General features: G+C 36.8%; 2 protein-coding genes across 4 annotated transcripts in view; both read left to right on the forward strand.

Moving 5' to 3' along the window:
• The first annotated feature begins 12,992 nt into the window (after positions 1 to 12,992).
• Positions 12,993 to 84,524, forward strand: LOC131434553 (uncharacterized). Of its 2 annotated transcripts, none has more exons than XM_058601372.1 (12): positions 12,993 to 13,277; positions 45,732 to 46,028; positions 46,097 to 46,235; positions 46,292 to 46,436; positions 46,537 to 46,864; positions 46,940 to 47,123; positions 55,018 to 55,134; positions 55,202 to 55,302; positions 55,450 to 55,541; positions 72,166 to 72,358; positions 72,537 to 72,637; positions 72,745 to 84,524. In XM_058601372.1, exons 2-12 carry the CDS (start codon positions 45,809 to 45,811, stop codon positions 72,901 to 72,903), a joined length of 1,779 nt encoding a protein of 592 aa, XP_058457355.1. In that variant the 5' UTR covers positions 12,993 to 13,277; positions 45,732 to 45,808; the 3' UTR covers positions 72,904 to 84,524. The 2 variants fall into 2 exon arrangements, with proteins under 2 accessions (XP_058457355.1, XP_058457356.1); XM_058601373.1 differs by lacking the exon at positions 12,993 to 13,277 and adding an exon at positions 13,327 to 14,123.
• Positions 84,525 to 104,854: 20,330 nt separating this feature from the next.
• LOC131436427 (uncharacterized) overlaps positions 104,855 to 144,179 on the forward strand; it is a 57,026-nt gene continuing 17,701 nt past the window's right edge. For both annotated transcript variants that reach the window (XM_058605145.1, XM_058605146.1), the window contains exon 1: positions 104,855 to 105,838. The gene's annotated coding sequence lies outside the window, so the exon portion shown is untranslated. The remainder of the gene's footprint in view (positions 105,839 to 144,179) is intronic.

Raw genomic sequence — 144,179 nt, forward strand, 5'->3', positions numbered from 1 at the left:
AAGTTTGCGCGACGTAACAGCACGAACTTGTAAGCTACACGCAGAGAAAAAAAAAATGAAAAAACAACTAAATTTAGGTTTCATGCATCGATTTTTATTTTATTGAAATAGTGACAAAATAAAATCTGATTTGACATTGCAAATATTACTGCTTGAAACTACAAAACATGATAATTATTTTTTCTCAGTGAATTACTTTGTTTTAATCAATATTTTGATAAAAATAACAAATATTTTACTTGTGCGTTTCTGTCAATTGCTAGACAAACAATTTCACAGTAAATTAAATTCGAAAATTTGTTTTTAAATGAACAAACTATAGATCAAGTTAATAAAAGCTTTAAACTTACAAACATTTTAGTGGTAATAAATGAACTTGAATTTAGTTATATCAACTAACGGTTTTTTTGTTATAACTCAAATTAATTTTTATTTGCTATAATTCAAACTTATTTACATGGTAATTTTTTATAAAACTAGTATTTCAACTTCAATCAAAGCATGGTATTTAAACTAGAATCCAATGATTTGGTGCTTCATCAATCCTACCAAGATCCCTGCATCAAATATCATTTGGTAAAGAAAGTGTATTATTTAATATTATGCCATTTCAAAAATATGTTTAATTTTCAATACATACGCTTGCATTGTTGAAACTCCCTTAGGAAATAGAAAAACTTATACCTATACACGCACAAACTTTATGCTCTAATTTATTCGCCCGGGAAAAAATTGCTCTAAAATATAAAATAAAACTAATACGGTTCATTTAAACAGTAATCTTAGTTGTATCCACCCCGGTGGTGCGATTGTCATCTGCATACAATTGGCTTGAAGCCGAAATTTTTGGTTCTTTTGGTTCTAGTTCGCTGTCAAATGCTGTGTTTAAGCAGTGTTCACATCTTTCTCAAATTACTTGTTTTGCAGAGAATACTAGACAAGAGTTATATTTATATTGGGTTTGAAGAAATTATTTTTGACACCAGTGTGGTTTGATTGTATGGTATGAACGTAGCTTAAAATATTGTTGACAACAACGCCACCAAAACAAAATGCGTCGGTTTCAGGAACCAGCTTCCATAGCAGAGGGGTGGTTGTATCAAAACACAAATGAGACCATAGATGAATTGAACCAATTTTTTTCTCGATATAAGACTATAGTAGGATTGAATCAACATAGACATTGCCGATAACATCAACTCAACTTTGGTTGACATTTAATAAATAGTTAGTTTATGTCAACAATAACATCAACTTGAACAAATATTTATTTCATTCCATTAGACAAAAATTTTTATTCAAATTAAACATTGTTTATTTTGAAAAGAAAAATAAGTTCAAAACAATCATATTCTAGTTAGAAATCATCAAAAATCAAATATAAAAATCTATTTACAGTTTTGTTATTTTAAACATGCTCTATTTCTCTGCGTGTTCTTCTAGAATACATTGATCAGCATCGAGAAAATTCACGTACAACTTGTGCTGTACTTTTTTTTTTTTTTTTTTTTTTGCTTTCGGTGTTTTTGGCATAAGGCCGTGTAGGCCCATCTCGCCGTTTGGTCGTATATGTTTGGTTGTTGTTTTTTTATGCTTGGTGGTCTTAAACAGATAGTTTTATATCTTTTAGGAATTTTGTAATTTCTTTTAGTTCGTGTTCCTTGTTGTCCTTCAATATAGTTGTAAGAGATTTTTGTTCGTACAAAGTACGGTATTTTATCCTTATGTTATTCCATTTTGTACATTTGTAGAGCAAGTGTTCTAGGTTTTCTTCTTGCTGGCATGTATCGCAGTTTGCGTTTGCCTCCCATCCCCATTTGTGCTTTCTGTCCTTGGTCATACAATGGTTCGATCTTATTCGGTTGAGTGAAATAATTTGGTCTGTTGAAAGGCTAAGAGTGTTATGCCAGATCTTCTTGCCAGGTGTATTCATAAACTCAAAGTGTTTGATTCCTGTGGTTTTTGACATTTCTTGATATTTACGGTTCCAGCTTTCCCAGTTTTCCTTTTTTGCTAAGGCTAAAGTGTCGTTTAATGCTAGTGATTCGTATGTTGTTTGTTGTCCCTCCGCGGCGCTTTTAGCGAGCTGGTCCGCTGTCTCATTGCCCAGAATACCGACATGGCTTGGCAGCCATTGTATTTTAACGGATTGTTTTTTTTCTGCCAATTGTTGTAACGTTCTGTAGATCTCTAGTACGATGTAGTTCTTGTTTGATTTTAGGCCGTTCTTTATGATTTCGCATCCGCTTTTTGAATCTGTCAGTATTACGCAGCTCTCGTGTTTTGCCTGAAGACATAATTTTAGAGCTTCTCTGATCGCCATCAATTCTGCGTTTGTGATACTGACGTTAGTATTGGTTTTGTGTGTAATTACTTCCTTCGTGTTTACGTCAATCGCTGCTAAAGCTGTACCGTAGTTGCTTTTTGAGGCATCGGTGTAAATTTTCATGTGATTGCTGTATTTATGTGCCAACATCTCTACAACTGCGCTCTTATATACCCCGGCGTTTGTGTTAGCTTTAGTGTTACGTAGTCCGGGGATGCCTGTTTCGACGCTAACGTTAATCTTCCGTAGGGTACTTAGTTCTATTGTGCTTGACTTTGCAGTGTTTAGTTGGTGCATGATGTCTTGGTTCGCGACGGCCAGTTCGGTCATAAACGTGCCGTTTGCTGCCTCTTTGTCTATCGCATCAAAAATGAATTTTTTGACTGGATTATCACTTGCTTTGGTTTTAATTATTTCCTTTAACCCCAGCCATCTTGCTCTGTATTCCATTGGCATTTGGCCACTGTCTGCCAACATAATGTTTATGGGAGTACTTCTTAGGTATCTCATGCAGATTCTTATGCAGGCATTGTACGTTGTTTCTAGTTTCTTTAGATTTGCCTTAGCTGCTGTGCTGTATATAATTGATCCATATTCTAGTTTTGACCTTATGATGGCGTTTCCAATTTTTAATAGCGTGCTAGGATTTGCTGGACTGTTTCTTCCCGCCATCATTTTGAGTAAGTTTAGGTTGCTTGCTGCTTTAGTCGAAATGTCCTCCAGGTGCTTTCTGTGCGTTAGAGCTCTATCCAGTGTGTATCCTAGGGATTTGTGAGTGTTTTGAAGCTTGATTGTATTGCCCTGGAGTCGTATGATTATTTTATCGTCTGGTATTCGGCTAAAGTTGATTGCTACACATTTCTCCGGGTTTATTGACAATCCTAGATCCTGAAAACCTTTGGACAGTTTGTTTAGATACCTATTTGCTTTCCCGATTATGTCGTATCCTTCTCCGGTTACTAGTATGGAAAAGTCGTCCGCGAATTGTGTTAGAATTATTCCGTCGTCTATAATTTCGTGTAAGCACGCTGTGTATAAGTTGAATAGAAGCGGCGACAGTGGACATCCTTGTGGTAGTCCGGTGTTGGTCTTGATGGATACATCCGCTTCTGGTGTAAAAATTTTTATGCAGCGTTCCTTGAGGTATTCGTATATCCAATTTATAACGCTTGTCGGTATTTTTATGTTTTTCAGGATCTCTAGCAGTTTTTGGCAGTCTACTGCGTCAAATGCCTTGCTGATGTCCAAAAATATGGCCAGGCATTTCTTGTTGTTTCGTTTGGCGTCTTTGATAGAGTTCACCATATAATTTACGCAACTGATCGCCGAATGTTCTTTGCGAAATCCGAATGACAATTTCGGTAGAAGTCTTTGTTCCTCTGCGTACTGATACAGCCTGTTTTTCATCATCGAGTTTATTAGCTTTACAAACACGTTCATAAGAACTATTCCTCTTTTCGAGTCCGCATTATTTTGGTTTTTGTTTGGTTTTTGAATAAGTACAAGTTTGCACTCTCTCCATTTGTATGGGATCCGTTTCGAACTCCAGACTGTGTTGAGCTGTTTGCAGATCTCGAATTGTATATCTATTCTCAGGTTTTTTAGTATATGGTACGAAATGTTGTCGATTCCTGGTGCCGAGCATGCTTTTTTGGTCGATAGCACCTTTGTGAACTCCTCGAAGCTGAATAGTTTTTCCATTTCCACATTTTCCATTGGCTGGTCTGTACCGTTTCGCCAATTGAGGTCTTTTATGTAATTTGTGTAATTGCTTTCCACGAACTTTTCTGCCAATTTTTTGGAGGGTGCGTGTTCTGCTCCTTTTTTCGTTCCGGTCAGTGACGCGTTCAGACCTTTTGCTATATTCCACAATTGTTGGACCGGTGTCGTCTCATCAATGAGTTTTTTGATTTCTGTGTTGTGTTTCCTTTTGCTTCTTCTCACAAGTCTCTTGAATATTGCTCGCGCTTTCTGAAGGTCTATTTGCGTTGTTGTCGAACGGTGTTTGTTGTACTCTTTTAGTTTTTTCCTTTTTTCGTTGTAGGCTTCTTGAATCTCGTCGTTCCACCATCGTTTGAGATAGTTCGCTTTTTTGTTGTTTATAAAATACGCGGCTTCTTCAATTTTTTCCTCAAATATTGCTTGCATCTCTTCTGGGTTATATATATATATTGTGGTTGGATTGAGTTTAGCCCGTTAATTGCTTTCTGACTGTTGATTTTCTTTATTTTTCCTGGTACTACAGGTGTTTGGGTACGTATTTCTGTGACTATCGCTAAGTGACTGCTCCCGAATTCTTGCTCTTGCACTTCCCATTTCGCTTTTGCGGCTATTCCCTTTGTAGCTAGGGTGAGGTCTATTGCTGTAGGCACGCTGTTGATTCGAGGTATTGTTGTCGCGCTTTGGTCGTTGAGTAGCACTAGTTTGGATTTCTCTAACTCTGCCGCTACCGTCTTTCCTTTGTCACAGTGTGGCGCTCCTGGTTCCCATAGTGGGTGTCTAGCGTTGAAGTCGCCTGTTAGTATTAATTCACCCGTGCAGTTCTCGATGAACTGGAACATCTCTTGGATTTTTTCAATTTCTCTACCGCAGAGGTTTCTGTTTGGTGGTATATATATTGAAATGATTTTAACGTTGACGGACAAGTTTTTGGTTTCTATTGCCATTGCTTCGATGGGGTGCCAGTTTGGCAGTTGTATTTCTGTGTATTCAATGTTCTCTCTAATGAGGAATCCTACACCTCCGAAACCTTCTTCTCTGCACAGTTTTATGAGTTTGTAACCTTTTATCTTCACCTCTTCTTTGGGTTTTAACCATATTTCCTGCATACTTGCGATATCGATATCTTCTTTATTTAAATATACGTAAAGCTCTTCCCTTTTTTCTGATGGTCTTAGTGATTGTATATTGTTCTGTAATAATTTTAGGTTTTTATTCATCGTTTGTATTTGAGTGCTCTTCTGGGGAACTGTTTTGTTGTTTCTCTATTAGGTCACCGAGCTCTGAGGTGAATTCCTCTATGATGTCGTTTAGTGTGCTGCTGATTCGCAGAAGTAGTTCTTCGTAAGCGATTTCCTGATTTTCCGTTATCATCTGTGCATTGATCGCCGTTTGTAGCTTTATTATTTGTCGTACCACCCTTGTGTTTCTCCAGAACTGCCCTAAGATGTGAATGGTTCTTTCTAATTCACTTGTTTTATGTGTGTTTTCAGCTATTTGGCGTTGCTCTTTGTCTTTGGTGCTTTTGTTTCTGTTTGCTTCTGGTGGTGGCAATTGTGTTTGTTTGTTGGATTGCGTGTGCCTCATTTTTCTGCATTTACATCCATGGAAATTTGTGTTTATACTATTTTGTTCCAACTCCGGAAATTCTTCTTCGTAGTTTGAAAGAATTTCAAAGATATTGTTGTTCTTTAAGTTTTTTTCCGCCTCCTGGAAGGTTATTTTGTCCCGTTGCATGATTTTTGATAGGGCCTCTTGCCTGCGCCTTTCTGGGCAAGCCCGGTCGTCTGCGTTGTGCTCTCCGTTACAATTGATGCATCTGTTTACATTGCACATTTCTTCATCATGTGTGTCACCGCATCGTCTGCATTTTTGACCTCTTTTGCAGTCGCTTGACTTGTGTCCGTATCCCCAGCACGATTTACATTGCTTTACTGGGAACAAGTAAAGTTCTGTCTTGAAGTAGCATCCGTAAAGTGATATCTTGTCTGGTAGCTCTTTACCTTTGAACGATATTTTCACGTTGTTCGTGTTATATAGTTTTTTGTTTTTATCCAGTTTCTTCAACCGCTCAACTTGGATTATTTCTTTGTTCGACCGAAGGTTTTCTATCAATTCTTTTTCTGTGTACTCTGTTGGTATGTTTTTAATGATTCCCATCGTTTTTTTGAGTATGTTGGGTAAGAAAGTTTTCAGATTGCTCGCTTCTAAATTTGTTTCTGTCATTTTTATCGCATCCTTAGCTGCAAGAAATGTTATTTTAAATCTGAATTTACCTATTGCGCAGATGTCCGAGAAGTTTTTTATTTGGTTTTCATTTAATAGTTTGCCGACGCCCACCGGATGTTTTCTTGTGTTCTCATCGTAACTTTTTGGTTCCAGGTAAACGATAAATTGCTCCTTTCCATCCGCTCCTTTAGACTTTAGCACAAAATCGCTCCAAGCGTCTTGTGCGATTTTTTCCGTTTGACTTTTCCCAGTTTTGGTTGCATCCTCCGTGGCTTTTTTATATTGCTTTCTCGTTTGGATTTGTGATTTTTTCATATTGGCGCGTAACTTCTGTTGATGATTTTAGGTTAGGTTTTACTCGTTCAAATCACGCACCCTGACGCCGTCGCCATTTTTATATGGTTTTGCGTGTTTGTGCCTATTTGGTTGAGTTTGTAATTGATTTGCTTTGCTCTGGTGTTGTGATTACTGCTCTATCAGTCACTCGCAACTCGGTTTAATTTAAATTTTTCTCTTTCTGTATGCTCTTTTTGTATGATAAACGATCGATAACTTTTACGCTCGCTGTACGTCTATTCAGCTTGCCAACCCGGCTTGGATTTTTGTGTGCTGTACTTTCAACTTCTTAAAAGTTCTGCATGTGCTTTTAAGCAGCAAGAAAGTGGATGTTTGAAACTAAGACAAGACCTGACAACTGGCTTCTTATTCTTCCTTCCGAATCATTCTTCTCGTCATGTTCGCCCTGTGGAATAAATACCAACGTATCGGCTACAGTGTAGCCATATTTACAGATTTTTTATTAACTATGATAGAAAAAAAAATATTACATTTAAATTTTTAGACTTTATGTTTTTGATTTGAAATGAACATGAAAAATGTTTTGGTGAATGCATTTCTTTATTATATATTAATGCTTAAAAACAATTAATTTAGTTTTGATGACAAAACACGAAATATCTCATGTTGAACGCAGAATCGAATCCATTGTTGACGTATTACCGGATCTTTTGGAAATCGGAAACAGTCAAGTTTGGATAGAAATGCTTAGTGCGACCACAGTGTGCAACACAACAGTTCATTCTTCTCGTACAACTAAACACACTTTCGAGTTTACACTAATTTAACAAATCTTTTTTGGTTACACTTTAATTCACTAAGGCTGTGAACCATTTCACGGTTAATTTTAACTTTTGGTTAAAATCTGACACTTGAGTGGTTATTTGGTGTCGAGTAGTTAAATTTGACTAAAACTGTGGCCCATTTCAAAATTTGACGGACGGAAAGTTATTTGGGTTTATTTTCCACTGGAAATAATTTCAACTAAAGAATTAGTATTAGAATTTTCATTGCGAGATTTTTTTCAGTGTTGGAAAATAACTATCGATCTGTCAAAAATAACCATGCTCTCGAGCAGGGTTATTTTTGACAACATCAAATTCACCACTCGAGTGTCAGATTTTAACCAAATGTTAAAATTAACCGCGAAATGGTTCACAGCCTAAAAAGAAAAACGACTTGATGTCTATTTTAATTACACAGTGCTGCCACTATAAACATTTATTACCAATGAGATTGAAAAAAAGTGAAACATTCTCCGAAAATTTTCATTTTCATTGTACATTTTAATAAACTTGTTTTTTTTTTGATTTTCTTTATACTTGGCATTATTGCTCGCGTACCCTGCAAAAGTTTTTTCTTTTCACAATGTGCATTTAGCAACATCAAAATCAGCCAATCAGAAACTGGTCCATTTTGGAGCAAAAGCAGCCCCCCAGATGTCAGGTCTTGTCTAAGGTTTGAAGTAACGCTTGAGTTTCTGGTTGCTTGTGAAATGGCAAATAAATCGTCCACCGAAGGCCGATTCGGAACTTCCGTTTGCCGATGATGATACAGACCATTGAACCACGCACCATTTTTCTAGCTCAACAAACCCGGCAGACAGAGGTTCATTGTTGAGCCATTTCCAATGTGAGGATGCACGATGCAAAAAATTATCATTTTTGCGATTTTTTCCAGAATTATCGTTCAACAAAATAAATTCAAATGTTTTTCATGATAAAAAGCATCATTCAAACAACATTTTGTAATTTTTTCGTGAAAAAATATTGAGAAATAAGTCGGTATTTTTGAGAACGCTTCTTAAAAATCATGATTTGAGGTGTCCACTGTATCTCAGCGCAGACTAATCAGAAATGAACAAATGAACGCAGCATAGTTAGAAAAGAAGATTTTCTAAACCCCAACGTTTCTGTTTGATTTTTTTAAATTTTTTTAAATTTTTGATGCCTGTTCAATGTGAAAACTACGATTTGAAAAAAATGGTGCAGTAGTTTTTGAATGACGATGGACACGGACTTTCAAAACCTGCTTTCGAGGAAAACGCGTTTAAAGGTTTTTGTCTATAAAATCAATGGAAACAATTAATTACTCCAGGGAGCCCGTAGGGTCTAACATTTTCAAAAAATCATATGTTTTCTTTCATAATTTATTATAACGAAACATTTTAAGAACGTTTTGTCAAGTTTTGAAGTCAATCGAAGTAGAAATCTTGGGCCTGTGCGCCGAGCTCTTGCTTCGTAGAATGAGATTGCCATAGATAAAGGTCCATAACTTCCAGAGTTTCGTTCCAATATGCTTGAAAATTTCACAGAATATTCTTTAAATGTTTTACTATAAGAATATATAAAGAAAATAATAAATGATTTTTCAAAACTGTTAGACCCTACCCGCCCCTTAATCGATTGTCACACGTTTAGATTGAAATTAACTCATACAAATTCTATCTTCGATTCGTGTTGCAGTTCCAAAATTTTAATTACAATTCATTTAAAACGACAGCCATAAAAATAATTTTAGTAAAACTAAACACAAGATTATTCACGCGAAAACCACACGCTGATTATTAAAAAAAAGATATCATTTCACTGCTCACTGGATTAAGAGGCGGGTAGGGTCTAACACTTTTGAAAAATCATTTATTATTTTCTTTGTATTTTCTCATAGTAAAAAACATTTCAAGAATATTCTGTGAAATTTTCAAGGCTATCGGAACAAAACTCAACAAGTTATAGACCTTTCTCTTTGTTTATCTCATACTGCGAAGAAGTAAGAGCTCGGCGCTCAGACCCAAGATTTATGCTTCGATTGACTTAAAAACTTGACAAAACATTCTTGAAATATTTCATTATAACAAATTATAAAAGAAAAAATATGAATTGTTTCCAGTGATTTTATAGACAAAAAAACTTTAAACGCGTTTTTCTCAAAAGCAGCTTTTGAAAGTCCGTGTCCATCGTCATTCAAAAACTACTGTATCAATTTTTTTCAAACTTTGCAAACACTTTCTACATGTAAAATACCAGACCCCAACGTTTTCCTTTTCGTTGTTTGCTACTTTGGGAAGGTTTTACTGCTACAAAATGGAGGATTTTTTTTCATGAAAAATCATAGCTTTGACTTTAAACAACCGGCCGAAAATTATAAAAAAATTTTAAAAAAATCAAACAGAAACGTTGGGGTCTAGAAAAACATCTACTCTATCTATGTTGGTATAATTTGTTGATTTCTAATTAGTCTGTACTGAGATACAGTGTACATCGCAAATCGTGATTTTTAAGAAGCGTTCTCAAATATACAGTCTGTTACATAAGAGCGTGCTCACGATTACTTGCGATCGGTAAATTGGAATGGTGTGATATTTTTTTTAACACAGAAGGCAGTAGTGTTCTCGATGCTATGCGAGAATAAATCAGCTGACTATTATTTACAATTCGATTTCAGCATTTTTCCAAAATGAGTACCGCGTATGCTATGCGCTTCGAAGTAGTTTTTTTGTGCTCGCACCCAAAAGGTCCCAAAATAACCCAAGCTTCCGCGGCGAAATACATGCTAAAGTCGAAACAGTTTGTGAGTAAGTGGATGAATCGTTTTAAAGAGGTGAAAAATGTCGGCGACTTTCCAAATCACGGCTCCGTCGGTGTATTGTCGGAAAAAGATGAAAAAGTGATTTGAGATCTGTTTTTGAAGAATCCGACATTAACTTTACGCGAAGGTGCTTCAAAATTGACCAAAAAAGGTTCAACTATATCGTACGAAACAGACATTTTTTTTTTATTTAAAAGATATTTTATTCAGGCCTATTTGCGTACAAGCTTTACGTGGCCGATTTAGCTGACTTTTTAAATAAAAGATTTTTTTTTGTATTGGATCTCGTTGTCACCCTTTTTCTAGGGGGAGAGGAGCTTCCATTTTCCTCCTGCGAGGATAGAGGGGCACTTCATTCGTGGTTCGTCTCGTCATCCATTGCCGCATCGGTGGTATTGTTGTTGATTTCGTTGCTGGTTGCTGTAGATGCGCTTTGTTGTACATTGTTTGCAGTTGCTGGTTGGTTGGATGGTAAGCTGTTAACTGCAGCTGGTGTACTTTGTTCTATAGGGGATACGTTGGATGGTTTCGTTGAAGGGGATACTTCCCTGTTTTTGGTGGCTGTCACATGTGTACTGGGGTTGCTTGGGGTTGATGTGAAGGAAGCACCGTTGTCCTTTGGTATAGTTGTCTCCTTGTCCGGTTTATCACATGGCTTACCGTAGTGAACAGCTTTTTGGCAATATTGACATGTGGCCATCTGATTGTCATAGGTAACAAGTGATTTGCACGGTATTCTTGTATCCTGACCGAATGTCACATAAGAAGGTATAGGCCTCCTCAAGCGCATGCGTAACAAACGTACGCCATTTAGAATACTGGGGAAAAAATTCTTCCACTTTTTTTTTTCGATAGAGAGAATCTCTCCATAGTTTTGCGAATATAAGGATCGATGACGCTTGAGGGAAGATCATGCACACGCACTTCTACAGCACTATCTTCCATATATACTGGAATGTTGTACTTGATATTTTCATGCTCCACATAGTGCACATTATTATTGTCTTTAGCGAATTGAATTGCATCCAACTCTTTATAGAACTGGATATAAACAACATTATTGGTCTTATTGCATTGGAGTAAATGCACACGTTTAATGTCAAGATTCATTTGCTCCTTAAGCAAACCTTCAAGTTCTCGTATCGAAGGTCGAATTTTGCACTGTCTGAAGTCAACAATAATTGTATTCTTTCGTACCGACGGTAGCTTCTGTTCGTTTGGTTCACTCATTTTCGAGGTCTATTGTTCACTACACAATACTGTACTTGGTTTCTTCTGTCCCCAACGTAAGCGCAGAGATGCCAGGTCTGCAGATTTGTCTGTACATAAATCTGCAGATTTGGGGTATAGTGCTGCAGACATTTTTTGTTGTGCAGACTTTTACAGACTTTTGAAGTTCTCGCAGACTTTCGTCTGTATTCACAGACTTTTGAAATTTCCGCGGACCCTTTTTTTTTTTTTTTGCTCGCCAAGTCAGTTTTGCGGGTCATACTTTATAGAGAAATTGCTGCCAGCAAGACATACTTGCTGACTGCAGATTTTGTTTAGCTTTACAGACCCTGTCTGCAGACATTTGAAATTTTTACCTGGCATCTCTGCGTAAGCGGTTTTGTTTGTCGACTGACTTGGATGAGATGTAAACCCGAACTGATCGCAGACATTTTATCGCAAATAATTTGAAATTTCGAAGTACTTTGCAAAAAACCAACGTAGAGTGAAAAACATGTGCAAAACCGTCTTGAATGGGCCATGGTGCCAATTGAAACGTTTGGGCACAAATAAAGATAAAGCTTGGGAAGAACCACACAATTTAAAGCAGCTTGTTCGTCGAATGAACAAAATTTGGAGGTCGGTTTTAAAAAAATACGCGCAAAATTTCGCTCAAAGTATACCTGGAAGATGTCAATCCATTATAAACGCTGAAGGGGATTGGACTTGCTAATAATGTTTTCGCATGTAAGTTTTTGATCTAATAAAACACTATTCAAAAGCATTTTCATTTTCTCACAACAGTGACCACGCTCTATAATGCTTTGTATTATGCGAAACGTTTGAGTTTATTTGGTTGAACGATAGTTCTGAAAAAAAATCGCAAAAATGAGTTGTTTCTTTTTCATCAGGAGCTTGGAAAATCATTATTTCGACAGGAAATGACGACATATACGGCATGGTTCGAAGAAAAGCGAGTACACATTTAAAAAAAAAACAATATTTGCGTAAAGATCTAAAGAGCCGCATGTGTTTGCCGACCCCTGATCGAGCCAAATCTAATCGCCTAATAGTAGACTTCCCAAACGTGCCATGCACGAGCGATAAGCGCACAGCCCATTCAACACGGAACTGCCTGCAACAGCCTGTTAGATTCAAATCAGCTGGAGCGGTGAAACTTTTTGCAATTGCGCACATTTTCTGAGCATAACAGTTCCGAAATGAATGTCCTCTCTCTGTCTCTCGCTCTTTCTTTTTCTCTTACTTCCTACCAGCCCCTCATCCGTGCACAATCCAATGATTGTGATTTCCAAGCAAATCCTCTTATCACGGAAAACGGAGCAACATCGCACGGTGGCTCAGTTATCCTTCGTTTCGCGTTTTGTTCGTTCCGTCAGGATACCCGAACGGGGGACTATCGGATGCTGTTGAATCTCTCGCAGTTCGTCCCGAAATCCGCTGTGGGGTCACCCTTCGGCGGTGCGGTGGCAGTTATCCCGGAGCATATAAAACGGGCTAAAGAACCGAAGGCGATGTCGTACCGTGCCCGATGATGACAGATCCCTATCCGAACAGTTCGGGGGCGACTATCGAAGCCCGTTGAGCTGACTTCATCCATCATTCGATTGCGAGACTTACAGACATTCTAAATCAAATTCTTCCAGCAGCTTTTGCGTCGGTCGTGTGCTAAGTCATCTAACCATACTTTTTGCATTTTGGTGTGTTGCAAGTGAACAATGAGGTGTTTCCAGCAGATGGTCTGGTTCGGTTTCATCTTGAATGGTAACCCGTAAAAAAAATAATAAAATGTGCAAGTGAAAAAAGTTTGGCTGAACTCCCCGGATTTAACCGTCAGTAATTTGAAGCCTGAGTAAGTGCACCTTACTGATGGAACCTTGAAAATTGTTTAAGGATGCAGTATTAAATAAAACTCTCCTATTTTGCTCTCGGTCTGTTTGCCTGCACCCTGCTTCCACGGTGTACGGTTTCCAGCCTCTCAGCCGAAGGGTGATGAAAAACTGCTGATTGGTGCAAACAAATTTCCGCAGAAACCGTCAATAAAGTCAAGCCACGTTGATGAGATGTTGGTCGGTCAAGCCGTTACGTGTTTTGTGTATAAGAAGAAGCTACTTCCCTCCCTCCCCACATCATCTCCTGTCAGCAGCCGAAACCGATGGTTCCGCAATTCTATGCAACGGTTGAGTGTATGTATGTGTGCCCCTGGTCGGTTTTTTGGTGGGCGGAAGTAGGGTGGTAGTGCAAGTGTTATCCGCAGAGTTGAGCATGCATGTAAAAATAACTAGACTCTCGATGCCATTTTTTGGGGGCCAGAATTATTCGGTTTTGGGCAATCAAATTTCCTGTGTGACAAGCTCTCGGTATACTCTGTAACCCCGAACCTCGGTTTCAAAGGCACAGTGTACAATCTTTATAAATAGTTCAGCGGTTGTCGCCTCACAGGACAGAGGATTGAACGGATCACCCAGGCAAAAAAAAAGGGATGCTCTTTGTCGAATCACGACGCTCTTGTTGTCGGACTGTTAGCAGATGCGAATTTTATTTCGGTTATGAAAGCGAAATCCTTGTCAGGCGAAGATTGGATAAGATTCGAAAAAGGAGATTACCCACTTTGCGCACGATACCACCGTCAGCCGTGGGTCGCACTGTTGTTGGTGGTTTGCCTATAGCTTCTTCACGAACTCTGAATAGCGAACAGGTGAGTGTGACATACGCACTTCAGAGGTAAGGTGATATCCCCGTTCGTGTTATAATGGTTGAATGAGAGCTTGACGATATGTATCTGCTACGTGATTCGAGTGAATAAAAGTGTCGATTCGAAGGGTGAACGTAGACCAATTCAGAAGCCACGCATAACCGAAATGGGTTGATATCTTGATCAATGGCTGGTACTTTTGATATACGTCCCAAGCAATTTATTTTATATCCCATCGCAAACTGTCCCGACGGAAGTAGTTTTGCTAAATAAACCACTGGAATTAGTTCATAAAAAGTTGTATGAGTTTTGTTTTGTTTTGTTAGGACGTTTGGGAGCACAGCTTTGACTTTGTCTGTCCACAATAGTTGATGGATCTGGTAACTTTTAATTTAATTCAATTCATCACTGTTGTGGTGGCACCCGACGGAGGCTGCCACACGTGCCCTTGTTGACCTTGAACTTTATTCATCTATCTAGCAAGGTTGGTGGTTCCTAAACTATTTTGAGGTTGTTGTGCACAGTGTTGGGAAAATCATGATCAGAAAAAGTTCATTTCAGTATCACTTGTGAAGAAAATCACTTCCGAGATTCTCATTTATGAAACGAGCATCCACAAAACTCAGAACGTTGAAGTTAACAAGTGATTTTTTGTGTCAGTGAAACTTGATGACGAATTTTCACTCACAGAAATATCGCGAAGAGATGAACGAAAGGGAGAAGATTTTTCGATGATATTTCGATGCAGAATTTTCACAACGCTTCAGTTCGATATCGAAGTGATTCGTGCAAGATTTAATTATAATATTTTCACCAATAATAAAATCTCTGCTGAATAAATTCGAAACTGAGAAATAATCTGTCCAATTCAGTATTTCGCCCGAATCGGATTTTTTCGATAGAAAACGAAATTTTGCATACTGTAACACATGGATCAAGTCCCGAGACTAACAATGGAAACAACATTTTTTTTTCATCAACATAATCACCTTTAGGGTGATACAATGGTTCCAAGGTTTTTTTTTTTTCGATTAACTACTTTCTGAATCATCGACTCGTTGCTGTTTTTGTTCCATCGAAAGCAATCGCGGCACCCACTTGGAAAAAACCTTTTTCATGCTCAATTTTTCATGAAGGATAGTAAATACACTTCCATATGATATCTATATCATCTCAGCAATCTCACGGAGCTTCACTTTACGATCTTTTATTATAATTTTTGTCACTTCACTCACATTTTCCGGTGTAACGGCTTCCACAGGTCTACCCGAGCATTCCGCGTCATTTGTGTCGGTACGACCACGTTTAAACTCGGCGAACCACCGACAAATCGTTGCTTTTGATGGACAAGAGTCCGGATGACATTTTTCAATCCATTGTTTCGCTTGCACGGTGTTTTTACCCATTAAAAAACAATGTTTTATCAAAACACGAAACTCGGTTTTTTACATTTTTTAAACAAACTACAAAACGACTTTACTCCAACCTCGATAACTCAGCTGTTTCTGGTCGGATCGACTTAAAACCGACCCGTTTCAAGCAAAGGTTAGTACTCTAGAAAGACGTGGTTACTGGTTTACTACGAGCGCCATCTCTGCTTTAGTCTCGGGACTTATTGATCCATGTGTTAGATGCAGACCTTATAGGCCATGGCAATTCAAGGCACTGTTCAGTCCCATAGATAATTATTTATTTATTTTTTTCTATTTTCATATCAGAAGCATCGGATTCTTTAAAATAGAAGTTTGAAAAAAGTTTGAAAGAAGTTTGAAAAAAGTTAACACATTCAATTACGACGAGCAACGCCCACACTCAATGCGAAAATGAAAGTATTGATGTGGAATACATCTTTAAACTAGTATGGGTGTCGTTTCGAATCAACGATAAAATCTTTGATCCTGTCTTAACACACTCAAAAAAATAATCACATCATAGTTACGTGAAAAGTTATGTGGACATTTTACACCCTACATTTCACGTAGGTTTTAAAGGACTGGCATTTAGAAGCGGTTCAATGCATAATTCAGTAAGAGCTACGTATTTCATAGATAAAATGTAGGGTACTGTTCATATTACATCCACTTATCAGTTCATATCACATCGAACGTGAATTCGATTCGATTTGAATGTATGGAATCGGGACAGTGATGCCAAGTATTAAAAATGACACAATATTTTCAATAACGTTCTAGCGATCCACCAAGCGATCATTTTAATCAAATTAGACTATTCAAATTATTACAAGGTTGTGTACAAAAAACGACCGATTTCGATGACAATAAAGATGCAGTAATTGAAACATTAACGAAATTATATTAATGGTAGAGATCTCGATTCTAGGTTCTAGATACAAGGAATACCAGAATATTTCCACTGCTTTGTAAAACAGGTTTAGTTTAAATGTTTATTATATTGGATAGCGCAGGCGTTATTGTAAGGAACTTTTTCTAATATTTCCTATACTTTCGTTATGTGCCATCCTATTTTATATTGAACCTAACATATATATGTTTATGTTTTTTTTCACTTTTGACCTGTTGATATCGTGCTTTATAAGAGCTCCGGCTATGTCTATGACATTTCCCACGCGCCTTTTTAATTTAATATTAGTATTTGAATAAAAAATATACACAATGAAAGGGGGGTCGATTGTTGGATATTATCCATTTTATAATTGGCTTCACGTGAAAGCGCATTTACAAAGCCAATCCATGGATCGAAATAATAGCAGGCAATGTTGGTGATTGCCGATACTTTGACAGAGAGCAGCTCGATATTTCTCTACATTGTTTGCAACATCGTCAAACTGGTAAAGCACGATATTTCTTCGCTCCGCCTTATACTCTGAGTATTTCACGGCCCTTACCGAATAGATACAGTATTGCAATGATCAGCGCTGTGTGGAATTTTCCAAGAGAGAATCTCCAGTTAACAGTCGCAGAAGATCGAATCGATGATTCGACTTGATGATTCTCATACTAGATTTCAATACTTCAAAACCCGTGTGCGGAAAATTTACAGACACAGACAAGACTTATAAAAAAGTTATATGCACATAGTTCGAATAAGCGGCAAACTATAATATTTTTAAGAGAATCAAAACAACACTAGATGTTAGATGATTTTGTATAACAAAAGCATTTTATGTTCAAATATCTTGAATTTGACTATGTTCCGGAGAAAGATCAAATTGTTTTCTTTTTAACTATTGAATCATATTCTACTGTTAAATGATTATTTTTCATAGTGTAATGTCTAAACTGACGTCTCGAACGAAATTTTGTTAGGTTTTTAAGATTAGCACTAGGAAAAACATTCATCTTTTACTTCCAGTGTGCATTTTTAGAGTGTTTGAATGATTTCCTACATGCAGGAAAAGTTACTGTCAAAATAAATTACAATAACTAATTTCGACTAAACCTAACGAATCATTTTGTTGATATAGTGATCATAACAATTCTGGTTTGATTCAACCAATATTTTTCTTTTACATTTGTTTAGGACAGCCATATTCTAGTTTAAAACAAGCATATTTTGTATATTTTTTTTATTTGTCAATTTTATAATGTATCTTTTTTAAAGTTAAAGCATAGAACCAAATTACAAACACATGAACAAAATATTTCAATATCGACTTGTAAGTTAGAAAATTTTACATTACCTACCCCCTTCTCATAGGCCCCCAGAATTACCTCCCCCAAGATTACTCTTATGATCTTCCCTGAGTTGCGCAAGAAGTATCTTTACTCGTCAATAGTACCGATTTTTGCCAAATTTGCTTGGTTATATCTTCTACCTTCGTGCTAGGGACAATCCCTTACATCAAAAAAATACTCTTATGACAACCTTTGTAGAGCATGAAGTACCTGTGCCAAGTTTGGTAAGAGCACGTTAAATTATACTATGGAGTTATAATGCAACATACATAGGCATGCGCCAATATTGTTCATGTAGCGATTGTGATGCCATTGTGATAGAATTATTTATCGCAATTATCCACTTCCCGTCCGATATAATCGAATCGTAAAACGAGAATGAGCGACCGTTTGTTGCTTCAGAGCGAATCCCCATAGCAGTGTTCTAACCCGTGATGCTCAGACGGGTCATCGAGAGAAATTCGCTCTAGCACTGGTGTCCATTCTATGTTCAATGAACCATGCCGGTTTTTTTGTTGCTGAGGTGATATACGTCTCTCTTTGATGGCACTGATTGAATCGTGTGAAGAGTTGCTAGTGAGCGTTCTTTGATATGATAAAAGCCATCCTTGCTCCTGAGTTTCGTAGAGGTGGAGGTTTTGAACTAGGAGAACTAGTTTTTTTAACCGTTCGCGAACGGAATGCCCATCTTTAATATAAATATAGCTAGATCAGATATAATTATGGAAGCATACTGGTATGCATTATTTTGGGTGTTGCGTCTTCATTCAGGCCAGGATTTTATGAATAAATGGAGTGAAATGGAACGATGAACCTATTTTTTATACACGATTCCTTTTTGTTGGATTTTTTGCCTTCAACTATTTTAAAAACTTTGGTATAGCAAAAGGCAAATTTCTCCTAGAATTCAGTTTGAATTAAAATAATCGAAATCTTTTCTGTTTCGAATTGTAATACTGCGCTGTTGACGCACAAAATAACGTGTTTCTACACAATTTTTTGTTCATTGCACCGGGTATGATTTTGTATTTGTGAATTCACGCGAACCAATATCAGCATGCTAAATTCAAGGCAAACCTCTTTGTTTGATCTCATTATTTAAACAGCAAAATCCTATCATTAATTTATACAAAAATCGTTCTATAATGTGATTTGTTCAACTCACGCCTACGATGGCCAACATTAATCATCTAACTGATTACATTGCACACAATTCATCTTCTGGTAAACAATATCAGAAATTTTTGGTCCTGTTTACGGTATAGCTAGAACACTCATTTGCTTTCCATCATTAAATCATTTGGCAAGCAATAATGTTGATATCCAATTAAGCACGTGGCTCAGAATGACAAATCACATGAATCAAGTATGCATGTGAAAATTTCACACAAAACAACTCGTTGCGCGCCAAAAGATTCTTTCAACGATCTAGTAGGGTAAGGGCTCCCTATTTCATCTCATTTGTAAGAACGTTACATTAAAAACCTGATTTAGCCACTAAAATCACTATGATTTTTTCATATTGCTGCTTAATTCGTCTTGCTACACATGGAGAATTGATTCACGTTCCTTGGAAATTAAAATAATGTTCAAAAAATCAGCTAAAAGCACTTCTGATATGTTCACTACTCTGCTCCTAATTCCATCTCAAAGGATTTTTATTCATCCTATCGGATTTTTATTCATCCTATTAACACAATCAAAACAAAACTATGCACTATTACACTCTCAGGTTCAAAATGTCCGATTTTTTCTTAAAAATGGCCTGATGCCAACTATAAGATAATACGCGATATTTTTAGAACCAGTTTTGAATCATTTCAACGTTAAAAGATTTTTGGGTCGTTTTCGTTACCTTTCGTTTTAACTTTAAAATTTTACTGTTGAGTTAATTTGGTAAACTTAACAACAAAACAAAAAAGGAATTGTTTTTATTCAGGCATTAGCCCTTCTAAAAACAAAATGCAGGCCAGAGATGTCATTTATACAGATTTATCTGTATTGTATAGGTTTTTGCGTTGATTTAAATCAGAGCACAGATTTTATACAGATTTCCTAAATGTAATACAGATTTGTACAGGTTCATTAAAAGTGAGAAGTAAAAAATTAGACTTTTCTCTGTGAGTATCTATTACTATTTGATTGCAGTAATTCTTTGAAAGTTCAGTAATTAACGGACAAATCGCATGTTAAAATGGAAATCTTCGCAGATATGAAGAATTATCTTTTAACATCATTTTATTAGTGAAAACAGATAGAGCAGATACATTTTTTCTATGGAAATATCTGGCATCTCTGTGCACAACCGATGAAACACACACACATTTAACTGCGTTATGTTGACATACAGCGGAAAGTAACCAGTGCTGCTGGATTTGCCACAATGGTTATTTCATTAGTATTTAACACGCTCTTTCTGGTAATATTCGAAGCCGAAATAGTTTTTTGGAAATATAAATATCAGTAATATAATTAAACTAATATCGCGGATAACAAAAAAAACTTTTTGTTGATGATAATTTGAAGAAGAAAAATGTAACTAAGACTGTTACTTGGTTAAAATGAAGCATGAGACTTACCTCGAACTTATTCTCAGGGGCACCTATCTGCTTCTGTTCCTAAACGTTGGCCGCCGTTTCACGCCGGCCCGAGTGTACTCTGCATCGACCGGAGGCTGGGCACTCACTCTCGTCCTTTATCGGTTTTGGGGTGTTGGGCCAGGACGGACAAGTGGCCTGAGACGATGTACCCGAGAGTTGCGTATCACCAATGAGATACAATTTTCACCCGGTTCACGAGCGATCAAGCACTACGCGGAGTGAGGGGGAAGAGGGGCGATATAGTAAATTGGGTAGCACACACACCGGGTTTATTCGATATCACACGGCCAAACTCGCGACACCACTCGATTCCCGTCGAATGATCAACACTGTTTCACTAGACCGTTCTCCCTTTTCTTAACTTAGGTCTTCACTTTAGCCCAAGGGACCTTTACGGTAATCGATTCTTCTCGGTGGTTTTGTCGTGAATACGACTTACTTTACTATGGGGTGCCTTTTCAAAATTTACCCTCTGAGAGAGTGATAAGTTTTTGATCGTGAATATCTCTTGTTGTATCTAACGAATCAACATAATTTTTGCTACATGCCATCGGAAATATGATCACAATTTTATGATAAAATTTTCAGTTGTGTGACATAATCTCAAATAGTTCAAAATTAAACTTTTCTGAAATGTTTGGTATAAACGAGTATCAAAGAGGATAATTCATATGGCGCGTTTGCCTTTCTCGTATTTTGAAAGCTCATAGCTCAGTGATCTGTGGAAGGATTTATATAATCTAACTACCAATAGAATCGAAATTTTTCAACTTAAACGTGTATAGCAAAAGCATTGAAGTATTTCAATAGTACACTATTGAAAAACCTATCACATTTGACCCATGTCAGCACCAGCCAATCAGAACGCGTTCTGAGGAAGAGAAGAAAATAGCTGCTGCTGTACAACAAATCGTTAAAGAAAAATGTTCCGAAAAGTGATGAATATCGTAGTGAGTTCCTCAATTTGGTCCTTCTGAATGCTAGAAACGAATCCCTACAGCATATTGATAGTTTCTTTCAATAAATTATGCAAATCCGAAATGAAATAATCGACATTAAAGTTCTATATGCGGCTATTTTTATAGCCGTTAGGACCGCCCATTAGTGAAAAAGCTCATAAAAGGAAATCTCTTAACAAAAATTGAATCAGTTTGGATTCTATCGCCACTGCGAGCAGATGTGTTTTGTGTCTTCTGCACAGCTAGAATTACGCAATTTGACCCTTCTGAATGCTGGAAATGAATCCCTACAGCATATTGATAGTTTTTTTCAATAAATTATGCAAATCCGAAATGAAATAATCGACATAAAAATTTTGTATGCGGCTATTTTTATAGCCGTTAGGACCGCCCATTAGTGAAAAAGCTACAAACGAAATCACATAAAAGGAAATCTCTTAACAAAAATTGAATCAGTTTGGATTCTATCGCCAATGCGAGCAGATGTATTTTGTGCCGTTTGCAAAGCTAGTTTCGCTTCCGACAAGAGCGATTACGTCACAGCTGCCAGTCATTTCGATGGATGAAAAAGCATCGTTGGAAAGCATTATAAAAAATCAGCCGTTCTAATGGCTCTAAAAGTTTTCTGAAGAACTATTAGGATGTGTTGTTCGCAAATCGAAAGAAAATATCCTCAGTTTAGTGCAAATGTAGAACAGTTTGGTTAGATTTTTGCACTTTTCGCTGTGTGAAATTCACAGTAATCGAGATCAAGTGAAGCCTTCTTTGTTTTTGTGAAAAATGTGGAAAAGGGGAATGCTTGCATAATTCATACAATTGATCAACTAATTGATATTCGGAAGTGTTAAGGAACATGTCATTTGTTTTCGTATTCACGACATCCAGTTATGTCTCTGACATTACCCACCCGCCTTTTTTCGTTTTCGCGCACGTAATTTCTTCGACCGATAGCGCAAAAACAATATCGTTTTGTAACATTATGAGAAAACCTGACAACTTTGCGAAACCAAATGAGATGAAAACAAAGCGCAATCAAGTGAACTAAGTGAAAAACTTTCATCTCATATTTTTGAAGACTTTTATTGCTTGTTGGGCAGTTTTTGAAGTTAATTAAACAAGTGGCAAGTGAACATTACTAATTATGAAGTCATCCAGCGATCAATAGTAGTGTAATTGTGCGAAACAATGATCATGTTTTGAGACGAATTGTTTAGTAGATATTCAGAAACATGACGAACTGTAAATCTTGAGACGAAAATGTGTCCTGAATCGAAAAGTGAGTTTATTTTAAATGAAAAAAACGATCACCGCAGAATTTACAACCATTTCTGCCAATGAAAAAGTTTGACAATAGCTTAAATATTCATTTTTAAACATTTCACAGTTTGGTTCAGGTACGTTGTAAGATATTATTCATAATCAAAAAAATGAGGTGAAGGGATGAGATGGAAATAGGAGCTCAGATGAAATAGGGAGCCCTTACCCTATTCTATTTCTCAGCGGCGAAATACTGAGCATCTCGTTGCGCGCCAAACATCAATCGTAGATCTAGTAAGCATAGGCGACTTTTCCAACGGAAAATTCCATTGTCCATACAAAACAACTTTATGAATTTTTCCCACTTTTCCGGTAAGTTTTCCTATTTTTTTATGTATGAACCCGGTGGGGGTAAAAACGGATCAAACAAAAAAATGATCATGTGAATCCGTCTATCCGTTCTTACGTGATGCGATTACAAAGAAGGATCTCTGCATTTTATATATATAGAAAATAATGTTGTTTTACCCACCGGCTGATAGAGAATTAAACATAACATAAAAATAAAGATATTGAACCAAAAATTGACATCATAACATTGAGACTAAGCACGGCTAGGTTTTTCATTTGACAAACATCAATGTAACATTTTTTTGAATGTATTCTTACATATTTGATGTGACCGTAGAGCTAGCGTAAACCAAAAAATAAACCATCTAACGAAAATCAGAAAAAATATTTTGTTCAACCAAGTTGATTAATTTGGTAATTAATTCACCCAAATATTATAAACATGACTATTTTGCAAACGATGTTTTAAAAACATAAAAGGAAAAATCGATCCGCGGTATTTGCAATAATTCGACATAGAGTTTCTTTTTAAGAGGATTGATTCACACGTGTTTTTTCATGCAGTTTGTTTAGGTGTTTAAATTCATAAACACAAAATTAAAACTGAAGCAATAAACGCAAGTAAACACGTTATTTTAGGCGTCGTCGTTTTTTAAAAACGCAATATTTTAACTGTTAATGATTCTGATTGAAAGAAGTTCGTCGTGTTTTTCACTGAATTTATGTTGCAAAAATTACCATCGTAGCAAAAACACGCCTGAAGTTATACCCAACAACGTCAAGTGCGTTACGTTTAAATTTCAGCGAAATCAGTCCAAATGGATCATGATCCGAGAAGTTTTAATCAACTAATATTTTATTATTATTGAGGGATTTAGAATTAAGCAATCTAATTTAGCAAAAGTAAGATGTTTTTTTTCAGTTGTCTCAAAAAACAACTAACTAAAATCAGAAAATCAACTAATTTTTTCGCCAAAATGCTGATTTCGGTCTTTCAGTGTACAGATGCACCTTCGAGAAAGTTCAATAGCAGTAAGTTTTTAAGCGTTAAGCGTTTTTAATAACATTGACATGAACTGTCCGAAAATACATTACTGGTAGGTTTAATTAAAACATTTATGCTGTAGGAATATCTATTCAGAACATGGACAACTTGGTTTACAATTAACTTTTATATTCTTCTGCATACTTTCACTGACATAAAACGGCCACTACATAACTAACATAAATGACGTTCATTTGTCATTGAAATGAATAGGATTTTTGAGCTGCGTTTTGCCGTCTTCGTTCTCCGCCACGTGACAGCATTTTAAAACAGTAATTTCGTTTACCTGAATGGTTATAACAAAATCACCTGATATGTTAGTTAAATCAATAACATTTTAGTGAAAACAACCAGGACGTGAAACAACAATTGCAATATTGTAATTTTGTGCTCTGCGGGTTCTCCGTGTGAAAGCAAGGGGTTTCATATTCACAACTTGCAAATATTTGTGCAACATTTTTCGTTCGTACATTTTTTTTAAGAAACCGTTTGGAAACTTTAAATAAAATTTCCTGTTTTCAAACCATACTCGGTTCGTGTACTTCAAATCATAATCCGGTTATTTTTCAAGCCAAGCGGTGGAATGTTCTTCCGGCGAAAGGTTCGCAAGTTGGTATTCAACTTAGCGCAAATAAAATGACAAAACCTGAACGATAAATTATTCACTTTTCAATTACTGTATCTTACAATAGTACGAGTTTACAGGTGCTCTTGGTGCTTCTTCGTAATATTTGTCTTTACGTCATATTGGAAAATGATTATTTCTTACCGCACGTGAAGTTGGGACTGCGGTGCGGTGCTTTTATTCTGCACTGCTCTACTCTTGTTTCCTGCAACAAAAGGGATTCGTTCGGTCTCGGACTGTACAATCGAGTAAAAAAGAACGTGAATGTTTTAAATATAAATTTGATATGAATAATTCGAAAAGATTAAATAAAATAGAAAACAAACGGACCGATCACATTTCCGTCGGAAAAGTTCCTCGTAGTTAAACAGTTTTTTTTTTGGTTTTCTGATTTATCACTCGACACTCGGCAGATTTATGCAAAATAGGCCCGTGGGACCGGACCCAAAAAGGTTAACGGTTGACGACGACGACGAATGTCAGAAAGATCACATTGGCGGCTTTTGGCTTCAGAGAAATCGTTCCGCAATCCATCGTTTAGAGACAAAGTTTCCCGTTACAATGAAATGGCCTCGGAAAATGATGATATCCTTCAGAAAGTTACACCCGACGTTCGAATGGGCTGAACGAGAGACAATAAATATAACCCAATGGCAATTTTGATAATCCCCGTAATACCCGTCATCACGATAAACGTCAAATCCACGTGTCTGATTTCTTCGTTTTTACTTCCGCTGGGTAATCACCTCCTCGCTCCCAGCTACTACTAGGGGCTATTACTTCTACTACTACTAGTGGGAGGGAAAACGATGGAGATTAGATGCGAGGAAATTTAATGGTTTTTCGGCTACATAACAAAACAATCCCCAGTCTGCTGCGGGCTGGCATGGAAGAGCAAAAGTGTGAGTAAATGCGAGAAAATCATCCCGTTTTCCGCTCATTCCACAGGGATGCTGTCGTTCTGTGTAGAAACTGAAGGAAGCATTTATCTCGCGTTTATTCTCTTATTTCTACCTCCGCAGATCCCGAGTGGGGGGGGGGGGGGGTGTTGTTTGGCCAAACTGGTAGTTGGCTGGTTTTTGTCTTCGTCGGCATCCTCATGACGATACAGCCCGAACAGTGATATGATTAATGGCGCTATCTTTGTTGTCCGTTGTTTGTCGAGCGGTTTGCTGTTGTTGTTGGTGTTGTGTTTTGGTTAGCACCTGTTTGATGTCATCCGTTCTTCCAGCTGCTCTGTGCAGCGCCAGGAAAGTCACGCTACACCGAATGCCATGCTTATTTAGGTAAATGAACTGTCTTTGTTGATTTTGCGTGTCCTCGCAGGAGAATTTATGGTTGAGTAGGATCGTTCTATTCGAGTGGAATGATTTCTTCTCGTTCGTCAGGTTGGATGTACTGCATGTGAGCACCGGAGGTTTTATTTATTTATTTATTTATTTATTTACTAATATACATAATCAACAGACAAAATATGGTCCTAATGATTATTTCTAAGTATATTTAAAAAACTAGTTTTAATTCGACTGCGCGGGACATGGAAATCGAAACCCGTCGAAACAGCATTGAAAGAACGTTGCAATCCAATGATGGCGCCATTGATTCCATAATTAGTGCGGCGTAAAGGCATTCTGAGGAGGTTGTTGTTGCGAAGAGCTCGTGCGCGAACATTTATGTTTATTTGACAAAGAAGTGCTGAACAATCGACATTGTTCAACAAAACATCGGCGATTAGCAATGCACGGGACAGATCACGTCGCACCTTCAGTGTATCGAGTCCGATAAGCAGTCCGCGGCTGACAAAATGAACGGTCCTGTTGAAGTGGTTGGAAGTTCTTCTGGATGAGCTGTACGGCGTCTGAGAGCTTGAATTGACTTTGCATGTTTTTGAGTGGAACCGGAAAGTTGATGAGTTCTTGTAAATTGAACTTTGCTCTGTCAGTACGGGAATTTTTCAATTATATCACTCTACGGGAAGTCGACGAAGTCCTCTGGGCAGGTATAAGTTTTGTAGAAGCGGAAACTTTCAATCGTTCCTTTTGTGACAATTCTGAACCTACGTTCTTTCTTCCTTTTGAACTTGTTGGAAACTTGTTTGTCTTTCTCATATAATACGTGGATCAAAAAGTTCCGGGACTGAAACATAGATGACGTTACCAACAATTTCAAAAGATACCTGCCGAAACATCAAGACACTCCGATGTTTCGTTCACGAGTTACGGTCATTCAATAGACGTTTGTCTTGATATTGATGAAACAATTTCTTGTTATGATTTATCTTTACTTTTTGATGAAAAATCACAGTGCGAACCAAATATACTATATCTCGATTAATTTTTCAAAAGGGTGTATAAGCAAGTGACAGTTTCTCTTTGTTTACTTTCTCTTGTATTAATTACCAAGCGGTTTCCACGTTTATCACTCAACTCAAAACTTTCGACTTTCAAACAGAATAGTGATATCAAAGAAAATCTTTTTAATCACATCACAATAATCGAAAGAGAGAAAACTGTCACTTGCTTATGCGCCCTAATGAAAAATCAACCGAGATATATCAATATGGATCACTCTTGCGATTCACGAGGGACATCACAATAAAGTATACTACAAATTCTTAATCTTTATTTGAAGTGTACGTTAAATCTAAATAGACGTTACCATGATGAAGGTTATAAGAATATCCCATATAATTTATATTGAAATACGATGAAACCTCACTCTTTACATAATTTATATCATTGGATGTGTCATATGAATCGTACGCAGATGATATTTCATAGACGGCATATGATAAATTATGACATTTAATGGAACTCTACATAAAATCTAAATGATGTTCAATAAATTTTATATTTTCATAATCTTTATGATATTGGTAAGAATACCATATACAAGTTATGCGAAAAGTCGCTAAAACTTAAGCCAATATAATGTTAATATTCATTATATTTTTCTATAGATCGCATGCTCATTATATTTAATAAAAGTTATGTGAAAACCTATAACCTTTATTGAAAGCGTACATAAAATCTGCAACAAGGAAAAAAAGAGGCACTGTTTTCTTAAGCTTAGACATATAAAGGAGTTTGTTTTTACGAAAGAATAATCGTGAATCATGCGGCTTGAAACTGAAAAACGTGCTTAATCCACCTATCAGTGAGATGATACCTTTTTTTTATCAATCCGCATGTGTTTTTTTCATGAATATTCTTCGGTTTTCATGACATTATTTTAATGACCGTCGTTTTAAGCTGCAATTTGACATTTTAATCTCTCATTACTCTATCTGAAAAGGTTACAATCGATTAAACTTTTCATAATATGTCGAAGTGAGTTCCACTTTAGAATTTACGGTAATTTAAGGTACTTCCAGAGCCGGTATTCAGGAACCAGCATAAACCAAACCGATTCGTATGGCCATATGACGAATAAATTGCAATAGTTTTGAGTCCAACTTTTCGGGATTATCATCTTCTATATCGGTTTGAATTTTAAAAATTCATCCTCCTGTAATTCCAGAATCGGAAGTCAGCATTGAATAAAATTAATTAATTTTGTGTGGGACTATAAGTTTATTTTAATTTGAATTTTTTTCTGAAATTCGATTTGGCTTTATTTGAGAAAACGATTGAGCTTTGAGAAACGATTTGATACTGGAGCCGGAATTCGAAAATCGGTGTAGCCGAAGTCAGACAAATTCACCTGATTAGTTTACATTTGTTTCAATATGTTTAAAAATCAGTATAGACATCTTTGAGAAATCGTAGTACGAGTTAAATTGTTGGGTGCCTTCCGAATCGAAAACTGAATACCACTAAAACTGAAATAAGTTTATTTGGTTGTCGACTATTCAAATCAGCAAATCTTAGATGATTCTTAGATATCATTTGAATCTTAGATCGGTTCAGCCATCTACGAGGAAAATAAGTTACACAATTTAAATTTCGTTTCACATATCATCCTGTAGTTCCGGAACCAGAAGTCGGATCCAAACATAATTCAGGAACCTTGTTTAGGAGCATACGAATTTTCATATGAATCTGAGTTTGTAGAAAACATCTTCGAAAATAAGGTAAAAAATTGAGTGAAATTATTTGTCACATACGCATTTGCTGATCTCGACGAACTGATTCATATGGTATATGGGTGTTTTGTTCTTCCAGCATTTATTGCTGTAAGCAGTTTAAATCAATATAATTATGAAATTGTTCAGAATTCGGAAGTACTGCCATCTTTCCAATATGTCATATTCGAACGATTATGTTGCCAAAAACGAACCGTGCTAAAATTGGTCCGAGGCAAAATGTCATGAAAAATAATGCTGTTCACAGTCTTTTTGGTACTTAGAAACTATTGTATGTAACAGTATAAAAAATCGTGTTTTACGTTGCTCCCAAGCCTTTCTTTGCCATACAGCGCTCAGAACTTCTACTGCTGGAATATGGGGGAAAAGTCGCTTACACAAAAAATCCGATATCTCCGTTAAAAATGGACGGATTTTAACAATCTATGGCTTGTTGGATAGCGTGCGGAATCTAAGTCTGGAAACATATTCTGTTTTCAAGGTCAATTGTGACAGATACTGTAAAAAAACTGAAAATTTTGACATAAAACTTCGTATAACTCAAAAAGTAAACATCCGATCTCAAAACCATTCAATAGCGTTCTGGGTGACGGGGAGACCTTTCATTTGCGACTAGTTTGATCCAGCAATCTCTGAGATCTCGACCTCTTAGTTGACAACAGAGATGGCATTTCACCAGAGAGATACACGCTAGAGTCAGATTTTCGCCACACCGAGGATGCAAAAACGAAGCGCCGCACAGAGAGGAAAGCGCATTTCTTCTCAGTGTCGAATAGACAGCATTTGAGTGTGTGCTTGTGGTTAAAGCAGCTGGCGCGAGTGAAACACATTCTCTTCGCATGAATCGCTCACACGCGCTCTCGTCTAAATATACCCAAGTGACCACTGGCGCGTGATGGTGGACGAACACTTCTGTGAACTTCAATTAATAGAGAGTAGATCTGGCCTTGCTATGAAAAATTTGTAAGGAAAACCGAAAATTTTACGATAAATTGTTTTATTTTGCTGATTTTGCGTGTCCACGCTTCATCTACGAAAACCATACAGCAGAGTGCTCACCGGCGTGTACACCTCTGTGAAAGTATCTGCATCCACCTCCGAGAATTTATTAGCTAATGCTCTAGCACTTTGGTGCGATTCAGTGGAAGAGGTAAAAGGAAATAAACAAACGCACTCATGATGCGTGCACACTTTACACAACAGTGGTGTATAAATGTGAAAGAGAAGAGCTCTCGTTGAAGTTGTCAGTGCGAGGGGAGAAATTTTGCTTGCTCTTCGTCACACAGAGGAGATAGACATCTCTGGTTGACAACACACATACAGACACACACACAGACATTTGCTCAGTTCGTCGAGCTGAATCGATTGGTATATGACATTCGGCCCTCCGGGCCTCGGAAAATTTTTCGAAAGTTTGAGCGAATTTATTATATATATAAAAAAAAGGTAAAAAGAGTTGTGTCCTCGATATTCATCGAATGCTCCACACAGTTTTTTTTTTGGGAAGTTCTCAATGTTATTTTAAATCACTGACAAGACAGCTCATTCAACTTCGTTCAAGGATACGACCCAACGGACCATGAAATAAATATCCAGTACGTTTCATAACTCTGTCTAGTAAGAGGATTGAGCCTATCAATATAAACTCGGAAGTGAATATAAAATGCGCTTCATAAATTGTTCCAATGTGTGTTGTGTGGATATCTAGTAATGGTTATAAGCGCTCCTATAAATTTGACTCAGACTAGAAATTTCATTCGTTAAACGAAAATCTTGTAGAAATAACATTAGGAAGAGTTTCATGTTTCATAAGATTATCTTATATATTTGTCATGATGTTGAATACACCAAGTAGCTATCATTGGAAATGCTAATAGTGCAAAATCATTAGAATATCATATAATATGAAAAAGGAAATTTAGCTCAGTGTATGACAGTTTTCCAAATCAGTACAATGAACCAAACAACTCTAAATATATGGAATATTTCACGATATACACTGCACGAAAAAATAAGCTGTAAATACGGTTTAGAATCGCAATCTGATACTAACTCGGATGAGAACATTTTGTTTTTATAAAAATCCCTATTTATGTAAATATCTGTGAAATGTGCACGCAGAACTAAACAAATTGATCTTAATGTTAGTTCCAGAATTTTACCAACATTTCCGAATTAAGTAAGGAGTGTATCGAAAAGTAGTTAGCAACATTGATTATTGAATAAAAAAGCGAAAAAAATAATTTGACATCAGTTTCCGATATATTGTAGAAAAATTACATTTTTATGCATTTCACGGATTATATTAAAAGAAAACCTTGTTTCTGTGAAACGCTCGCACTTTGGTCTTGAAATTCTTCATTAAATTCTGCACAGTTACTTTTGTGACTTTTCTGGTGGCAGCTGTCTAGTATTTTTTGAACTCCTGCATGTTTTGGGACACTGTACCTTCCTTCCGAAAGTGTCGCTTGACGATTGCCCAATACCTTTCAATTGGCCGAAGATCCGGGCAGTTCGGTGGGTTGATGTCCTTTTCCACGAATTGTGCATTATTTTTTGACAACCACTGTAGAACGGAGTTGGCGTAGTGGGCTGAAACCGAAGCCGGCCGGAAGAGAGGAGGAGCCTTATGCTTTTTGGCAGTGACAGAAGGTGCCGAAAAAGTCCCTTACTACAATTTCTTGATTTGAAAATTTACGGTTACGGCGACAGAAATATACAATATCAGGTTGTTTTGTAAATAAATAAATGCTTCAACACAAAACAATTTAGTATATGAATAAACCGTAATTCGCCTCAACGAGAGCTATCAATTAAAGTAAAAGTAATAAGTAGAACTTTTCTTATGCTTACGAATTTTGGAATGATTCGCCTGTTGAATGAAATTCAATTACTTTTTAGAAAATAAGTTTGACTATATTCGCAACACAGTTCACAGCAAGGGGCAGATCGCTTAGTATATGCACTTTTAATTCATAGACAATTTATAAAAATGATAATTTTCTTTTACACTTTTTGCCTTCACAGCCTATTGGCAATCTAACGCAAAACTAATTTTACCTGCCGCGCCATCTAAGTTTCATTACTGGAACCTTTCTTAGGATGACGATTGAATTTTACACGGGCTCATTGAATTTCAATTATTTTGTAGAATTTTAAGATCTGTTAATTTGGAAATGTAACAAAATTAATTTTCTTCTATTTCGTGTAATCATTTTTGATTTTTTAAGTTGATATGTAGACAAATATCGAGATCCAAAAATTGTTTCGGTTTGGTGAGGTTATTTTGAACACTACACTGAGCTAAATTTTCATTTTCACATTATATGATATTCTAATGATATTTCACTAATAGCATTTCCAATGATAGCTACAAAGTGTATTCAACATCATATCAAATATATAAGGTAATCTTATGAAACATAAAACTCTTCGTAACGTTATTTTTACAAGATTTTTATATAACGAATGAAATTTCCAGTCTTAGTCAAATTTATTGGAACACCCTATAACCATTACTAGATATCCACACAACATACATTGAAACAATTTATGAAGCGCATATTATATTCACTTCGAATTAATATAGATAGGTTTATCTAAACCATATGACTAGTTTCATAAAATTTATATATAACTTTTGATGGAGGTCATCCCAGTTCTTCATAGCAGTTATAAATAGATCAAGCGATTGCTATTTGATTGAATAAGTGATACATATACGTTTCAAATTAAAAAAATACGGGGATAATGGTGATTAAGGGAATCAAAAACAACAATAAAAATAATTGTCTCGTTAAAAACATATTGTTATATTTTTCGTATGTAAAGAGTTTCATGATAAAAATTTATTTTAATAATTCAACTATACTTACTTCTTTGGAACTGGCTGATTTCATCGGATATTTACTGTTACCAGACGAATCAGATGCACTACGAATAGCTGATAATCGGAAACTACCTTTTAACGAGGATTTGAGCTATAATAGTCGTCAGTTTTGTATGGGACCACTTCCAGATATTTGCAGAGGAGAAGGGGGATCCCGAAACTATAAAAAAATTTAAATCCTCTTACTAGACAAACAGAATAATGAGACGTACCGGATAACCTGAGGTCTGGGAACAGACAATAGTCCGAGGAAGCCAAACCAGGCGTAAAAGATGGATGGGCAAGTAATTGAAACACTAAATTGTTGATTTTAACCATGATAGCGATACTCATGCGTTTCATTTAAGACCATACTTACACTGTAGGATAGGAGAGCGTCCTCTTAATTCTATGTGGCCGACAGAACGACAGTTTTTGACTAGGATGTTGCAAATCCATTTCACCTGAACGATGAACGGATCCTCTTAATTCTATGTGGCCTATGTATCGTCTCAGTTTCAGTTTTTGTTCCGCCGACTAGTTATTTCTTTTCACTTTTCAAAAGTACTTGAGGCAGTTCATCCACTCTCTTCAGTAGGAGTAATTTCAAGTTGCACGCTGTCGTGATGGCATTAATTTTGTTCCATTTTCTATGACATTAGTATTTTTTTTTATTACCTGAATGGCAGAGTTGTGAATGGCAAATGAAGAATCGATAGGAGCAACTTTTCTCTTGTCGGAACAGATTTTTTTTAATTATGCTTTAGATTGCGCATCTGGTCTCGTTTCGGTGCTACGGGAGCTAGCTATCTGGAAACTGTCGAGGACTCCTCCCGACTGCGTGAAGAATGGCAGAACTGAACTGTTGCGTTGACCGATGATGACGACGACGACGGCGGCGGCGGCGGCACCATCGTCCTGTCACGAAATGGCAACCGCTGTGAATTCAATCTCGCGCGGGAAATATGGAAAAGGCTAGAAATTGGCATTAATTAGAATTTAATTACTGTGATTGTATTAGTATGAAAATAACACACAACTCCTCCGGCACAGGTACACGGGTTTCCGTGACTGCCGTGACTTGCAGAAGCGTTGGCGAACATTTTGCCTTTTGAGCTGAGGGATTGGAAATTATGGTTTCATCAAATCTGTGCTTCAGTTGACTGACAGATAGGCACTTGGAGGGTTACCACCAATCCCCGCGTTAGAATGAGTGATAAAAAGTGGGGAATTTGATTCTGTTGGTGAAAAGACACCGCTGAATGATGACTTATTAAAACTGGTTTTTACTAGAAAATTTTCAACTGTTTTTGTTGATTATCTCAATTTATATAAACCCGAATAAAGGTAGCATCCATGAATTGAACGTGAAGTTTTCTCGAACAAAGATGAAACTACCGTATTTATGTGCGATGCTGATGTACGCAATTCGTAAGTCAAAATCAGCACAAAAAAAATGTTATTGTGAAAATCCACTTTTACAATTTTAATTTGCATAATTCTCTAGCCTGGTCTCATCCTAAATTTAATTTGATTATTCGTGGTCGACGGACGCCAGATGACGCCATTTGAATTTTAAGCACGGATCGAACGAAACAGTTATTCGATTTCGATTGAATCTCTAATCAAAGCGGAACGGAAGATCAATTGAGGAAGTCGCCAATACCGGTCGATTAAGGCTTCGAAGCGTGAGGATAGTTGCTTTTTTCTTCAGTCGCAAACTATGTGTAAATAATCCTAGCAAATAATATGAATTCAGAAACATAATTGAATAGGCCCTATTTCATCTCATTTGTAAGGACGTTACCTTAAAAACCAGATGTAGCACTAAATTCATCATATTTTTTTGATTCGCCTGGCTTCACATTTCTCCCGGGTTGGCGGTTCAATGCATAGGACGCTGGTCTTACAAGCCAGTTGTCGTATATTCGAGCCCCGAGCTGGAAGGATTCTTAGTGTCAGTAGGATCCATAGTACTAGCCATGCAATGATTCTGTACACTTAAGAATCGGCTGCGAAGTCTGTTGAAACAGAAAGGCAAAATTCCACAAAAGGAGTGTAATGCCAAGACTTTGCTTCACATTTCTTGGACATAAAACTAATATTCAAAAAACCGCAAAAAAAAACTCTTCTGATATGTCACCACTCTGTTCTTAATTTCATCTCAATCGATTTTTTTTCATCCTATCGTTGATCCTTTATTCATCCCATAAATTAGCAATGGCGACAGCAATCAAAACCAAAATATTGCACTATTACACTCTCAGGTTCAAAATGTAAGAATTTTCCTTAAAAAGGGCCTAATGACAACTATGAGATAACACACGATATTTTTAGAAACAGTTTGGAATCATTTCGACGTTTAAAATTTTTGGGACCGTTTTCGTTAACTTTCGTTTTAAATTTGAAATTTTACTTCGCAGTTAATTTGGAGAACTTAAAAAAAACAAAAAAAGAATTGTCACTATTTAGGCATTAGCCCTTCTAAAAACAAAATGTAGATGCCATTCATACAGATTTATCTGTGTTGAATAGATTTTTGTGTTCGCATTCGTTAAATCAGATTACAGATTTTCTAAATTTAATACAGATTTGTAAAGCTTCATAAAAAGTGAGGAGTAAAACGTTAGACTTTTCTCTCTGAGTATCTATTAGTATTTGATTACAGTACTTCTTTAAAAGTTTATTAATCAACGGACAAATCACATGTTAAAATGGAAATCTTTTGTGCAAATGTTTGATGATGAACACGGATAAACATTTATATTACAATTCAAAACCAATTTGATTTTGATTTGAATTTGAATTTGATTCATTTTATTCGTGAAAACAGATAGAGCAGATACATATTTTCTATGAAAATATCTGGCATCTCTGCGCACAGCCGATGAAACACACACATTTAACAGTATTATGGTGACGTATGGCGGAAAGAAACCAGTGTTACTAGATTTGCCACAATGGTTATTTGATTGGTATTTAACACGCTCTATTTGGTAATATTAGATTCCGAAACAGTTTTATTTATATATAAATATCAATGATATAATTAAACTAATGTGACGGATACCAATAAATACTTGTTGATGATAATTTAAAGAAGAAAAAATAATTTTTTTTATTTAACATTATGAGAAAACTTGGCAACCTTGCGATACGAAATGAGATGAAAACAAAGCGCAATCAAGTATTAAGTGCAAATTTTCATCTCATATTTTTCATTGCTTTTATTGCTTATCAGGTAATATCAGAAATCTTTAATCGTTGAATAAACAAGTGGAAAGTGGTCATTACTAACTGTAAAGTCATCCAACATTGAATAGTGGTGTAATCATGTGAAATAGTGATCATGTTTTAAGACGAATCGATTAGTAAATATTCAGAAACATGATGAGTTGTAAAACTTCAGACGAAAGTGGTTCCTAAATCAAAAAGTGAGTTTATTTTAAATGAAAACCCTGTTTTAATCCACCTAGGGGTGTAATGATGCCTTTCTCATATCAATCATACTATCATATAAAAAAAAATACTGTGGTATTCTTCAAAATAATTTTCTTCGATTCTTAAAAGAATAACCGAAATCGAAATTTTTTTAAGGTTTTTCCCCATTTTCAATGATAGTATACAATTTTTAACCCACTTCACCCTATATTTCCGGATCCAGAAGTCGGATCCGCATGAAAATCAGGAATTACGTATGGGACTACAGAACCTTTCATTTGAATCTAAGTTTGTGAAATTCGGTTCAGCCATCTCTGAGAAAAGTTAGTGCACTTATTTTCACAATTTTTTGCACATTTTACCCCATAATTCCGGAACCGGAAGTCGGATCCAAATAATATTCAGGAATTTTTTATGGGACCACAAGACCTTTCATTTGAATCTAAGTTTGTAAAATCGGTTCAGCCATCTCCGAGAAAAGTTAGTGCAAAAAACGTTACATACACACATACGCACACACATACACACACAGACATTTTGCGTACTCGACGAACTGAGTCGAATTGTATATGACACTCGGCCCTCCGGGCCTCGGTTCAAAAGTCGGTTTTCACAGTGATTGCATAACCTTCCTATATGAGAAAGACAAAAGCGATCGTTGAAGGTTTTTTAACTATTTTTTTTTCAATTAGAAAGTGTGGCAAAACCTAGAATAAATGTTTTAAAACGTTCCACAGTTTTGTTCAGGTACGTTTAAAGATATGATTAATGTTCAAAGTTATGAGGTGAAGGAATGAGAAAGAAAATTGGAGCTGAGATGAAATAGGGAGCCCTTACCCTACTACTTTTATCATAAATTGCTGCGCATATTTTCGATGCTATGGAGAAAAATGGTGTTGCTGCATTAAATACAACAAGAAAACTAAGTCATGCTTTTCTCTCCACTTGATTCAATTTCTTTACAAAGTTATTAGCAGCCATAAGCTTACGAATCTGCGGTCCAACGAAAACGCCTGTAATTCATAATAAACAGAATATTAAACTACATTGTGATAAATTGTCCTTTCAAATAATTTGTATAAGTACCTTTTTTCCCATACAAATGATCAATAAAGTTAATGTTTGACATGAACCGGAGCTTTGTTTACATTTACAATAACACGTATTCGAATAAGAATGAACATGTTAACAAACTATCCGTAACTGTCAAATGTTGTTCCTTTCATTCTCAATTTCGTGAGGTTATGTCATCTTCGTGAAAAACTTAACCTAACAAGTAATCTCTGACAGTTCAGTAGGACAGTAGAGAACTGATTCTGTACTTCCCAGCTGTGAAAAAAATCTCTTGTTGTCTTAAGCAGACAAAAAGTTCACGAGGAACTTGTTCTGTAGTAAAAAGTTTCGCGTGTACAAGTTGGCAGCAAAAAGGTAGATTTCTTCAGTAATTGTGGAACTTTTGGCTGCTTGGGTTTGCATAGCAACTGTACTGTCTGCTTTGAAAATGGAGTTTTCTTTTAAAACATGAACAATTATGGAATTGAAAGGAAATTGCTTGCAGCAAACATGAAATATCCGACGGTATAGTATAAGTAAGTATAGAATTGTTCCCCACTCGTGTTCACGTAACACATTATGTTTCAAGCCTTTTATTATTCGCCTTCGCGGTAGCGTGAAATGTTGCAATAATGTCCATCTCAATTAGTCTCTGCTGTTATTCCAAGTGACCATTTAGTATATTTCCTGTAATCGAAGTGGCAACCAGGGTGGCCAGGGATGTAAATCTGTATTGAAAATTTGTTTATGGAAATGATAAAAAATCGAAGCGCAACGAAATTCAGGAAGCCATTTGAACCCGTTATTTAAAGTGATCATTATTGTAGATAATACGTTATAATTATTTGAAAACCTACACGCGATTTTCGTAACGTAAATACTCATTTGTAACGGATCTTAAAATGAATAAATAATATAAATTAATTATCAAATTACCGATTCACAACGACGCGTAATTCCGCAATATTTTATTAATGCAATATTTTCATTTAGATGAATGATGTACAGTTTAAATTCTTTGGACGGTTGTCAATCAATTTGAGACCAATCGAATTTTCAATCTTACCTTAAAACATCATTGTTTTATAAGAATAAATTACAAAAATGAAAATGACAAATTATTCACAATAGCCTTAGTTTGATTTATAATAGCCGACATGCGTTGTAAAATTTGTAACAAAATGTAAGTTTTAAAACCTATAGTAATAGATGAAAAATTCTATCGCAGTGATAGTGTTCTGATTACTGAAAGCATGAAACTCCTGCAATTCGGAGAAAGATAATTGGTATCAATCAATCACTGCGGATTCCGGAGATTTTGGTCGGCTATAAATGTCCATTTGATACTCAACACAAAAAGGAAAGTCGATTGCTTCCATTTGTAGGTCTTGACAATAGATGAAGCTCCGTTGACTCCATTGTTTTCCAATTACCTGTTTCAGAAGTTCCGGAAGAAGCAACCCAAAAAGTTAAAAGTGAAACCGATCGATTTCTCAAAAATATATCATGAACTGAAAATCTGTACTGTTCTCATTTCGTTGAAGTGCATTTGGTCGCCTTGATTTTTGATACCCAAAATTGAGGTTAATTTTCATTCACTTTCTCTGTGACTTAATATACAAAATTTCGATTCAAGAATCAAATACATATTCTACTATGAATCCCATAGTAATATAAATATTTTTGTTAAACATAGAGCTGTCCTGTAAACACTTTTGTGCAGATCGACTTCAGTCGCAAATCGTTTGTTTCAAGCTATTACAATTGGGCATTCAATGCCGTAATTTTCAAACCTATATTTTTCTACGGATTCCCTGTGCTAGAACCAGTTATGGATATAACGAGCCCATTGCTAGCATGTGCCGCATATTCAACTACTATTTCAATAGATTCTATTTTTCTTTATCCCGTAATGTCATCAAGAAATCTTTTCTCGGGTTACAGCTTAATTGGTTTTATTTTGGATTTGATGCAAAAGATGAAGAGGTTTTATACCCATATTTTGACATAAACTAACTCAGGTGGGCTTTTCCCTACTCCAAATAAATAAATAAACTGAAAGGCATTGTATCAATACAATTAAAAAAGGCGGGTGGGTAATGTAAGAGACATAACTGGATGTCGTGAATACGAAAACAACTGATATGTTCCTTAACACTTCCGAATATCAATTAGTTGATCAATTGTATGAATTATGCAAGCATTCCCCTTTTCCACATTTTTTCGCATAAACAAAGAAGGCTCAGAACGCGTTCTGATTGGCTGGTGTTGACATGGGCCAAATGAGACAGCTTTTTCAATAGTGTACTATTGAAATACTTCAATGCTGTTGCTATACGCGTTTAAGTTGAAAAATTTCGAATCAATGGTAGTTAGATTATATAAATCCTTCCACAGATCACTGAGCTATGAGCTTTCAAAATACGAGAAAGGCAAACGAGGCTTATGAATTATCCCCTTTGATACTCGTTTATACCAAACATTTCAGAAAAGTTTAATTTTGAAATATTCGAGATTATGTCACACAACTGATAATTTTATCATAAATAAAAAATAAATTTTGAAAAGGCACCCCATAGTAAAGTAAGTCGTATTCACGACAAAAAACTTTGGTTATGAACATTTTGATTGCATCCGGTATTAAATCACGAAATAGATCGATTTCACCTCATAAATATTCAATCCACTCACCTTTTCGATGGATGCTTTTCAATTTATGATAGTATAAAAAGTCATAAAAAACTTTTGTGTCGATTTTCACGCAATTAAAATTTGTTTTGAGCTCAGCAAAAAGTACAAGCGTCTGTTTGCTTTGGCATTCGGCACAAAAAGAACGTGCTGCTATTACGCACACATTTGTCGAAATAACGCTATCTGCTTTCTTTTAAAAGCTACGGTGGGGTGCCGGCAACCGAACATCTTCCCCTATAACTGCCTGTCTTTATTCCAACATACAGAATTAAGCTCTGATAATTACAGAGTAAGTAGAAACCCGTCATTGGTAAATGGGACCAGTTGTAGTGTTTACTTTCTTTGAAATAAAGTGGAAACATTTGTTTCTGAACAAAATACATGAAAAAAATTACATGACTCATCCGGGGAACAATGGTCGCAACAAAGATTCTAGATCTGGGTTGTAGAACTGATAATTGAACCTGTGCTCTGGAACTGAGTTCGAGACCAAATCTCTGGTTTGGCAATGAATTCTAAACCTGAATCCTAGCACAGCTTGGGATTTGGAAACTGATCTTCAGTTGAATTTTAGTTACATAATTCCGATTCCGAATTCAATTTGCAAATTCGGATCCAAAACTCAGCTCCGAAATAGAGTTCTAGTATTCAGATCCAGAGTGTAGTTAAAAAATCTTCAGAACCTAGTTCCTGAATTCGGTTTCACTTGTGGAATGAATTTTAGAACCTAATTTTAGATCAGCATTCTAGCATTAAATTCTGATCTTGGATTCTGAAATGCATTTTAGAACTGAGTTCTGGAGATAAGACTGAACTTTGGATCTGAATTCCGGTCCTGGACTTTGGTCTGAAGTTCCAGAAAAACCCAGCTAAAGTATTCTGAAACGGAATTCTAAATCTGAATTCCGGACAGTCTGAACATCAATTTCTAGAACCAGATTCAAGTCCTTCAGAGTTCATTTCCGAAATGTACTTCCAGAATCCAGATCTAAAATCAAGACTCTGATCTTAGTTCCAAATTTCGTCCAAAATTCAGTCTTAGAATCAGGTCCTGAAATGCGATTTCAGTTCCAGAACGCTTGAACCAGATTCTGCTTTTGGATTCTAGACAAGGAACTGAATTTTAAGGAAAATCTGATTTAAAATTCTGAAAGTGAATTTCAGAACTGAACTCTAGAATTGGGTTCAGAATCTGAATTTGCCCTGACCTGAACGAGTCAACAGTACATGCTTCCTTTTAAACTTTTTTACATACAAAATATTTCAAAAAACTTTAATTTCGAGCTATTTGTGGTTATGTCACACTACTGGAAATTCTATCACAAATTGGTGATCATATCTCCAATTACGTGAAGAAAAAGTTTTGTTGATACCATATATATTATATATCAATATGGATCACTTTAACGAATCCAATACAAATCGATAAAGACGTCACAGTAACACCATCTCGTGACGGAAAAGGCCTTTAGTTCAGTCATGTTTAACAGTTTGCGTTTAGCGTGCACCTAGAAGTGAAATGTCAAAAATAATTGAGCATGATGCCCACATAAAGGTGTGAACTGTTTTATATTGAAGTGTGTTATTTTTCTGACGAAAGTAAATATCGTCTATAAATAATGTAGAATTACGCTCTTTTAAACCTACCGTCTCCACTTTCAAGAGTTATAAAGCAGTATTAAACTTTACTCGTGAATGATATGAATAGTGATGAAAAGACGAAACCTATAGCCTATGAGGGCGATCCTTGGTAGATCACTTCTGATATACAGAACAAAATTAAAATGAAATGAACGGTGTATTATGACATTGAATTTAAATTATCTGCACATTATCTTTTTTCTCAGGGAAAGTTAGAATGTAAAAGAAAATTGTCATTTTTATAAATTGTCTACGAATTAAAAGTGCATATACTAAGCGATTTGGCCCTGGCTGTGAACTGTTTTGCGAATAGTTGAAACTTTAAGTCAAAATTTGAATTTTGATATTTATTTTCTAAAAAGTAGTTGAATTTCACTCAACAGACGAGCCATTAAAAAAATCGACAAATAGAAATTTTGTTTAGCACTGAAAAGATGTTATTAAATAGTATGATAAGTGCAATACAGAAAGCATATGAAAAAGTTATACTTATTACTTTTACGACAATTGATAGCTCACGTTGAGGCGAATTACAAGTTTTTATACTAAATTATCTTGTTTTGAAGCATTTATTTATTTATTTATTGTTTATTGGTTATCGTCTCCGATTAAAAAAAATATCGCACAGACTAAATCCAATTCTAAATTAACTCTACTCCTATTCGTCTTTTGAAAGTGTCCCGGGGTTCGATTCCCAACCCCGCACATAACGTCAGAAAGTTTTTCTGGCCCGAAGAGGCGAATGACACTAATGTTAAAGCCTCTACATTCGAAACAATAAAAAAGGTGGTTGTAAACGCTATTGAAATGTCGACAGCAAACATCTATTGAATTGTTTTGTCCATACCGCGTTCGATGAGCCACAGGTCGGAAAAATTCAGTTCTCTTCAGTGATCTACCAGGAACGTTGATATCTAATTCGGCCAACAGCACAGGGCAGTCCATGTTGTGCGATATCAAATCGAATATAAACAGTCGCTGCAAGTATATTCGCCTATTTCGTAGAGTGGGAAGATTGATGAGAGCGCAGCGATGATCTTCGGGAGGAAGTTGTAAACGATTTTGCCGAAGAAGTTGCCGAAGGGCAAATCTGATGAAGCTCTTCTGTACTCGTTCGATACGAACTATGTGGATAGAGTGATACGGCGACCACACAGTAATTCCATATTCGAGAATGCTACGAACCAGAGAGATTTACAGTGACTTCAGACAATAGATATCCGTAAAGTCGCGAGTATTGCGTTTGATGAGCCCTAAAACTGCATATGCCTTTGCTGTCATGGTTGAGTAGTGTTCTGCGAATCGAAGTTTACTGTCGAGAATAATACCAAGATCCTTGACCGATGTTACTCTTTTTATAGAGACAGCGTTCATAGTATAGTCGAAAACAATTGGAGATCGTACTCGTGCAAAAGTAATGATGCTAGATTTTTTAATGTTCACTCCCATACCGTTTTGATGGCACCATGTTAGAGTTCTCTCAACATCCATCTGCAGAGCACAACAGTCCACCAGAGTTGTTATGATGCGATAAACCTTTAAATCATCCGCATATACGATAAGTCTGTCACAGAGGTCGTTGATGAAAAGTACAAACAGTAGAGGACCGAGATGACTTCCTTGAGGAACTCCAGATGCAGTATATGTAGACTTTCCAGGAAGCCTTTGACATATACTGGCAGCGATCTGCTGACGTTTTCCAAGTTTGCTAATAAGCGAAGACACATAGCTCATCAGGTTTGTTGTAGTAGAGCGATTCCTGACGAAACCGTGTTGATCCAATGATACTATGTGTTTTACTGCAGGGTAGAGAATGTTCAACAGCGGACGAAACCTACGACTGATTCGGGGAACGTGCCGTTGAAAAATTGAGTCCAATTCATCATAGAATCTCTTCACAGCGTCATCTAAAGAGCCCAAAGTTAATATCTCCAACCAGTTGATATAAGAAATTTCTGCATTCAGAGAATCAAAATTGCAATGTTTGAAATCCTAAATTTCTTCCACGTTATCATTCATGGATAAGTTAACCAAAACGTCAATAGTCAAAACAAACGGTTGATGATGACGATCTAGTTTCATCAAGCTCTGGGGGGGTTCTAATAATTCGATATCATCAGCATTGCTTACAAAAGTCAGGTCTAGCAGTTTACCGTTTTCATTCGTTAAATAGTTCATTTGCTGCAAACCAGATTCAATCATTGATTCAGTTAACAGAGTTTCTTGTTCGGAATAAAGCTACAAATTTCATCATCGAAGTTCCATTGTAGGAAGGGTAGATTGTAATCGCCCAGGATAATAACTCTCTTGCGTTCTCTAATCTGATTACAAAGATTGTTTATAGAAGAAGAATGCTGTTCATACAAAGCGAGATTGGAGTTTGGGGGTAAGTAAATAGCACACAGAAAAAAAAACACCTGATAGTGTGTATTTCTATCACTGGAACCGTAATCATTATCACAGCAAACATGAATACAAATGATATTATTTTTCAAATCAAGAAATTGTAATACTTAATTTGGAAATGTTGGTAAAAGTCTGGAACTAGCATTAGGATTTTTTTTGTTTAGTTCTGTGTGCACATTTCACACACATTTTTATAAATAGGAATTCTCATAAAACAATGTGTTCTCTTCCGAGTTAGTATCAGACTGCAATTCAAAACCGTATTTACCGCTTATTCCACCCTGTATTATCACAAAATCAGAACAACGGTTTGAATTCGTGAAAACCAGTTCCATTTATTATTTTTTAACTCGATAATTATTAAATTTTCAATTCATGTTATCTGCAAAATCTGTATTTCTGACCAAAAATCTGTAATCTGTATACACAGAATCTTGGTCCTAAATTTATCTGAAAAATCTGTAAAATACAGATTAATCTGCATAAGTGGCAACCCTGGTAGAAACGTGAGGAAAGCGAACTTGAAAAACTCAACAACCTGAAATTCCATCATCAGAAACTCACATGCCATGGCATGGGTTTAAAATCCACTCACGGTTGCATAATGAAATTGGGAAAAAATAAAAATTAAGTAGTCCTACTAATTAAGAATGTTCATTTAATGGAATTACTTGGTAGTTTGTCACACAAGAAAAGGGCCAAGCGTTTTCATGAAAACAAAAGAAATCGGCAGCCCGCAACAGACTGGCAAAAGCCTACTATGTTCTCTATCCGACGACATGTGTCACGAGTTGTTATTTATCGATTCTGTTTCACGTTTCACGGATCTATCGAAATCATTACAGTGGCAGCCATTGTCGACAATCAATGTAATCAGCACTAGATAATTCCATATCGAAAAACAGACAGTCGTCCGATATCAGTATTAATCTACGGATTGGACAGATTTACGATATCCATTTCCCGCCCTTCCGGCTGCTGCCATCGGCAGTGAATCGTTTTCTGGTTCGTGTGAGTGGGAAGGAAATCAATTACCATCGTGTAATATGAGAGCTACCGGTTGCAGCAGAAAAGGGGCTACCATAATAAAAGTTTTCGTGGTTGAGCTGAACCAGGACCAGGAGAGACTGAGAAGACACGACGGCTGGCTGGTATATAATTAATAATGGATAACAAGGTTGAACGAAAATCATCATCTGCTGAATCGTTTTTTTTTGCGTGGGCGCCAAAACCATTGCGGTGAAAAACGCCCCCCCCCCCCCCCTCCTCTTCACCAAGGGGTGATGGTTGTTTATCATTGTTTCGCCTTTTGCTAGGTGTTTAGCTGTAAAATGAACCCGAATGAGAATTTTCCGGGTGAATTATTTGATACTCGCGGTTTGACTTCTCGCCCACTTCCTGGAGGTTTTCTAATTGCTTTTTGGGTTAAAAGTTAGCAGAAGTCATGTCCGGTTTTCGCTCGGAATGATTATTCAGTTTGAAGGAACGGCGGTAAACATGGCTCAATCACAGAGAACAGACATCCAACTAGAGATTTTACAGTTGTTTGACAAAATGATCACTAAGTGGATGTCTGTTCTCAGTGGCTTAATTGACTGAGGTTCATGTTTCATGGTATTCTTATGGCGTTTTCGTTTTTAATTTGCACTACACCGGTGCAGTGCTACACTGAGGCATGAATAAACGAACAAAAATTACGAAAACATAAACAGTAACCATTGACTACAATAAACGATTCCATTGCACAGAGCTACACCGAACTTTTGATGAGTGCTACACCAGTGGTATCGGTGCAGAAAATGTGTAGCACTGGTGTAGTGCAATTGGTAAAAACGAACGGTTTAGGTGCAGCTTTCGCTACACCGGTGTAGTGCAATTTAATAACGAAAACGACATTAGATAATTAATATGCTAAAATGATTGTTCTTTGACAGGTCAGCAATCAGACCGGCAGCCGTCATTATCAGCTGCTCACTAGGAAATGTAGAGAGTAAACAATATCCTATCAATTATGGAAGATACACGACGTGCCCGGAAGGACTTCAAGCAGCGGCACGCTGACTCATGGCCAAGTCGAACCTCACTGCCGGCCAGTCCGAAAATTATCAAAACAACCGACGACGATACCGAGACCAACAGTACTGCCCCGGTGTTCGAGTATTGTGAGCTGTCAACGCAAGCATCATCCAGTTCACGTTACGAATATGATGCCATCAGCCCTCGGTTTGAGCGTATGTTTGATGATAGCATTTGCTAGGTCAATTAGTTCGCTAATCAGCTTTTTTTTTTGTTCCCCAAGGTAAGCGCTTCGAATACTGCTATCCCACAGCGTCCAAAGAAGACTGCACCGCCAACAGCATATCAAAGGATAATCATGACCTAGATCGTAAGAAAAATCGAATTTATTCCAACAAAACGCCGGATAATTCCTCCGAGAAGTAAGTTGGTGGCAAAGTAGAGCAGAAGCTTGGTAGTTTAACTTTTTAAATTTCAGTGAACCAATCCTGGTCGAATCGAACGCTAGTTCCAGCTCACCGGCCCCCAGTAGCTCAAGGGCAAAGTCGCCCAACCATTCACCTCGTTCCACACGTCGCCAGCTCAACAGCGAGATTAACATCACGTCCAATCCTGGCTACCAGGTGAGTAAAGAAACACCGTACCACCTCTCTCTAGCAGCAGCAGCAGTCACGAGCCATTAATACCGGTGGATTAAATATTTGTCCTGTCACGTTCCAAAAGGTACTACGGAACTCCCACTCAACACTGGATCGCACATGTTCGGACAGCGTGGTGTCGCTCAATTATCACAAATCGACCAGTGACCTAACGCAGACAACGGATGGTAACGCGGCCGGACTGGGTGCAGTCGGACGGAAGGGTCGCCGTCGAAGCAGTCACAAGGGGGGTGGCCTTGCCTATCTGGCCAGCAGGAGAAGCTCACGGGAGTCGATAAAAAGTGCCGCTTCGAACACGTCCGTGTTCTCCAACGAGGATATCGGTCCGTTGGCCTTCCAGGCATCCGCCCGCGGCCGCCAGAGACGGACGTCCAACTTTCTGGAGCTGCCGAGTAAGTTACGCTCGGTTACACATATCGGTGTTAATTGAGATAATTGTTTCTCTGTCCGTCTCTCCGGTTCCTCAGTTCCTGACCATGCGAGGCCTCGAGTGTGTTCCTTGCCCGAACGTCCGTACAATCCCAGACAGAGTGACGATCTGTACCGGCTGAGACACTTTTCCATCAGCAAAGGAACGGTCGTCAACTGCGGGGACTCGATTATATCGCGACGCTCCAAGAGTAACACTAGCGTGAATTCCACGGCAAGTCGGTGAGTACGGCATGTTAAATTTATGGACATTTTTTTCTGATTGAATATGCTTATTGATGCCATTATAATTGGAAAACGGTAAAATCACTCAGATTATCCTACGAGTTCCGCAAAGCGTGAAAATAAATAATCCATCAATCAGGTTATGCATTTAATCAACTATATTATATATCACTATGGATCACTCTTGCGATTCACGAGGGACATCACATTAACATACACAATTCGAAAAAATCTTGTGATTTTACATCTTATAAAATGCACATAAATGGAGCGTCGTATTTCATACAAATTTATATTCAAGAATATGTAAAATTGTGTGATTTGAAAATTACATGTCTTGAATTTGAATGAAATAAAAAACAAAAGATCGATAGCAGCAGCACGACTTGAACCGAGAAACATTAGATCACAAGCACATCGATTACTCAACTAAACCGCCGAGCTCATTATTGTTAATATCTGAATAATTGATAAATATAAATCCATACAGCAGCACTTGGTAGCCGAGTGCAAATTACGCTTGAAGCATGTAAAATTCTGTGCGAGTAGAAGTCACCTGTAAAATTCATTTTTTTTTCTGTGTAGCGGTGGCAAAAAAAGGTTACTTATTCACTACAAATTTTTTTTATTCACATACTAGCTGACCCGTCGAACTTCGTCTAGACAAAAATTATTTTTTTGAATTTATGTTCTCTAACGGCAGAATTATAAAACGACGTCAACGCTTCTCTCCAGTATTTTGTAGACTACTTGGCCTACAATGAACGGATTGCAACGTATTCAGAGTTAACGTTTTCCTTTCGACTTGACAAGAAATATCATCAGAATTTATGTGTGAACATGTTCAACTTCTATTACGCCAAAACTAAGCAAATAAACCCATTGTCATCTCATCTTTTAAGCGAATGCATTGAATATTGTAGATAGCAGATCTCTCTCTAGCTAATTTTATTAAATATAGTGTCCATTAACTTGTACATAAACACTAAATTCATTAAATAACCGTATCAATAGTCATCTAAACCCTTTTTGGATCCACATTTGAAAATTCACTGAACGCATTTGAACGAACTACAGCTTTCAAGCAGAATCTCGCTCTGAGCTTGTTTTGTATCTTCAAGGTGTCAAAAATTCTTCGTTTGCTTTAAAGCAGTAAGAAAGAGAGTATCGTTCAGATTCTGTGGATCCTCCATTCCTACCAATTTGAAAATTCTTCACAAAAATATCAATTCATTATTGTAACCATAATCTAATCGTTTGAATGGCCCTCAGGATTGAAGCTAGATAAACAAATATTAGTATTCGTTCAATCATTGACATTTCATAATAGCTGTAAATCCGGCATAAAATACCATCTTTTGATAATTCGACAGAAAATGCATTGTTAAATTAAAAACCCTATTTAACATAAGTGTATGAGAAATTTATTTGCAATCTATGTAACACCAAAGACAATATACTAACAAGATATCCAGCTCTCACATTTCCCGAACAAATCTTTGGCAACGTCCTTTTTTGCGAGCTTTTCCCCCTCAGGCGAGTACGCATCGAATCTCGTACAAAGAAGTAGGGGAGAGAAATGTCAAATTCGTGCGCGCCAAAATAGCAGCACTACGCACCCATACAATTGACATGACATGCTGAATGTGATGCCGTTCGATGGCGTTGCTGAACTGAAGATTGATTTCGCTCCAAGCTGACAGGGTGGTAGAACTCTAAATGTTACCGCAGAACGAAACGAATTCATCGTAACGGTAATTCCAGAATTTCGCCAATATTTCCGAAGAAAGTATTACAATTTCTCGATTTTAGAATTCAATACACTTGTATTCAGGTTTATAAAGATAATGATTTCCGATTCCAGCTGCATAAACACACAATATCAGGTCATTTCATTTTCAGAAAATTTGAACAATTCTAATTTTATTCTAATTCTGCACAGAACTTTTAACGGTTTCTTACTTTAATAATCATATTAGTTAAAGGCGATATTTTATTTCATCAGGAAAAACAACACTTAAAATATAGAAAAGTGCCCACCTTTAAGTGTATTAGTTTTGACAGTACAGACATGCTAAATGCAAACTATTAAACAATATAGGTTTATTAACCTTTTCCGTCACGAGATGGTGCAATTGTGATGTCTTTTTCGATTTGTATTCTATTCTCAGGAGTGATCAATATTGTAATATGATATATCTGATTTAACATAACGAATTTCTACGTAATCCGAGATCTGCAGAAGCTGTTTTTGAATATTTTCTAGATCCTCAGATACAGATCAATTGAACAATGAATGAATTACAAAGTCGTCTTCGGAATCTTAAAAGGGTATTTATGAATCAATTATAGAGTAAAAGGGGGTAATGTTGTGAATTGACTGTAGCGACTGAATTTATGCTCGGTTCGATGCGCCATTTTCATCAAAATGATAACATAGAGCAGTTCTACGCCCAATCGTCCAAAAATGGTACGACCCCCTTCGATTTGCATGAAACTAGTCATGTGTGATCATGATTTGCGATATTGAAAACAATGTATTATTCACTGGTTTAGAGATTTTTTTCCAATCAAGCCTAATTTTTGAAGAGGGCGTATGTGTTTAAGCCACATTATTTTTAAACAATTTTAACAATTTTTTGTTGTAGATAATTAAAAAATTTTTAAAAAAAGTATACACTGAAAAACAAACCTTTTAAACTATTTTTGAAAAACGATGTTCTGATAGGAATAAATGTGTCTGAGCAATGGAAATATATGAAAAACAAATTCGAAAAAATAGATATTCAATGAGAATACGCCTTTTTTATAATATAATAACGAAACTTAAAATTTTAATAGTGCCTGATTCTTTCAAACATTAGGATTTTTGTTGTTAATGCTCTGAATGAAATTTTACTGACCTCTTGGAATCGTTGAAAAGTTTCTAGAATATTTCAAAGGAAAAGCTGTTTCTTAACTGGTTCACCTCCACTGCTGATATTTATAGTAGCCACGTAATCTTGTTGTCCTGACATAGTTTTACTTATATCATCGTCGTTGAAGAACTGCAGTATTTTACGTTTTATATCAGCATCCAATCGACTGTCACATTTTTTGTTAGGAACAGCCAATACTCCTTGCTCTTTAACCAATTGCTTTGCCAATGAAACCGTGTTTTTATTCACATTAAATTCCTTCATCCTTCATTGAAACAGACCGTGAGTTAGGTATGCCAAAAAAAAGGTTAGGTATGCCAATGAAAAGGTCTACAACAATAATACTCTCTCATCATTAAATCACACTCAATGAATACTATAGTTTTTTTTATGGTAGTTATCACACTGATGTTTTGTATTAAAAAATGCGCTTTTATAGTTAAGTGTAGGCAATCTTTTACAGCATAAGTGAACATTTATACCAGAGGAAAACAAGAAGGCCAAGGAAATCTAATTTTTGATACCTTAAACGGTTACCTAAAAGCAGGCATGTTATTAAATATGGCGGTTACTCCCTTGTTGAACCTGTGATTTTGATAAAGCAGTGATTTTTATTCGATTTTATTTTTAAAACATCTTGAAAACAACTGCTTGCATTGTCTGGATGTCAATGAATAGTTTATTCAAAATTTCATCAGGATTTATAAAATAATAAATTTGGCGATGGAGAATCCTGACGAATTTATAAAAACCTGACATACAAACTTTACTAGTACGCACTCTAAATTACGATTTAAATGTTTGTTGCATCCGAAAATATGCAGTAAATTTTGGTAGGACCATAAGACCTTTCAATTGACCCTAAGATTGGGAATAACGGTTTAGAGTCCAGTGTAGAAATTTTACGGTTTTTATTTCGCCGGTTTAAGTGACGGTGTACAATATTGAACACACTTTACCCTATAACCGGAAGTCGGATCCGGATGAAATTCAGGAATTCTGTATGGGACCGGAAGACCTTTCATTTGAATCTAAGGTTGTCAAAATCGGTTCAGCCATCTCCGAGAAAACCTAGTGAGATTATTTGACACATACATACACATGAACGTACACACACAGTCATTGCTCAGTTCGATGAACTGAGTCGAATGGTATATGATACTTGGCCCTCCGGGCCAATTTTCACTAGTCGGTTTTTCAAGTGATTACATAACCTTTCTATATGAGAAAGGCAAAAAGGTGTATTCTCATAAAATATCTTTTTACTCGATATTGTTTCTCCATTTATCTCAAAAATAACTGAATTTAGAAAGTATGGGCTTTTTCATTGAGCGTAGCTTGAAGAATAATATTTCATTGCTCAAGCACATTTATATCTATCAAAACATCGTTTTTCAAAAAACTTTAGAAAATTTTCTCAAGTACAACATAAGAAAAACCGTGCAGTGGAATAACTGAAAATTTCGAAAATTTTTGATTTCATGAAAAATCGAAAAATTTCTTTTTCAGTGTGCATTTTTTTTTTGAAATTTTAGTTGATTACCCACAATTTCTTTTTAGACACAATTTCCTTAGAAGCTATAGATTTCGAGTTAAAATTGTTTAAAAATAATGTGGCTTAAAACACATGCGCCCTTGTCATCGCAATTTTTGGACGCTTGAGCTAAAATTTGTTTGAACTCCTGCATGTTCTCACGATTGCCCAGTAACGGTTGATGGGTCGAAGCTGAGGGCAATTTGGTGGATTAATATTTTTCTCAACGAAATTTATACCCTTTTCCGCAAGCCAACTAGAAGTGGTTTTTGGCATAGTGAGCCGACGCTAAATCCGGCCAAAACAGTGGAGGTGTACTATGCTTCTTATATAAAGGTTTCAATCTCTTCTGGAGACACTCAGATCGATAGATTTCTGCATTTGAAGTTCCGGTAGTGTAATAAATGGTTGACTTCAAACCACAGAAACATATTGCTTGCCATACCAGTACCTTTCGAACGAATTTCTCCACTTGACTTGGCCTGTCCGCATTGCTCACATCCTCCCCAACGACGACAGTGAAGTATTGTGGACATGGAAGGGTTTTTGAGTCCTCATTTACATAAGTCTCATCGACCATCAAAACGCATGCATCCGGACCAGTGCGGTAAAATTTCATTTTCAATCGAATAATATAAGATGAAAATGATTGTTTTTTTTTAAATAACTATTTATTGGAATATGAGTTAAAATTGAATTATTAAAATTTAAATTAGGTGTTCAGCCACAAGTGGTGACTTTTCAGCCCTATTATATATATGATTTGGTTATTACCATGAGGACATTATTTGCTTCCGCAATTCTGAGATTTTTGTGTAGGGAAAATTCTAAGCCTACTTGTATTGTGTAATGGGGAAAAGGAACTTATATACTAACTTACTAACTAATACAGAGAGCGAATCGATTCAATTGAAGATTACATCGATTTTTGTCGGAATTTGCTTATAATATTATGTGACATTACATCTAATGGTTCAAAGATGAAAATGATATTTATGGCCGCTGACCGTCAGCATATCCCTACTAATTCATTTGACTTTTGCTGCCATTTTCAAGTGAAGCTCCCGGAATTCATCGTCAGTTGATTAATCGTACCTAGTCAATTGAAGTTCTGCTTGCTCAGTTTCGAGTGCCAAGTAGTGTAGCTCCTTCATTGCCTTCGCTCTTGGTAGTGAGCAAGTTCGAACGAATAGAATTATAAATGAAGTAAAGTATTAAAAATGAAAACTGAAGGAGGAAACAATTAATTTATGTGTATTCTGTGATTGATATTTCAGCTATCTGGTTTGTCTTTCATTTATTATCTTGAACCAATTCGAATGTTTACATGAGCCCCATTTGAAGGCCGCTCTCACACTATTGAAAGAGATATTTTGTCATTTCAAGAGATCAACTGACGGTGGTTAAACTGAGCCTCGATTGAAGAGAAACGAGTGATGAACTGAATGCTGCCCGTTCGGGCCGTCAGCAAACATTGTGTGTGTCAGAGAGTGAAGTTTACTGCATTAGAGAGATCGTCAATGTGTTCCACATTCAGTTTCAATTGAATTGAATGGAGTTTTACAGTACTGATCCGGACACTGCAAAAGACGCTAATACAATTTCTGGGCCCTTGTTGCTGCTCGCTTCTTCTGATCTACAATTTGTTTCGAGATTTTCTGCTTCTTGTAGGTCTTCAGGGGATTTCGCCTCTTGATACGCTGGATCATTCCGACACTCGTTCCTGTTTTTTTGGCCAAATCACGTATTGATATTAATTTGTTCTTCATGATTAGAGATACTACTATCTGGTCCAGTTTCGGGTTGGAAGAACCGGGTTTACTGCCTCTTCCTGGTAGCTCATCCAAAGAATACTGTTCCCCAAATTTATTAATGATAGTTTTAACACTGACATGATGAATTCTACTTAGCTTGTGTCTTAGCCATGTGTCCAGAATCTTAATTTTCACTTCCTTTTCAATAAGCGACATTTTGAAAACGCAGAATTTCAACCGCACCAACAAGTAAACAACAGCCAAACACACATCATGCTGTGATCTGAGCATAAAAAAGATACACTCCTCCTGAACATAAAAACGATACACTTCTTAGAGCAAATTCAGCAACTGCAAGATTCATATGGGTGGTCTATAATGTGAATGAAACTGAAACAAACGTATCCCCAGCAATCCGTTTTAGTTTTATTTATTCGACCAGTTCTACTGTCAAATTTAAAACTGGTATACACTGCCGTTCTATTTTTTCTATATTTGAAACACAGATAAAACGCTGCTGGGGCTGCCAGTTTATTTTGTTATAATTTCTAGATTTAAATTTTAAAACTGACATTAATTATGCATCTAGAACTAGAACACCCCTGAATATGCCCTTAGAAGCCAGATACTTTTTCTCTAGGAAGCACAGATCAATTTGCCTTATCTGAGTTTCATTTAGTCTAACAAAACTATCATCTGTTAAGACCATAGATAACCAAATTCATCTTTAATTAAGTCGCCCTCTTCTGTAGTGTTCCCTTAGTCAGAGTGGTCGGCCGACAGAAAAAGCATTTGTTAAAAGTTTGTGTTGTTTTTTCATAATCCTACAATTCTCGCAACCTTCATAATACATAATTCAAACAATTTTCTTACGTTTCTCATTTCCAGATAATTACGTGTCACTTTTGCGTAATACTTTAACAAATCTCATCACGCCTCCTCCAACCTTAACTAATGTCCGTTTCATAAATGATTTGTCTTTTTCCCATTTTTTTCTCACTTCGTTGATTCTTCATAGCATTTTTTTTCTATCCAAATCCTAGTCATATTTTTGTCTGCTTGAATCATTTGTAGATGTCATCTGAAGTGGAAAGCATTAACGTACACTGACAGGTCTGGACTATCGTATCCTGCGGATTGAATTAACCGCCCAGAGATTTGTCCATTCATTAATTTGATGAGAACTTTACAGTACCCTTTCCATTCATTGGACAGGACGAATTTTCTCACTCCGTGGGACTTTTTCGGCAGTCCATTTATTTAACGAAATACATTTATTTCCTTGGTCTAATGGTTTACAATCAACGAAATGGGGCAAACTGTTAAGAGAGCAACATTTTTTTTGTTGGGAAAGTTTCTTTCGGTTTATTACAATCACTCTGACGTGGAAACAAGGAATGTCCATCGCCTTGACGTCAGACGTATGAATGTTAGCCCGAATGGGATAGCCAAGGTTACATAATTAAGCTGATAATTGATTGCACCGCAATTAATTCAATTTCGTAGAGAAAAAAATACAACAAAACCACAAGCTTCCCACAAGCTGAAACATGGAACCAGTATTCATAGCAAAGCGAATCTATTTAATTAACCTGCTGCCTCACCTTCCAGAGTTTAGTGAAACTTCTTCTTAGCTAATTTGCTTGCCAATACTAATCGACTGCATTTGGATGTGTTCATTCTAGAGCCAGCGAGCGTTCGCCCTTTGACGGGTCCTGTTGTGGGGGTGGATACGCAACGGTGGATTCCCTACCATCATCTCCGGTCGACGACGAAGACGATAGCGAACCGATCCCGACAAGGTAATTGTTTTTTGTTCCACAGCCTCTCGAAGGTGACACTCACTCACTCCGACCGTATTTCCCACAGATACCGGGTGGTGATGCTTGGTGACTCCGGCGTAGGCAAAACCGCTCTCGTGTCCCAGTTTATGACGTCCGAGTACATGCACACGTACGATGCCAGTTTGGGTGAGGAGCGTTTTTTTTTTTCAAACGAAATTAATTATCTTGTGAATTATCTAGTCTGAAATAGGCCACCCCGTAGTGGAAAGAGAGAAATGTCCGCTAACACCTCGTTTTTGCTGTTTGTTTCTTTTTTTTTAATTTGTTTTGCAGACGATGAGTTCGGCGAGAAAACCGTTAGCGTCCTGCTCGATGGCGAAGAGTCGGAGATGATTTTCATCGATCACCCGAACGTGGAGATGAGTGTAAGTACACACTTGATCTTATCTGCCGGTGTCGGAAGCTGCCGGTATATCGATTGGTTATTGTGTTAATTTTTTCAGATGAATTTAAAAGCTTGACATTTGCAAGTAGAAGGTAAAAAAGATTACTAATCCGATATATTTGCTGATCAATCTTATATGAGTCTGTCAGGTTGAATATTTTTCGTTCTAAGAATTTCATATCTTTCGCTACGATATTGGCAAGTAAATTTTTTTCCTCGAGTAATCACTCCTCAGTCGTTCATTGAACTCAATGAACGCAACCTTGAATTCGTTTCAGAATTAAACAAATTAACTTTTGATGATGAAGATTGACTTACTTGATTTTCAGTTCTGGGAACGGTTGGGAGTTGAATAGGACGAAAGACAAGCAAGCCATGATGTTTTTCTTTTTCAGATTTTTGACCGATGAAATAGTCCCTGTCTCGGCTAGTGAAGTATTTTGTTTGGAAAAATAAGCAAACGATCTGAATTGCATTGTTTTTTTATCAAGCTTGGATAAATACTTCGCTAGGGCTTTTATACAAGTTTCGACTATTGTGATAAATTGTGACAAGAGGGAGAGGGGGGACTTAGAAAAACTTTACGTCACGGAAGTTTTATTTTCACTACTAAAGTAAAGTGTTTTTAATTCGAGCTTTCGGCTTTCATTTGTGACATAGTATTCGAAAATTGTGCTACCGTGTGAAAACAAATTCTCTACAAAAAACCTGTTTCAATCCACCTAGAGGTGTAATGATGCCTTTCTAATTTCCATTTTCTCCTGTATATTACAGCCGAAATTCCCCGAAATACAAAATTTAATAAAAAGTTTAGACAACAGTTTTGAAGATTTCTGTTGCATAATACCGCTACATTAATATATTAGGGGAAGATGTTCGGTTACCGGCACCCCACCGTAACTTTTGACAGAAAGCAGATAGCGCAAGTGTGTCAAGTGTGTGTAATAGCAGCACGTTCTTTTTGTGCCGAATATCAAAGCAAACAGACGCTTGCACTTTTTGCTGCGCTAAAAACAAATTTTAATTGCGTGAAAATCAACATAAAAGTTTTCATGGCTTTTTTATAGTATCACTAGCTGAATTACCCGGCGTTGCTCGGAAATGTTTCGTAAAGGGAAGGCCGAAAAAAATTCTCGAAGTTGTCCTGCTTAGTGGAATACTCTTGTAGTGAAGCATAACTTAGGTTGAGTCAGAGTGAAAGCGTCACGCGATGCGTCTTGGCACGCACTTCCATGCTTCCTCGTCACATTTGATCTACAATATCTTTGGTTTCCTGGGCTATAATCACTTGCTATTCCCCCCTTTTTATACAATTTTTTATGTCATCATGAATTGCTCAAAATTTTCCATCTGATAATGATTATTTTATAACGAAAGGCTGTTTAACATCATAACTACATTCGTACTATAGAATAACGTTTTTATATAATTTATTTTCAGGAATCAGAACAAATTGGCTCAAATGGCACGTTCCTCTTGATATTTGGAGATTTGTGCCTTGCCATCAATTTGTTTTTAGCATCATTTTCCCGATATATAAGAGGGAAGGATTGAAAGGAAATCGTAAGGGTTGGACTAGGAGGATGGGAAAAATTGACGACACAAAAACACATAAAAGCAGAAGTAAATTCTGCACCCCCAAGGGACTCCGAACAATCTGCTGAGGATCACATTTAGTGGAAGCGGAAGTAAATTCTGAACCTCTACGAGGTCCCGAACAGTCTACTATTAATAAAACCTCCAACCCCCGAGAGGATTTAGAGATCTTACAAAAGCGACACCATTCTGCACTCCCGGAAGAATGCAGAACGATTCGCAGTATGTACGAGCAGAAGTAAATTCGGTACCCCCCAAAGGATGCCAAACAATCTGCTAAACCCTATTTAAGGTGAATACAGAAGGGATTCATTCACTCCAGGAAGAACGATGAACCCTTCTGACTATAGCTCCTTACCACATTGGGTGAGAAACGAGAGAATATCCTTCAATTTTAGCTCCGCATACACAGACTCAACCATGTATGGAGAACCAAAAACCCAGATACGTAGCTGCGTCAATGCGGGACAGTTACATATCAGATGATATGAAGTACCGTAATCGCATTCACACAAATCACACGAATAATATTCAGCACGTTGAATAGTAGCCATGTGATAATTGAGTTTGTAATGTCCAGTCAGAGCTCTAACCAGAATACTGCAATGATGCTTGGAGAAATGCAGTAGACACTTTGACATTTTCAGATTTAAATCTGGTAGAAATGCTTTTGTCTGAGCGCAAGTTTGCAAGCTGCGCCAGTAGCTGGCATGTTTGGATGCAGCCCAAGAACGAATCTTGTGCTTCATCCAACTAGTTGAAAGTGGTAAAGCTGGTTCAGGACCAACGAAATCATTCGTTGCAACAGCTCTAGCCAACTCATCAGCCTCACATTGAATGTTTTGAAAGGAAAACTGCATGTGAGAGTAAGGTCACTAGGAGCGAGTAAATACTCATCCCACGTAACCATTTGAGACCACAAGCGAGTGTGGCTAGTAGCATAATCTAATGGGTTACTGTTCCAAAGCCCTGTAACCTTAAGACGGTATGCACAAGATAATACTTCTTGTTTTAGGAACACAGGGTTTTAGGTTTAATGCACAGTAGCGCCTCTAGAGCGGCAGTAGGAGTTGTCGTGAATGCTCCTGTCATCGCCATTAGGACCATCCTTTAGAGATGATTTAGCTTTGACTGAACTGTCGCGACGTCTCCTTTCTGCCACCATACAAGACATCCATATGCTAAAATTGGTCTAACAATAGTTGTGTAGATCCAATGAATATATCTGGGTTTGAGTCCCCATGATTTTCCAAAAGCTCGTCTGCATTGGCCGAAAGCCATACAAGCTCTCTTAATCCTGAAGTCAATGTGAGCAGACCAATTCAGTTTTGAGTCAAGAATAACCCCGACGTATTTAACTTGATCGACCACAGTGACCTCTGAACCAAAGAACTGCAACGGACGAGCTCCTGCGATTATCCTACGATGAGTGAAAATCACCATTGATGTTTTGCCCGGATTTACAGACAATCCAACCTGACAACACCATTGTTCAACAGATCGCAGGGCTTGCTGCATTAAATCAAAGAGAGTGTTAATGCTTATACCGGTCATCAATATATGATAATCGTCGGCAAAACCATAAGTCGGAAATCCAAGGTTATTAAGTTTCCTTAACAAACCATAAGCGACTAGGTTCCGTAAAAGTGGGGATAGTACACCACCTTGAGGACACCCACGGACACTCAGTTTTCTAATCTCTGCTTGCCGAAGCGATGAACAAAGAAGTCGATTGCTAAGCAATGCGTGTATCCAATTTGTGATACTTGAAGATATGCCATGACCACGGGCTGCTTCCAGAATTGAATTGAAAGACACGTTATCAAAGGCACCTTCAATATCTAGGAAAACTCCCAAGCAAGATTGCTTTTGTGAGAAAGCTTTTTCAATGTTGTACACAACATCATGTAACAGGGTTGTAGTGGACTTCCATGTAGCGGATGCACGCCCAGACTAACATTCCTGATATAGTGATCGACTATGCGTTCCACTGTTTTAAGAAGAAATGAGCTTAGACTGATAGGCCTGAAGCTCTTCGCTTCCTCATAAGTGTCGCGACCGCCTTTGGGAATAAATTTGACAATTATTTCCTGCCAGGCTCTTGGAATATATCCTGTCGCAAGACTAAAAGTAAGTATTTTCTTCAAAACATGTTTGAAATGTTCATACCCTTTCTGCAGTAACACTGGGAAAACTCCATCCTTTCCAGGAGACTTGTACGGAGCAAAACTCTCAACTGCCCATTTGACCGATTCAATCGTCACGACGCTTCGAGCAAGGGCCCAAGAATCGTAACTATCTGAAAAAGTCTCGGGAAGAGCTGTCGGTGATGGATCCATACATCCTGGAAAGTGAGTGTTAAAAAGATAGTGAAGTACATCACCTTCATCAGACAAGTGTTCACCATCTGAAGTTCTTAAGAAACTGACATTAAAGTCCTTAGACTTCGAAAGTAACTTATTTAATCTGCTAGCCTCGTTGAGACTAGAGACATTTGTGCAGAGGCTTTTCCAACCACTTCGCTCAGACGATTGAAGAGCATTCCTGTAAGCCCTTCAAGCCGACACGAATGCCCCCACTCTGCGTCGGTGGTTCCAAGCTCTTCTGCATAGTTTTCTTAGTTTAGCAAGTTCAGCATTCCACCAAGGAGTTCCTCTAGTAGCTCGCACAATCCGAAGTGGACAAGCCTCTTCATATGCTGCAACTATGAGTGAGACAAACCCACTCGACAACATTTTCCAAATCAATTGGGGTTTCAATTGTTGGTTGGTACCCGTAAAATCTAGTCGCCAAGCCCTCTTCATAGAGGTCCCAGTTTGTAGATTTGGGATTACGATATGTGATAATATCAAATTTAACGTTTGAATGATCAAAGAATATGTACTTATGATCAGACAACGAAGGTTCGAGCTCATCAGAGACGAGCCAATTCACCAACTCATGCGCAATTCTATCAGAGCAGAGAGTTACGTCCAAAACCTCCTCTCTTCCAGATCTCGCAAAAGTTGGACGGTTTCCTGCATTGACTATGTGCAGGTTTGTACTGCTTACAAATTCCATCAAAGCTTACAATTCCAACATAACTGGATGTCGTGAATACGAAAACAACTGACATGTTTCTTAACACTTCCGAATATCAATTAGTTGATCAATTGTATGAATTATGCAAGCATTCCCCTTTTCCACATTTTTCGCAAAAACAAAAAAGGCTTCACTTGATCTCGATTACTGTGAATTTCACACAGCGAGAAGTGCACAAATCTAACCAAACTGTTCTTGATTTGCACTAAACTGAGGATAATTACCTTCGATATGCAAACAACAAATTCTAATAGTTCTTTAGAAAACTTTTAGAACCATTGGAACGGCTGATTTTGTGTAATGTTCTCCACCGTTGTTTTTTCACCAATGCTAATGACTGGTAGCTGTGACGTAATCGCTCTTGTCGAAAGCGAAACTATTTGTGCAGACGACACAAAACACATCTGCTCGCAGTTGCGATAAAATCCAAACTGATCCAATTTTTTGTTGAGAGGCTTGTTTTTACCTGATTTCGTTTGTAGCTTTTTCACTAATGGGCGGTTCTAACGGCTATAAAAATAGCAGCATATAGAATTTTAATTTCGATATTTCATTTCGGATTTGCATTTCATTGAAAGAAACTATCAGGATGCTGTACGGGATTCATTCCTGCCTTTCAGAAAGACCAAATTGTGGAACTCACTACGATTTTAAACACTGTTCGGAACATTTTCTCAAACGATTTGTTGTACAGCAGCAGATATTTTGTTCTCTTCCTCAGAACGCGTTCTGATTGGCTGGTGTTGATATGGGTCAAATGAGACGGGTTTTTTAATAGTGTAGTATTGAAATACTTCAATGCTTTTGCTATACACGTTTAAGTTAAAAATTTCGTTTCTATTGGTAGTTAGATTATATAAATACTTTCACAGATCACTGAGCTATGAGCTTTAAAAATACGAGAAAGGCAAACGCGCCTTATGAATTATCCTCTTTGATACTCGTTTATATAAAACATTTCAGAAAAGTTTAATTTTGAATTATTTGAGATTATGTCACACAACTGAATATTTTATCATAAAATTGTAATCTTATTTTCGATGGCATGTAGCAAAAAATATGTTGATTCGTTAGATACAACAAGAGATATTCACGATCAAAAACTTATCACTCTCTCAGAGGGTAAATTTTGAAAAGGCACCCCATAGTAAAGTAAGTCGTATTCACGACAAAAACTCAAACTAAATATTTTTCCGCATACGCCCGCTTGCTATCACTGACTTCGCCACTTGCTACATTCCTCTGGCACGTGCCTATATATCCCGGTTCTCCAAAAAAACCGCAAGCGGCAGCAGAACTTGCGTATCGATGCCAATGTATGCGAGATTTGTGTAACGCAATCGATTGGTACCTGCGAAATGGAAAACAGAACTGTGATTATTTACATTTCCAATTGAGCACAATTCGTTTGACGATGATTTCAAACATTCGCCCGGAAGAAACTCCCCGTTCCCGCAGTTGTAACGACACGGCGAAGGCGAGATAAGACGGATTTGGTGCGGATTTTCAAATTGATATTGATCGTCCGAAGTTTCTCATCCCTGCTGCCACTGCCTGTTACTTGTTGACTGTGGGTTACCTTGGGCAAACGGAATGCTGTCCTCCCGTCCGACGGATAACTCTCGAGTTGGTCCCATTTAAGCTTCGGACCAGCAGTGTGTCAGCGTGTGGGCGGAGGATGGCTGGTTGGTTGGTTGGTTTGTCGATTGTTTGTCCTACCGCAAAGGATAATCAACTTGGAGCAGTGGTTCCGTCCGCTCTGTGCTGATGCGGTGCGGGAAAGGAAATCTGCATGTGGCTCAGATGAGCACATTTCTGAGGAAAACCGCACGTGTCACGATGAAGTGACGCATCCATTCGTTGCCTCCGGTGAATGCTAGAACGGTGCGGAAATAGCTTGATTCACACACGGACGTACTAAATTTCCACGTATTGTATAAGTTGGTTTGTGGGTTTCAGTAGTTTGCACAATTAGTTCGAAAGTGGTGTGGTTCGATATTTATGATTTTTTTATTCAATTGAATATGCATATTTGTGAATGGCCTCCAAAGAAATACAAGAATAGTTTAACCATCGGAAGGAGAGCCATAAATTCAATACCACCCTAACAAAGAGAGACTATTTCGAAAGCACACATTTCAGCATCACTGGTGATTGGAAACTGAGCTTCATTGATTAAATGGTGTTTGGCAGAAAATGGAAATAATGGTGTGCGGAAAATCTCCAATTAGATGATAGTGATTCAACACCCCTCCGGTGGGTGGATGTCCGTTTGATGCCTTGAGATATACTGGCGAAGGCAGAAGAAGAAGAGAATGAGAGGGAACGGGAAACTTGATTCTAAACGGGTCAGTTCTTTCCTCTCCTCGGGAAATAGCTTCACATATTAACATCACTCGAGTCGTTGTCGGGGGAGCCAATCAAATGTGAACTATTATGTTGGCTTTTGTGTAGTCCTCAATTGAAGGAAGCTAAGATTTAATCAACTAGACGATTATCCTGCTATTGAATTCTGCAATCATATAAAAATTTCTGTTCTTTGTGGTTACTTTAACTGCAACGAGGGGAAATAAAATGTTTAGAATTAGAGCTGATTAGGTTCCTTTGAATTCCTTTTTTCTACCTTTTTACCACATTCGCAAACCACTAATATTACTCTACACATTTCTACCAGAGGAATTAATTCTTCTTTCCGAGTAGTGACCGGCCAACTAAGCCGTTGGAACTAACTTTGCGACTGCTCGGGAACCCATGAAAATTGACCTTAAATCACAAAGAACAGACATCTAAGTAGTGATTGCAATGTGTGAAGGAAATTCAATGAATGTTTGGCAAAGTAATTACCAAGTAGCAATTTGTCTATAGAGGCCCTCTTAGAAAAAAACGTTCAACGGTTGTCCTTCATTGGCCCAATACGTTGGGTCATTTGTCCTAATCAATCGTTCAACGGGAGGCCAACACGGGACCATTGTCAGCCGATTTTGAATCAAACCGTTGAATGGGATGCCATTTTTTTCGTTCAATAAACCCGGCAGACAGAGGTCCGTTGTTGAGCCGCTTGGAGCAGCCCAGCAATCCCTTATGGGCTCTTGAGTTTGATATTGCATACAGTTGTAAGCAGCGTGGTAAAATTTCATTTTCAATCGAATAATATAAAATGAAAATGAAATTTATGGCCGCCGACCGTCAGCATATTCCTACTAATTCATTTGACTTTTGCTGCCATTTTCAAGTGAAGTTCCCAGGATTCATCGTCAGTTGAATAATCGTACCTAGTCATTTGAAGTTTTGCTTGCTCAGTTTCAAGTGCCAAGCAGTATAGCTGCTTCATTGTCTTCGCAGTTGGTAGTGAGCAAGTTCGAATGAATAGAATTATAAATGGAGTAAAGTATGAAAAATGAAAACTGAAGGAGGAAACTATTAATTTATGTGTATTCTGTAATTGATATTTCAGCTGTTTGGTTTATCCTTCATCTATTATCTTGAACCAATTCGAATGTTTACATGAGCCTCATTTGAAGACCGCTCTCACACTATTGAAAGAGATATTTTGTCATTTCAAGAGATCAACTGACGGTGGTTAAACTGAGTCTCGATTAAAGAGAAACGAGTGATGAACTGAATGCTGCCCGTTCGGGCCGTCAGCAAACATTGTGTGTGTCAGAGAGTGAAGTTTACTGCAGTAGAGAGATCGTCAATGTGTTCCACATTCAGTTTCAATTGAATTGAATGAAGTTTTACTGAACTGTTTGTAAGTCATGTATGCAAAATTGCACGCTGTGGTGATTTTTCGGGAATTTCCGCGTGTATGTTTTACATAAAGACTGCCACAGAAAGTATGAACGCAACCAAAAACCGCTGCCATTTCAATTCAGAATCTATCAATTTTTATGGCTGCGTCCTGCTGTTTACACTCTTCTCTAATCACTTGTGCAGTTGTTTATTCGGTTTCATTAGTTTGTTTCGAAATGCGTGGACTTTCAGCAGAACAACGTCGAAAAATTTTGTACAAATGGTGCACAAAACGCGGAATGTCACTGAGAAAGATAGCAAAAATGGAAGGAGTAAGTGAAAAAGCCGTGCGAAATGCAATCAGGAAGTTCGGTGAGGATAACACCTTTGAGGATAAACCAAAAACGGGTCGAAAAAAAGGTCCTGCTAACCCTCAGTTGGATAAACGTATACTGAAGGCCTTCTTTTGAGGTTTCAGTTCGGGATGTGGCCAAAAAAGTAGGCACTTCGAAGTCAAATGTTCTTCGTGCTAAAGAACGTTTGAATCTTCGAACCTATGAGAAGCAGAAACAACCAAAACGTAGTCCGAAAGAAGAAGCATCGATCAGGCTGAGGGTTCGAAAGCTGTACAATACGATTCTTGCTGGAAATTTGAACTGCATAATCATGGACAACGAAACCTACGTGAAACTCGATTACAAATCCTTGCCGGGACCACAATATTATACGGTGCGAGAAGGGCAAGTGTTAAACCAGTCCGAAACATCGATAGAACTCGAAAAATTTGGTAAGAAAGCTATGGTCTGGCAAGCAATTTGTAGCTGCGGTAAGATTTCGAAACCCTTCATCACTACTGCTTCAATGAACAGGGAAATATACATCAAGGAATGTTTACAAAAACGACTTCTTCCCATGATTCGAAGCCACAAGGATCCTGTTGATATCTGGCCAGATCTTGCTTCTTGCCACTACTCGAAATCAACTACCAAAAATGTCACTTTCGTCCCAAAAGACATTAATCCACCAAATTGCCCACAACTTCGACCAATTGAGGAATTTTGGGCATTAACGAAGGCACATCTTAGGAAACATGTCTCGGCAGCCGAAACCATTCAACAGTTCGAAAAAGATTGGAAAAAAGTGTCAATGTGAATTTAATGAGGAACGTTCGCAAGAAGGGGCGCCAGCTAGTCTACAATGGCTAAGTAGCAAATGTTGAGAATAATATTCTGTTGTTGTAGTCTAATATTATCAGTATATCGAATAAAATTTGAATATCTATCACTTGTGAATTATTTACAGCGAAATCAAAGTGTGTCCATACTTTCTGGAACAGTCTTTATGTTCAGCAATTGATGATAGAATTGAGATAACCAAAAATAACTCGAAAATTAAGTTTTCTCTTACTTTCAAAAACAATGAGGAGAACTCATCACGCTTACTTACTTTTCTTGTACCCGCGACATTCACATGCCGGACGTCATGGCGAGCAGTCGCTTTCAATCGGCAGCAGCAAGAAACTGAATTTTGGATTAAATTTCAGAACTGAAATCTAAACGTGAATCAGGAATCAGAACTAATTGGCTCAAGTGGCACGTTCCCCTTGATCCAATTAGTTCTGACTCTGGAACTGGATCCTAATCCTGGACTCTGTAAATAGTTTCTTGACTAGATTTTGGAACTGAATTATATTCCTTAATTTATGTTCGGGATTCGAATCCAGAACTCTGATTTAGGGTTTCGACTCCAGGATTATATTTAATTCTAGAACTGAGTTCTAAACTTGAATTCCGAGCCTCAATAAAAGAACTGAATTCAGCTCCAGAATCCTTGTTCCTAATTTGGTTACAGCATGCAGGTTCTGAATACTGGAAATGAATTTTGAAACTGAATTTAGGAGTTAAATTCTGGTTCTGAATTCAGGAATTAAACTCTGGTTCAAAAACCAGTTCTAAAATTCAGGTACGAAGTTCATATCTCACAATTAGGTCCAGAATCAGATTGAAAATTCATATTCTGAATTTCACTCATGAATTCTCGATCTGGATTCTGGAACTGAATGTTAGATCTGAACTCCGAACCTGAATTTTAAAATTGACTACAGAACTCTATGCATTCTCATATTTTATTAAATGTGGACCTCCGAATAGCAAATTTTCGGGAATGGCAATCCCTCTCAGAGAGCAAATGGAATACTCTCAATCAATAACGAAAATTGTCCTTTTTTCTAAGCTAAAGTTTTGATAGTATGTTCACATTAGCTCTGATATTAAGTGATACTATACAGATATACTTTATATCCGATGATATCATGTGCGATATCACTTGATATCCCATACAATTTTATGTCAGCGCATATCACCATTTTAGCATGTTATCAGGGATATCATGTACGATATCATGTCGAGTTGTCAAAAATCGCAACTAGAAACACGGATAATGGCATTGAACGCACTCATTCATGAACGTCAATTTGAGAGTGACAATAAACAATTATTAAAATTTTGATTTTATCAACGAATATTTGCGTTCGGGGACCGATAAATGCGAGACTTCAATTATTGATTGAATTGTAGGAGAGAAAAGCAATATTATTGATCTTACTCCTGATGGGAACATTCAATATGACAACTTGATTGTCAAACGATATCATTTCGATCATTTGTGAACACTTCGACATGATATGCATATCATCTCGGTATATAAAGTGATATCAGCGCTAATGTGAACATGGTATAAACCGCGTCCTAAAAACCTAAACAAATTTTTGCTATGTGAAAAACTATTTTTTTGCTTTTTGATAGGTTTGCAGGTTTGTTGTCGAAAAACGATCGCAGTAGGCGTACGCGGATGTTCCTAAAATTAGTCTTTTTTCATCTTAGTGGAATATAGGATAACGGCTCCCTATTTCATCTGAGCTCCTATTTCCATCTCATCCCTTCACCTCATTACTTTGAACATGAATAATAGCTTACAACGTAGCTGAACCAAACTGTAGAATGTTTTAAAATGATTATTCAAGCTATGGTCAAATTTTCTCATTAGATGAAATGGTTTTACATTCTTCTTTTCAATTTAGGATACATTTTCCTCCCAAGATTTACAGTTCGTCATGTTTCTGAATATCTACTAATCGATTCGTCTCAAAACATGATCACTATTTTGCACAATTACACTACTATTGAATGCTGGATGAGATCATAATTAGTAATGTTCACTTGTTTAATTAACGATTAAAATCTTCAAAAATTACCCGACAAGCAATAATAGTCTTCAAGAATATGAGATGAAAGTTTTTCACTTATGTCGTTTTCGCTTGATGCCAAACCTAACCCAGTTTCCACTCTAACTGCTGTCAAACCGTTTGTTTGAAGCTAGTTTCGAACCTAGTTTTAACGTTGTTGAACTGAAAATCGAGTCAGTTTCGAACCTGGTTGTTATATCAGGTTTGCTCAAACCCCCGTTGCTAAGTGCTAAATCAACACAGTTTCGTGAAAAGTGTTTGTTTGATGAAACTACCCTGGGTCAGTGTCAGTGTTCTCAAGCGAAAACGACATTAGTTCACTTGATTGCGCTTTGTTTACATCTCATTTGGTTTCGCAAAGTTGCCAAGTTTTCTCATAATGTTGCAAAAAAATGTTTTCCTTCTTCAAATTATCACAACAATTTTTTTTTCTGGTATCCGAGACATTAGTTTAATTATATTGTTGATATTTATATTTCAATAAAACTATTTCGGTTTCGAATATTACCAGAAAGAGCGTGTTAAATACTAATGAAATAATCATTGTGGAAAGTCTAGTAGCACTGGTTATACGTCGTTATACGTCACCACGACACGTCACACACTGTTAAGTGTGTGTGTATCATCGGCTGTGCACAGAGATGCCAGATATTTTCATAGAAAATATGTATCTTCTCTAAGAAGTGTATCGATAAGTAGTTAGCAACATTCAAACAGTTATTACTCTAAAATGGCTTAATATTTTGCAGCGTGTTTTGCGGTGACATGTTTGTTTACATGTTAATAACAGCTGCGCAATCGATTGGTTTCGGTACGGTTTATCGTTTCAATGATGAGTCGAATTGATCCGAAAATGTGAAAGAAAATTCTGCACATTTGGTGCTCAGAAAGTGGTGTCACGTACAACGAAATTGCAAAACGAGTGAAAGTGCACCACGCCAGTGTCAAAAATATTATCTAAAAGTTCGGTAAGACCCTTTCCATGAAGGATTTGCCCTGATCCGGTAGGAAAACGGGTCCCAGCCAGCCCGGCCGGGACTTAAAAGTGGTTGAGTACATCAGGAAAAACCCATCGGCGTCGACGCGGGATTTGGCCAAGCAGTTCAACACCAGCATCGGGATGATTCAACGGATCAAAGTTCGGAACTCCCAGAAATCGTACAAGAAACAGAAGGTGCCGAAAAAGGTGTTGGTCTGGCAAGCAATTTGTACCTGTGGTTTGCGGTTGTCGATTTTCTTCACGAAGGGCACAATTAACGCCAAGATGTACGAGGAATAATGTTTGAAGAAGAGAATGCTGCCACTGTACAGAAAGCATAAGGCTTCTCCTCTCTTCTGGCCGGATTTGGCTTCAGCCCACAACGCCAACTCCGTTCTACAGTGGTTGTCAAAAAATAATGTACAATTCGTGGAAAAAGACATCAACCCACCGAACTGCCCGGATCTACGGCCAATTGAAAGGTATTGGGCAATTGTCAAGCGGCACTTTCGGAAGGAAGGTACAGTGTCCCAAAACATGCAGGAGTTAAAAAAAAACTGAACAGCTGCCACCAGGAAAGTCACAAAAGTAACTGTGCAGAATTTAATGAAGAATGTCAAGTCCAAAGTGCGAGCGTTTCACAGAATTTAGGATTTTCTTCAATATAATCAGTGAAATGCATAAAAATGTAATTTTCTACAATAAATCGAAAACTGATATCAAAATATGTTTTTTTTTCGCTTTTTCATTCAATAATCAATGTTGCTAACTACTTTTCGATACACTCCTTATCTGTTTTCACTAATAAAATGAATCAATTTAAATTGGTTTAAAATTTTAGTATAAATGTTTATCTGTGTTCATCATCAAATATTTGCTCAAAAGATTTCCATATTAACATGTAATTTGTCCGTTGATTAATAAACTTTTTAAAAAGTACTGCAATCAAATACTAACAGATACTCAGAGTGAAAAGTCTATCTTTTTACTTCTCATTTTTTATAAACTTTTACAAATCTGTATTAAATTTGGAAAATCTGTATAAAATCTGTAATCTGATTTAAATCAGTAAGCGATCGCAAAAATCTATACAATACAGATAAATCTGTATAAATGGCATCTCTGGTTCTGCATTATGTTTTCAGAAGGGCTAATGTCTAAATATCAAGTGTACAACTTTACTTCCGCCGTTTCTTTCCAAAATTAAAAGCTTTATTGCGAAAAAGTGCTTACAGATGTATTATTCAAAGTATTGTCCGTCGCTAGCGACAACTTTCTCCCATCTTTCCGGAAATTTTCCGATCCCGTCACGAAAAAAGGAGTCCTCTTTTGACGCTATCCATGAAGCAATCCATTTTTACAACTCTTCGAAGGATTGAACATGTTGATCTGCCAAGCCGTGTGTCACCGAACGGAATAGGTGGAAGTCAGAAGGGGTGCATCTGGGGAATACGGCGGGTGGGGTAAGACTTCCCATTTCAGCGTTTCCAGGTACTTTTTGACCACTTTTGCAACGTGAGGCCGAGTATTGTCGTGTTGGAGGATGACTCTGTCATGTCGCTCTTGATATTGTGGCCACTTTTCTTTTAGCGCGCGACTAAGGCGCATCAGTTGTGTTCGGTAGCGATCTCCTGTGATGCTTCACCCGGTTTTAAGAGCTCGTAGTAAATCACACCGAGCTGATCCCACCAAATACAAATCATAACCTTGGCGCCGTGAATATTCGGTTTTGCCTTCGACGAAGTAGCATGCCCGGGCTTTTCTAATGATTTTCTGCGTTTAGGATTATCGTATCGAACCCACTTTTCATCACCGGTTACGATTCGATGTAAAACCCCTTACGATTATGTAATTTGAAGCAGTTGCTCACATACAGATAGACGGCGCTCGATGTCCCTCGATTTCAACTCGTACGGCACCCAGTTTCCTTCTTTCTGAATGATGCCCAGGGCCTTGAGACGTTTTGAAATGGCTTGCTGACTCACTCTCAACGATTCAGCAAGCTCTTCTTGGGTTTGGCACGAATCTTCATCAAGCAAATTCTAGTTGTTCATCTCTGAAGGTTTTTTCTTTTCCACCACCATGTTTGTCTTCGACGTCTAAATCACCATTTTTAAAACGTTGAAACCACTCCCGACACGTTCTTTTACTCAGAGCAGCATCACCGTAAGTTTCTGAGAACATTCGATGCGCTTCAGCTGCATTTTTTTGCGAATTGTAACAGAAAAGTAAAACTTCCCGCAAATGGCGAGAATTGGGCACATAAACATATATTTTCGAGTGTAAATAATACGAAAACAAGAACAACTGTCACTGAAACGGCGATGACAACTCGTTAGGCACTGTACACACTCACTTTAAAGGCATTATCATCCATGTATTTTGACCAGCCTCAGGCGGTACAGCCAAATACAAATAATAATACCCCTAAGTCCCATACAAACGAACCGCCAATGTTTGGTTCACAGCCTGAACAAGTAAGCCTAGCAAATTACTCCCTTTCATTGCGATAGTTTGAAAATGTGGAAGGAGATCGTTTCTGGCAACGCTTTATGCTAGTTGCTACGGTGCAAAATAAACTTGTTTGTTTATGTTTATCGTTGCTGTATTAAACTGCAACAATCAGTCTAAATATCACCGGCACTAACACAAAAGATGAAAAATGAACACAAACACCCACGAATCTACAAATATCAATACAGCTAGTAGTATATTCATGGTGACTCAACCATTCTAGATTATTGTTTAACTTACATTTCGCTTGTGATCTTGATTATCAGATAAAAACTGTTTGTTCATTTATTTTTGACTATAATAAACAGTAACTATGGTGAACTTGTTCTTACCCTTCAGTGTTGCTAGTTTTATAGAAAACTCGTTAAAGTACACTGTCACTCTGACAGTGTATCATGACAGTGTACCGCACGATGCAAAATGTGTCCTTGAAAATTTGTCGAAGTATTCCGTATTATAATTTGTATTTGGTACAGCCACCTATCGGAAAACGGCGGAAGCAAAGTTGTACACCTGATAGTAACAATTCTTTTTTTTTGTTTTTTTTTTAAGTTCTCCAAATAAAATGCACAGTAAACATTTAAATTTGAAACGAAAGGCAACGAAAACGGTCCAAAAAATAAAAAAACAAATAAAAATATCGTGTGTTGGCTCATAGTTGGCATTAGGCCCTTTTAAGAAAAATTCTGACATTTTGAACCTGAGAGAGTGTAATAGTGCAATATTTTGGTTTTGATTGCTGTCGCCATTGCTAATTTATGGGATGAATAAAAGACCAACGATAGGATGAATATGAAACATTTGAGATGAAATTAGGAGCAGAATAGTGAACATACCAGAAGTGTTTTTAGATAATTTTTTTAATATTATTTCAATTTTATTTCAATTTCCAAGGAATGTGAATCAATTCCCAATGTGGAGCAAGGCGAACTAAGCAGAAATATGAAAAAAATCGTAGTGATTTTAGTGGCTAAATCAGGTTTTTAAGGTAACGTCCTTACAAATGAGATGAAATAGGGAGCCCTTACCCTATTTAAAATTAAGTTTTTATTATGATGATTCTCTGCTAAGTGGAAGTTAATTTTAGTTCATTTTTCATGTGGAGAAGTGAGATTCGAATTGCGATAGCTGTGTCGTATTCATATTGACTGGCTCATAAAGTCTTTTCACTTGCCGACCTTCTGTTGCAATTCATTTAATTTTAGCAGAAATTTAAGAACATGGATAACTTGAAGTGTAGCTCATTCGAAAAAATCTTTCTTGATGAGTTCAAGGTGCATTCGAGAAATCAACCGACAGTAATACAATTCTAGGAAAAGCGAAATTATGTGACAACCCGGCAGTTGCCCTAAATCGAACCGATTGATCCGGCATTCGGTACCACCGGCCTTAACCGAAATGCCGTTGTCTGACCCACTGACTGACCTGAAACTGAACCAACTTCTTCTGTCCCCACAGGTGGAAAACTCGTTATCAACATATGAACCTCATTGCTGCATCGTTGTCTACTCGATCGTGAATCGAAACTCGTTCCGCGTTGCAGAAGAGATCCTCAACTATTTGTGGTCGGAAAACTACACCAAGGAAAAGGCGGTCATCATCGCGGCCAACAAGTCCGATCTGGCCCGCTCCAGGGTGATCAACACATCAGGTAGGTCCCGTTTCCCAAGTTCCAGTCTTTCCCAGCATTCAGTGTTCAAATGCTTTGCTATGCGGTCAACCAAAGGCCCGAAAATCTCGTTACTTATGCTGTCCATGCATTGCCGCATAGTCCTAAATCGCATCGCGACCGACTGACTGACTCCCGTTACCTTGCTTGTCAATTGCAGAGGGAAAACAGTTAGCCACCTCGCGAGAGGCGAAATTCATCGAGACATCCAGTGGAATCCAGCACAACGTGGACGAACTGCTGGTGGGTGTAGTGAAACAGGTGAGAAAAGTAAATGTAACTCGCTCTACTTATTTTAATTCGATTTTGCATTCGCGTCTTTTTTTTTCTCTCTCTTTTTTTCATCATCCCGGGGGAATCGGGACCAGATTCGACTGAAGGAGCAACGCGAAAAACGTGCCAGTGCCACCAACTTGCGGAACTCACGCACCCAGATGTCGCTGCACATTGCCAAGGAAATTTTGCACAAAATTTGTCTCACCGACATTACCAAGTCGAAGAGTTGCGAAAATTTGCACGTTCTTTAAATCTGAAAGCAAACACCTGATCAAATTACCAATCAGCCACTCGCTGCCCGGTTTCTTCATCCTTCTCCATTTCCCTTCTTCCACCACACGATGTCTAGCATTAATGAAGGCAAATTGAAGCGCTTCTGTTTTGTTACGGTCGATTGAAATCATCAAGCAGGTAATTTTTATCAGCCAGCCTTGCCCTAGTTACCGGAGGCTCACAAACACGCAACTCTAAAAAAAAATTGGATGTGATAAAAAAAAGTCGTAATCGACATCCATTATAAAGAAATCTTGTTTAGAGAGATAGGCACAGTGTCGGACATGACTATCAAAACCATAGGCAGCTAACAGCGAAACGAAATGCCACATTTCACCACACAACCATTATTTACTGCCCACCTGAGACACACAAATTCCACAGCTTTCGGACGAAAGTGACGAGGTGAGAGTGTTTAAACGCACTCGGGAGACACAAAACGTAATGCAAACGTATTTTGCCACCTTTCGCCCAGCAATTCGGCGTGTGGCAGCAGATGTGTACCAAATTTGACCTCATAACACGGTTCACGTTTGGTCCTTTCAGTTATCATCAAACCGAATAACCTGTTGCTCGTTGCAGTACAAAATTGTCGTTTGAGCAGAGTGGCGTCACTTGAGGAGAGAGCAAGGATAGTTTTTTTTCTTGTTTTCCTGGAATGACGATTGATATTTGATAGCTGAAAACTAGTTATTCCAGAAGAAAAAATTTTCGTTGAAGTACAGTAAGAATATCAGAGGACCGGGATGGCTTCCGCGGAGAGTTCGTCATTTTTGATCAGAAGACATCAGTTTCTAAGGTACAATTGTATCCTTGAAAGAACTTTTACACTAAAGTTGAATCGATCCAAAGTTACATTTTGTTAATTTTATCGATAGCGGAGTAAACAACAGATTAGATAATTTGACGTTTGTCACGTAAGATGTTAACTTAAGATATTGGTAACAGAGGAACGGCACTCTTTTTCATGCAACCGAGTTTATTATTTGAGTTGAATCCATCTTGCCGTCCATCATTACGTTTTCATAATACGATATGAAAACATTCAAACGTGTGTTGTGGCCAGTGCCGTAAAATTTCATTTAATTTCATTCAATTGAGATCGACTATAAGGAGTGTATCGAAAATAAGCTATCCACAATTTTTTCTTTCAAATTATGTTTAAAAACGATATTTTATTCAAACTAAAAATTGATCCTTCATTGTACGATGTTAAACTTGAGCATAATGAAAACCGGATTAAATTTAAGTTAATTCTTCACGAATTTTCGAACTTTTGATCGAACGCTCTTCATCAAGTTCCGAACAAGTGTTGCATCGCATTTTTTGGACGCTTAAGCAAAAATTTTGTTGAACTCCTGCATGTTCCCAGCTGCCTCCCCAGGTTTCCTGAAAACCCTTTTCACGATTGCCCAGTAACGTTCGATGGGTCAAAGCTAAAAGCAATTTGGTGGATTGATATTTTTCTAACGAAATTTATACCCTTTTCCGCAAGCCAATTGAGAGTGGTTTTGGCATAGTGAGCCGACGCTAAATTCGGCCAAAACAGTGGAGGTGTACTATGCTTCTTACATAAAGGCAGCAATCTGTTCTGGAAACACTCAGATCGATAGATTTCCGCATTTATAGTTCCGGTAGTGTAAAAATGGTTGACTTCATACCACAGGAACATATTGCTTGCAGTACCTTTCGACCGAATTTCTCCACTTGAAACGACCTGTCCGCATTGCTCACATCCACCCCAATGATGACAGTAAAGTATTGTGGGCCTGGAACAGTTTTTGAGTTCTCCTTTACATAAGTCTCATCGTCCATCAAAACGCATGCATTCGGACACTGCAAAAGACGCGAATACAATTTCCAGGCACTTGTTGCTGCTCGCTTCTTCTGTTCTACACTTTTTTTCGAATTTCTTTTTTGCTTCTTGTAGATCTTTAGGAGGTTTCGCCTCTTGATACGCTGGATCATTGCGACACTCGTTCCTGCTTTTTTGGTCAAATCACGTGTTGACATTGATTTGTTCTTCATGATTCGAGATACCACTTTCTGGTCCAGTTTCGGGTTAGAAGAACCGGGTTTTCTGTCTCTTCCTGGTAGCTCATCCAAAGAATAGTGTTCCCCAAACTTATTAATGATGGTTTTAACACTGGCATGATGAATTCCAAACCGCTTCGCAAATTTTCGCATAGCAATACCATTCTCACTTAGCCATGTGTCTAGAACCTTAATTTTCACTTCCTTTTCAATACACGACATTTTGAAAACGCAGAATTTCAACCACGCAAACAAGTAAACAAACGAAAGTTGACAGCCAAACGCACAGCATGCTATGATCTGAGCATAAAAAACCATTACAAATACATGCGTACAACACAAATGTATGTGGATAGCTTATTTTCGATACACTCCTTACACAGCCGATCAGTTGACTGTACTATACTTCATACTCAATACATACATCGTTCACTGACACACTGAACACACAGTTATTCATCTATTGCACCGTCAATTGAAACTCAGTTGAACCAACGTCAGTTTCTCCCTTGAAATAACGAACATCTCTTTCAATTGACTGAAGGACTGCCCATCAAATGAACTCTTAGTGAATCTATTCAGTTGGTTCAAGATAACAATTGAATGGTAAACACGGTCAAACACAGAATGTACTTGAATTTATTGTTTTATACTCCAATCTTCATTTCTAATACTTTGGAATACGTCTCAGTGCATACCAAAAATTTGAAAATTATACATTCACACTTCCTGACGATAACTGTAAACTCAAATGAAACCCGACAACTTATGTTTATTGCACCGATCGGAATAATTTTCTGTCATCGAGCTGTTGTTCATGCCAACTCATTCGAACTTGTTCACTGTCGGCGGCTGAGACAGAGAAACAGATAGATTCATTGACGCTTGAAACGAAGAAAGCGAAACTTCAAATTACTAGGCATGGTTATTCAATTGACGATGAATCCAGTGGATTCCATTTGATTATGACCACAAAAGTCAATTGAATGAGCTGGAATACACTGACTGACAGTGAAAGGCCCGTTATTTCATCTAAATAATTTCTTTCGAAAATGACATTTTACCGCACTGGTTGCGGCCATTAGATATTGCCTCTACATCCTGTTCGATTGACCGGAGAAGTGAATCAAACCGTTATCTGTTTTCACATAGAAAATCTGGGTTTGTTTTACATGAATGAAGACGGAACCTGTATCGAATATTTCGAATCTGACAACTAGCTTAGTGCTCTTGTTCTAGATGCAAAATTTTCAATCAAAGAAAAACCTGGCAACCCCTGCACGGTGGTTCAAATGTCTAATGCCACCCTCTTATTCAATATTCAATATGTGATTATCGAGCTTATATCGTAAGGGAACATGGAAGGGAATTGTGAAGTGGACGAGGCGGGAAAACAGCATAAAAAATAAAGAAACAAATCGTTATGCATCCCCGAAAGGATGCTGAACGATCTGCAGGTGCCAAAATGAATAGTTATTAAAACCCACAACCACCAAATCAATGATTTTACAAAAGCGGCACCATTCTACCAGGAAGAACGAGAAACCCCTCTGACTATAGCTCCTTACTACATTGGGTGAGAAACGATAGAATATCCTTTAATTTTAGCTCCGCATACGCAGACTCAACCATGTATGAAGAACCAAAAACCCGGATACGTAGTTGCGTCAATGCGGGACAGTTACATATCGGATGATATGAAGTACCGTAATCACATTCACACGAATAATACTCAGCACGCTGAATAGTAGCCATGTGATAATTGAGTTTGCAATGTCCAGTCAGAGCTCTGACCAGAGCTAAATAAAAGTCATTTTCATTGACTGAAAAATAGACGAAAATGACAAGAAATTACTGTCACTCTCAGCTTCGCTTGCAAACGCTGAGAACGAAATCCATGTCCAGTCAATGACATAAGCGGGACAGTAGTTTCAAAATTGTGTTTTTTATTTCATTTGCCCTTTCAGTCATTTGCAGTTTTCAGTGAAAATCCCATAGTATGCAGTGTCGATATTCAACCAAAGCTGTGAGAATTGAAAAAGGTTTCACAATAAGTTTCAACTGTTGGTGCTAGAATTTGTAGTAGTTTTGGTTTCCAAAGAAGTTCTGAGATGTAATTACTTCGATTTGCCATATTTTAGTCGCTATTTAAAGCCAAGCGTCACATATTTTCAATACATCGATGAAAGAATGAGAATTGAAATTCTGCGGTTGCTACTTGAAGATGTTAGTTTGGTTTCGTCTTGTCACAGAGGAAAGAATGACGTTGGCAATCATGCTCTCTCATTTTTTCGATGAGAAACGAAAATGCTTCGTTTCTGTTCATTTGTTCTGGTGTCGGTCATTTACGAATGAGACAGTAAAACATTGAAAATGAGACTGCTGGAATGGTTTCTTTCATTGAGAATGCGTGACAATTTTAAGCTCTGGCTCTGACCATAACACTGCAATGATGCTTGGAAAAACTGGTTACTGTTCCAAAGCCCTGTAACCTTAACACGGTATGCACAAGATCTTGTGCATATCGTCTTAAGGTTACAGGACTTTGGAACAGAAACTCTATAGACTATGTTACTAGCCATACTCGCTTGTGATCTTAAATGATTACCTGGGATAAGTCCTAGTAACCTAATTCTCAAGTGCAGTTTTTCTTTCAAAACATTCAGTGTGGGATATCCTCTTCGTGAGGAATGGTTGTCTGGTTATTTGGACCGACAACTTGATGAACACATAGCTTGTTATACGGACAGTTCTCCGTTGAATGGTCATGCTGGAGCTGATGTCTACTGTCGAAAATTGAGGCTAGAGCAGTCTCATTTACTTGGACTGTACTGTGTTCCAAGCAGAAATCGACGCGAATCTGTGTGGAATACAATCGGCACTTCAGCAGAGAATCTGTGATTAAAATTAAGGTCTGAGGCCAGTGTTTTTAGGGTGTTTTAGAGGGCTGTTTTCACGCTTCAAATCTGATTTTCTCAGAAACGGTGACGAATATAAAAAAAGTTTCAACTGACAATCTCTTAAAAAATTACTTAGATTATTCTATGAATATTTAAGAATAATTCATTCACTTTAGCGGTCGGATAAGTCTTTTTTCTAAAGGAAGAATTGCATAGCGGAAAACGGCGATAAAAATTAAGTGAATATTATTTTTGTGAAGGTAAGTCGATTTCTATGCACGCGCCATTTCTGGTAACGTAACGAAAAATGAGAGATAAATAAGATCAGAAAGACTGCCAAAAAGGCTTAGCTTTATTGGATGGAGACACATTTTATGCTTATATATGTCAATTCCATTCGACCGATTGATGTACTCACACTTGTACCCGAAAATATCGAAACTTTTCTGGCCACCCGGCCCATCGAGAGTCATTTTGCACATATGCAAGCGAGCATGGAGAGACATATAATTCGCAGTGCGCACACGTGGTCTCATACGCGACCTACTGGCCGAAGCTCTTGAAGTACTAATGTACTAATGTACTACTAATTTTTTATTGGAAAAAAACTGGCAACCCCCGCACAGTGGTTCAAATGTCCAAGTTCACGCTCTTATTCAATATCATCTTAAAAGTGTGATTATCGAACGTAAGTAACTCCAGCAAAGTTACTCATAATGACTCACTCGCGCAATGTTTTGATGATTCGATTTATGTAATTAATCCCCCTAAAAGTGAGATACAAATATCATATTTGCTCAGGGTCAATTTCAGGGTTAAGTATCTTAAACAAAATTGTGAAGATAGTAATTTCAAACAAATTTGCCAAAGACCCCATACCCGTACCTCGAGTCAAAAGTAGTTTCTCAAATGTGTCTACATAAAATATGTTTTCATAAGAAACATTCTATGGTTTTGTCATGTTCTACACGGTTATCTATTATTCAAAACTACAGATCTATTTTTCAATTTGCTTTGCTCATATTAATTCAATTTATTGAAATAGAGTAATTTTTCATGATATCATCTGCAACTCTTTGCTACTTTTCCAAATAAACAATTCAGAATTATGAGTAAAAATACATGACAAAATGACCTATTTCATTACATTGAAATGATAGAGACATAGTATGTTCAGCAAAGTAGTGTAGTTTTGAATAATAAACAACTAGAATAGCATGAAAAAAAACCTGTTTTAATCCACCTAGTGGTGTAACAATGCCTTCCTCATGTGACTTATATTCTCGGCATTATTACTGTGATATTCTCGGTAAAACTGCTCATTGAATAAAAACAATGAAGTTTGTTCGGAAGCAAACTAGCAAAGCCTAGAAATCGAAATATTTTCGTGTCAAAGATGCTTTATCATTTTTTTGCAGCATCGGCCATAGTGACGGTTTGAAATTTTAAACGCACTTCTCACTGTAGTCCCGGATTACATTTTATTTGGGCTTTTTGTTTGTGAAAATCGGAAGAGCCGTTGCGGAGGAATGTGAGTGTGTTCTGTTTTGGAGTCGTTGGCCGCAATTCCAAGGGACAAGGTAAATCTGAAGTCAGTTCGTTCGGTCAGCAACTGATATGACCTACGAACTGTAACAGTTTTGGGACCAAATTAGAAGATTGTGTACTTTTTGGCATCGTCGCACTGTACGACGGCATGAAATTTCAAACACACAAATTCAGCAATTCTATAAAGGATCGTAAGCTCCTTCATTTGATTTCAAGTTTGAGACAAACGTTTGAGCCGTTGTTGAGAAAAGTGAGTTAGTTCTAGTTTGAAGGTTTTGACCACTATTTCCGGTACTTCCGGGAACCGGTATACCCGATGTGAGTTTGTGTGGTATTCAAGAGAAATTAATTTACTATTCTTGGAAAATTAAATCATCTTCACATCTTTTTCTATTAAAGGAAACTATTGACTTTGCAATTTTTTCCCTCACCACCCTTTAATACCGGAACCGGAAGTCGAATCAATACAAAACTTTAAAAAAATTCTATGGGACAACAGTACCTTTCATTTGAGTCTAGGTTTGTGAAAATCGGGTCAGCCATCTCAGAGAAAAGTGAGTGCATATTTCTCTCTCTCTCTCTCTCACACACACACACACACACACACATACACACACAGATACATGTTGCGCACTCGACGCACTAAGTTGAATGGGCCTCACAGAAAGGCAACACCATATAAATTGCAAAAAGTTTTCTTATAAAAACTGGTCTTAGGAAACCCATTTAAGAAAATACTTTACTATATATTAGGGGTTGAATTTAGACGATGGGTTGGATTTCCAACCCCAAACGTAGGGTCAGAAATTTTTTTCTGACCCAAATAGGCAAATAACCTTAAGGTTAAAATCTCTATAATCAAAACAAAAAAAAAATACATTATATCAAGAATTTAACACAATTTTGTTAAGGATATTTAACCGTTATATTGACCCTGGGCCGAAACGATATTTGTATCCCACTTTTAGGGGAATAAAACACATAAAACTTATATTTCAAAGATGGGGCTCATAATTCTGAGCTACTTTGCTGAAGATACTTTGCTTGTAAAATCACGCTTCTATGGTGTAATTTAGCTTTCAATACCACTATTAAAATTTTCTAAAATGTTTGATATGAGTGAGCATTATGGAGAAATTTAATGCAAAAATAATGCCTGAGTTGAACGAATCATCGCACAAAGAGTATCGTGCAAAACCGACACATTGAAATACGAAATATTTTCAGTGGTTGAGAGCGGTGGTCTTATGACGTGTTTTGTTCGCTAGTAAAGCAGGCACTAACTAGGTATGGTTGTAAACCTTGATATTTTCAATTGACTAATATAAGCGAAACACATTTGTGCATGTTGTTAAGGACGGTCAATTTAGTATTTCAATTTTTAACCACACTGCTCTTATAATTGATATTCTCGCATATGGCAAAATTGATTTGGCATGATGGCCATACTTCACCTAACTGATTCCAACTATGCATAATTTTATAAAAGAGGTGAATAATATTCAGTAATGGAGTTACAACTGCCTTGTAAAATGTCCAGTGAAATATCTAGTTATCATGCATATCATATCAATATATTGGTGAATAATATTTTACAATTTCTCATGGATTTTTGAAGGAATTCTAGATTGTTTTTGTCCACATTTGGCCAATGTGTATGTCAATAATTTACAGTTTGAGAATTCTTAAAATCGAAGATGACGACTTTCGTTTTGTGAATATTCTTTCAAAACGCTATACAATTCATGTTTCTGAGACTTAAATTTAGAAATCCTTGATGACTAATAACGATTTGTTATAGATTTTTCAACTAGTACAAGCGATTATCGATATTCGGATGTGTGGCAAAAATATGTCATTCGTATTCATGTCATTCAGTTATGTCTCTGACATTACCATCCCGTCGTTTTTATGGGGCAGCTATGAAACTTCAGAAATTCGCATAAAAAAAGGATATCTCTGTAAATTTGCATAAAAACATGCAGAAATTTAAAAACTCGCGAAAAACACTCAAAACTGAACAGAAAGATTTAAAATCTCCTCCAAAAGATAATGCGCAGCTGTCGAAGTATTGTCGATCCACCATCGCGACCAATCGGATGATTGACACGATGTTTATGAGACATTGTCAAAGCATGAGTATAAGCATAAGCCTGGTGAGCACTTTTTTCTGATCGCCCCTGTTTCATACGTAATAATTCTTTGTCTTAATTGCCAATTTGTAATTGTTTTTTTTCTGTTGCGATTGTGAAATTTTCAAAATATAACGATTTTACAAATCAAATTCTGCTTCAATAGAAGCCTTTTCGAAAGTTTAACCAAAGACATCATATTAACAAGATATCCAGCTCTCACATTTCCCGAACAAATAATTGGCAACATCCTTTTTTGCGAGCATGTCGCCCTCAGGTGAGTCCGCATCGAATTTCATACATAGAAGTAGGGGAGAGAAATGTCAAATTCGTACGCGCCAAAATAGCAGGGCTGCGCACCCATACAATTGACATGACATGTTGAATGAGACGCCGTGCGATGGCGTTGCTGAACTGAAGATTGAGATCGCTCCAAGCAGACAGGGTCTGGTTTAACACAAGTTGTTTCGTTTGACATTTGTGTAAATATGGAGATGGGAACATCTGTGTTGCCAGTTTATAGAAGGACCGTGTTATGTATCGAGAAAAGATCGTTACTGTCTTGTCTTTATAAGCGTTTATGGTATTATTCCGAAAAATAAAATTTAAAAGTCGATTTTAGGTTCCATGTATTTCCAAGATATCTGGCATGAAAAATTGAGTTCGGAAATTTCAAAAACATTTGAAGTCCCAGAGTCGATTTGATTTTGTTTTGAATGACGCTAGATCTCGACGTTTCAGCAGTAATAAGTAGCGAAAGGCCTGAATATCTTGCCAACTTACCCATAGTAGACCAGGTACCCAAAATTAGATCAACTGAACAGAATTTCCGATGGTTCTGAGCAGTCCAGCTTTTTCGTTTCTTATCCTAAAAAATGGCTTGGAACTCGTTAATTTTGAACTTCACAATAAGATATAACTCGGTTTCGGCTTTCAACCACAGTCCAACACTATTAACAGAGAATACTAACCTCGCTCAAACAAAAATGAGTTCATATTATTGAACATTTTAAATACACTCCCGTTATTAGATACTATTTTGCTAGAAAAATATATGTGAACACTGAGCATACCAATTCTGCTCAATTCGACAACCACACAAAACAGCAGTGTTGTACTGCAATTGTCTAATGAAACAAGTGGTAACGACTAACCCAGACGCCGTAACATTGATGACAAAAAAAAAACAAATTATAAAGTGTGCGACACCTGTCGGACAATGCAAGAAGTCTATTGCGTCAAATTATTATCTTGAAAACAAACCGCGGACAAACTCATAGATAAAACACGTTTCAATAATCCTAAACAAGGAAAAGAAAAAAATCGTCAAAATAGCCTTAAACCATGTTGAAAAGTGTATTGAAAACGCAGTATTATGAACACCCCTCAGTCGCTTACTTTCTGACTAGTGTTGCTAGATGTACGTTACCGATTTTACTAATCCTGCAATTCTTGGCTTCCAATTAGTTCTAGTTCCATGTGATGTTAATACATGTATTGTCTTCAGCGTCAGATTCAAAATCATTTATCCTCGTGCATTTATGTGAACAAGACCAAACTTTTCTTTCCATTGTTGCTTGTAATCCACCGCCAACTTGGACAATCGCTGCTTTTCCTGCCGGAAAAAAATGCTCAAAACACATCGGGTTTTTTCCGGAGATTACATCACAGTATGCCAAGAACAAATTAGACCAGTGAATGTGTGAATTTCGTTTGATAGCTATCAGTGTTAGATTATTGTATTCGGACCAATTCCCATTCAATCACGTGTAATAAAAATTGACAGTTGTCAAACGTGCACTATATTCATCGTCTTGTAAAACATAACGAAAAGTTGAGTCCAGATTCTGTTGGGAATTTTAGGTCTAACTCAGTAGTGAATTTTAAAACGAAAGAATCTACTTCCAAAATTGTTAATCAAAAATTCCAATGAATTCTGTGTACTTTTGAAACAAAAAAATGAACATTTTGTTACCGAATGAATACAAAGCTGTAAAAACAAAAACTTAATCTTAAGCAATACTAAAAAAAAACCTGTGGGCAGCTCTGTACAAGGTAATTTTAAATGTACTGTAGAATAAAGTTGTTATGCGAATTATTATTACCGTCCCATCAAAATAAACAAGTTAGATTATTGTTTTTGTTCTTTCAATAACTATACTGTGATGTATCTTCGGAAATATACCACTTTATGCAGTAAGTGACGATGAGTCCAGCGGAAACTAATCGGAAAATAATCTACAATAATTGACGGTGTTTATGAAATTTTAAAATATACCACAGAAAACAGCATGGCGATAAAAAAAAACTCAACTTTCAACTTTCAATACACATAGAACCGTGTATCGGTGGGCCTAAAACTGCTCTGTTAAGAAATAATTTTACTGATATTTGATACGAAAGGAAAAAATAGCATACAAACGTGTAAATTCAGATGAACATAATCTAATGCAAAGAAAAGTTTCAAACGACCTAAGTTGGGTAGAATGATGTCTGTCAATTAAAATCAGAAATGGAAATGGTTGACTAATTGATTGTTAGAGATGGAGAGAGAGAGAGAGAAGGAAAGTGGTGATTGCGTTTCAATAGCTATTAAGCAGAGAGAATCGGTTTTAGGACAAAACGATGTCTTCAATGGATCCATGTGCTTGTTAACAAATAGAGGTAGTGTGATGTAATTGTATTGTAGTAGTGAGTCAGAAGTAAATACTATCACTGGAGCCAAAAATACAACAGAGAAAAGACTATTAAATAAAAATTGTTCAATCGCTGTCCATTTGTTGGTATATTTCTTCCTAGCTATTTTTATACAACTATTTTTATGTACACAAAGCTAGCATAATCTACTTAACATACAACACAAACTTATTGAATTATTGTTAGACAACAGAAAACACAAGAAGAAAGTATTGTAAAACTATTCTACTATACACGCTTAATATATATACTGAAATATAATATGTAAGTTTTTCGGCAAAACTGCAACCGGTGCTTTTCCTTTTCCCGTGCGATTACCTCCCTTCAGAAAGATAATTATAATGCAAAGCAGATCGGATTAAACTGTGTGATTATGAAATTTCGGTCGATCACCTATCGGTTAGAGGCTGGGCCAACGTTTGTATTGCAATGTAAGTGATTACATCGTTCGTTTGGATCACGTAGGTTCAAATCAATTCCGCTAGCTTTTGTTATTCCGTGCAGGTTGAAAAACAGTCGAGCAGATTTTGGTTACCGATTACGTTGGAATGTTGGGTGCTGGCATCCCTTGAATAATGTGATCCAATTATTATTTTACTAGGTCAACTTGGCTTCGATTTGATGTGAAGTTGTGTCATTATTATAAATATGATTCTTCAAATCAAGCAGTCAGTATGGCTCTTTTCTTTATTTTGAACCCGTAGGCAGTAATTAATTGAGCGCTCGCTGTTGGGTGGTTTTGCTTATTGTGTTTTGATATCAATGAAAAAAGCGTATAAAAGAAAAGATTTAAAACAACTTAAATTATAAATAAAAAATCATTATCAACTAATAGGTAGAATTTCTTCGCTGTGTACAGAACAAGTTCCACGGGAACTTTCTCGTTGCATAAAATCAGATCGAATTACAGTGGGGTCTCGTACAATGCGGATTCGGTTTTTCCGGTATTCGTTGCTGTTGCCGGCATTCATAACTACCGGAAAACCGCGATATACGAGATCCAGAGCATATGGGATTTTGACTGATTGGGGCTTGTTTTTACGTTTCGTCTTCGACTCATCAGTGCATCAGCAGATTATGTTGAACTGCTGATGCAAACCCCCCGGATCAACAAATCCGCTGAGCAGACGTAAAATTAATGGATTTTGTAAAACACTTGTTTGCGCCGAAGCGCTAGGTCCAACCTGATGTGCCGAAAGAACGAAACAAATTCGACGGCATACTGACCGCTAACAGACTTTCGTCATTTGAGGCTGTAAACAGTTATCTCGCTTTTGTCAACAGATAGCATATATACATATCATATATAGAGTCATTTGGCAGACAATTAGTTGACTGCTCCTTCATGTGCGTGTGATACTCTCCTTTCCGTAGATATTCCATTTTATTTTTCCTTTGTCGGCCTTCACTTACTACTTTCCTCCTGTTATCCAGCACTCGGCCACACGGCCTACATGCTAACACAATTATCCTCAAACTCCATGTGGCTAACACATAATTCAGAATACCACATCCTCACCAACAATAGAAATGGTATATATCAGATATTTCCGATTGCAACTACCGAGATATCTTTGAAATTACTCTACCTATTTACGACCAGCTAAATTAGTTTTAAATGTGGCTATACGTGGTAATCTGTCCTATCAGGAATAAACTATCATGGAGAAGTTGCAAACATCTACCTCTTTTTAGACTACAGTCTTCCGATTTCGTTTGGCTTAACCAGAAAAAAAAAATAATGCCATATTGGTGATCACAATGAAAACATAATAAAATGTAATAAGTTTTTACAATTCAATGCCTCTCTAGCCATATCATAAACATTTGAGCAAGTTCACATATCTGTCAAACACACGATTCAAATGTACCTTATAATTAAAAAAGGACCGGAATTTTCATTTTAAGATTCCTGCGCTTATCCAATCGGTAAACTTTTATTCTCTCAACGTTGGCAACACTTTTACACACATTCTGTCAAATTTTGACGCATATCGTACGATTAGTTTTTGTTTGGCGTCTATACAAAGAAGTTGAAAAATTTTCGTGTGGCGATTTTTATAATGGATGAAAATGTAGAACAACGTGCGTGCATCAAATTTTGTGTTGCAAATGGATTTAAGTGTTCCGAAACGTTTAAAATGTTAGACAAGGCCTTTGGTGAATCGTGTCTAGGAAAAACACAGCCATACGAGTGGTATAAACGCTTCAAAGGTGGTCGTACAAGCTTGGATCATGATGAGATCCCTGGCCGCCCAACAACATCTGTTACTGAAGAAAACATTGAATCGGCGGAGCAAATCGTGTTGCAAAATCGTTCTGTACCGATTAGAGAGATTGCTGTGTTGTTGGGCATATCTTATGGATCAGTCGAACACATTTTAACTGATGTTTTGGGTTTGAAACGCGTCGCTTCTCGGCTGGTGGCAAAAAAGCTGAATTTCATTCAAAAACAGCGTCGTGTTGATGTGGCCAAAGAGATGATTTCCAAAGCAGATAGTGTCCCCACATTCATCGAATGCATCATAACTGGTGATGAGGAGTGGATCTATGAATATGACGTCGAAACCGCACAACAATCGACCGAATGGCGCTTCGAAGGCGAGCCGTTGTTCTAAATTTTCATCCATTATAAAAATCGCCACACGAAAATTTTTCAACTTCTTTATATAGACGCCAAACAAAAACTAATCGTACGATATGCGTCAAAATTTGACAGAATGTGTATAAAAGTGTTGCCAACGTTGAGAGAATAAAAGTTTACCGATTGGACAAGCGCGCGAATTTTAAAATGAAAATTCCGGTTCTTTTTTGATCATAAGGTATACTAATATATTTGAATACTGTATAAAAATATGTGACCACTGCACAGTGGTTCAAAAGCCCAATTTCACGCTCTTAATTGATAACTTATTAAAACGTGATTTTTGGGGTACAACATCTTCAGCAAAGTTGCTTAGAATAATAGACGCCATCTTTTGGAAAATTTTATTTATGTGATTAATCCCCCTAAAAGTGAGATAAAAAGTTTTTGTAAGAAAACATATATGTTTTCAATTTACATGAGTTTTTCATGTTCTACAAAATCTTTTATCATTAAAAACTACAAAACTTTCTCAAACATACTATCACATCATCACATCACATACTAAATTGTAGCATTCTGGAGAGTATTGCGGGAGTTTTAAGTTTGTCAAACGGCAAAAGTTTTAACTCGGAATCACTCCATCAGATGTAGTTAGAGTGCTTGAATACACATTTTAATAATCCGCATCATGTTAGTTTAAAAAAAACTAAAAGCTATAGGTTGGTTTTGTTCATTGGAAATTTGTTGAGAATGTCAGAGTATACAGAGAACTTGTCCACCGAATGGCGCTAGTGAGTTCACAATTTTACGATAGAAAATTTATTATGCGATATCTTAAATCTTTCTTTGAGAAGACGTTTTAGGGTTTCAAAACTTGTTAGATGATTGAAAGAACAATATTCCAGAGAAAATAAAGCGCTATAGTGAGCTATAGTGATTATTTCTGTCAGCTATAGTGAGCTATAGTGATTATTTCTGTCGTATCCTTTGAGACAATGCATGGAGATTTCTAACGGTTGATTTTTGTATATGAAATGGATCTGAGAAGACTAAGGTTAGAGTTACCCTAAACAGTTGGATATTAATATTGAACGAGTAGATACCGTTAATTTATGCTTGCAATCGATCCAAAATCCTAGATAGCTTTTTCCGATTTATCAACATTTCTTGAAAACTCTTATAAATTGAGAACAGTTTAGATCCCAGTGGCGTATCTAGGGGGGGTTCAAGTTCTTTCCGGAGATAGAGTTCAGCTTTTTTTTTGGCTCCCAATCAACGATGTGCGGCAAATCTCTTATTTTGCCCCGGGCGCCAAATTTCCTCGGTACGCCACTGTTAGAACTGTACTGTGCAATACAAAGGAGCACTAGACTCATGATATCATATCTTAACTTCTGTTTGGCTTCCTTGCCGTTTTGTCTCTCATAATTTTTTCAAACAAAAATCTTTAACCAAAAAGTTTCCTATGTATAAAAAATAAATTTGCAGCGATGCTTTTACAAATTAATGGGCCCGGGGAAAAACTTTTTTTTGTGCCCCTAGCTCGTCAAGGGCCCTCTAAGACCGTGGACCCGGGGGCATGAGCCCGCACTGCTTTCTGTAAATGCGGCCCTGATGAATAGTATGTAAAAATCAATCTATAATTTCCGACTTCGGGAGGAGCCAGGGCCCCTAAATAACCACAATACGAAACAGCATCGCGCAAGAAATACAGAAAATGCTGAAAAGTTTATGTAAACTTTTTCAAATTTCATTTGTGTTTCATGTTTTATAATTTTGAATTGCATTTTCAGAGAAATTTTGCAACCAACACTAATTTTCATGAAACATGAAACTATTTCTTAGTTCTAAAATTATTCCCGTGGTGCGAAGCAGTAACCGCTTGTACATTTCAAAAATCAATTACGGCTAGCTAAAGCAAAATTGAAAAATTCTAAGAATAGTTAGTTGTGATAAATTTAATTGCGAAAATTTGAGTGTTTTTTGTTTTTGAAAATCGGTTTAGTTTCTGAATAATTGATCAAAAACGCGACGCGCGCATTCCACTATGTTACATTTCACCTTAAGTGCTCTAGGAAAACAGTTTTCAATCTGTCTATCTTTCACCAACTTATTGAAAAACTGATCGATAACATCACTCTCGTGATTAATTCTGAGTTTCAGTTCCCTAAGAATATATTTACAGATACAATAAGAACTCATTCATTTAATGGGTATTGAAACCTGGAAACTTCTTCTCGAAGAAACCATTTTCATAAGTCAACATGATTTCCAACCCTGAATTGCACATTAGGGTCGTTAAGGAGAGAAATTTGAACTACTGTTTACACTATTTGATCTGCTTTGAACTGCGGAACATTCTTTCCGATAACACCAGCATTCTAGGGTAACAGAGGTATTTTGGCCCACATTAGGATTTGATTTTATTTTGGCCCACTTTGTAAAAATATCCACCAAATGTTGTAATATCTTTGAAAAACTCTTCCGATATAGGTAATTCCATGTGATAAGCTAAATATAATGCAACATGGGTTATATAACCTCGATAAAATCCGAGAAAACCGATAAAGTTTTTCAGGTGGGCCAAAATATATGAAGTGGCCAAAATACCTCTGCTACCCTATATCATAAAATTAAAAAAAAATATAACAGTGTCAATTTTTTTTGGCAAAATTGTGAGCCCCCTAGCGCCACTGGGTGAATGAGTTTCCAACTACTATGATTTTCATAATGCAGATTCTGAACATTTTTGTAGAAAACAAAATCGCTCTAAATCTTTTAGTTTTCGAACTAGAGTATAATTTTAATAGCAAGCACACTACTCTACTTCTATCTGATGGAATGATTCCGAAATATACTTTTAACTTGTTGATAAAATTTGAGTCTCTCGAAAAGTTGTTTGAAGATTCCAGATGCACGCCTGATGGAGTAGTTCTCGACTAATTGTCTACAAAATAACTTAAAATGGTAGGTCTGAATAACTACAACAAGTTCACCGAAGACTGTATCTGTTGACAGGAGCAAGATAGTCGTTCACAGCCCCAATCAGTCGAAATCCCATACGCTCTGGGTCTCGTATATCGCGGATTCGATTTTCACGTCCCCGCTTTGAAGTTCGTTCGGTTGCGCCGTGTGAATTTTCAAGTGTGGATAAAGTTACTTAAAAACGGACTGCTTTGATTAGGTTTTTTTTATCGTCACTGCTAACCTCAATCGGATGAACACATTTTGACAGTTCAGCAGTGCTGTTTATAAGCAGAGATTTTTTTGTTTATCTTTTGACAAATTAGATGAGACCATTTACGGTCCATATCGCCTAAATAGAGTTTTAAAACATTTGTTCACGATTGGATACGGTTTGTTTTCGAGATTTATTAAATAAAAGTGAATAGTTACAAAGTGTAAAGATTATTGTTTGTGATGTGTTCTGATTTGTGATTTTTATTTAGGATTGTTTGTAAACAGTATCGCTGAACTGTCAAGGATGAACGCTTGTTCATTTGTGACGTCACGATAAAAAAATCTAATTGATTTTCAGGAAACTTCATAACCTGTTTAAACCAATTAAGTGCCTTTTGTCTAAACTTTTGGTTAGTTAGGTACAGTGTACAGTGCACGTTGTCATACTAGAAATTTGAAGGAGCTCGAACATCTTGATAAAAGTGGAGTGAAATTTATTTCTCTAAAATGGATAGCATATAAAGAAATTTTTGTTTTAACAGATTGCTGTCAAACTACAGCGAATTCGGGTATTCCCCGTTTTGCAAGTTTGAGTTCTTTGATGGACATAAGAAAAAGCCTTATAAGAAAGAAAAATGTACATTAATAGAACGACTAAAAAGTTTTTTGTATGCCTCAGAACAGAAATCACTGCTGCATTTAAGAAAAAAATCTCACCAGCTTCTAACTGAACTCAACTTATATCATATCTGGTAGATATTGCGGATTCCGATTTAATTTCCTCTCGAAGATGAAAACACTGCCGATGTCATCAGGAAATGGAATCATCGTGGCGGTGGCGCAAAGTAAAAAAATCGTTTTATACTATCTCAATCGAATTGATTCGTTCATTTTTTTTTTGTCGTTCATTTCCACCGTCGCAACACACAAACTATATTTTTGTTTACAACTTCCGACCACGATTACGAATAATTTAAATCGACTGAAAATTGCCACTAATCGCGTATTCACGTGAGTTTTCGTCGATGGCGTTACGTTGGGTTTTTAGGTCGTCATCTTTCGGTGCCTTTTTCGGTGAACTAGGCATAAATTGAGGTTTAATGGTTTCATTCGTGTGAGGTTTTGTTGATTTGGATGGGAAAAATGAAAAATTGGACTCAATGCTTGAGTCAAATTTGACTGAGGAAATCAACATGACGAACTCCATTATATGGAACTCGAATAATTTCCCTGGTAAGAAAAATATCAGCTTCCTTATGACATTCATGTGCCGACCAGCGTAACGGTAGTTTAATTTTGTCATTTTGTTTGAAAACCACATTAGCTATTCCAAATATTTACAGCTAGCGAAGTTAGCGTCATACGTGCACGCTATTCAATATCGAAACCGTAAAACCAGGCTAGGTTATTGACTATTGTCGATGCAAATGACGTAATTTCACGTCATGTTTGTCATAGCAATGGGCTACTCTTCTGCTGTTGACCGGCATACTGCGATTGGATCCAAAGTAGGTCGGTTTGCACGTGAGTGGAATTGGTAACAATACAGAAGAATTATGAGAGAACGGGTTGGATTTCCGTAATCTGTTTTTTCGTAACCTATTTTAACAACTATATTCTTGTGTCTAGACGAACTGAACTAAAACTGTATTTTTTCCAATTCTTAGTTGAGAAGTTTCATTCGCCGGATATCACTCGACCTCAAAGCTAGTTCTGTCCGGAGAAAAATGATAATGGTATGGTGTTAAACTTGATATGGATGCGGATTCGGCTGAAAATATAAGCTCCGCGCATTTGAGAACGCAATAATAGGCGCGTGTGAAATCACCATTCCGTGAGTCACACTCCTCGCCATAAGTTTTGCAATAATTGCTCGAATTTTTACACGGATTTAGATTCTACGATGTTTGATTGTACACATTCAAGAAAATCTAGTTGTTTCAAAAGTTGCATAACATAAAGAAGAGCAAATTTGTTTTTCGTTATTTTTTAATATATATTTAAGTTTGTTGTACTATCTGTGATCTGTGAAAGTTCAAACATGCTTATTTGTTAGAGAATCATATGAGTTTAATCAAAAAGTCATGGAAAATTTCATTTTACAATAACTTAAAAAAACTTGGATTAGGTAACGGAAGAGGCATAGCCGCGAGATTGACGTAGCATTTGAGATGTATATAAACATTAACTGATTTGACTCCGATTTGCAAGGAAGTAGTCTTAAAAGCTCTTTAGATATAATTTAGACTCAGTAGAACGGCTGATTTTGTATGGGGAGAGTTGGCATCACTGGGAGTGCGATGCGGTGTCCTGGTGCTGCTCTCAAAAAGTATAATTTTAATGTGTTGTTTGATACGTATAGTTAGGAATTTGGTTGAAATAGTTATTTTGAGTGATAGTGCAGGTGTGGCAAGTGTGTGTTTAGTAGTGAGAGTGCTACTTATTGAATAGTGTTGATTCGCAAAACTGAAAATGTTCAAGCGGCGGATACTGTGAGTTTTCCGCCCCAAAATTCAACGACGTTAACCTGTTAACCGATCGAAGCGCCGTCTGCATGTAATTGTCGGTGTTGTCGGATTTCTATGGAATGTGTGAAAGTGTACAAGTCGATCGTATCATTCAGACTGAAGGTCTAGGGTTGGTCTGGAGCGGACCCATTCGCGAGTGTTTTTATTTTATTCTTTCAGTGGTCGTGTTTCATCTCGCGTTGCTGACAGCAGAGCGAGCAGGAGAAAACTGATACTGATGAGATCGTTCCTTGGAGTTTTTTTTTTGTCGTGAATAAGACTTACCTTACTATGTGGCGCCTTTTCAAAATTAGCCATATGGAATAATGGGCAGAACTTAATCGTGAATATCTCGACTTGTATTAATGGCAGCAACATAATTCTTTCACTATTTCATCAAAAATATGATCAGGAATTTAGTATAATTTTTTTGAACAGTGGGAGATAACCACAAACAACTCAAGGACGACGATTTTGAGGTAGTCAGGTACATATCTTCAACAAAACGTTATAAAAGGGGAACCGTGGTCGAAAATCGATTGCATCAGCTGCTGGTCGTTTGCATTGGAGAGGAACAAAACACGAAACGAAAAGTGGACAACATTTTATAAAATCAGCCGTTCTAATGGCTGAACTATTAAGATTACTTCGTTGCAAATCGAAGGTAGAAATCATCAGTTTAGTGAAAATCCAAAATAATTGAATTTGCTTCGTGCACTTTTCACTGTGCGAAAATCGTTCGAGATAAATGTTCCGAACTGTGCTAAATATCGTAGAGAATTCCACAATCTGGTATTTCTAAAAGGCAGAAATGAATCCTGTACAGCATCTTGATAGTTTCTTTCAATGAAGTATGCAAATCCGAAATGAGATAATCGACGTCAAAAATCGTTTAAAATTTTAGTAGTGAAAAGGGGTTGTTGTTCGCAATTCACACAATCGATCAATTTTCAATTCGAATTCGAAAGTGTAAGGAAATCGTGTCAGTTTTATTCGTACGCACGACATCCAGTTATGTCTCTGACATTACACACCCGTACTTTTGTCGTGAATACGACTTACTTTACTTTTGGATGCCTTTTCAAAATTAGCCATATCGAAGAATGGGCAGAACTTAATCGTGAATATCTCGACTTGTGATGACGGTAGCAACATAATTCTTTCACCATTTCATAAAAAATATGATCAGAAATTTAGGATAATATTTTGAACAGTGTGAGATAACCACAAACAGCTCAAAAATTATATTTTCTAAAACTTTGAAAACAACGCGGAAAACTCTTTACTGTTACTTGGGTTTTTCGCGCAAGGACGACGATTTTGAGGTAGTCAGGCACATATCTTCAACTGAATGCGTATAAAAGAGGAACCGTGGTCGAAAGTCGATCATTTCTTTATGTGCGTTGGATGGAAGCAGACGTCGTGGGAATGATTTAATCAACCAGCAGCTTCGGAGAGTGCACTTTCTGCGTGGTCAAAACCTCAAACGCACAGGTCGCAACTCTCATTCGCTTGCTGGCCATCTGAACGAGAAGACTGCCGTCGAGGGAGTGCAAAATTCATAACCAGCAAAATTCATAATCTGCGTACTGAAACTGGATTCTGGAACTATATACCGGTACTGATTTCAGTTTCGAAATTGTAGTTATAGAATTGCAACTGAATTCTGAGTGTTATTGGTTCTAAATTTAATTCTTGAACTCAGGTCCAGTTCTTTATTCCAGATTTCAATTCGGTTTTTCTTAGAACCATAATAATACTCACAAAGAATTATGCGAAATTTTGCTTTACTGTACTCTATACGGCCCATTTTTATTATAAAGAACTATCTAGTTATTTCATAATATTTATTTGCATTTCAGAATGTTTAATGTAACTAATCTGTAATTTAGTCTAGGCGCATCGTTTAAAATTCTAGTAGTGAAAAAGGGGAAAGTTGCACAATTCACACAATCGATCAACTACCAAATCGAATTCGATAGTGTCAGTTTTATTCGTATTCACGACATCCAGTTATGTCTCTGACATTACACACCCGTACTTTTTTGTATTTTTCTTACTTATTATATTTCTCCTGAGTATCGAAAATCAGGTTTTGTTGAGATCATATTTTTTACCAAAACACATCCGGATCTCTTTCCCTCCCTACTAACAAATCTCCTATCCCGTGATGCTCGTGGAGATACAGTGGTACTCGCGGTCTCTAGAAACAACGAGTATCGGACTAACATGTCTTCCTTTCTTTCAGTAGCACAGCCTTTAGTCGTAGCCAGCGTCGTTATTGATCATTTAATGAAAAATTAGGAGTGAGTGGGTATGTACAGTGAAAATGATTTGCTTCTCCCAAGCTTCATTTTCTTGGTTCATTGTACATTTCCACTCATTCGGTCAATCACGAAGTGCAACTACGGGCGATCTACTTCAGCTCAGCTTAGCTCAGTAGAACGGATGATTTTGTATGTTCTCCATCGTTATCCACTTTTCGTTTTCTTTTTCTGCAATGCAAACGACCACCAGCTGGATGACGCAAGCGCTCTTGTTTGAAGGAAAACTCACACTGCTGCATGTCCAACAGCAGATATGCTTACAGAAAAACTAGTTGTTGTTTTTCTGCATTTAGACTTGAGGAACGGAGCCTCATATTCGTCATTGACTGATGCACCAGTTGAATAAAGCCGGGTGTAGTTCCACTGTCCTTGCGAATACTTTCGTTTTGTGAAATTTTGAAAATGCACTCATGTAGGCATAGTAAAGCAAGACCTACGTCCTACGTCAAAAAATTCATTATTTCTTTTGGAAAGTCATTTCAATGATCAAATCGAACTGAATTATACACACTTGAACAAAAAAGGTGAGCGATAAACAAGAAAAAAATGGTATCAATCTCCTAATGGGCTCTAGCCATAAGCAAGATATTTGTAGATGCGGACTCAAACCCAAACTAAAAAGACGACCTAAGGTTCACACTGCACAGGTAAATCGAAGATGGTAGAAATTTCAAATAAAGACGGCAAGTTCATCCGAATGTCTTTAAAACTAACCCAAAACCAGGATAGCATTCCTTCCGGCCGGCTGGTTTGGCTTTGTAGGTCGAAGAAATGTTTAGAGCCCTTAACGTTACACACGCTACCTAGCCGGTTTACTCACTCATCCCACGGCAACTCTTCCATACTCATTCCTCGTCCAATGTCGGTCGTCAATTCGACCGTTCTTTTTTTTCTTCCTCCGATTGATTTTAATTGATTTACTGTATGTGCTAATAGACGCATAAGCGGTATAGCGAAACATATAACACCAGATTTATAACAGAACCATTCTGTTCGACAGCTCATCCGCCCCATAACTCGGTCGGGCAGCGGTCGGGTAAGCCGCCAGCGTTAGAACAGAGCGACGGGCGGTGGAAATGAGGCTCGCAGATTCCGCACAATCGGCCGGTGATTAACCGTTCTACCGTTTAGCGAGTGTATGCTGCGAAAGTGCGATCGAATCTTTTTCTGTTTGGTTTTTCCTCTTCAGTTTTGCTATTCGGTAGTTGTTCTTTGTTCGGCTGCCATAATCAGCGGACAGTGAAGTAGGTGTTGATTTTCGCTGAGCGTTTTTTTGTTGTTGTTGTTGGAACTAACAAAGCACAAACCCACATGTTCAACGGAAAGAAAATAAAACAATTCAAGTCGACTATTTAAAGAGGCAGCGAATCACGTTTTATGGGCGCAAACAACTCCCCGATTAACAATGAATTGTTCCGTCTATTGTCGTTAGTATTGCTTGTTACATCACAATGAGCGTTATTATTGAAGTAATCGTTTCGGATATTGTATGCATAACAACAAGCTCGCAGTTAAGGTCGATTCAGTTCGTAACCGAGGCAAGTTGTTCCGAATAGAAAAAAAAATGAAACAAATTCACGTAGCGCGAAGAACGGCGACCTCCGACGGTGCCGATCGAAGTCTCCGATCGAACGTCTAGCAATATCCGTACCCAGCGGGCTTAATTGGAATTTAATTTGTCACTTTCGCTTATTTTTCCGCCGTCCAGTTCCTTCGAATCGCCATTTCTTCGAATCGAATGCTCGTCTTCCCTCCGATTTGGCGGCGAGTATCGCACTGGTCCCGGCCTAAAGTCACTGATCGTTCACTAATAGCCCTTTTACTGATGCAAGGGTAAAAATGGAAGAAAAAAAAAGCGAAATGGTCAACCAGTCAGCCATTCAGCGTAGCGCATCGGCCGTGCAAATTCGAAACCCGACTGTGCACACTGTGGGTTAGACTGTCAATGGTTATGGTGAAAAATTCTAACACATTGATTCGTTTCCTTGATACGTTGATAGGTGCACTGTGTGATATCTGCCTATAGAACTGGAAGGAATCACTCCGTACATCAAGTTTAGTGAAACTACGTCTTACCTTAACAGCGGCTTGTAGTTGAACGAGACCGATGTCAATTCGCGACCTAGAAGGAACGGTACTTTTTCACTCAATTAAATTTAATTATTTCTCTGTTTGCTCATTTGATTTTTTCAGCGTTGAAGTACTAAAAAGATTAAACGACTTCTATTTAGTTTTTAAAATTTATTTTGCGGTACATCATTGCTGGTATTTCGTGAGTAAAAAGCGGGAAAAAACTCCTCTTCCAGCACTAGTAATCCGCATAGGTAAGACAATATTTGAAATGTTATGATCAAACCACTACTCTTAGTTATTTTAATGCGGCAATCCAGTGCATTACAATACAGAGGAAGGTAATTGAGATTTATTTAAGAATTTTTTTCTTTGAATATTGTAGGTCATGGATCTGAAAAGTTGCTCGAATGGGCTTGCAAAAACACTTCATGACAGTGTTTGTAATTCTGATGAGAACAGTGTTATGTTCCAGATTTAGTATATCGATTCAATCCCTCCCAAACAAGTAAAATAAATGATACGTAATATCGATTCAATGATTCAGAATCGAGTCAGCGAAAATTACTTGGGTGCAATTTACATTTCTCTGATAATAAATGGTGTTCCCCCCAGTAAGTATTGAATATTGTTCTAGCTCAAATTCACACAATTGTAATTCGTATTCTGTTCTCAGGTTTGAACCTCCCAACTATGCGAGTAATTCTGAGGACCTCTTCTGTACCCGCTGCTTCCTGTCCCTACTAAGGAGTTGAGCTGTAATTTTATCGATTGTCGTTTAATGCGTGTCGTCAATTTGTAAACTTATATATTTATGTATTTATTAAATTTATTCATCTGACAATAAAATGAACTTAATGAACAAATGTCAAATGCCCTTCAAACATGATGTTCCATCAATGATTCAAAACAGCTATCACATGTTTGCATTTTCCAAGTACATGCAAATAACCAAGCAGAGCGTTAACTGCTAGTGCAAACTTTTATTGTATGCAGCTCGACACTTGGAGGATGACTGTAGACAAGTCGAAAATAAGCCAAATCCATCATTGTAGATCCCATCTACTCCAACTATCCGATCGGATTCCTCCGGCAGCGTAGCTAAAAACTTCCGACAAATTCATCAACACAGTGCACGTAACACCTTTTGAAGGCTCCTGAAGATGAATAGAAAAATGCATTATTTTCACATTTAAAGTGAACACTTCGACGAAAAAACTACAACACAAATAGAAAACATGCAGTTTCAATACAATTCAAAGAATTTTCAAAAAAAAAGCAGTAGATTTTCATTCATGAATATTGTTCTGGAATTATGTTTACTTTTTTTCGCATACCGATCACTTGTTTTTTACATGGGAAAATAGACATCACACAAAGCGATTTTTTTATACTCATTAACGGAATTAGTATCTTCGAAGATTTTAAGAAACACAGGTACTTACCAATTCAAACAGTGAAATTAAATTTGAAGAAAACGGTACGTTTGAAAATTTATCACTTTTTTCTTTTGCTTGTTTACTTCCACTTCACACACATAAGCTGTCAAACTCAACTTCGTAGTCGCGAATCGCTGCTTGTTCTCGTTCGTGGTCAAGGATTGCTGCGCCAAATATTGATAAACGCATGGCTGTCAAGTACAAAACCCTTCAGACACGTTGATCATTTGTATAGTGTTGTCGTTTCCCTATCTCACACACTGTAAGAACAGTAGTGAGTAAGATGCTAACTAGAAAAGTAGAAACTGTAGCGAGACAGAATGGATGACAGAATGGACATCTAATTATTTGCTTTTCGTCCTCAACTAGTGTTTTTTTATGAAATTTCTTTCACCTGCTCACAATACGATGTATGAAGGAATAGGCTCGGTTAGCTGTAGTTCTGAATTCACTGAATATCTGGACTTAGAAAATCAGTTTCACATCGGGAATGTTTCGTTGAACAGTCAAAATAAAAAATTTAGGAAGATATATCCGGGTTCGGTTCCAGGAAATAACATTTTGTTCCGGAATGTTTTGGACACTCTGTTCGAACCTTATGATTTTATTCCGCTCACTTTTTATTGCTGAAACATCTTGTGTCACTATTTTTAGAGAAAACAATAAAAGAAATGGTTTACTTATAATCCTTTTTAGCATTATTCTTAATCAGTTAACGATCCCCACAGTTTCAATACATCAGTATATATACTCTGATTTGCAATTACCACTCGAACCATTTGTAGTACTGTTCTGTTATAGTTTTGCAGCAAAATACTGTTCAAAATTACTTAAGCGTGCACATCCAACTGTTTTATCGACAGTGTCAAAAAGGAAAACATTATAAACGTTTTGCGTTGCTCTGTTTTCATTCATTTAACGTTGATATCAACTCTATCGATGAATGTAAATCTAATGGATTTGATTGTATCCTAGAGAAAACCTACTGATTTATCTAATTTAGCTAAAGCTGTATTTGAGTTGATCATGTATTTTTTCTCATAATATATTCCACATTTGTGTCACTTTACATAAATTACAAACCTAAGTAGTTTATTGTTTATTGTATCTTTTATGTATTCGACGAACTAATAATTATTAAACCAAACGTGTAGTTATAATCCAAGAATTTGAATTGACCCAAACTATTTCTGAATTCAATATACACGAGAAGCAATAAGTTTAATATTTACATTTAACAATGTGTATGATGTATCACGATGCATTGGCTGCTATACTGGTAGGGAAAAAATAGATGTTATGTCCCATAGAAGATAGAACTACTCTAAAATGTGGATTTTAATTGTACCGAAAGTTGTTTAACACAATCGGATATATAACCATGATGTGGTTTTTTAACACACCCTCATTTAAACTCATCACCCTGTAGTTCCAGAAGCGGAAGTCGGAATCGGATAGAGGTTGTTTATGAAAATTTGATTTGGCCTTTTTTAAGAAAACGATTGAACTTGGAGAAACGATTCGATACTGGAACAATAATTCGAAAATCGAGAGATGGCTGGACCGATTTCGATCAAACTAGTCGCAAATGAAAGGTCTTCCCGTCACCCTGAACGCTATTGAATGGTTTTGAGATCGGATGTTTACTTTTTGAGTAATACGAAGTTTTATGTCAAAATTTTCAAGTTTTTTGACAGTATCTGTCACAATTGACCTTGAAAACAGAATATATTTTCAGACTTAGATTCCGCACGGTAATACCTATCCAACAAACCATAGATTGTTAAAATCTGTCCATTTTTAACGGAGATATCGAAATTTTCGTGTGAACAACTTTTCCCCCTAGTAGTAGGAGTTTGGAGCGCTGCCTGGCAAAGAAATGCTTGGGAGCAACATAAAACACGATTTTTCATACTGTTACATACATTTGTTTCTAAGTACCCAAAAAACTGTGTACAGCATGATATTTTGCCTCGGACCGATTTTAGCACGGTGCGTTTTTGGCAACATAATCGCTCGAATATGCCATATATAAACCAGAAGATGACCAGATTCCATAATTATATTGATTTAAACTACTTACAGCAATAAATGCTGGAATAACATAACAGCCATATACCATTCGAATCAGTTCGTCGAGACCAGCAAATGCGTGTGTGACAAGTAATTTCACTTAATTTTTTTCGGAGATGACTCAACCGTTTTCTACAAACTCAGAATCATATGAAATGTCGTATACTCCCAAACAAGGTTCCCGAATTATGTTTGGTTCCGAGCTCTGGTTCCGGAACTACAGGATGATATGTGAAACGAAATTAAAACTGTGTAACTCATTTTTCTCGCTGAACCGATCTAAGATTCAAATGAAATCTAAGCATCATCTAAGATTCAAATGAAAAGTTTTAAGATTCTATAAAACATCTTTTTTTTTCAATCAGATCCAACTTCCGGTTTCGGAGATAGAGGGTGATTTGTATAAAAATGTCTATTTCACATAACTTAATCAGGTTTATCGGGTTAGCAGATTTGGATAGTCGATAACCAAATATACTTATTTCATTTTTTGTTGTATCCAGTTTTCATTTCGGAAGGCACCCAAAAATTTAATTCGCACTACGATTTCTCAAAGATGTCTACATTGATTTTCAAACATTTTGAAACAAATGTAAACTATACAGCTACTCAGGTGAATTTGTCTGACTTCGGCCGAATTTCGAATTCCGGTTCCAGTATCGAAACGTTTCTCAAAGCTCAATCGTTTTCTAAAAAAAAAAGCCAAATCGAATTTCAGAAAAAAAAGTTGATGATGATGAATTTTTAAAATTCAAAGCGATATAGAAAATGACAATCCCGAAAAGCTTTAAAGTTGGACTCAAAAATATTTCAATTTATTTGTCTTATGGCCATACGAATCGGTTTGGGTTATGCTGGTTCCTGAATACCGGCTCTGGAAGTACCTTAAATTACTCTAAACTCAAAAGTGGAAATTACTTCGACATGTCATGGATATAATCGATTGTTACACTTTTAGAATCAAATTCGATCTGATTTGCAGTTTCGACATAACAGAGTAATGAGTGATTAAAATCTCAAATTGCCGCTTAAAACGACGGTCATTGAAATAATGAAAACTGAAACACCGAAAAATATTCATGCAAAAACACATGCGGATTGATAAAAAAAGGTATAATCTCACTGCTAGGTGGATTAAGCACGTTTTTCAACGAAAAACGGCATTAGATTCAAATGAAATTTCTTGTAATCCCACACAAAGTTCCTGGATTTTATTCGAATCCGACTTTCGGTTCAGAAATGTGGAAAAAAAAAAATGAAATAACAAATTCAGATTCAGATTGTGGTGGGTATTGTCTGATGGTGCCTTTTTGCCGCGATATTTTTTCCGATATGCACGCTGAGTTAACATAATGAAACGACTGTTTTCGATGTAAAGTGTCACTATTTCAGCGCGTTGTTTCTGAATTGACGTTTCCAAAATATATCTGATGCAATCGTTCGGTTGGTAAATGTGAGAGTTATTCAGCGTTTACATACCGACATAAAAGATGGAGCACCCTGTATGCGCTGGTACGGAAGAAGAAAACACGACGCCGTCTCCGCGAACAAAGTACACAGCGTGCTGCGTTCGGTTTTAAGGATCAAGAGTAAACCAAGATATCTTGTGTTGGTAAGTTGTGTATTACGTACATTTTTTTTGTACGCATGTCATAGATCTATGTATTCATATATGCAGTGCATCCAGTTTATCAAAGTGGCTTGCACGATTGAGTTTCAAACAATCTTTTTCTTTTTTTTATTCTCAAATGAATGTTAAGACTGACTTTTTGGATGAAATATCAGTTTTGATCAATTTTTCATCAACGTTTGATGGAAAATTGCTTACAATTTATGAATATAGATTCTAATTCCCTGATAAAAAAGTTAGCAACACTGCTTCAATGCATTTGTATTAGATTGCGTGTCAAATAAAAGGTTCCTATTTTGCGGGTTTACTCATAGAAGGTACGTACATCTTCATATCCCAAAAAATTCTGCAAGAGGTAATCCATATATTAATGTGTTTGTTGCTAATCAAATGTGTTAGTGGAAGTAAGCTGAAACTGAAATAATTTTCTCGGGCAGTTTTAAGGAAAACGGAAAAATTTTAGCCTAAGATTTTCGCCTTGCTTGAATTACAATTTTAAGCAGAATGAACTGATTTGTTTATTGTTCAACCATATGGAAGATTTATTGATTAAAATCAGGAAAAGAAGTGCCGGAATTTGTTTTTACGCGCATATTGTTGATACGCGGTAAAGAAAACGAAAACCAACACCGACTCAAGCGCAGCAGATTTTCGAATGCGTCACAATAGATTGAAGTTTATTTAAAAAGACATGCGTCGGACTTCCATGCTTCGTGATGTACAGGAAATTTAAAATAAATATAATGATAACAGTAATAGTGAACATCCAAACACAATCACAAACATAATTGCTTTGTACGTTATAACTATGACAATATTCGTTCATGTATTAATAACATCAAGTTACAATATGAACAGAATTGCGGAATTTTTCTGCGTATTCAGTGGTTCCTAATGTGCGAAAGTGACAATCAATGGAAGTAAAAAAAATATTTTGTGCGGACTGTTTCACATGTTTTCTTCCTTGTATTGTTGCCATAGTATTTACGAACATTTTCCGAAGATTATCGACGCTTTTTACCGAAGAATCAATCAAATATTACACTATTATTGAGTTTACTGGTTCCCGGTTACTGATTCAACATTTCTCAAAATATATGAAATCTTTTTTTGAATCGATTCACTGTTTATAAAAATAATAAGTTTGTACGTTCTCTTCCTCGAAAATTATCATTATAAAATTAAGCATTTGTCCAGGTTCAGATCCGTACCCAGCATTTCATTTCGGGAGGGGCCAGTTGACTTCACCAGTTCCGGAAGCACCGGAAAAAGCGGTCTTAAACATCGGAATAGAACTCACATTTATTTCCCAGATATTGTTTGGCCTATTTCACGAGCTTATATTCAAATCAAAGGTGTTATTATTTCATATGATATTTAATTCAATCGAGATTCAACTTCTAGGTGCGGAAATACAGTGTAATGTGTGTTAAAAATTTCAAACCGTCATTAGAAGTAACGATGCAGCAAAAAATAGAGAAATTTTCTCTACTTGATCCCAAACTGTTTAAATTTAAAGGTTTTATTAGCTGGTTATTATACAAATTGGCTTGGCTTCAATGGTTTTCCGGTTTGCGCGGTTCTGGAAGTAGCGTTCAAAAACTCCAAAACAGAACACACATAGATTTACCTGAGATGGCTAGGCCGATTTTCATGACGATAAGATGGATACAAATGAAAGGTTTCATCCGAATCCGGCTTCTGGTTCTAGAGATACAGACTCAAAAACTTAAACTGTTATATACGTTTATGAGCTCGCGATCGAGAATGATACTCACGTTTTTAGCAGATTTTTTTTCCATTTGGAAGTGTAATTATTGAGCATTTGAATAAAATTGGTGACTGTGCCCGAGATCAGATTACTATATTACATTTCACTACATTACAAGACTTCATAATGATGCGATAGATTTTGTAAGGTGATCGGATCGGTGATTGTAAGCTGCCTCACTCTGAAAAATATCTTCTAAATTTGTAGTTTATATTAGTTGCTGACCTTACAAGCTTACTTTGGCTATACTGCATTCGGTTTCAGGTTCCAGAAGTAGCAGTCTCAAATTCCAAAACGAATCTCACATCAATTTGGGATCAGATAATAGTTCTAGGAAGCCAAACATGTTTAAGAAGTAGGCTTGCGTTTGTTTTTATTTGCAGAATCTTTCCGATCATCTAGTACAATTTTATGTCGTTTTTTTTTGTTCCGGTTTTAACCTCCATTTAATGTAGTTTTGACCCTGTCAGTGGTAGTGGAGTTTTGATCATCATGAAACTCTTAAAACCAATATCTTAAGTGTAATCTGTAGGATCAACAGCCCTATCAGAATCAGAACCGATTGGCTCAAGTGTCACGTTCCCCTAGTTATTTGGAGGTTTGTGCCTGTGTTTTCAAATCCATCTTAACAAAACCGCTATTTTTTACTAAAGTGTAATGAAAAACTAATCTGATGATCTCGTTTGCTTAACGAATGTGTCTCATTAAACCGAAAGACTTGAGCCCCATTTTAAGAAACGAACCCTTATAAACAATCAATTCGTGTTGAACAAAACATAAAACTTGATTGAAGTTCAAATAATGACCAGGCAATTTTTATGCTGACCAGTGTGAGTCTCCCGGAACGTGCAATCAGTCGAAAAGCAGAAACAACCACCATTTACAGAAGAAGAAAGCATATCCACCTCTACTGTGATCGGTCTGCTGGTGCTGCTGCTGCTGCTGCTGCTGCAGCACTGCGTCTTCAGCGTCTTCGTCGAGGTCGCTTTGGGCTGGCTGACTCCGGCTGAGTCAGTTTACTTTTACCACTCGGAGAAATCGGATCTGTCTGTCGGATCTGCTGCTGGTCGTGCTCGTAAAACCATTTTCTTTTTTCTTCTGTTTTCTGTTTTATTGGTGTGTTTTCCTCGATCGCCGACCATTGAAGTTGAACACCGGTACCGGTACTAGCGCAAGCGAACGAGTGAGTGTGCGTTGACTGGCTTTCGCAAGACCCCTGAAGACCTTCCCGTTGGTGCTTTGGGGAAAAGGGGGCAGCCGCACGAAACACTGTGCATAGCGAGGAACCGTAAATTCCGCACTGCCGTACGTAGAGTAACACATACGCACGCGCGATCATCGTTGATCGCAGCGAGAGTTGCCGCATCGAGGAAAAGAAGAAAATATTTTCACCTGAAAAAAAGAGAAAGATGAGCGGTGGAACACGATCGCCATATGTGCGAGATCGTGATGGCGACGTCGCTTACGTGTCTGGCTGAAAATGTCCTGTGCAAGTGCAACTGTGTGACAGTGCCCAAATAGGATCAAAGTGAAAGGAGGCTGCTGCTGGAAAGTGTGAAAATTCCATAAGCATGAATCCTCGATTGTAAGGTGTAGTATTATGATCAGTGTAAGAGTGAGAGGATCTCGGCTGGAAAGGAAGCCAAAGTCATAAAAAAAGGCACCCAAGGCGTTGAGATTATTTTGCTGCTAAGTTTTATGCAAATGGGGTTGGTGTTGGTGGTGATTACTGTGCTGTGGTGAGTGTGGTGACCGAAAGTGAAAGAAGGGAAGCATAAACAACAGAAAGGGAAGTTGGTCGCACAAGAACGATCGAGAGACGACAAGAAGAGACGACGATCGCTGCTGATCTTGAAGTAAAAGTGAAACTACACAAAAGCAAAGGAATTCGATCGGATTCGATTTGTACACGCCAGACTTAGGCATCGGACATATACACATATACGGGTCGAACGAAAACAACAAAAACGAACCCGAAGATTTGATTTCTTCACGGAATAGACACCAACCAAGAACAGGTACGTTGTAAGCCGACACAAAACGAAAACAAGAAAAAAAAATATTATCATTTATAGGTCAGTAAACGACTTCAGGTGCGCCCGGTGGTGGAATGGGAATGGGAATGTATGCTGGTACGCAAGTGTAAGTGTGATTATTGCTGTGAAAAACTAGCTTTTTTTATCGTCTTCGACTCGTTTCATCGTGCAGCCAACAACCGCAGGTTCATTGGTTTCGGGCTGGTTTTGCCGTCTTTTGCTTGGTATATCCGCTTGGTTTTGCGGTGCGAATCGCGCAGTCATACTAGTCATCAGGAAAACATTTTTGTTTCGCTACGGAGTGTATGTTACGAAATGGTCTAGTTGATGATTGTTCGGAAAATTTTTTGTGAAACCTGCAAAGTTTGAAATGGAAAACGACTAGTTTTCAACACTAGAAATTCGCCGAAAACATTTGTGACTTTGTTCAGTCCGGATAGAGTTTCGCAGTTGACTAACATTAGTGTTTTTATGGTACTTCTGCAATACTTCAAAATTTCATCGTTCTTATTTATAAAAGGATTTATTATTATACAGGACACCTGTTCGAGTCCAAACAACTGATAAATCAGCCCCGGTTTGGAACAGGTTCTTAGTGTCAGAAGGGTCGTAGCTCTACCTCTAGCGATTACCCGGCACGCTAAGAATCGGTTTCGAAGTTTATTCCAAACAGAAGGTCACGTTCCACAATGGAATGTAGCACCAAGACTTCTTCTTTTTGTAGTCATGTTCCATATAACTTGACACTTGTGGTGCTATTCGTGTTTAGATTCGAGTATAAATTCTCTAGGAGAGCGGTTTTCTATTAAATTTGGCTTTTGATTCTGGGTCTGATCGTTGCCCAATGTTCAGTATAAATACACTGACACCGGGAATTGACTAAGACTAGACCTGACAACTGATTCATTCTTCGTTGTTCTTCTTTTCGTCGCCACGGTCTTCCTGAAAAATATGAACTGCTGCAGCCGAATTCCGGTAACAAAATTTCTTGAGAGGAATGGAATATTTCAAAGGGATCACGCATATTTCTCATCTTGGAATTCCCATCTATTTCAAGAAGAAATTTGTAGACACTTGTCAAAGAAAAAAAAGTTCAAGAGGAAAATTTTTGACACCTGAAAAAGAAGAAGCGAATAACTTGCTCTTCGAGGTTTTTGTGAAATAAATTCTGAAGAATAGTTCTTATAATGATAAAATTCAAGAGCAATGGAGGAGTTATTTGTGCAATACTATCAGCAAAAGAAGAGGTGCTAATGCCGGAAAGATATTACCAAACCGTTCCAAAATACTGGATGACAGTTTTGAGAAGTTATTGCTTGTTAGATCAGCCTTCTATCTATCCAGCAGAAAATCACTAAAACACATTTTCGCTTTGCTTGAAATCAATTTTATTTCTTTCTCATCAATTGTTCGGAGTTCGTCTCGAAGAAAAACCAATTTTGTAAAGAAAAAGACATTATAAGATTTTCTTCTCTTAAAGAAAATTGTGATAAATCTCTTCTGCCACCGGAATTCGGCTGCTGGTTACACTTTTTTTGCACAGAATCTCGGCAAAATGATCGATCGCTGATTTCGTGTTCAGGCACGTATTCACCTATCTTGAGTGCTACATCATCAATCTCGTATCGGAACTGAAAACTACACAAAATCCCACTGAAAAACAATTATATGAACATATTTCAGCCAAGTGGACCATTCTTCACAAGGTTAATAAAGCAAAATGAAGAATTAGCATAAACCTGCTTCAAATCTATTTCGAGATTCAATACAGTTCGAAGCTTTCTCTGAATATAGAAAAGTATGCTCTTTCATTTTTCATCGTGAACGTATAGATTCAAATAAGAATCGAATCCAATCAACTCTTACACATTTACACAAAACTAGTTTTGTGAAAGACTTGAAAGGAGTGCATTGTTTTGGTGAGTTGCAATGCAACTAAAAACCAATTGTAAGGCCAAAATCTTGCTAAGTTGTTAGTTTGTGCAAAAGGTGTTATAAAAACGTCAACAAGGATATAAAAACTACTTGTCAAAAGCGAAATTTAGTACAGCTGTCATTGCTGAATTTTTTACATAACCCTTATGAATTTTAAATAAAACTTAAAGGCATTGCAATTATTACTTGGGTATGTGCTATATGTACATATTATGAATATCCTTATTAGTATCACAGCAAATTATTCCTTCGATATTTTTTCCATTTTTTTTGTGAAAAATCAGAAAGACTTCAACAAAAATCATTGCCTCTCATACAAGGCGAACGGCGCACAAAAGGCCACAGATATACAGTTTGATAAGCAGGATTATTATACATTGTTTGTTATTATTTGAAGTTCTAACAACTAATTATATCAAATATATAGTTTTATCTACTTGAATCGACGCGATCTGACCATAGTTTGCAGAGTTTTATTTTGTGTATTTAACACTGCTATACAGAAAACAAATACGTAGTCCTACGTCAAAATGTGCGCCTCTAGTGCAGTGAATACTAGAACACAAAACTACGCACACTCATATTTAATTAAATTTGGTCCTCCCAATAGTAAATTTTCCGAAATGACAACCCGTCTCAGAGAGCAAATTTTTGGTGGAAAGGAAATCTTCTCAATGAGCAAATCAATCACGAAAATTGTCCTTTTTATCCGAGCTAAAGTATAAAAACACGCACTGAAGAGTTAGATTTTTTTTTGCTTTTGAAAAATCTAATTTTTGCTCTTTAGGGCATGTTCAGGAGTGTTTTAGTTCTAGATGCATAATTTATGTCAGTTACAAAATTTAAACCTGAATTCTATAACAAGTAAAACTGGCAGCCCCAGCAGTGTTTTACTCGTGTTTCAAATATGCAAAAAATAGAACGGCATCATAGACCAGTTTTAAATTTGACAGAAGAACTGGTCGAATAAATGAAATTAGAACGGCTTGCTGAGGATACGTTTGTTCCAGTGTCTGTTCTATCATAGATCTTCCATATAGAACTTATAGCTGCTGAATTTGCTCTTAAAAGGGTTCGTTGGTTTATTCTCGAAAAACGATCGCAGTAGGCGTGCGTGTAAGACGTGCAAAATGTTCACTCCCGTCAACATTTTTCGAAAATTAGTTTTTTTTTCATTTTCTTGGAAAATAATGTCGTTTTCGCTGGAGAAAACTGATACTGACCCAGGCTAGTTTCATAAAAGAACATTTTTCACGAAGCTGTGTTGGGTTCGCACTTAGCAACGGGGGTTTGAGAAAACCTGATATAAAAACCGGGTTCGAAACTGATTCGATTTTCAATTCAACAACGTTGAAACTAGGTTCGAAACCGGCTTCAAGCAAACGGTTTGACATCAGTTAAGGTGGAAACTGGGTTAGGTTTTGGCATCAAGCGAAAACGACATAAGAAAAATACTTCTTAATTATTTTGATTCTGTACTGTGTAGTGGAAATAAATTAGACGTGTGATTCGCATTGCGATACCTGTGTCGTATTCAAACGGACCTGTTTCTCTTCTGTGTGCTGAATGATTGGAACTAGTGATCATGCACGGGTAAAAATCTATTGCCGGTACCATGATTTTTGAATCATGAACCATGGCTTCTTATGAAACTTCATGAGAAAAATGATTGATATCATGAAAATTTTCATGAAAGATGTGTTATTGTTCATGAAATCAATCGTTTCGATCATTAAATCATGATGTATTATTCATGATAGTCATGATTCATGATTCCATGATTTTTAATCATGATTTCGGGAATAGATTTTTATCCGTGTGGAAATTGGATACCCGGTTTGCTAAAAATTTGACAGGTTCCATCTCCATTCCTGCTCAAATCACCAGCTCCGCGACACCTATGAAAAAGAATTATTAGTCATCGTCCTTTCGTGAAGTAGGTAAAGCATCAACACTTCCTTTCCTCCTTATCCCCAATCCTTCACTGTAAACGATGGAGATGGGGGTGGCCAGCAATGATGGCATGATGCTGTTGAAATGCTATAAATTCCCAATACTGTTTCCTAAGTAGTAGAGATGGTCGAATTTCGAAAAAAAAATCGAATTTGTACCCGAAACCCGATGCACTTTGCCGAAAATTAGTAAATCTATAAAACGTATCTCGGAAAACATAATATTGATCACTGAGTAATCAGCAAAATTGTGGTAACAGTGATGTCAGATTGATTAATCACACTCATTGACTTGTCTCTAGAAAATTCAGCACCTCGAGCGTGTCAATGACACTACTCAATTCAGGGGATGTTCAAATCAGGGAAAATTGTCAATTTTGTAGCTATCCGGAATCTAATGATGATGTTACCCATAATTATATGCTTTAAAGGAACTTGAACATCCATGATTTTTGTCCTGTTGTTTGTTTAAATGTATTTAAATTTGTAGCTTTTGGAAATCTAAGAATGGGCGTATCAAGAAAACATGTAAATCCCGAAAGTGGAAGAATTGACCATTTTCATAGATGTGAACTTTTCAATTCAAGTAAATTAATAAAAACACAGACAGACGGTATTTCGAATGCTATTTGCAGTGTCTTTGAAGTCTGTTGACCAAACTCTGAATAAATGTGCTTTTCTTTTATTCTGTATGAATTGGACTTGAAGATGAAACATGATTTAACTTTTCAAAAAACAACTCAATCGATTCACCATCATTTTAGTTTAACCAACTTTTGATGGTAACGGCCTTTATTTACTCTTTTTGCCATTTTCATATAGAAAAGTTTGCAATCACGGTGAAAACAGACTTTTGAACCGAGGCCTGGAGTGTCATATACCATTAAACTCAGTTCGTCGAGTACGCAAAATGTCTGTTTTGTGTAGTTTTTGTGCACCCAATTTTCTAAGAGATAGCTGGATCGATTTTTCCATACTGAGATAGAAATGAGACGTCTTGTTCCATACGAAGATTTTGAATTATGTTTGATTCCGGAATTACAGGGTGATTATGGAAAAATTTCAATTTCAAACTACTTAGTCACATTCCTCTGAGATAGCGTGATCGATACATACAAAACTCCTTAATTTAATCTAGATCCGATTTCCGGTTTCGAAATGACAGGGTGAAGAAAGATAAAAATTTTATATCTTTACTCAAAGCGGCGATGCAGAAAACGTAAATAAAAATCTAAACTGGAGTCCAAACCATTTCAATCGGTAGTCATTATAAGTAGAATGGTAAAAAAATCGCTATCCTGGTTCTGAACTCGATAGTTCTACCGAAAGAACTAGTTCTGTTGAAACGTTCTCTCGTTCTTCTAAAATTTTGTTTGTTCCTCCGAAAAAAGTATGAGAGCCATAAACTATAATTTGTAGTAAACAAATTCAATACTAGTGAGTACTTTTTGGTATATATTTGTACCAATATTTATTATCTTTTGTGTACTTTTTTAAAGATCGCGAATGTATCGAATTTTTACCTTATCCTTAAAATCTATTCCAAAATACGCAGTTAAAGTGTACACTCTCCCAAAGAATTGAGTTACTTCCATTTCCATTGAAAATAATAGAGAACTAGCATCCTTCAATAAAAAACTCTTGCTCACTCATTTTATCTAGAAGAACTAGTTCTGTTCAACCGTTCGCGAACGGGTTGCCCATCTCTTGTTCAAATGAAAGATCTTATGACCCCACTGAAATTCATCTTGATCCGGGTTCAGGTTCCGGAATCACAGAGTAAGGAATATTAAAAATTATGTCTAATAACCGAAAAATAGTAAAGCTGTTTCATTTTCTCGGTTCTACTAGTATACTAGTTTCATCTTCAGCCACAACTTCGGGTCAGACGCATTTTTGACCCGCCCTTTTCAAAATTGGATCAACAGAATAGACCACCGCAATAAAAACGCTACCACAGACGTTGTTGAACCGAACGTTGAATTTTTCTAAGTTTGTAAAATTCCCTTAAATTCAGTAAAAAAAAGTCACACGCAGCTGAGCTTAAAACTGTAATCAATGGTTAACGGGATCGGTGTTTTTTATACCATAAAAAAGGTTAAAGAAATTTGTACAAATTCAACGAACATAAATATAGAACAAAAAATTCGATAGCGTCAATCTTGATGGCCCTTGACCTGCTGAATTTACCTTGTTCTTGGGATAAACAGAAAAACTCGTAGAACTGCACACAAGCGGAAGAAGAAAAAAAACTTTCGACCGTCTGCACCTGCTCTAAACCTCGTTGGTTTGGTTTTTCCCGATATTGTTTTTTGCCAGTAGAAAGCCACAACCAAAGCGCCTAGTACGTAGCTGTATGGCAGCGGTTGAGGGTGGCTTCATGATGGCAAGCACCGTATGGTAAGATAAGGCGAAAGCAAAACAGTAAACCATATTGGCTGCTTCATTATCATCGTAGTTGGCCGGTGCACCATCCAACAGCGAGCCACTTATTCGTTTATGTGTAATCATTTTATTTTGCCTTCTTTGTTTTTCTTGTTTTTGTTGAGTGTGCCACGACCGAATGGCCCCAACAACCAGCGAACGCGCGAAGTTGATAATGGTCGGAACGCGAGGTGCTGCCGTTTCCTATAACAGGCCTGGTTACTTTACTGGTTGCGCTACCAATTGCCAGATATCGGTAGGTTAAAAAGTGAAAGGGGTTAATATAGTTTGCTTCTGTCGGTCGGTCGTCGGTTTTTGGTTGCGGTTCGTGGGTCACTAAAAAGAAGGTTAAGATCGAGTGAAAACTGGTAACGATTGGTGTGTGTGTGGGTTGCTCTGCAGGTCATTCGTGGAGTGGACTGTTTTGAAAACCCAAAAAAAATAATCATCGAAACTATTGTTGGAATCCTATCAAAGAGCTGATTAATTTGATAGCTAGTTAGCGATCTAGTTTTGTCTGAGATAAGGTGGGAAAATTACATTTTTTTTCGACTATCTATAATACGGAACAATGATGACGACGAAGTCGAGGCGAGCGACGAGCAGGTGTGTTGTTAGACTCACTTCTAGAATCAACCACAATGACATTAGCGAAGAAAGTACTTTGGAATCTTTGGAAAATACCCCAGCCGTCAAAGTAAATAGCTGTAGGAAGGTAAACATCTTCAAAATGCTCATAATGTCCGTTTGCGAACTGAACTTCTTAGGCGCAAATTGAATACAAACTTGACCGCCCGAGGAAAAATGTATCGTTGAACCTAACAAAAAAAGGAATACCGCTAGAACGCCACACAGTGCAAATTTCGTTGCTTACACCTCGAATTTGATTAGCAGTAGTAGTCCTGCTTCGGTTGCAATAGGGAGGCTTCGCGTCAGGCATAAAAAAACAACGCATCGTTCTGCGTAGTATGAAGTTTCGCACAAAGAGGAATATATAAATATATGCTGTATAACATTTCTTTGCTTAGTAGGTACATGTCTGTGAACAAAAAAAGTGGCTTGTCCAGCTAGTTAATGACTAGATTGTAAAAACATATGGGTTCGCTTGCTAGATTGTCGCTTTTGCATTGTGTGTCGGTGCAATTTTCTACTGTCTGCTGCACACCGTGTGCGCTTGAGTATTTAAAATGGCAATTAGCTATTGAAGAATCAAATCAGCGTGGTCACCACGAGATAGTATGATAGTGATTCTTTTGACATATCTCATGTATTTGGCAAAATTTTGAACGTTTTCTTTCGTTTTACTTGAATTTGAACTAAAGCAGATAGTAAAACCTTACATATATGGATAATGATTTAAAACCGTCTTATATACTCGGATAAAGTTATCAGTTCCCATACAGATTTGATTTAGGTGTTAAAACATTAGCAAACAGACTAATAAAATCAATTTCGTTCATAATTTATCAATAAATAACCAACTCCTGCTACATCCGCTTCGTGCGTTGCAACTATGACAGTATACGTTCAAGTATTAATAACATCAAGTTACAATATAAACAAAATCGCTGAATTTTGCTGCGTATGCATTGATTCCAAATATGGAAAAGTGAAAATCAATGGAAGTGACAAAATATTTTGTGCGAACTGTTTTACATGTTTTCTTCATTGTATTGCTTCCACAGTGTTTACGAACACTTTCCGAAGAATATCGACACTTTTTACCGAAGAATCAATTAAATTACGTTGTGACTGAGTTTACTGGTTCCCGGGTACTGATTCAACATTTCTCGATCAAAATATATGAAATTTTCTTTTGAATCGACTCACTGTTTATGAAAATAATAAGTTTGTACGTTCTCGAAAACTATTATTGTTCGTATCTAAAATAAGTCTTTTAAGTAACTTTGAAATGAACATCATCTACTTCCAGTTAAAGGATATTTTTCAGAAACTTTTCCAAGGTAAAAATTTGTAGGTAGAGAAAAAATAGAAAATAGAATAGAATCAATTATCATGAAGGTATCTATTTGTCAATTTTATCATTTGCAAACAATCTAAGCGCTTAAAGCTTTTTGCTTTTCTCTATAGAGAGGTATTAGAATTGCTGGAACTTTCGAACGGAGCCTCGGAGACCTATAGTGTTATATACCATTCGACTCAGTTCGACGAGATCGGAAAATGTCTGTTTGTGTATGTGTTTGTACATATTTAGAAGATATTTGAACGCGCTCAATTTTCTCAGAGATGGCAGCACCGATTTTAACAAACTTAGGCTCGTTTGAAAGCTACTGTCGGCCCATTGATCAAGTTCAAATATCAAATGGCTGTGACTTTTGGTTCCAGAGATATGATGGTATAAGTGACGTAACCGACAAAACACTTTGATTTTTACCGCTCTTATACATATAAGGGTGCCAATATTTTGGGATCATCTCTAATTTCGTAAAGCACTAGTGTTCAAAATTTTAAGCACCTCGAAAAATGTCCTCATGCAAAATTTGGGCTAAATCTGGCATGCGTAAGAGGTGCTGTCCGGCGGTTAAGGTTTGAAAATTTTCAATCTTGAAAAAGCACCATTTTTTGATACCGAAACTCTTAAAACTGCATGAAAATTCGAGATTTAGTGTCATCTCAAAAAAAAAATTTTTTTGAAAAAATCAACTTTCTGGGACTTTCTATTTTCTTAATAATTTTTTAAGTCCCAAAAAGTCGATTTTTTCAAAAAAATTTTTTTTTCGATATGACACTAAATCTCGGCGTTTCATGCAATTCTAAGCCTTTTGGCATCTAAATTATTTTTTCGATGTCGAAAATTTCATGTACCCTAAAATTCTAAAAGTCATCAAAAATCTCGAGGACTGCTGTTGAACTACAACAAATGATACAAAAATTCGCTGATAGGTGCTCAAAAAATGCTGTGTCATATCATTCTATCGGACAACGGATCCTATCCAGTACGATGTAAGAATTTCGGGAATGTCCCTGACACTAATAAGACCATTAAGGACCTTTCCGCCAGCGGAGCACTCTGTTCATAGATCCGATAAACAGCGTGTACGAACAGCACGAGCCTTTTCGAACAGTCTACATCAGTGTTGGTGATTGCCGACAATTTGACAGAAGCTGCTCGATATTTCTCTAAATTGTATACAACATTTTCAATTCGGTAGAAGATGCTACAAGAATTCGTGTCTCTCAATGCATGAACTGTGAGAGAATGTTTCTACATTCCTTCGCTCCACTTCACGTCAGATGATACTTTTTATACAAATAAGCAAGTATAAACTACCAAATATAAACTAAATTATGTTTCTAATTGGTCACTTGATTGAGTTTTTACTTTAGTGCATCCACCATCATCTTTATTTTTGTTCTTATAATGGGTCAAAGTTTGTTTCATTTTTAATATAATTGTGCTCGGTCGTGCATTGCATACAACCAGACCCTGTCAGCTTAGAGCGATGTCAAGTTTCAGTTCAGCAACGCCATCGAACGGCGGCACATTTAACTTATTATGTCAAATGCATCACTCACTAGTGAGAGTGCTGCGAGCACGAACGATGCATGAAAAAGAAAACCGAATCTTTTTCTAGCGTAGAAAGTAAACAAACGAAGACGCTTGTTCAGCATTTGTGCAGGCAAATAAAAACATTTGCAATAGAAGTTCGATCACTTTGTGTATGTCGTATGTATAATAAAATCTCGGTTTAATCAAGGAACAGTGCAAAGTTGGGAATTATACGATTGTTGACCAGTTTTACAATGAGCCGAAGATGTGCTATTGATGGCTGCTTCAACGGATGTAAAGGTCCATCGCCGAAATCTATGTTTAGAGCTTCTGGAAACAAAAGGTATGGATAAGTTTTTATCGCTTTTTACTTCAAAATCATAACTTTAACTTTGTAGGAATTTTCGCGCTTGGAAAAATTTTTCACGTAATCCAGATTTCACCGTTAATAGTTACGTCTGTGCTGATCACTTTCGAGATGAGGATTTCTTGAATAGCAGAAATTATTCTCGAGGGTATGATTGTTCCATTACCAGTGCATTACTGTATTTTTTAATACTTTTAGCTTAAAACCATTTGTTACTCCAACTTTGCGTGGCCCTGCTCCAGCTAATGACATCCCCGTACCAGAGTTCAGTCTAATGAATATTTACGATAATCAAGGTAAAAATATTCTACAAGTTATAAACGTTTAATAACATTTATATCTTTCCAGTCGAATATCAGCCGATTCTGCTATTAGACGAAGAGGACGTCGCTGGCGAAGTTGTTATCGATACATTACCGGAAAAGATAACTTTGAATAACAAAAAACGAAGGACAACTACTGGAATCGAGACAATACGTCAGGATCACGACTATTTATTCGATAGTGAACGCTACATTACTTTGGCGTTAAAAGTTACCGAGCTTGAAGAAGAAAATTTACGTCTAAAGAAAGAGTTACGTATAAAAAATCAAATTTTGTGTAAGAAACAGGCAGCTATTCGATTAATGCGAAAGGATCTTCACAAACTTGACAAAGTGAATACCAACGTATCATCTGTACTACACGATACACTACTGATAGAATTACAGAAGAACAAAAATCGCAAAAAATATGGAGCACGTTATTCTGATGAAATGAAAAATATGGCTTTAGTTCTTCATTATTGCTCACCAAAGGCATACAGACAAATGAGGAAATTCTTCGCACTTCCGTCTGTTAGTATACTGAAACAGTGGCTGGCAAAGATAGAAATTAAGGACGGCTTCTCGACTAATATTTTAAAGCTACTGAAAATTAAGGCATCATGCTTGGAAAAAAATGAACGACTGGTGTCTATCTTTATCGACGAAATGTCTATCACAGAAAGGATAACATACATCGCGAATTCTAAACCAGACTACTTTGCCGGATTTCCATCTCAGTTGCCAGGACAGTTGGATACCAATATTAACATTCGTGCAAAATCTTCGTTGACTCTTATGATCAAAACAATAAAATCAGGATTCAAGCAAGCCATCGGATATTTTTTCTGCAGCAATCTGGACTCTAAGCAAATGAGAACTATTGTCGATGCTGCTATAGATGCAATACACTGCACAGGATTCATTCCAAAAGCATTAGTCTGCGATCAAAATTCGACTAACAGATCCATGTATAGTAAGGAATATAAGGTTACCGAAGAAATGCCATATATCGAGAAGAACAACGAGAAAATATATTGTTTGTTCGACGCACCACATCTTCATAAATCTATAAGAAACAACCTGCTAAAACATAATGCTGTGTACAAAGAAAAATTATGTTCATTTGAACATATAATTGACCTGTACTGGGAGGATATAAAAACACAACCACGATCTGTTCCTGGTCTTAAATATCATCATATTAAGATGGCCCAATTTGCTGAAATGAATGTTGGATTAGCTGCTCAAACATTAAGTCATTCTGTTGCATCTGGTCTACGAGCGTTCGTCAAAGCAAAAAAGTTACCAGAAGAACACCTCAACACTGCCGACTTTTGTGAGCAATTCGATAGCTTATTTGATATAGCAAACTCATCAACCTTCAATGAAACCAAGGTGAGTATTTGATGTTTTGTTTTCAGAAGTAATTTATAAATTTAATTCCAGGAGCTGAAGAGACCAATTCAGATAAATAGTGCTCACCTTAAATATCTCCAAGGAATGAAAAAAGCTTTACACAGCATGTATTTTATTGATAAACGATGCAAAGATCTTCAATTTGTAAGTACCTAGGTGAAATAACTCCTGTAAACAATAGAGCTGTAAAAAAAAGAATCTGTTTACATTCGGAAAAAAGTCTTACGAATCATTTGATGTTATTTGTGTGTTAGTATACTGAGGGCTAAAACCATGGCTAATCCATCTGACCCACGAAGCTTTCACTATAGATTTTCAATGAAGCCATTTCAGGTTATTTCAATATTGATGTATTTATTAATGTAAATGTACTTCAAAAAAAAATAAATAAATAAACAAAAATTGTTCATCAGCACACTTTTATGAAAAAATTATATTCAGGTAACACCAGAGCGCCTTTTCTGCAGTGTATCATTATTCCACAATTCTGTCTAAAATATTCATTTCGTCCTAAGTAACAATGAGAGATTCACTTTGATTACTTTCTCTTTCGATTATTGCGAAATATTTCTGCATTGTCGGTAATTTCTTCCGTGCGGATACAAATATGATAGCTTTAGTTATTATTACTGGTAAATAATTGGCGAGAAGGATTGCTAAGAGTACCGTAATAATAGAGAGAAAGTAAACAAAGAGAATCTGTCATTGTGACTTAAGTCGAAATGAATATTTTATACAGAATTTGAAAGTCGAGAACAGCCCCTGATATGACGTCATGTAGCTGTAGCCAGCATCATTCTGCAAAAACCAAAACAATGAAGAAGAATGGCTATCAAAAATTGGATATTACAAACTACTTGTTTATTCAGTACCCTTTACCGCACTTCCCCTCAAATTATCGATCAGAATATTATCACTACGATAAGCAAAACAAGATTTTATTCGATTTAAAATGCTCGAATGTTTGTTTACTATGCTCTGAGCGCTCTGATTGCCCACCAAATGCCCAACACTCAAGCAAATTGAGTAGTGAAAATCATAAGGCAAATCTTATGATGCATCAAAAATCACCAAAATCATAATTTCATAAGATAAATATGAAAAATATACCTCTGCAATATACATCTTATCTATCACTATTATAGTTTTCATACGAACAACTTATGAACTTCACAAGATATGAGAGAAGTTATGTTTATCATAGAAATTTCGCATAATGTTCCTAAATATTCCGTATGAATTTCATAAGGTGTTTTATTGGAATTCCTATTTTCGGGATTTCATAAGGCGGTCTTATGGTTCGCTTACGATATTCTTGTGGCTAAAAATCATACGAAATCATTATGAAATTCCATATATTTTTTGCCTGAGTGAAGATTTTGGCTATGATAGCACTTGCTTAAGCGCCTTATCCTTGTCACCAGGCTGGTCGAGAATTCGGGTATCATCAGGGATGCCAGGTTCACAGATAATTCTGTTTAACAAATTTTCAATTTTCTGCACAGTTTTTAAAAATGACAGATTTCTGAAATCGATCACAGATTTCTGAAACAGGTCACAGTTATTCACAAATTTCTGAAAGCGATCATAGATGAGCACCAAAAAGTTTTCAATTTGCTAGGGACCTTTTTGCTGAATGATTCCGATCAGATATTGTGTAACGGGAAACGGGAAATTTTGCACAGACAGGTTTTTGGTTTGATCACCGATTTTTGACAAAATGATCTGGCATCCCTGGGTTTAGTGATAAACGTGGAAACCACTTGGTAATTAAAAGAAGAGGAAGTAAACAAAGAGAAACTGTCACTTGCTAATACGGCCTTCTGAAAAATCAACCGAGAGTTGGCAATATATCGCTACTTCTCGGTTAATTTTTCAAAAGAGCGTATAAGCAAGTGAAAGTTTCTCTTTGTTTACTTTCTCTTCTATTAATTACCAAGCGGTTTCCACATTTATCACTCAACTCTTTACATGAAATGATACCCGAAACTTTCGACTTTCAAACAGAATAGTGATATCAAAGAAAATCTTTTTAATCATATTACAATAATCGAAAGAGAGAGTGATTAAAGATAAACTGTCACTTGCTTATACGCCCTAATGAAAAATCAACCAAGAAATACAAAGTAAAGCGTTCTCGAAGTGTTTATGTACATTTTTTCAAATTGATTTATAATAGTTAAGTATTGCTGACCTGGTATTCATCAGTAAAACTTCCGGTAAATATTTCGAGCGATATACAGTGTTCTTTATGTATATTATGGTATAACATACATTAGTACTAATAAGATTCTTTATCATTGTAGGAAGCTGATTTCAAACATTTAATAAAACAGTCACGAAAACCTTATTGCATCGAAGGCTGGTTGCTATATATCTCATCAATTACTATGTTATGGGAAAATCTTCATGAAAATTTCGGATTTTCATTTCTTCGGACACGTAATCTATCACAAGACTGTTTGGAACATTTTTTCTCCATAATCCGATGGAAACATGTTAACAACAATCATCCAGATGCATTGCAGTTCATGTCAGCTTACAAGTCAGTTGTCATCAATCAGTTGATTCTACCCAAAAAAGTCGGCAATGTCGAAGCTGATTTAAGCAAATTTATTGTAAATCGAGATGAAATTCAAAAAATCGGTTTTATTACTAGACGGCATATCCGTGAAAAATATATTTGCAAGGAAGATGATGAAGCAGTTGAGTTTACTAGTGACATAAACCAGCTTTCTAGTATTCATTGGACTACAGGATGGGCATGTAGCACAGTCAAGCATAAAGAATGTTTGATTCGAATGACAACACAAACAGAAAGTGTTCCGATGAATGCAACGATTTTGTCCGATCTTAAACGATACTGCAATACTAGCCGTATATTGACACCTGGAGAAAAAATCTTCAATTTTTTCCAAGGTGTGTGTCGAATTTTTAATTCCCATTTCGATGATCTATTGAAATTAGGTCCGGTAGGAGTAAAGGCCGATCTAATAGAGATTATAGAAGACCGCTTTGAATTTCATGAAATAGAACGAGCAGAATCTACTGAAAATACTGAAGAAAAATGCATATTGTTTGAATGTGAAAAATATATAATGGATGTAATGTGTATTACATGTGCATTAAAAATTACAGATAAATATATAAACATGCTTATAGGATGTAAGTTAGCCAACATGAACTGTTCATTTAAAATTAAAAACGATAATAAGAAAACTCAGAATAAAGCTAAAAAACTCAATATTTATAAATCGACACAATTGATGAGTAGATATTAGTGCAAATGAAGTAGATACTAGTACAAATTTTTATATGAAACAATAAATAAATAAAAGTATGAGTTTTGATTTTTTATTTTATTCTGATCATGACCATACAAGTATCAACAATATTTTTACTTTTATGGAGCCACTTCTCATCACAACAGTCTACTTTGAGTTTTTTTTAAATCAAATTATGGCGTTCAGAAACGGTACAAAACAATCGAAGTCTAATAGTGTTTGTATGCAGGTATGAAGCAGAGGAGTCAATATTTTTTGAAGAATCTGTTATTACTTTTCTGATAAGATTCTGTTATTATTATTTAACCCAGGTTAAAAAAAATCACTTTGAGCAGAATATTTAGAAATTTTCAATTAAAAATAGTGTTCATTCAAGCTAGATTGACGTATCAAGAGTAGATGCTAAGTATTAGAACATTCATTAACAATGTTTACAAAAGACAATTTCTTTATTAGAGTTTTTAGGGTTCTGGGATTTTGGTCGAATTCCGGACAAAGAAAAACATTTAGTGGTAATAGAAGCAATGAATCTCACACGCTTTTCTTTCCTGATAGCAGACACATATTAATTGTTCTAAAATCAATCCATATAAACTTGAAGGATATTTATTGTAAGATGCTTAGTAGACTTTAATCAGCACTAACAAAAGACATCACGAGATCGATATTAATTCTTGATAATGCGTTTTTTTTAATCACTCTGTCCAATTCAAACACGATTATTAAAAGTAGGTTTACAAATATTGTTTTATTTTGGTTGACCTACTCATTCACAGCTACAACGAAACCTGTTTTTAGTACTTTTTATGATACAGATTCAGCACACATCTTGCTCCGCTATCAAAATGATCCATTTTTTTTGGGATAGAATATAAAAAAGCAAGTTTATGCTGGACATACGGCGTTTATCTCACAAGCACTTTTTTCATCATAAAGTGCATCTGATGCAATCTGTAAAATTAATTGTAAAACAAAATATAACCCTTTGACGATCGACATGATAATGCTGAAAAACAAACCAAACGATTTTGATGCAGTAGTTGAAAACATAAACATTGTCACTCACACTCTTTGTTATTGAGTTACTTTCGCGCTCGCTAATGTGACAGTTTTCTCATGTGCGTGTATGCATAAGTTTCGATGCGGACTCGGTAGGGGGTGTCATGTTGCAAAAAAGTATGTTGCCAATAATTTGTACGTAAAATCGGAAAGCTGGCTATCTTGGTAATAAGAAGTCTTTGATACAACTCTGTATTTTTTCTGTCAGCAATTGTTTCTAGAAGTGCGTGTTAATAATAATTTTAAGTCAATATTATGATCAGTTCAGTTTAAATAATTTTCATTTTCATTTGTTTGTTCTAGGTTGACCTTTGCATCTTTAATAAATGTTTACATTTTTGTTTGTATGTTTGTGAATGAATATATAAAATTTTTCTAGTTTTTTACCGATAGGAACGGAATTTGTTTGCTTTAATATAGTGATCATGTTGTCGTCAACTCAGACTTGTGTGTAATTTTACGTTGATCCTATGTAATTTTTCACACAGAGCTTGAATATATTTCCACAGTGCACAAACTTAATTTTAAGGTTAGGTCGAAGCGAGACATCTCAATGCTTCCTCTTGCTTCGTCGTCGAAATTTTATCCTAAATTTCAAATATCTCCAATACTAACCCGATTCATGAAACATCAAAATCATACGATTGTAGATAAATGATTTTACTATGCATTTGGCGAAAAATATCAGTTAGAAAGCATTTCTTTCGCGAGATTTCATGCGAGTTTTGTTAAACATTTTGTTTTCTTGTGTGCTGACATTGTGAGTGTTCGAAGGAATAATGAAAAAATCATTTATTTTTACAACTCGCACGAAATCTTTCGATAAAAACGTTTATCAGGCACAATTTATATACGAATCGATAGAAAAACTAACTATCTAGAGTCGTATGTTCTTGGAATTTCCGTTTTCTTCCCCGTTCTCTCGAAATTTTGGGTGAAGTGCGTGAAACCCCGGGATAGGCAGCGTACTTCATACTCAAAAATCTTTTGTACCTTCCAGGGAAGTTAAAAGGTATATATTAACCTTAAATAACAAAGTTTTTTAACTCATGAGTAGATTATATGGTCATCTTCTACATTATAAAGCCGATAATAATAAAAAGGTGCTTTTTTACATTTTCATGTAATCTGGTGAAATTGCAGCTAGTAAAAATCAGAAACGCGGTTTGAACATTATCATCACAAAGTAAAATAAAGAACAAGTGAATACTTTGTACTGTAGCCAGAGCTGCAAATTCGCAGTCATGTCAAATGACCTTGACAAAATGACTAAAATCATCGTCAATTGTAATCGGTACGGTCAAAGCAGTGACAGGAGAAATGAAGATAATATCAATCGCATCGGCAATCAATGAGCGTCCTGGTGAGAGTAATATCAAGAGAATTTAAGTTATGACAGATCGGCTCTCAGACACTCAATATATGATGATTGGTAGAGCCTGGTTGGCAGCAGTCCAGTGACATAAGCTTTCCAATCTTCATCGTGCAAAGTTGCTAGTTGATAGTGACATTTAGCAGCTCTGACTGTAGCCTTTTGGATGAATAACTGCGGCACACCGTTTTGGCATTGATGAGACGATAGTTTCTAAGCATCTTTTGGGAATTGCGAACCATTCATTTTGCAAAGCAGTAAATAATTATTTTTCGTTTGAGTAATTACGTGTTCTAAAGCGTCGTTCCAGTTCTTCCCACAGGTCTTCTATGAGATTTAGGTCTGGATTTTGGCTAGACCAGTTTGGAACTGCTTGTTTTTGTGAATTGAATAATTCTTTGAAAAGAATTGAGTTCGTGCTCAGAACTTGATAAAGGTTGAACCGACGACACGACCTGCCACTCGCTTTGCAAAACTATATCGCAAATTTAACTACCCCTCAGTAACTCGTAATGTCAAAATGAAGTCTTCTGAAAAATATTTTAAATTGGCAACCCAAACCGATAAGCTGTTGTGTTTCGAATAATAGTTACCGTAACCTTAGTTACGGCTTCTATAATTTAAAGATCTAGTAGAAACGAATCCTGGTGTCATGTACAGAGCAAAATTATATTGACCTAACATGATTGAATGATTGAAGTGGTAAATCAATTGCAATAGTAAGCAAAACACTATAGCTCGCGCAGGGACTCTGACAGAAATTGACGACGTGGTGAAATCTTTGATGTAAAAACTGTATAAAATGCTGGAGAGATCTTTAAAGTGTAGAGTTTTTGAATAACATTCGAGCTCACCAAAATTAATCATCCATGCTGTTTCTGCCAGACTTTCGATAGTAAATTGAGATTTAGAACAGGATCTAATATGCTAGGACTTTCATGGAAATAAAAGCTAACAAAACTGCTCGAAATTTTGGTTTTAGTTGCATCATAATTTTGGTAAGAAACACATAGGAGTCCAAAATTCTTGATCTTCGACCTGCTTTCAACAGAAATAGCAATAGGAATAATTAATAGAATATGAATAAAAGGAAACCTATAAAACAAACCAGTACAATGGAATAACATTGAAAATTACGTGATATCAACAAAAATTTCTATCTTTCTTACTTATCAATAATAATTTAGAGTTTAATGAACAATATACAGCAATACAACATTGAAACTATATTTCAGAGCTCAAAGCTATAGTTTCATGATCTAACACTCAACATTACGGGTACTCATGTTAAGTTCCTTTATCAGGTACAATCGCATAGCTTGAATCAACGTCGGATCGCAATCATGTCTCATATCGTTTTTTTTTCATTCTGCATTGATTTCAAGACCTCTTCGAAGGTTATTATGATCATCTGATCTCTCTGTTATATGCATTTTGTTACCGTTAAATCAATCATTGGGTCTGAGTCGAGTCTTACGAAGATCAAAACAGTTTCATGTCCTGCTGAAGGTGAGCCTTCAGTTCAGTTACTCAAAAAACTTTTTGAGATTGCTTTGGTGAAGTTTTTATTCTGCTGACAAAACCGAGAGTAAATCGTGTTATGGACTGAGAACGATAAATACATTTGCTACGTCTTTGGAAACAAAGAAAAGTATAAACTTACTTGCCTTTGGAAAATTATTAGTGGTTTTAAATTATTTTCGGCGGTGGCTATTAATTGCAATAGAATTTTGCCCGTTCAAAAATTCTAATTGAACTATTTATACTAGTATTTTATATAGATAAAAATATATCAAATCTCCGTAGCCGCATCGAAAATTTTATATAATGAAAAAAAAACTACAGTTTGTTTTTGTTTATTTTTGTTGCTATGATTATTGCTTATGAGATCATAGCAACCAGAAAAGCGTTGCTGGAAATAATTTTATTGATAATTACCAAGGGGTTTTTCAATATTGTGGTAACTGGAGGTGAATCACTCACCGACACATTTCGGGACAAATTTTGTTCGGAGTATCAGGTCGTGTCGTCGGTTGAACTATCTTGCAAAACACGATTGAGATTTTCCTTGACCCAATGCGGACAAAACGGCTGTTCCTAGGTAGTCATGGTCAAATATCAGCAAGTAAACATAATTTTGAGTGGAAAGATTATAGTAAAAAACATGACCTGAATTGTAAACAACGCTGTTGCCGTTCAACAAGCACAAGTGACAACTTGAAAAAAAATCTTTTTTAACCCACTTAGTGGTGTAATGATGCCTTTCTCATATTACCTATATTTTCAAAATTACCACTAGAATATTCTGTCAAGGTTTTTTTTTCTATTTAACTTGAATAGAATCAAAAACTTTCTTTGGACATAAACTACCACAATCTTTTCAATTTGTAAACAGTTATGTCAATTTAATATATGTTAAAACTTGGCAACCCTGTACGCTATACAAAACTGAGCACGCTGTATGCTAGGCGGGGGTGTTTTTTTTTTCTTATGTACCAGTACGTACTGATGCGTACCGGTTTTGCATCATTTTGTATGACAGTTCTTCCAATTAGATGAATTTAACAGTTAGTTTTATAAAAATTTGCTGTAAATAAGTTTGGAATCATTGTTGTAGACTATAGACTGTTATGAAAGCGTTTTTCTTCAGTCGGTGTTGAACAGTCGTTCGCACCGCACGCATATAGCTCTTGGCTCCTGGAAATTTTTTCTGGCTACCTAGAGTTTCATTGATTCAGGGCTTCAGTCTTTTTCAAGGCTACCTGAATCACTAACAGTCTTTTTAAAGACCAACAATTAGTCAGCCAAGGCTATACAAAGAGTTATATTAGAGTGACTAAGAAATTAATCAGCCTTTTTAAAGGCTAGCTATTCAAAGAACTATTATTCAAAATTGAAAATTCCATTCATTTCAAAAATGCCTGCGTCCAATCGGAAAGGCAACAAGCCTAAGGCTAAAAATAATTCAATACGGAATAAATTACAATCCGTTATTCAACATTTTTCTAATAACATTCACGATCTTATAGAATCTGAATGTAAAAATAAAAGACAACGAACGGATTTCCCTTCCGTGATTCCGCCTTGCAGTCCATCTTCTAACGAAAACAATTTATTAATAGGTAGACCGGCCAAATCATCTTCTTCTAATGGCAGTCTACCTACAAATATTCCTTCAATGCCATTCGCTTCTTTAAATGAAGTCGATTTAGGCGATATAACTGAAAATAAAATGATCTACCTACAAGATCAACTTTTTCAAATGATCATCCAAATGAATTCGACAATCGAATTAAACATCGAATTTTACCTTCTTTCAATACTAAAATTATTGAAATCTTGAGGATCGAAGTTGAAATCAATCATGGAATTTATTTCATCGCTGGAGCATATTTGCCATTCCAATGCACCGGCGAACAATTAAATTTCTTTAAAGGCGATTTGCAAAAACTCACAAGATATCGACCGAAATTTTTCGTAATAGGGGAAGAAGAATGTAAGCATGTCCAGTGGAATTGTAGGTAAAATAACAGTAATGGTAAAATACTTCATAATCAACTCTCAGCTGGTTACTTCACAGTTCTTCATCCCAGTAATCCGACTTGTTTCTCTTCCGTGAAAAACCCGTCTACAATTGATCTGGTTCTAACAGATCAAAGTCACATTTGTAGTGAATCGATTACACATACTGACTTTGACTCATATCATCTTCCTGTAACATTCAGACTTTCCAACGAAGCTTTAATTAATCCAATAGTTCTATATTCAACTATCATAGAGCTAATTGGTTGGATTACAGATCTCACATTGAAAATCATGTGGATCATGAAACTATTTCAGAAAATTCTGCGGACATCGACACAGCAATTGATAATTTGAATCATTACATTATCGAAGCTAGAAATCTTTCAGTTCCCAAAGCTCCAACTAAATTAAATTCTCTTATCATCGATGACAATCTTCAACTGCTCATTCGGTTGAAGTATGTTCGTCGACGACATTCTTCAACCGTGATCCTGCTATGAAAAACATAGTTAAAGATTTACAAAAAGAAATTAAACATAGATTTACGCTTTTGCGAAATGAAAATTTCGCTAATGAAGTTGAAAAAATTAAACCATATTCTAAACCTTTCTGGAAACTTTCTAAGGTTCTTAAGAAACCTCAGAAACCAATTCCTACTCTCAAGGAAGGAAATCAAATACTTCTTACAAATGGCGAAAAAGCTCAAAAACTTGCTCAGCAGTTCGAGAGTGTACACAATTTTAATTTGAACGTTTTGAGTCCTATTGAAAATGAAGTCTCACTGAAATATGAGCATATTTCAACCCAAGTGTTATCACACGATGACATTATTGAGACGAATTTTGATGAAATTAAATCAATTATTAGGAAACTCAAAAACATGAAGGCTCCCGGTAATGATGGAATTTTTAATATTCTAATTAAAAATCTTCTTGTTGCCTTGAGACTCCTGGTTAAAATTTTCAACAAGTGTTTTTCATTAGCTTACTTCCCAAAAAGATGGAAAAACGCCAAAGTAATTCCTATCCTGAAACCTGATAAAAATCCAGCAGAAACATCAAGTTATCGACCAATTAGCTTACTTTCTTCTATCAGTAAACTTTTTGAAAAAAATATCTTGTTGAGAATGATGTCTCATATAAATAAGAATTCTATTTTTTTACCAGAGCAGTTTGGATTTCGTCATGAACATTCAACTACTCATCAACTTGTCAGAGTAACGAACATGATAAAAGCAAATAAATCTTCTGGATTATCCACTGGAGTTGCTCTTCTAGACATAGAAAAAGCATTCGACAGTGTTTGGCACAAAGGTTTAATAGCAAAAATGTCTGATTTCCAGTTTCCTATTTATTTGATCAAAATGATTCAAAATTATTCAACTGATCGTACTCTTCAGGTTAGCTATCAGAATTGTAAATCTGAATTGCTACCCGTACGAGCCGGTGTTTCGCAGGGTTCGAGCGTATCTTCCAATCTTGTATAATATTTTCACTTCTGATCTTACAAATCTACCCGTTGGTTGTCAGAAATCGCTATTCTGTGACGACACAAGTCTGTTAGCCACAGGTAGAAATCTAAGAGTGATCTGCAGTCGCCTACAAAGAAGTTTAAATATTTTCAGTGATTATCTGTCAAAATGGAAAATTAAACCAAATGCAGCAAAAACGCAATTAATTATCTTTCCTCATAAACCAAGAGCTTCTTTTCTTAAACCAAACAATAATCACATTCTAAAATTGAATGGCTTGGAATTGACATGGTCTGATCAAGCTAAATACTTAGGTTTAACGTATGACAAAAAACTCACTTTCAAGGATCACATTGAAGGAATCCAGGCAAAGTGTAATAAATATATTAAATTCTTATATCCTCTTATAAACAGAAATTCTAAGCTCTGTCTAAAAAACAAATTGTTAATTTATAAACAAATTTTCAGACCAGCCATGCTTTATGCAGTACCAATTTGGTCAAGTTGTTGTTCCACCAGGAAGAAAACGCTTCAAAGGATTCAGAATAAAATTCTGAAAATGATTCTGAAGCGTCCTCCCTGGTTTAGTACAAATGAGTTACACAGACTCACAAATATAGAACCATTAGATGTAATGTCACATAATATTATAAGCAAATTCCGACAAAAATCGATGCAATCTTCAATTGAATCGATTCGCTTTCTGTATTAGTTAGTAAGTTAGTATATAACTTCCTTTTCCCCATTACACAATACAAGTAGGTTTAGAATTTTCCCTACACAAAAATCACAGAATTGCGGAAGCAAATGATGTCCTCATGTTAATAATCAAATCATAGATATATAATAGGGCTGAAAAGTCACCACTTGTGGCTGAACACCCAATTTAAATCTTAATAATTTAATTTTAACTCATATTCCAATAAATAGTTACTTAAAAAAATAAATTTAAAAAAAACGTTTTTCTTCACTTCTTTCACTCTAATTTGAGGTTTAGTTGAAGTTTTATCTTAAATTTCAATGGAATTCGATTCAATTCGATTAGGAGAAGTTAAACGGCGAAAAAAAGCCGATCTTCATTGCAGTTATCGGAAGCTTGCGTGATTGCGAAACAGTTCCCAACTCGCAACGTTAATTTGATAAAAATTTTCACAGCTCATTTGCCAATCACTGTCGAATGAAATGAAGGCATTTTTCATTCCAGCATTCGTACTCTGAAGAGAAGTGGAAAAAAAGTGCATACGTGCATCCAATTCCCACTGACTGTACGACATCGCGGCACACACATATCCGCAATAGGAAAACCACACGACTAAACTGACGTGTGACTGCATTTCGTAACAATTGAGCACACAAAACCTAGGTTGCGATGTGCAGACGGCATTTTGCTTTATTGTTTTCCTTGCGCCACCAGGCCTTCGCTAACAACGTTGCGAAAGTAATAAATCGACAAACAGATGAAAGCAGACATTGAAAAAACCTTACCGCAGCTCACGGGGTAAAGTAAGTGACTACTATTAACCGTCGCCTCGATCCGTGTGTGTAATCCTGCTGCGATGAATCAGCTTTGCCCGGTCCGAAATCCGGGTTTAAATATCGATGCACATGGTCAGTTTTCGTTAAAAAAAAATATATGAATTCAAAAAAACAGTCACAAGAAATTTCAATGACATAAAAGTAAACCGTCGGTGATTGAACCAAAAACGACAACACTTTCTAGTAGCAGTCATGCAGAGAGCAACGTTACGAGCAGGCAAAACATTCCATACCATTAATCTGGTTTTAGGAAACTGAAATAACTCAAAGGCATGTTTCCATTTCAGACGTTGCCGCACGAAAGACATGATGAATTCCTCTCACACACACGCGCGCGTGAGCGCTCTAGGAAAGCCATACAAACGCTGAAGCTGCCTGTCACTTCTCGTCTGTCCGACCGTGTTTTTCGAAATGATCGTAGTAGGTACGTGAACTTTTCCACCCAATCCGTGCCAGTGTAAACAATGTGTGAACTGATTCAGTTGTCACGCGCTCTGCATTTCGAAGAACACAATTCAATCTGGCTTTAATTTCTCTTTGAACCGGTGATCTCGGGGCCGCGAAGCTGCTACGACAATAGTCAAAGCTTTGAAATCCGGTTCATTATATTTTCTATTGTCCGTCCGTCACGGGAATCCAAGAATGTTGGCACGCCGTCAGGAGAGACATCAGGATTGGAAGAACTGTCATTAATTATAATCATCGTGATAATGTTGGATAGGATTAAAATATTTGAAACGTTGGAAATTTTTCCCAGTAAACGAGAAAAACACGATCAGAAAATCAACGCGGAGCTGCGACACGACATGGAAAAGACTTCAACGAGTTACAAGCGACAAACGCAATAACCGAATGTGTATCGGAAAAACCCCCGCTCAACTGGCGCATAATTAAATAACCACATTATCTTCATCGGATCCTCGAAGTAGATCACCATCGTAGGACCGCGGAGGCACTAGTTTACCGTAACAAACCGATCGAAACTGGGTCTCCTAGTTTACCTAGGCTGAAGTAATAAACATTACACTATTTTTGTACGATTGCATCCTGTTCCGCTGCTGCTACTTCTGCCTGCACCAGCTACTTTCCTTTCCGTTCGGTCACCAAACAAGATTCAATAACCAGATCCAACCTGCAGCACGGTGAAGCCACCACCGTTAGAATTTCCACATTTTTGCTTATCAAAGACCGGAATGTGGAAACGGTAGGTAGGTAGGCGGCATGGGTGAGTGCCAGTAAGCACCGAGCAGGCCGGAAAATAGGGCAAATTTGAGGCATTCTCTTTGTACTCGGATCATACGCAGATCGAAAATGGCATTAGCGCACAAACCAACAAACAAACGCACAAGCGATTACGACTGGAAAGTAGATTCTTGCATTACATGCATTACAAATCGAACGCTACCCTGGCTTCGACGGTTTTCGAATCGTGTGGTGGTCTTTTCACTATTCCTCGCGTGTTGATTAATAGAAAAAGAGCAAAAAAAAACCTACCAACACACATAAATGCAATTGCGACTTTGAGAAGATTATCGCATTATTTATCGCACTCCGGGTACCATACCATACCATACACTGACAGATTAGTAGAAAGTTTTTCTCCTTCTTTCTTTCTTTTCCGTTCATTGATTATGATGAACGTCATTCATCATTGCCTTGCCGACCCGCTTCTTCTGCGGTAGCGTAAATCTATCCAAACCGCCTATCTCCGACACTAGCTATCTCCAGGTTGAACGAAGTGGGTAATTGATGCTTTTCGTTCAGGTACATTTAAATGCCTTTATTTTGTTTTTTTTTTTATTATTTTTTTTTGTCGGAGCAAGTGTTTGATTAATACTGGTGATGCAATTCTGATGGGGATCATTTGATCAGTTTGGTCGAAATGTTTCCTATTCGAACGAGTGAACGAATCTTCAGTGAGGTTAAATATTTCAAAAGAAGTTACATTCATGAGAAATATGAGCTGATTAGAGTTCCTTCAGATTTATAAGTCGACTGCCGACAATTAATAAACTATCCAAGATTCACATTCTCGACGATGATCTTCACGACAAATTTTAAGCACTTTTCGTAGATCTTATCCAGATACTCCAGAAAGAACTCATATTTCGCATGGTGTTGATACGTCAACTACGCTATAGAATTTATCCTTTATGCGCAAAGCCAAGTCCTGGCATTACATTCCTATTGTGAAATTTGGCCCTTTCTGTTTCAACATATTTCGCCGCCGATTCTTAACGTACGGGATCATTGCATGGTTAGTAACAGGTGGGCCATTTGAAGTGGAAGCATCGGGCAATCCAATAATTGTTGACAGAATTGTCAAATCGACTAATGGCATACCGCGTTGGAAGTGTCATTTCAAGACAATTTTAGCATGGAACAGTACACACAAAACGAAACCTGAAAACTCTAAATTGATTGAGAAACAGCCTCAAAACCACCAAAAAGTTAGAGTTTGTTATGGTGTTTGTGCGGATGATTGATCCCTATTTTTTCCAAAACGATGATGGAGCAACGAAAACTGTTAAGGTCTGAGAACAGAAGGTCGCGTGTTGAATTTTAAATCGACCACGTGGCTCGCTCAATTCCCTTTGCGCATCGCATTTCTCTTGTACTCTCTCGTATATGAGCAAACTGTACCGGGTTGCCAGCATACATTTTATTATTTTGATGAGAAGTTTTATCATTATTAATCTATCGTATGGGTTGGACATTACATGGATTCCAATGAACAATGAAAAACCTGTTTTAATCCACCTAGTGGTGTAATGATGGCTTTCTCATGTACAAATAATATTGTGTTAAATATTCAAAATTTTTCTCTTCGATTTTTGAAAGAAACCAAGAGATTGTTTATGCATAACACTTTACTCTATAATTCCGGAACCGGAAGTCGGATCCGGATGAAACTGTATGGGACCGGAAGACCTTTCATTTGAATCTAAGTTTGTGGAAATCGGTCAAACCATCGCTGAGAAAAGTGAGTGAGATCTATTTTGGTATATATGACCACTATTTCCGGTACTTCCGGAACCGGATACCGGGAACCAGGATAGCCGGAATCGATTTGTTTAGTTGCCTACTGATAATGACAATCAATTTGTGTAGTTTTGAGACCAGTTTAGAATTTTTTTACGTTTTTTATTTCGCCGGTTTAAATGACGGTGTACAATATTGAACACACTTTACCCTATAATTCCGGAACCGGAAGTCAGATCCGGATGAAATTCAGGAATTCCGTATGGGACCACAAGACCTTTTATTTGAATCTTAGTTTGTGGAAATCGGCTCAGCCATCACCGAGAAAACCTAGTGAGATTATTTGACACATACACACACATACACACACACACACACAGAGAGAGAGAGAGAGAGAGAGTGAGAGAGAGAGAGAGAGAGAGAGAGAGAGAGAGAGAGAGAGAGAGAGAGAGAGAGAGAGAGAGAGAGAGAGAGAGAGAGAGAGAGAGAGAGAGAGAGAGAGAGAGAGAGAGAGAGAGAGAGAGAGATTGCTCAGCTCGATGAACTGAGTCGAATGGTATACGACACTTGACCCAATTTTCACTGGTCGGTTTTTCAAGTGATTTCATAACCTTTCTATATGAAAAAGGAAAAAACATTCAACTTTCACAAAGATTGAATGTCTGTGTGTTTGGCTGCCTTGTCGAGCCAATTTTATTTCTCTCCCCTTTTTCAGAATGCTATCAGGAAACCAAAGCGAAAAAAATGGCGGATGCATTGAAACTGACTTTGTTTCACAGAAAAATACAAGACTTTCTTTTAAACGCGATAACATATATGTTTTTATGTACTAATCGCATCTAAACTAAATTATCTACACTTTGTCACGGTAGATTTATGATACAAGCCTTCAAAGCCGAGATATTCGATGAACAAGTAGAGGTATGCATTTCCGAGCGTTCCAATTTTCAGCAGTTCTTAAGTCAGAAAAAATACAACACGACCGCTAAACTCAATGAATCATTCTGAAAATTTCACAGAATATTCTCAACTAAATTTGGAACACATTGTCAGGTGGGTTTTTCTATATTCTGCACCGTTTCCAAGAAAACTTAATCTGAAACAGGAAAATAGCAAAAAACCTACCACTTTACGGTACTGTCCTCAGCCCTTAATGATGTTATCGTCATCGAGCCCTGATAAATGATTTTGTGATGCCCATTATTCGTGAACATGGTTTGAATGACTACTGGTTTGAACAGGACGGTGCAACATGCCATACACCTCGACTAACAATCGATTTGTTACGACCATTGTTTCCCGGACGAGTCATATCGAAAAACGGTGATTTTGACTGGCCCTCCGAGATCACCCGATTTGACGCCACCAGATTTTTTTTTTTGTGGGACTATTCAAAATCCAAGGTTCATATATTCATTTCTACTTAACAGTTTATGTTGAACTCCTTGGTGGCATAAAAGCTTGACATAAACTGTAATGCACTGATGAGCCGAACACGAAACGCAAAGAAAATTTTCAACGAAACGTAAATTTTTACTTTTAAATGCAAGTTTAAGAGATATTGCGTTGAAATGATGAATTTCTCTTGAAAAAAAAACGGGACCAACATATGATTCGGGCATATCGTATGATAGGCCCTTTAAAAAATTACAAATATTATTGCTCATTACTCGGGTTTTAAGGTTTATTGTAGTCCATGATAAGCGTAATATTTTAACCGCTTAAGGCCATCGTCCAAGTACCATGCGCGCGGGTGGTTTTAGAAAATTTTCTTTGGAAATTTTGAAAATTTTGCCAAAACCAAAAACATACAGACCTTTGAAAAGCTTTTATCTATCTGCAGGGCAAAATGGCTGAAAAAATCGGAGGATTATCCGAGTCTTATCAAAAATAGCTCTGAAAAAATGAGTTTTGTTTTGTGATCTTTCACAATTATTTGAAAAAAATAATTCGATGATATGATTTTTTTTTTCAAATAAACCCTATGCTGGCTACAAGGATCACATTCGGACACATATTTAAAACACCTTTTCACGCTTTTCATAGAAAATCAACGAATTTCATATACCCGATTTCGTTGATTTTCTATTAAAAGTGTGAAAAGGTTTTTCAAAAATGTGTCCGAATGTAATCTTTGTAGCGAGGTTTATTTAAAAACAAATTTACATCATCGCATCGCGCCGGGGTTCAAACCCCTCTAGAAACTTAAAACAAATGTTTTGAAAACTCTTCTTTATAATTATGACGAATTTCGTGTCAACACGATTTTTTGTCTAAAAAAGTAACTTTGCTCACTTTGTTTCTCCAGACTGCCTTATGAAAAGGTCTAAACATGTTTGCCTTTATATAGAAAGGCTATGCAATCACTGTGAAAACCGATCTAATTGGCAGACCTTGTTAGTTAGAGGATAAATAAATCTACTTTGGGACTAATAGTCCCCGGTTTCCGCTTCCGAACGCACCGGTAATAGTGAAGAAAAACTCCAAAAAACTCAGAACTCACTTCGATTTCTCAGCAACAGCCAAACCGATTTTCACAAATCATGATTCAAACTAAAGCTCTTTGTGCCTTAAAAGATACTGTCCAATTTCATCCAGATCCGACTTCCGGTTTCGAAATGATAGAGCAATTAGTATCAAAACTTTCAAACTGTCATACAAAGCAAAGCCTTGGAATTACATTCCTGCAGTGGAATTTGACCTTCTGTTTCAACAGACTTCGCAGCCGATTCAGATTGTATAGAACCATTACATGGCTGGTGCTACGATTCTACTGACACTACGAATTTTTCCAGGTCGGGGCTCGAATACATACGACAACTGGTTTGTAAGACCAGTGCCCTATGCATTGAACCGTCAACACGGAACCATTTTCATTCAAACTGTCAAATAAAATATGCAAAACCGGTACGCAACGATATGTGCTAGTAGGGAAGAAGAAAATACCACTGCCTAGCACACAACGTGCTATATTAACTTGACATAACTGTTTACAAATTGAAAAGGTTGTGGTTGTTTATACCTAAACAAAGTTTTTGATTTGATTAAAGTTTGAAAAAAAATCTTGACAGAACTTTTTAGTTATGTTTTTTGAAAATATAAGTAATATGAGGAAGGCGATTTCTATAGAGTGTCCATTTATTAAAAACTAAACTAAACTGAAAGTTATAATCATCCAAGATTCCAATAAATCTGTTGAAAAAACTTTGTTTCCATTCAAAACACCTATCTTACGATATATGCAATGTTGGTAGGGAACATAATTATCGATATTAGGGCCAAATTTCATTCAAATAAAAAATAACATTTTTTGTGGAATTTGTCTTCAAATTTTTAAGATCGATTCTTTCAGTGTAAAATTCGGTTAGTAATTTTTTCAGTATTTTCATTTGAAAATTAAATTTATTTTGAGAACATTAACAACACAACAATTTTTTGTTGCGATTTATTCATTTTAGTTGGTTTGACGTGGAGTCGCCATAACAAAGTTCAGTTTTTGCAATTACTGAGTGGAAACGCTCTATACCGCGATTGCATAAGAATACAGGTTCAAGTTCTGTCTCTGAGCGTATCTTTTTCCATAAAATCATCTTTTCTGTGAGTTTCTCATTCATTTGTCTTCTCCAATACATGTTTCCACTCAGTCATTGAAAAAACTGATTTTTTGTAGGATTTGTCATTTTCATACTAAAATTATTTTCAAAAAAAATGTTAGAAGCGATATCAAAAGATAGTCTAGATCAATTTTGAAAAAATAAAGTGAACAAAAGTGGCTTTTTTGTGATAAAGTCTATAGGCTGCCAACTCCGAATACGATTTTGAGCAAAATTCTGTACATTTCTGTAGGATTTGTCATTTTTCGTCAACTATTTGAAAAAAAAAACACTTTTTTAATCCACCTAGTGGTGTGATAATGCCTTTCTCTTGCCATTTAAGTAGTCTCATTGCAACATTTGTAACATTTTATCTTCGACCGTTAGTAGCTTTCAAACGAATCTAAGCCTTCCGAATTCGATTTCTTCATCACCGAGAAATTTTGTTGCATTGAAAAACACAATTGGCGGTTACGTCACATATAACATTGCATGTCTCGAAAGGGAAATACTAGTTATTCTCCTTCCAAATTTGGTTGCCATTGTTGGCCTTCAAATTAAGCCTATGTTTATCGAAGTTTGAGTCATCTTCTAAGAAATTTAGCCGATGAAAAATGTGCAGCTATTCGTTTACGCCACTTCTACCATTATATGTTCGGAATCAGAAGTGACTTGATCCACAATTCAGTAGCAACTTTGAACCTAATTTTGTTGAAATCGCTTAGCCAACTCAGAAAAAAATGCGCGGTAATAAAACAACGCGTTTTGTCGCTTACGTCACTTATACCATCATATCTCCGGAATCAGAAGTCACAGCCATACTGATCTTCGAACTTGATCAATGGTTCAATAGTAGCTTACCAACGAGCCCAAGCTTGCTTTGACTTTATGTATTCACGATTTACAATTCTGAATATACCGGAAGTAGTGGTCAAAAGAAACCGAAATCAGAATCAACTCAGATCGTTTTCTCAGAATTGCTAAGCGAATTTTCGCAAGCGTAGTTCCAAATGAGAGGTCGTATGGTACTATTGATTGTCATTCAATTTCACTCGGATCATACTTCGGGTTACGGAATTACAGGGTAGTAGGTATTGAAAATTCCAAACCGCCAAACTAGTGACAATGCAAAATATGAAAGGTATATTTGAACTGTTATCGAATTGTATCAAATTTGCAAGTCTTGCATATTGATGACCGGTTAAATAGGTCTTCCCTACCCGGTTCCGGAATTACAGTTGCTCTTATAAGTGCATTGTTTTCTCTTACAAAAGTTAAAGAAAAACGGTTAGGTGGATTAAAACAGTTTTTTCTCGAATTCTCTTTCTTGAGACTTTTGTTTGCGGCAACGAAGCTCTTCCGAAATCAAAATTTTACCTGTAAATCTATGAATCAGCAAAACAAATATATTGAATGCAACCTACCAAACATTTGTTAAATAAAATTATGGTCCGAGATTGTTTAGCGACCGAATACCATCGACTAAACCATCAACTACAACCAATACACGACACAGCACGTCTTTCACAGCTAACAACCATAAGACAGACAAAAAACATTCCGATGGACAAAACGTGACCAGAGAATCAACCGCCCTTCACTGGATTGGAATGAAAACGTCTCTCTGAAATTAACAAAAGAAAGCAGTAATAAAAAACATTCCATTAATTTTATTCCCAAAAAAAAAATGCTGCCGCTCTTATTAGTCGTTTGAAATTCAGGAAAATTACGAAAAAATTGGAGATTTGGAAAAACACACTAATATCAGATTTTTACCTTAACGTCAATAATTAAATAAGTTGGTATGTTTCGACAGTTCGTTAGTATTGTTTTCGCCGACTTTAAACTATGTCTTTGTCAAAACTATTAAGGTTAACTGAGAAGATCAAAAATTTAATTATTCAGAACCAGCTACATATAACTATGTATGTGAAAAAGGAAATTAAAAATCTCAACAAGAGCAGGATGCCAAACCAATGGTACAACACTGTTTCAGCCAAACTCGGCACAGACACATACAACAAATCATCCACCCGAAGAGGGTTCAGAGACCATGTTCTTGTGGTAATTCCTCTTTCCTTTTCCGAGTTGAACTCCGCGGACTTTCCTGAATGATGGGGTCACTGAACAAATTTCTAGACAAACAAAAAAATGGAACACAATTTTCCAAGAACATCTGTCCGCAGCATGTGGTGCTTTTGTTCACCGAATGACCTCACCCATCATGTCTGGCCAAGCTAATTACAAAAAAAAACAAGTGTTGAATTTTGAACATTTCGTGAGAAACGAAAAAATCTATAGATCTAGTTGAAAATGACTCTTGAAATAGATGCAGAAAGCGTTCATTTCGCGAATAATCAGAGTTGTCCTACATGTCTTCAATTTCAGGGTCGTCTCATTTCGTTAACAATAAAAAAAAACTCGAGGTGGACGGCAATGTCGAAATAAGGTTTTGCTTTGTGTGTTAATCTGTAAGATCCATCAAGGTAATAAGCGAGACGCTATAAGCTTTTGGACGAGATGACACACTAATTGACGGTTTTTTTGGGTTGAGGTTCCTTTCAATTGCATTTATCATGAAGTTTTTGATTGATAATTTATATTTTATTTATTTTATGATCAAGGAACTTTAGTCGACGAGCTTAGATACATTGGGACCGATTCACAATTCGTTCAATAATTATTTTCCTAAATAGGTTGCTTCACCTGTAAATAGGGTTTCAAGCGGGTAAGCGACTTTTACGTGATCGTGCTATTGTTTTCGAAGAAGCTGTGCAATCATTCCAAAATAAGGCTTGCGGCAGAGATGACCGAGTGTAGTAGCCTGATAAAAACCTATACTTTTCACGATTTTCACAAACTCAAATTCAAATGAAAGACCTTATGGTCTCATAGGTTGCCATTGAATTTTATCACGATACGACTTCCGGTGCCCGAAATAATAAGGTAATATGCGCAAACATAGATTTGCGCACTTAATTGTCTCGGAAATTTCTCAAACGGTTTTCACAAACTAAGCTGCAAACGAAAAGCCTTGAAATTCTTTAAAATATCTTCGAAAAGTCGATCCAGATCCGACTTTCGTTTTTGGTATAACAGCGAAAAGTACAAAAATAGTTTTATGATTGTTTTTTTCACAAGTGATGGCTAAACGAGGTGCAAAAAAAAATTAATAGTAAATACTTACACGTTATTACACTTCAATTACATTAACTTATATGAAACAAATTCGTGGAACAAGTCGAAGACGTTACAGGGTGCCATATAACTGCTATGTAACCTGGAAAGCGTAAGAGGCGGAACTTGTGCGACTTTCCGAGGGTTGTCAAACTGGTTCTCAGTAACGAATATTTTATTTGATCCAGTGCGCACATCAGTCAAAATGAAACGGAAATAATATGTTTGTGACAGGTGACAATCTGTTGATTTGGCTATAGCAGGTCCCAGTTTCCGGTCCGGAAATAGTGGTTAAAAACTCTAAAGTGAAACTCACTAATTTTATTCAATGAACTGACTTCGATTTCTCAGCAACGGTTAAACCGATTTTCACAATTTGTTCAAAGTAAAGCTCTCATTGTCTTAAAAGGTGCTGTGCAATTTCGTCCAGATCCGACTTCCGCTTCCGAAATTATATGGCGATTAGTGTCAAAACTTTCAGACCGTCATACAAAATGACGATGCAAAACCGGTACGCATCGGAATGTACACAGTTTGCTTTGTACAAATTAGTATAGAGTGCAGGATTGCCCCATTTAAAGCTCTAGTTTTCAGTATAAATATCTGTAAATCTGTATCGGGGGATCAATATTCTGTATTGAAAATCTGTATATGAACTGACGACGGATACTGCGAATTTACCGCCCAAAAATTAAACTATGTACACCGATCGAAGCGCCATCTGCATATCATTGTCGATGTTATCGGATTTAAATGGAATGTGAAAATTTACAAGTCAATCGTGTAATTCAAGTTGAAAATCCAAAATTTGTTCGCTGCTAACCCATCCACGAGTGTTAATTTTATTTTATGTTTTCAGTCATGGTGTGTCATCTCACGTTGTTTACAGCAATGCGAATACGAGAAACTGGATACTGGTGAAAGCGTTGTTTAAAGATATTTCGAATTTTTCTTTTTTACAATGCCTTATTATATTCCCCCTTACTAAAAATCGGGCTAGACTAAACTACGTCAATTATTCGGGAAACGTTTCATGAATGAATTCATTTTTTCGGATTCAACGCTAAGTTTCAGACGCGCGCGTGAAGTTTATAAAACTGCAGATATTTCTTGCACACCAGTTAGTCGACTGAGCCACAGAAGCACATATTTGCTTGGCTGGTAAATCGTGCATATAAATTCAAACAATCTCACTTGCTAGAGTGCAAATTACACTCGGAGCAAGTAAATTACTGTACGAATGGAATATTGCGTCATTTGAGAAGTTAAGTAGTTACGAATTGTATCGTTTGTAGAATTATGTCATTTGTAAAATTTATAATTTCTTTCTATGATAAATATAGTTTAGATTACGAGGTGGATCCATTTGGTATTTTATTATTTTGGTTAGGTATTATTTTTATCGCGTAAGGTTTTGTTGTTCGATTGATGATGATCGGTATTGATCAGCATGCAGGGATCAATCCAATTTACACAATGTGAAACTAAAGACTGTACCAGAAAGTATGGACGCAACCAAAAACCGCTGCCATTTCGCAATGGTTCAGAATCTGTCATTTTTTTTGGCTGCGTCCTGTTGTTTACACTCTTCTCTAACCACTTGTTTATTCGTTTTCATTAGTTTGTTTCGAAATGCGTGGAATTTCAGCATAACAACGTCGAAAAATTGTGTACAAATGGTGCACAGAACGCGAACTGTCACTGAGAAAGATAGCAATAATGGAAGGGGTGAGTGAAAAAGCCGTGCGAAATGCAGATCTTGCTTCTTGCCACTACTCGAAATCAACGGTAGAATGGTATACTACCAAAAATGTCACTTTCGTCCCAAAAGACATGAATCCACCAAATTGCCCACAATTTCGACCAATTGAGGAATTTTGGGCATTAACGAAGGCACATCTTAGGAAACATGTCTCGGCAGCCGAAATCATTCAACAGTTCGAAAAAGATTGGAAAAAAGTGTCAAAACTTGTCGCCAAGAAGTCTGTACGGAATTTAATTTTCTGGGGCAGTCTTTACGTATTATTCCAAAGCAAGTTGTTTCAGAAAAACATGGTTCTGATCAATAGCGGAATAGTAATGTAATTGGCAATCTTTTCTTTTTACTATCTTGCATTATGACTAAAACCACTATCTTTCGATCTTATCAGAAAAAATTCTAGAAAACGAAGAATTACGCTCAAATAATTGCAAAAAAAAGTTTATATAGATAAGTAGATAGGATCATTTACAGTGTTTATTATCCTTGATATTCTCGATTTTGTAAACTAATTTGTATCCACTTGTTAGTATTATCACAAAATCATGGTAACGATTCTATCCCATAAAAGTTTACTTTTTGCCTTTCTCATGTAGAAAGGTTATGCAATCACTTGTCAGTGTCAGTTTTGCTAAAAATATGGTTCGATAGATTTTCACAAACTTAGGCTCAAATGGATGGTTATACAGTTTTATAGGTTGCTGTTGAATTTCATTCGGATCCGACATCCGGTTCCGGAACAAATTGAAAAGGTTAGTTATATCAAATCAGGAATTTCTAGTTTTATTCAGGTGCGAAAAAAAATTCTTTGCATGAGCTTGGAAAAATATAAGTAATATGAGAAAGACATCATTACACCACTAGGTGGTTTGAAACCGGTTTTTTCTTATACCAACTAATTGTCATTTATGGGTGCGGTAACTTGTTTCTGCAAAGAGCAATGTAAAATTTTACTAATAAAATAAAAATATATAATTGTGGTTAATATCAAAACAAAAGTTTCAATTAGTAAAAATATTATTATTTTCAATAAGAGTTATTGCCTGAATAATTTATTGTACGTTTCGTCTTCGACTCATCAATGTAGTTGCATTTTATGTTGAAAAACTGTTAACGCCACCTCGCGGTATAACCTAAACCGCTAAACAGACGTAAAGATTTTACAATTTACAAAATATCTATTTGCACTTAAGTTTGACAGTAACGTCAGGGCGTGCTCGGAGGGCGGTCCATGGACTAGATAAATAAATAACCACTTCAGTTGTTCGAACATTATTGTGAGAAAAAAATTTCCAAAACCACACTCTAAAGTGTATCTGCAACAATGTTTATTGCGAGAAATGTCCAGCAAAAACCGTTTCAAACATCCTACAGAATTCACAATGAGCCTAAATCGTTTCTCCTTTAAAAACTAGCTGATTTTTGTTTAAAAAGAATTCACAACAACATGTTAAAGCATGCTTCATTTAGAATTGGAACAAACTTATGCTCATATTGTGGGGCTCCCACGTGTCGGGAATTTTGTCAGCTTCACGTATGATTTTTAACATTCCGCAAATCGACTGTACTTTGTGAACAATCAACATGGAAGCCGAAAAAAGGGAAAAAATTGTGCACAGTAATTTGGAAAATCCATTGTCGGCCCGTGATTTGGCCAGAAAATTCGGTGCTGCCCATAGTACCGTGAGGTGAACTCGACTCCGGGAAGGAATCAAGTCGTATCGAGCTAGCAAACAGCCAAATCGGACCATGAAACAGAATAGTGTGGTCAAAATTCGTGCTCGAAACTATATGACCAGGTGCTGACCAAGTTCGACGGGTGTCTTCTGATGGACGATGAAACCCATGTCAAGGCTGACTTCGGGCAAATCCCAGGTCAAAAATTTTACTTGGCAGCAGCTCGGGGGAATGTTCCAGCCAAATTTAAATTTGTTTTTGCCGACAAATTTGCAAGAAAATTTTTGATTTGGCAGGGCATTTGCAGCTGTGGAAAAAAACGAAAGTCGTTACAAATAAGACAATGACATCGGAACTATATCAGAAAGAGTGTTCCTAAAAACGAATTTTTCCGTTCATTCGATCCCACGACCATCCCGTAATGTTTTGGCCAGATTTGGCAAGCTGTCATTACAGCAAAGTCGTTCAAGAATGGTATGCAGAGAAAGGGGTCCAGTTTGTTCCGAAAAACCTTAACCCACCCAACTGCCCCCAGTTCCGCCCTATTGAAAAATACTGGGCAATTATGAAGAGAAGACTCAAGGGAAAGGTTGTTAAAGACATCAATCAGATGACGACCTGGTGGAATAAGATAGCTAAAACGATGGACGAAGAAGGTGTGCGCCGCCTAATGAGCCGTGTTACAGGAAAAATTCGAGAATTCCTTCGAAACCGCGACGAATAATTTTATCCGTATTTTTTCTTAAAAGTATGAAGAAAACGCTACATTTGTATTAAAAAAAGATCTTGAATTCAATAATAAATAACTGAAATACAGGCAATTGTCTTTGTTCCAATTCTACCTGAAGCAAGCTTTATAATGCTCAAACATTCCTGGTGACTGTTGAGTTGAATTGAAAATTGTGCAAAATTAGCCCGGGTTGGCGGTTCAATGCATAGGGCGCTGATCGTACAAGCCAGTTGTCGTATGTGCCAGCC

This window comes from Malaya genurostris, chromosome 3 (genome assembly GCF_030247185.1).
Source record: "Malaya genurostris strain Urasoe2022 chromosome 3, Malgen_1.1, whole genome shotgun sequence".
Classification (NCBI taxonomy): domain Eukaryota; kingdom Metazoa; phylum Arthropoda; class Insecta; order Diptera; family Culicidae; genus Malaya; species Malaya genurostris.

Excerpts from the sequence above, each read along its gene's own strand:
- LOC131434553 (XM_058601372.1), top strand. The coding sequence starts at position 45,809 with ATGGAAGATACACGACGTGCCCGGAAGGACTTCAAGCAGCGGCACGCT. Across the intron at positions 46,236-46,291 it reads CCGGATAATTCCTCCGAGAA|TGAACCAATCCTGGTCGAAT; the intron begins GTAAGTTGGTGG and ends TTTAAATTTCAG. Across the intron at positions 55,303-55,449 it reads CACGTACGATGCCAGTTTGG|ACGATGAGTTCGGCGAGAAA; the intron begins GTGAGGAGCGTT and ends TTTGTTTTGCAG.